General features: G+C 40.4%; 2 protein-coding genes across 16 annotated transcripts; one reads left to right on the top strand and one right to left on the bottom strand.

Annotated features, from left to right (window-relative positions):
* Positions 1-67282: 67282 nt before the first annotated feature.
* On the top strand, positions 67283-89221 carry TMEM243 (transmembrane protein 243). 7 transcript variants are annotated; one of them, XM_042916846.1, is made up of 5 exons: positions 67283-67506; positions 68180-68479; positions 86192-86242; positions 87197-87301; positions 88650-89221. In XM_042916846.1, the coding sequence occupies exons 2-5, from the start codon at positions 68402-68404 to the stop codon at positions 88770-88772; spliced, it is 357 nt and encodes a 118-aa protein (XP_042772780.1). In that variant the 5' UTR covers positions 67283-67506; positions 68180-68401; the 3' UTR covers positions 88773-89221. The 7 variants fall into 7 exon arrangements, with proteins under 7 accessions (XP_042772780.1, XP_042772772.1, XP_042772797.1 ...); XM_042916838.1 differs by lacking the exon at positions 67283-67506 and adding an exon at positions 67651-67792; XM_042916863.1 differs by lacking the exon at positions 67283-67506 and adding an exon at positions 67651-67800.
* On the bottom strand, positions 88213-136088 carry DMTF1 (cyclin D binding myb like transcription factor 1). 9 transcript variants are annotated; one of them, XM_042916796.1, is made up of 19 exons: positions 135529-135617; positions 126410-126532; positions 124673-124789; positions 122776-122898; positions 118334-118428; positions 112374-112488; positions 111413-111489; positions 106543-106700; positions 105421-105453; positions 104402-104511; positions 100487-100715; positions 99121-99272; positions 97657-97866; positions 95020-95105; positions 92278-92433; positions 91394-91768; positions 90657-90804; positions 90357-90466; positions 88213-88445 (listed from the first exon to the last, which is right to left on the bottom strand). In XM_042916796.1, the coding sequence occupies exons 3-18, from the start codon at positions 124779-124781 to the stop codon at positions 90357-90359; spliced, it is 2286 nt and encodes a 761-aa protein (XP_042772730.1). In that variant the 5' UTR covers positions 124782-124789; positions 126410-126532; positions 135529-135617; the 3' UTR covers positions 88213-88445. The 9 variants fall into 9 exon arrangements, with proteins under 9 accessions (XP_042772730.1, XP_042772723.1, XP_042772686.1 ...); XM_042916789.1 differs by lacking the exon at positions 88213-88445 and adding an exon at positions 89295-89949; XM_042916752.1 differs by lacking the exon at positions 88213-88445 and adding an exon at positions 133644-133783 and having other exon boundaries at positions 89295-90466; positions 135529-135615.
* Between the last annotated feature and the right edge of the window lie 2211 nt (positions 136089-138299).

Genomic DNA, 138299 nt, shown 5'->3' with positions numbered 1-138299 from the left:
AACATTTTAATAAAGACCTTTAGCACACTGCATCAGCATTCAGGTTTCATGGTATATAACTAGGGTGAATAGAAAGAATAAAGACGATGACAGACAAAAGAACAGAAAGCTCTTGAAAAATGTGAGTCTGTAAACAACTGCCTTCTATTGAGCCAGATGGCCAGTCAAGTTGGAAATGAGCGACAGATGTGGCCAATTAGTTCTTAAAAGTAGTGGAGTTAGAGCAGCTCTACAGGTTACTTTGAAAAGAAGCTCAGAGACATCACTCAGCCACTCATGAAATAAGACGCTAGATTCTTTCCTACTACAGAAGAAACGGAGAAAAAGACTGATCATATAACACTTTAAGGTCCTTAGAGTTACATACAAAGCAAATACACTTACATGTGCTGGCTATCTATACTGGCAGATTAGGTCATGTTCAATCACCATCACTTTAAAGATTAATCGTTTATTCTTTCTATCTTGGTTCTAATTTTTCTAATCTCCATTTTATGAATGCCATTATGTGTTGAGTTGTAAACTGTTTAAGATTGTTTTTGAAAAAATAGACTAGATAGAAATTTTAAATGCACAAATGTCTGGACCGTCAGTTGCAGAAAATCCAACTTGAAAGAAATTTAATTTCATTTATTTTATTTGAATATTTGACACACAATGTTACATTAGTTTCAAGTGTACAGCTTGGTGATTTGACAAGTTGACACGTTATGCTATGTTCACCACAGAAAGAAAAAAAAATGTTTAAATGTAAATTATAACTGTAAGCATCACCTTTTAAGTCACTTTGCAAATCACCTCCTTCATATTTATTGGCTTTCTTGCTTCTACAACCTCAAACTCTTCCTTGCCAAGCACAAGAAAGGGTTAACTCTTCATCTTCCTAGTGATTCTTACGGAATCTATGATGATTTACTTAGAGCTGCCTTATGCAGTCCAGGCTACAGTTAGGTTGAACCCCTGCCTTGAGTCAGACATTGTAAATGGAAAGCATGAGGATTATGAAGACGGAAGGGGGAAAAAAAAAAAAAAAGATTGTTGTTGTTGAATCCACACCACTGTTTTCATCACGATCCATCTCCAGCCCTACTTGTGTTTTGTTTTGCATGTAGCTTCTATCAGGCTTTCTGTGAATGCATTCCTGACTTCTATGCTGAACATATAAAAAACGATAAATACTAATTAAGTGAATGGAAATCTAGAAAATTCCACATTTATTTAAGGCTTAGAGGAGAAAAAAAGAAAGAAGGAGCAGAAATCATTAGGGCTAAAAGAAAGACATTACTAATTTGCGGTGCTTAGATTTGGGTCATAACATATTATCTGTTTTATATATTACTGGATTTGGTTTACTAATATATTATCTAGGATTTTTCCATTTATGTTCATTAGTACATTGGCCTAAAATTTTAATTTCTAGTTATGTCCTTCTGGGATTCTAGTATTAAGTTTACACTAGTCTCATAAAATGAGATAGAGATGGTGTTGTGTCTTTTTCTATTTTCTGTAAAAGTTTGAGTAAAATAGGTATTACTTTTTTCTTGAATTTTTGGTAGAATGCACCAGACAAGTCCTCTTGACCTGTAAGGGTGTGCGTGTGTGTGTTTTGTTTTTACATATTACTTTAGTGTGTAAGTTAGCAGTTTATAGAAACTTAAAATAGAATTGAACTTTTAAGGTATGACTTAAAAACAAAGTCTAGTCTGAAATAATGACAGATTCACAGGAAGTTGCACAAGTAGTATAGAAAGGTCCCAGGTACTCTTCCCCTAGTTCCCTCACATAGTTTAATATAACTATAGTACATATAAACACCAGGGAATTGACAATGGAACAATGTGTGTGTATACCATTTTATGTTATTTTATCACATTTGTGTAACTACAGCTGTAATGAAGGTACAGAAATATTCCAACACTACAAAAATGCATTTGTGCTAACCTTTTATTAATAGAGCTGTTCTCCTCCCCTCCCCTTCCTTTTCCTTCCCAAACTCTGGCAACCACTAGTCTGTCTTCCTTTTCTACAACTTTGTCATTTCAAGAATGTCGTATAAGATGGAGCGACTGCTCTTGATATCGGCTCAGGTTCTGATCTTGTGGGTCATAAGATTGAGCCCCACATATGGGTTCTGCACTGGTAGTATGGAGCCTGCTTGGGATTCTCAGTCTCTCTCCCTCTCTCTCTCTCTCTCCCAAAAATCAATAAACATTTTTTAAATGTTGTATGAATGGAATCACACTTTTGAGATTAGCTTACTTCACTTAGCAAGATGCTGTGGATAGCTGTCCTAGTAGTTGTATGTGAAAGTTGATTCTTTTTTATTGCTGGGTAGTATTTCAAGGTTCAGATGTACCAGACATAGCGGATGTTCAAAGTTCAGATGTTACTAGAAGTTTTATAATTTTATATTTTACATTTGAATCTATTATCCATTTTGAGTCGTTTACATTTAAGCATATTAGAAATAAAACTGCTGTGGACATGTGCAGGTTCTTGTGTGAATATGAGTTTCCATTTCTCTGGGATAAATGACCAGGAATGTAATTGCTGGGTTGCATGGGAAGTATATGTTTGGTTTCCCAAGAAACTTCCAAACCTTTGTCAGAGTGGTTGTACCATGTTTACATTACCACCAGTAATGTATGAGAAATCTAGGTTCTCCACTACCTTACCATTATTGGGTATTACAAATTTTCAAATTTTTGGCTATTCTAATAGGTGGGTAGTGACCTCTCATTACAGTCGTGATTTGCATTTCCTCAGTGGTTTAGAGATGCTGAACTTATTTTCATGTGTTTATTTGCCATCTGTATATCCTCTTCAGTGAAATAGTTCTTCATGTACTTGGTTCATTTTCTAACAGGACTGTTTGAGTTTTTACTGCTGAGTCTGGAGAGTTCTTTTTTTTTTTTAATTTTTTTTTAACATTTATTTATTTTTGAGACAGAGAGAGACAGAGCATGAAAGGGGGAGCATCAGAGAGAGAGGGAGACACAGAATCTGAAACAGGCTCCAGGCTCTGAGCTGTCAGCACAGAGCCCGACGTGGGGCTCGAACTCACAGACTGTGAGATCATGACTCAAGCTGAAGTCGGACGCTCAACCGACTGAGCCACCCAGGCGCCCCTGGAGAGTTCTTTATATATTCTAAGTACAGTTGGTTGTTGGCTATGTGATTTGCAAATATGTATATTTTTTTACCCAGTCTGTACTTACCTTTTCATCCTCTTAACAAAGTCTTTTCCAGAGAAAACGTTTCATTTTGATCAGGTTCAATTCATTGATTTTTCCCTTTTTGTATCCTATTTTCATATCTTAAGCACTCTTCACCTAGATCCTGAAGATTTTCTCCCTTTTTTTTCCTAGACATTTTGTAATTTTATATTTTACATTTAAAGCTATTATCCATTTTGAGTTAATTTTTGAATAAGGTGTGAGATTTCCTTTTCTTTTTTTGGCCCCTGTATATCCAATCACTTCAAATATTTGTATATATTTAACATTTTCTCTTAATACATTTTTATACATTTTATGAGTATACTTGACACAATGTTACATTAGTTTCAGATGTACAACTTAGTGATATGTCAAGTTTATATATTATGTTAAGCTCACCACAAGCGTAGCTACCATCTGTCACCATAAAACATAACTACGGTGTCATTGACAATGCTCCTTATGCTACACCTTTTATTCCCCTAATTTATTAATTGCATAACTGGATGCCTGTATCTCCTACTCCCCTTCACCAATTTCACTCATCACCCCTCCTTTTCTCTGGCAACCATCAGTTTGTGCTCTGTATTTATAGGTCTGATTCTGCTTTTTGTTTAATGCATTTGTTTTTTTGTTTTTTTGTTTTTGTTTTTTTTTTTTAGATTGCACATATGAGCGAAATCATATGGTACTTGTCTTTCTCAGTCTGATTTACTTGACTTAGTATAATACCATCTAGGTCCATCCATGTCATGGCAAACGGCACAATCTCATTCATATATGGCTGTGTAATACCCACTGTATATGTGTGTGGGGTCATGGATGTATACATAGAGTACATCTTTTTTATCTATTTGTCCACTAATGATACTTACTCTGTAATTGAAATCATTACCTGGCCAAGTTAGATATTTTGCCACATGTACTCTTTTTTTTTTAATTTTTTTTAACGTTTATTTATTTTTGAGACAGAGAGACAGAGCATGAACGGGGGAGGGGCAGAGAGAGGCAGACACAGAATCTGAAACAGGCTCCAGGCTCTGAGCTGTCAGCACAGAGCCCAACGCGGGGCTCGAACTCAGGGACCACGAGATCATGACCTAAGCCAAAGTCGGCAGCTTAACCAATTGAGCCACCCAGGCGCCCCTCCATAGGTACTTTTCTTTGACAACTTTGCTCACACCTGTAAACCTGCACAACCTTCCCCCAAAATGGCCATAAAGCTCAAGTGGGTCTGTGTAGGCAATTTGAAGACCAGCTTATATAGGAATTCATTTCAGTAGCACTTGATTTACCAAATGCAGCTTTATTTACTTGTCTCAAATTATGTTATCAAATCAAGGATTATTTCCTTGGATTAAATTAGTTCCAGCTCGGGGCGCCTGGGTGGCGCAGTCGGTTGAGCGTCCGACTTCAGCCAGGTCACGATCTCGCGGTCCGTGAGTTCGAGCCCCGCGTCAGGCTCTGGGCTGATGGCTCGGAGCCTGGAGTCTGTTTCCGATTCTGTGTCTCCCTCTCTCTCTGCCCCTCCCCCGTTCATGCTCTGTCTCTCTCTGTCCCAAAAATAAATAAAAAACGTTGAAAAAAAAATTTAAAAAAAATTAGTTCCAGCTCACACAGTTCATGTCAATGTCAAATATCAAAGTTCAAAAATACCCGAATTCCAGAACTAGATTTTGTCACTAGAACTCTAATTTTGAACTAGAAGGGAAAGCTTTGGTTTTTTCCAAATATTTTGTCAAAACAAAAACAAAGAACAAAGTGACACAGAAAGTTATTACCCCTGAAAAGAATAAATGTGCACTTTGATATTACCAATATTGTAGATTTCCAAGTGAACTGGAAAATTTCACTGAAGGGCAAAATTTCTGTGAAGAGTAAAATTTCATTCTATACTTCGTTTAGATAGGTAGCTTCAACCGACTTAACAAATTTAAAGGAGAAAGTCCAGAGAGGAGATTTGTATTGTTAATCTCTGTTGATGACATTAACAGAAAAAACTAGTGGTAGATAGTGGGTTATTTCCTCCTTCACCTAATTATCGACCCTGATTTTGCAAATATATTAAACATTAGTGATTTCTGATGTCACAGTAATCACCAACACCTTTATCTTCAAATGTCAGTGGGACTAAATAGTGTCTTAAGCCTCTTGGTGTCACCTAAAGGCAGAGACGGGGGAAAAAATAAGAGAAAAGAGGAAGGACGGGATACAATTGGAAAAGAGATAGTAATATGAAAGAAAGAGATGGGAAAATCAAAAATTAAGGCAACACTTGGACTTGAGTGAAAAATCCATGGAGTATAAAAAAAATGTATTGAGTAGGGGTGCCTGAGTGGCTCAGTCAGTTAAGAGTCCAACTTTGGCTCAGGTCATGATCTTGTGGCTTGTGAGTTCGAGCCCTGTGTTAGGTTCTCTGCTGGCAGCTCAGAGCCTGGAGCCTTGCTTCGGATTCTGTGTCTCCTTCTCTCTGCCCCTTCCCCACCTCTCTCTCTCTCTCTCTCTCTCTCTCTCGAAAATAAACATTAAAAAAAATTTTTTTTTAATGTATTGAGTAACATGAAGAAAGAGGTCAAGAAACAGCATGAAGAATCTTACTAACACACTGACCTAGATATTGGGAGAGTAAAGACATATATAGGCAAATATTTTTATGAGAGAATAAGATGTGAATAAATTTATAAAGTTATTTTAAATAAAAAATATTTCAATAAAGACAATAATTAGGGACAATTTTCCTTTTTTCTTTTTCTTTTGAAGAAGATGGTTGTGTTTTGTTTTTTTTTTTTTTTTTTAGCTTTTATTATTTTTGAGACAGAGGAAAACAAAGCGTGAGCAAGGGAGGGACACACAGATTCTGAGACAGGCTCCCGGCTCCAAGCTGTCAGCACAGAGCCTGACTTGGGCTGGAACTCATGAACTATGAGATCATGACCTGAGCTGAAGGCAGACACTCAACGGACTGAGCCATTCAGGACCCCTTGGGACCATTTTCAAATGGCAATCTTACCTCCATTAGTTTATCTTATCAAAATCTCATTGACAAATTTACAAACTTTCCTTGAACAGATAGGACTATTTTTATTTGAGTTGCTTAAAGCAGTAGTGTAACATTAATAGAAGACTATAGGTCTATACTGTATCTTGGTGTTAGCATTTATAGATCTATCGTTTCCATCGCCAGTGTCCAGTGTAAGATACGCTGGAACAGACCTGTGATCCAAAAAGCCATTTGCAAAAGACATTTATCATATTGTTGATGATACTGCTAGTTCTCTGATGCCAATACTTCATGAAAAGCTTTTGCTTATTTTGGTCACAAGGTAAAAAATACAAAAATAAGCACATGGATTTCTAATGATCCATTTTGGAGTTCTTGATACACATGCGTCTAAAGCCATTGATTTGGCTTTGTATTTGTTTAATGAATTAATGTATTAATGCTTAATATATTTGTTTAACGTATTTTTAATTGGTTAAATTTTATCATTAATAAATGTCGTATCTACATTCTCAATAAGAGATCAAAAGAAACTATTAAGCAGTAAGTATAAATACTATAAACCCCATGTGGCAGTGCTAACTGACACATTCTTTTAAGGACTGAATAAGTCTTGTTTCACAGGACAATAAGTCCCCCACTAGACTGTAAGCTACTATACCTAGCACATTTTAATTCCTCAATGGATGCTTAGAAAACAGTGTTTAAAAGTTAGTTGAGGGGCGCCTGGGTGGCTCAGTCGGTTAAGCGTCTGACTTCGACTCAGGTCACGATCTCGTGGGTCTGTGAGTTCGAGCCCCGCGTCGGGCTCTGGGCTGATGGCTCGGAGCCTGGAGCCTGCTTCCGATTCTGTGTCTCCCTCTCTCTCTCTGTCCCTCCCCCATTCATGCTCTGTCTCTCTCTGTCTAAAAAATAAATAAACGTTAAAAAAAAAAAAAATTAAAAGTTAGTTGAGAATAAACAATTTGTGGAATATCCATGCAATGGGATGGTGCTGAGCTACAAAAATGAATGAATTATTGATAAATGTAATAACATGTGTAATCTTAAAAAGAATATGTTAAAAAAAAAAGAAATGCTGAGAGAATGATTCAAAATGGCGGCATAGGAAGATTCTCAACTCATTTCCTCCCATGGAGACACCAAGTGTATAGCTACATATGGATTAATTCCCTTCGAAAATGACCTGAAAACTAGCTGAAGAGCTCCTCCACAACAAAAGGTCAAAGGGTCACAGCACAACAGTTAGGAGAGGTAAAGAAGCAGTGTTACCCTGAACCCATCCTTGTCATGGCAACCCACAATTGGGAGGGATTTCACAAATACAGAATTTCTCCCTGAGGAGTGAGGGGTTTATACCCCACATCAGGAACCCCAACCTTTGGAACCTACCTCAGAAAGTTGAACCCCCAAAACATCTGGCTAAACATCTGGCTCTGAATACCAATGGGGCTTGTGTCCCGGACATCCAAAAGGCTGTGGGGAATGAAAAGTCTGTTCATAAAGGGTTTGCACACAGACTCACTCTGGATCCAGCACCAAAGCAGAAATTTGAAAATCACGATGATACATGAAGGAGATTCGTTAGCTTGTTTTCAAAAGTCTGCTGGAGACCCCGGGGTCTGGTAGGATTTTCTCCAGGAAGGAGACACTGGTGGCCATCATTTTTGTGAGCTCACCCGAGTTTGTTAGTAACCGCACTCGTGTGTGCCATTTTTGTGCTCCTTCTACCTGGCTAGGCCAGCAGATTGTCCCTTTGTCCCACTGTAGCTGGTATGTTTGTCCCACCCCCACACATTCCTACAGCCCTATTGTATAGCCAGAGGGCTCACCTCACCCATGCACTCTCCCACAGCCCCACTGTAGCAGACAAGGGTGCATAGTCCATGCAAGGAACACCTTTCAAACACTTGGCTCTGGTGGCCATGGGGACATGGGGACTCAACCCTATGGGACCGAAACAATTGGAAAGAGAGTTCTAGGCAGGTTACCAACCCCAGGGTACTGCACAGACAACAGACTGAAATAAACCATTAGTCTTCATGTGACAAAGATCTATTTACTTGTCCTGGAACTTCTTCCTAAGGGGCAGGCTTTAGTTTTACCACACATCTAGAGTATGTGGAGGATTTCTCAGGGACTGTAGGTCAGGGAACACCAGCTTAGCACTTCCTCTTGACCTTGCTATAGCTCCCTGGTACCTCCCAAAAAGGAGTTTATAGACTTGTCTAGAGCCCCAGTTGTCGCAGCTGTCACCAAGGGGACACCAAGATCTCCTGATGTGGAGGCCAGCAGGAATTATGAGTGCAGTCCCACAGTACTGTATACATTTGTATATACTTTAAAAGCTACTACCAGAGGGTCTGGCTTCAAATCAGCTTGAAACTAGGTGCTTACCAAGCTCCCACGTTTTGCAGCACTGACTGGGCTTGGCAGAAGCCTACCAAGAAAAAATAAGGCTGCTTAGGTAATCACAAAGATTCAAAAGATAACCATGAGCTAGGGCAAAGTTGAAAGATAAGTTTCATCACCTAGATAAGGCTGCTCTTCCAAGAGGGGAGAGGTTGCTGTTTGTCTAATACATAGAAACAAATGCAGAGAGAAAAGCAAAATGAGGAAACAGAGGTATATGTTTGAAACGAAAGAACAAGATAACCTCCCCCACACACACACAAAAAACAAAACAAAACAAAAAAAACCTTCACGAAATGAAGATAAGTAATGTACCTGATAAAAAGTTCGAAGTAATGGTCAAAAGTGTTTACCAAACTTGAGAAAAGAATGAACTCTCTAACTCAATAGAGAGTTAGAAAATAGAAGAAAGTAACAAACAGGAGTCACAGAACTGAAGAATACAATTGCTGAAAAATATACTAGAGGGGTTCAACAACAGAGTAGATGAGGCAGAAACAGCAACCTGGAAAACAGGGCAGTAGAACTCCCCCAAACAGAGCAGCAAAAAGAAAACAGAATTTTAAGAAAGAAAGATGGCTTAAGAGACCTTTAGGACAGCATCAAACAGAATAACATTTGCAATATAGGGATCTCAGAAGAAGAGAGAGAAAGGAGCAGAAAACTTACTTGAAAAAATAATGGCTGCAAATTTCTCTAATCTGGGGAAGAAAGCAGACATTTAGGTCCAGGAAGCACAAATATTCCAAATAAGATGAATCCAAAGAGGTCCATAGCAAGCACATTCTAATTAAAATGTGAAAGTTTAATGAATCTTAAAAGCAGTAAGAGAAAAACAACTTGTTGCATCCAAGGGAATGAGGATACCAGCTGGTTTTTCAGCAGAAACTTTTACAGGCCAGCAGGAAGTGGCATGATACAAAATGCTGAAAGGAAAAAACTTCCAAACAATGAAATCCTGCTCTCTAACCAAAGGACTAGAAGAGTGGTGAATCAGCTATACAGAAACTTTTGGACAAAAATAAAACACATGGGACATATCTCAAGTTAGATTATATCCTGAACCATAAAGCAATCCTCAACAAATTTCAAAGAAACAAAATCATAGAATATAATTGTTGAATGTGTTAGGGTCAGGCGTAAGGAAGGGTAAAGATAGGAGTCAGAGGCTAAAAAATCTTAGCAGTCAAAGGCTTTATTTGGGAACTAAGGTCTAGGGCGAGGTTCTGTGACTCAGGGAGAGGGAGAGGGAGAGGGAGAGAGAGAGAGAGAGAGAGAGAGAAGTCAGGGAAGTTGCACCCAGGTGTGGTGGGGTGGGGTTTTTAAGCTGCAGCGGTTCTGGGTGGGCCTTTTTCGCGTCAGGTCGTGCTGTCGCTCAGTGATTGGTTGACCTCCAATTCGTTCTGGCACCTTACTAGGGGCTTTTCCTTGAGTTGCACTGGCAAGATGGCTGTCCCCTCTACTGTGGTTCCAAGGACATCCTAACAGAATGATGGGGTCTTGAAGTGATGGTGGGGTTCGGAGCTGACGGCCAAGAAAGAATTCTTGAAGACGTCTTTGGTGCAAAAAAGTGATTTTATGAAAACACAGGGACAGGATCCGTGGGCAGAAAAAGAGCTGCATTGGGATTGTGAAGAGTGACTACTGATATACTGTGGAGTTGGGGGAGATAAAGTCAAGAGGAAGTTTCTTAAAGGGATTTCTACATGCTAAAGAAAACTCACAAATTACTGGAGGCCTGGGTATTTTCAGGCTAAGGTTGTTTTTCCCTCTAGCAAAGCATTATTTTTAAGACAGTAGGGAGTTCTTGGAGATTAGGCTGTTGATACGATTGACTTTTTCTTGTAATTTACTCAGATATTGTAAACTGATGGAGACTATCAGTTTAACCATTTGTTTTCTGTCCTTTCCTTTGTTCTTGGGCAGTCAGGAATGCCTGAGGAATGTCACACATATCCCACCTGGGTAGAGGGGGAGGGTTGTTTGCAGGGTATTAGCTGGCCTTATGCTCCCTCATCATTGAACACACTAAAATTAAACTAGAAATAATTAATAGAAAATTTTTAAAAACTTCAAACACTTAGAAACTAAACAACACACTTCTAAATAATCCATGGGTCAAACAAAGTCTCAAGGGGAAAAATGTATTGAACCAAATGCAAATGCAACATATGAAAATTTGTGAGACATAACTAAAGCAATGCTAGGAGAAAAATTTTGTAGTACTAACTGTATACTTTAGAAAGAAGAAAAAGGCTCAAATCAATAGGCTAATTTCTCATTTCAATATCTTAGGCAAAGAAGAGTTAAATAAACCTAGGGTGAAAAGAAAGAAAAAATAATAAAGATATGAGTAGAAATTAATGAAATTGAATAGAAAAGTAACAGAAAATCGATGAATCAAAGAGCTGATTCTTTGAAAAGATCAATAAAATTGACAAGTCTCTAAGAAGACTGACAAAGGAAAACAAGTGAAGACACAAATTACCAGTATCAGGAATGAAATGAGGTTATTACTACAAAGCCTACAGACATCAAAGAGACAATAAGGTAATACTATGAATAATTCTACAAACATAAATTTTATAAATTAAACAAAATGGATCAATCTCCAAAAAACACACTACCACAATGCACTCAGTATAGAATGAGTAATTCGGATAGACAAATAACTATTAAGAAAATTTAATTCATAATTTTAAAACTCCCAAAGACAGTAATCTCTAGGCCCAAATAGCTTCACTGGAAAGTTCTAGCAAGACATTTAAAAAAAACCAACCACCAATTCTACATAATCTTCTAAAAATGGAAGAGGAGGGAACACTTCCCAATTCATTTTATACAGCCACTGTTACTACGATATCAAGTCCAGATAAAGAAAATTACAGACTACAATTTCTTATAAACAAAGATGCAAAGTCCTTAGTAAAATATTAACAAATGGAATTTTAAAATATAAAAAAGAATTATATACCATGACCAAGTGTAGTTTATTCCAGGAATGCAAGGTTGATCAATTAAAAAAAAAAAAATCAATGTAATCCACTATATGAACAGGCTAAAGAAGAAAAATCACATGATCACATCAATCAGTGCCAAAAAACCACTTGATAAAATTCAGTTGCCATTCACGATTTAAAAACAAAACGAAACAAACTTTTAGAAAACTACATATAGTGGGCAACTTTCTCAACCTGGCAAAGAACATCTACAAAAAACTATAGTTAACATTATACTTAATGGTGAAAGACCAAATGATGTTCCCCAAAGATAGAAAATAGGGCAGAGATGTTCATTCTTAACATTCTTATTGAACATAGTGCTGGAAGTGCTAGCTAACAGAATAGACAAGGCAAGGCAATTAAAGGCAGACAGATCAGAAATAAGACAATATCTATTTGCAGATGACATGATGCTGTAAGTAAGGGCTCTTTCTTTCTATCTTTATTTCTTCCTTTTTTGAGAGAAATAGAGGAGAAAGAGAGTACAAGCAGCAGTGGAAGAGAGAGAGAATCTTACACAGGCTCCATACCCAGTGAGGAGCCCAATGTGGGAATTGATTCCATGACCCTGAGATCATGACCTGAACCAAAACTAAGAGTCAGACACTTAACTGAGCAAGCCAACTAGGCGCCCCTTTAAGTAAGATTTTCTTATGAAAATAGTAAGTATCAAAAAAAAAAAAAATAGTAAGTATCAGGGCATCTGATTGGCTCAGTTGGTTAAGCATCCTGCTTCAGCTCAGGTCATTATCTCGCAGCTCCTGAGTTTGAGTCCTGTGTCAGGCTCTGTGCTGACAGCTCAGAGCCTAGAGTTTGCTTTGGACTCTGTCTCACTCTCTCTCTCTGCCCCTCCTCCACTCACACTCTGTCTCTCTCTCAAAAATAAATAAACATAAAAAAAAAAATAACTGCCCCTATTTACAGGTGACATAATGGTCTATACAGAAAATCTTCAGATATCTACAAAACAAAAACCTTCTAGAACTAATATATGAGTTCAGCAAGGTCACAAAGATAAAAGACAAAAATCAACTATTTCTATCAATGAACTATCAATGAACAGGGAAATTAAAAATATAAAGTCATTTGCAATCGTTCAACAAAAATTAGATGTAAATTTGACAAAACATGTACAGAACCTATATGATGAAAACTACCTAACACTAATAAAAGAAATTGGAGAAGAACTAAGCAAACGGAGAGACACACTGTGTTCATGGATTGGAAGATACAACATGGCAAAAATGTCAGTTCTCCCCAAATTGATCTGTGGGTTTAATGCAATTTCTATCAAAATCACAACAGGATAATTTGTACATAAAGATAAAATTATTCACAAACATATGGCCAACTAATCTTTGACAAAGCAGGAAAGAATATCCAGTAGTGTAAAGACAGTCTCTTCAGTAAATGGTGCTAAGAAAACTGGACAGTGACATGCAGATAAATGAACCTGGACTGTTATGGAACCAGGCTGGAACGCTGTTGGAAAAACCAAGCGACACTCAGAGATCTTGGTGGATTGGAGCTTTATTTAACACCAGCGGGCTCAGAGGAGATCATTTCTCCAAAGATCTGAGCGCCAAATGCAAGTGAGGAGGGTAATTTATAGTCGTCAGCTTCCATATCTGTGGGGGTTTTTGCGTGCGCAGCAAACAAGGAAGAAGAATATGGAGGAGGGGTCGCTAAGCTAGAGACCAGAATTTGTTCTACCCCATTGGCCATCTTTGGCATACTTTATTCACTTCTCCAACAGGACCACTTTCTTGCACCGTACACAAAAATAAACTCAAATTAAACGAAAGACCTAAATGTGAGACAGGAAGCTATCAGGATCCTAGAGGAGGAAGCAGGCGAAAACATCTTTGAGCCCAACCGCAGCAACTTCTTATTGAACACGTCTCTGGAGGCAAGGGAAACAAAAGCAAAAGGAACTATTGGGACCCCATCAAAATTAAAAGCTTCTGCACAGTGAAGGAAACAATCAGCAAAACTAAAAGGCAACTGATGGAACAGAAGATATTTGCAAAAGACATATCAGATAAAGGGTTAATATCCAAAATCTATAAAGAACTTATCAAACTCAACACCCAAAAAACAAATTATCCAGTGAAGAAATGGGCAAAAACATGAGTAGACTTTTCTCCAAAGAAGACATCCAGATGGTCAACCAACACATGAAAAAATGCTCAACATCACTCATCATCAGGGAAATACAAATCAAAACCACAATGAGGTACCGCCCCACACTTGTCAGAATGGCTAATATTAACAACTCAGGCAGCAACAGATGTTGGTGAGGATGCAGAGAAAAAGGATCTCTTTTGCACTGCTGGTGGGAATGCAAACTGGTGCAGCCACTCTGGAAAACAGTATGGAGGTTCCTCTAAAATAAAAAATAGAACTACCCTATGACCCAGCAATTGCACTGCTAGATATTTATCCAAGGGATACAGGCGTGTTGTTTCGAAGGGGCACATGAACCCCAATGTTTATAGCAGTGCTATCGACAATAGCCAAAGCATGGAAAGATCCCAAATGTCCATCGACAGATGAATGGATAAAGAAGATGTGGTGTATATACACACACACACACACACACACACACACACACACACACACACACAATGGAGTATTACTTAGCAATCAAAGAGAATGAAATCTTGCCATGTGCAACAACATGGATGGAACTTGAGTGTATTATGCTAAGCAAAAGAAGTCAGTCAGAGAAAGACAAATATCATACGATTTCACTCATATGTGGAATTTGAGAAACACAACAGATGGACATAGGGGCAATGAAGGATAAATAAGATGAAAACAGGGAGGGAGCCAAACCAGCAGACTCTTAAACACAGAAATCCAGCTGAGGGCTGTTGGAGGGGAGGGGGGTGGGGGGAATGGGTTAAATGGGTGATGGGCATTAAGGAGGGCACTTACTGGGATGAGCACTGGTGTCATATGTAAGAGACAAATCACTGGGTTCTACTCCTGAAGTCAAGACTACACTGTTAACTAACTTGAATTTATAAATAAATAAGTAAATAAATAAATCTTCCGATTGTATTCTCAAGCCACAGATTAATTTCTAAGAGCTCTCTCTAGAAAGTTAGCTCTTGCCTAAAATGCTGCCATCTCTGCACTGTAACTGAAGACCTGAAGTGTATTCTTTGATGAAGATTACCCTCCTGAGGATCAGGTGGAGTCTGCTCACCCCCACACCCTTATTTCTAGATTAGGAAACAGAGTTTGTGTAATCTTGACTCTGCCTTGTGCCTCTTTCAATTCATCCTTCTATAACCTTCCTTCAAAAATCTTCTCCCTCATTGAGTTTCATCATCCCTCACCTCAGCTTTAAGGATGTTCACCTCCAACACAAAAACTCACATATTAGGTCACAATCTAGCATTTACCATCCTGAAATATTCCTTTAAAGTGTTTAAGTCAATGGGGCACCTGGGTGGCTCAGTCAGTTGAGCGTCCAACTTCAGCTCAGGTCATGATCTCGCTGTTTGTGAGTTCAAGCCCTGCATCAAGCTCTGTGCTGACAGCTCAGAGCCTGGAGCCTGCTTCGGATTCTGTGCCTTCGCCTCTCTCTGCCCCTCCCCCACTTGTGCTCTGTTTCTGTATCAAAAATAAATAAAATGTAAAAAAAATGTTTTTTAATAAAATGTTTAAGTCAAGAAGGTAAATTGTATGTGATGTATATTTTACAGTAAGTAAAAAACACCTTTTTAAAAAAATGTTTTTTAATACTTATTTATTTTTTAGAGAGAGACCAAGTGTGAGCAGGTGAGGAGCAGAGAGAGAGAGGGGGAGACACAGAATCTGAAGCAGACTCCAGGCTCCGAGCTGTCGGCACAGAGCCCGATGCGGAGCTTGAACTCAGGAACCACAAGATCATGACCTGAACCGCTTAAGCGACTAAGCCACCCAGGCACCCCTAAAAAACATCTTTTGACATAAATGCCCTTTTTTGCCACAGCCTCCTATGCTGAAGCGACTTCTACCCTCTCTTTCTCTATACCTTTGTATTAGCTTTACAAGACTCATAGCCTGCTGACTTCTCCCACTGGCCTCCCAGGAAAGGTGGAGACCATCAAGTCAGGGATTTCCTCAATTTCTTTTCTCTGTCCCTCTGGACTCATCCACAGGTTTACCAAGTCTACATTCTTCCTTTTTACAGCAGAGGAAAGAAGTGTCCTTTACCAGATTTCATCTGTATTTTTGATGCAATTCTCTCCCATCCGCTAAGGGAGCTACTCAAAGCTTATCTGCTCATTCTCCTTTATCTTTAATCTCTGGATTCTTTGCCTTACTTATACAAATTGCTCATTTCCTGCACATACTAAGACATAAACCAAACACTCTCCACAAATCATGCATCCCCCTAAATTGATTTCTCTTTTCACCTGTAAATTTCTTGAACAAGTAGACCCTCTTCATTCCTCTCCCACTCCCCTCTGATGTACTCCACTGTGTTTCTAAAACTATCCATGCAACTGCCTCTGTGACCCCAATCCTAAGTGCCACAGGTCAGCGGAATTCAATGACCTCTTTCCCTTCCCCATCCTCACCTTCCTTCACCTCTGCAGTGTGTGACACTGCTGGTGGACCAAAATGGGTCCCCTTCTTGGCGTGCTAGAGACAAGAGACTACCCCAGGCAGAGTTATCACACAAGGTCATCTTTATTTGTACAGATAAGGAGATCATGGGGAATCATTTCCAAAGCTGTAACTCCCTGAGCAAGGGAAAGCAGGCTCATTTTTTTAGGGCTTGAGATGAATATTCAGAGGCGGATTTTAACATCATAATGAGGCTGAGGCACTTTTTGATGCATTTGTGCAGGTGTCTTCCTCCAATGTTCCTTTTGCTGTTTGAGCAGTCTGTTATTTCTTAAGGTAAGATTGCCAGTTAGGCAGAAGTTTCTAGGAGTTATTCCTAAAAGGTAAGACTGACAGGCAGAAGCATCTAGTAGGAATTTCCCGAGTTCAGGCGGTCAGGACAGTGACAACACTGTTCACCATCTTCCCTCCAATCTTACCACCTTGACTTCTATGATGCCGCTTTCTCCTGTGTAATTCCTGGCCCTCTAAAATTTTCACTTAGGTGCCATTTTAGTAGACTTGTGACTCTTCTCTCTGTCTTCATGGTTAACCTTTCACAAATTCCTGTCATTCAATGTCTGTAATGCCTCTTGACCCCATCCATTGCTCTCCACTCACTGCAGTGAACTTGGTCCAAGCTCTTCACCTGTTAATATGCCTCCTCCACCTCCGTCCCTCACACCACAACCTCAGTCCAACCCTGTGCACCATTGCCAGAGCTATCTATCTAAGATCCAAATCTGACCCAATCACTCTCCTGGAAAAAAAGATGAGTGGCTCTCCAGTGATCCCGAGATAGTACTCAGGCTTCATAGAAGTCCTTAGCTGCTTTTGCTCATTGACCACCACTGTGCCTCACACTCCCTGCTGGATTCTAAGCCTGATTATGAACTCTTACTTGTGCTTCAAAGGCAGATTACATATTACTTCCTCTAAAGTATCTTTCTAGTCTGTCTTTTTCTTCCCTTACTTCTCTCTTTCTCTTTCACTGTCCTTGAGGACCTGATGTAAGTATGTACAGAGCTCTTTAGAAGCAGAGATGGTCAGTTAAGTAACTTCATGCTAAATATTCTTGATGAGGGAGTGTGGGGAAAGCTGAGGACAAAATACAGGCTAACAGCACTCCCCACGCTGAGATGGAATATGTGTGATATTCCTTGGACACTCCTGGCTACCCAAGAACAAAGGAAAAGGGTTTAAGTGTTTGCCATGGCAATGTGGGAAACTAAGGCAAATGAAAAATTAAATTCCCTTACTGTCTACAGCCCATTGACAAGTCCTTGAAACTGGCAGAATGACCTCCCTCTAGGAGCTCAGCTGCCTCAATGAGGATACTTTGCTAGGGGCAAAAGATAACTTTAGCTAACAGTATCCCAACCTCGAGGATCCTGTAAATCAACCTTATCTCAACTGCTCCAGGATATATGCTGGCAATCATACTCTAACCTTATGCCGAACACCCCCCTCCCCCATAAATCTGAAGGGTCTCATGACTGGGGTTTTATTGAACGGTAATAAGTGGCGTTTCCCAGCAACAGCTAGCCCCTCAAGGTCCTGGAAACCTTGCTTCGAAAATACCTTAGAGACTTACTCTCTTCCTGACCCCTTCCCAACCTGAGGGTATATAATGAGTTACCCGTCACAACCCCATGCGGCTTTTCCTGCCTGTGGGTCCTGTCCCCATGCTTTAATAAAATCACCTTTTTGTACCAAAGACATCTTCAAGAATTCTTTCATGGTCTTTGGCTCCGGACCACCCCATGAAACTGCCATCACCCCACAACTTCATCGATTCTCACACATTTCATTGTCACGATTAGGACTGGCAGATAAGATACGGGACACCGAGTTAAATTTGAATTTTAGATGAGCAACAAAAAATTTTTTTGTGTAAGTATGTCCTAGGTATAAATATTCCCATGGAATATTTGGGACACAGATTATATTATAAAACCATCAAATTTAATCGGGCATCATAGAAAATAACTTATAGTAAAAATAACTTATTGTTTCACTGAAATTCAGATTGTCCTGCATTTTTATCTGCTAATCTGGCAATTATAGTCACGCACCAGATTGAAGGGTAGGTAAACGATGACGATTTCACAGCTGATGAAACAGAACGAGGCTCAGAGAGACCATTTCCCCAAAGTCACCTACCGGAAAAAATGGCAAGAGACATGATGGGAAACCCAGGTTTGACTGAAGGGGTATATCTCAACTGCCGCCTCAGTTTCAATAACGGTCAGCAATGGTGAGAAAGTGGGAGGGAAATGAAAGTTCACAAAAGCTTCAGACCTGAGGCGGGCACTAGCTGCCTCTCCTTCAAACACAAGTCTCCTCTGCATACGAGAAAACAGCTCTATACTTGACTTTGTGGTTGTTGATTTGGCTTCCTGAGCTTGCTGAGATGTGCTTAACATAACACTCATCTCCCAGAGATGTCACTGTGTGTATGCCCTACAGCTAGTCTCCGTTCTATCAGGTCTCAACACTTGGCGGATCACCTCTATCCCAGTTTCCTGACAAGGTGGGAAGAGGGAGATACATTACAGACCCCCACGATTGAGCTAGGTGGCTGCTGAGATGTACCCAGTAGGGCTTGATAGCATGAATACTAATAGAAACGTTAGTTCCCATTCATTAATACTTGATAGTATTAACACAAATACAAACAGCAGTAATTCTGTGCCTTGCATTGCTGGCTCTCTTACATACATTGTATTGTATAATCAACACTCCCAGGTGGAAAATACTCTTATCCTCAGAGAGACAAGTAACTTGCCCAAAGTCATTGGTCAGAGCCAAAATTCCTGTCGAATGTGGTCTGCTCCCAAATCCGGTGATACACAGCTTTGTCCCCAGCTGCCAAGAAACTAAATCCGGAGGTGGTGGCTCCCCCTCCTTCCAGCTATTCCAGTTCCAGCAGAAAGCACTGGAAGGCCAGGGTTTGAAATGAGCCCCTCTCTGCCCAGACTCACTGCCCCTACTTCTAAAGAGGATGCCTGAGCAGAAACAGTCCCTACCCGCCTCACCGCCTCTCCTCCTTTCGTTCCTAAGTAATCACATGTGCTGTAACCTGAAAGGGACATCTTTTCTAAAATTATCCACCAGTCTCCAAAGTGCCCTACCCCCAGAATTGGCTCTGTGTCTCTAGCAGGGCCCAGGATGCATGAAGAGGGTCTTATTATTTGGATTTTTACTCATTGAGCAAAGCAATTGCAATTTTCTCTTCAGCAAGTTCTGCAGCTATTGTAACACTTTGCAATTGAAGTGCAAGACGGAACGTGTGTTCTGTCATGCCAAGGACCTTAGGAGGATCCTACCCAACTTGAAGCCAAATCAGGAAACAAACTGTGAACACTGTATTAAGAGTGCAAAAAGAACGAAACGAGATTCACCCTCTTATATAAGCAGTTTGAAACTTTTAATCATAAGAGAGCCATGGAAAGGGCAATGTTCAAAGATAATTACTGATATTCACACAACACTTCCTCAAATTTGTAACAGTATATTTTGAGGAAGTGTTTAGAAATAACATTTTCAGTTTAGGGATGTTTTAAAAGTGTCAGGGAAGCTATATTAGAAAATGCTGGGGCACTTGGGTGGCTCAGTTGGTTAAGCATCCGACTTCAGCTCAGGTCATGATCTCTCAGTTTGAGGGTTCGAGTCCCATGTCAGGCTCTGTGTGACAGCTCAGAACCTGGAGACTGCTTTGGATTCTGTGTCTCCCTCTCTCTCTACCCCTCCCCTACTCATGCTCTCTCTCAAAAATAAATAAACATCAAAAAAAATTGTTTTGAAGAACATGCTGGTCTAGATCCCTGCTACTCAGTATGGTCCACAAACCAGAAGCACTGGTGACACCTGGGATTTTATTAGAACCTCAGCCCCATCCCAGAGCTACAAAATTAGAATGTGCATTTTCACAAGATCCCTGGAGGATTTCTATGTAATAGTCTAGATTAGTAATTGGTAATAGCAGCTGGCCTGGTAGTGGTGCTCAGACCTGAGTGAGATGTGGAGGTTTGGCGTAGGGGTGAAGCCTAAAGTGATCTTCAGGTGGGAGGTTTCAGACTGGGAGAAGTGATTGGGCAGCAAGACAAGCAGGGGGAATATATGTGGAATACACAGTTGACCTTTTTTGAAAATTTTTGTTTAACGTTTATTTATCCTTGAGAGAGAGAGAGAGAGAGAGAAAGAGAACACAAGTGAGGGAGGGGCAGAGAGAGAGGGAGACACAGAATCGGAAGCAGGCTCCAGGCTCTGAGCTGTCAGCACAGAACCTGATACAGGGCTCAAACTCATGAACCACAAGATCATGACCTGAACTGAAGTCAGATACTCAACCGACTGAGCCACCCAGGTGCTTCTCTAGAGTTGACCTTTGAACACTGTGGAGATTATGGGCACTGACCCCTTGCACAGTTGAAAATCCATGTATAGCTTTTGATTCCCCCAAAATATAGCTACTAATAGCCTACAGTTGACTGGAAGCCTTACTAATAATATAAAGCCAATTAACATATATTTTGCATGTTATATGTATTAATATACTGCATTCTTACCAGAAAGTAAGCTAGAGAAAATAAAATGTTACTGAGAAAATCATAAACAAGAGAAAATACATTTATAATACTGTACTATATGTATTGGAAAAAGCCTGCATATACATGGACCCATGCAGTCTGAACCCATGATGTTCAAGGGTCCACTGTGTGTGTGTGTATTTTATATATATACGTATTATATATAATTTTTACATATTATATATAACATATATAATTTCAGTGCTATTATGGTTAGAAGAAAACTGTCAATTTGTCTTCTTAAGCCCAGGATGTTGAATGTTAGAAGTATTATCCAAATGTTAAAATTATTAGTAGAATCTGTATTCATTTCACCAACATAAACACAGCAGTAACATCGCTATCCATGTAATGAAGCAGTCAGAATCACTTTCCCGACAATCTACATCTTGTTGTTAAAAACAGCAGAACTTGACTCAGAACCTGAAGTTCTGGATTATGCTTCAAAAACTTGAGGAGACTTAAAAGTGAATGACCACAGAAGAACAAGCAGATCTCATTTATAAAAAAGCTGTCACCAGCCTGGCCAGGAATGATGACAAGGAAGGCTGGAAATTCCCATGATTTTTACCACTCACGGGATCCAGGACCAGCCCAAACCAATGATAACAGTAGTATCTTCACATTGTCCTGGCTGTTAAATAGCCTATTAAAAAAAGAAGACTTAAAAAAAAAAAAAAAAAAAAAAAAAAAAGAAAAAGAAAAAGAAGAGGTGCCTGGGTGGCTCAGTCAGTTAAGCCAAGACTTCAGCTCAGGTTTTGATCTCACAGTTCGTGAGTTCGAACCTACATTGGGCTCTCTGCTGTTAGCACGGAGCCTGCTTCGGATCCTGTCTCCCTCTTCTCTGTCCCTCCCCTGTTCTCACTCTCACGCTTTCTCTCCCTCTCAAAAATAAATAAACACGAAAGAAAGAAAAGAAAGAAAGAAAGAAAGAGAGAGAGAAAAAATAAAGAAAAAGAAAAAATTAGAGGAGGGTCCAGCCTGGGCCCATTTGTCTTCATAAAAACTTACATACATCAAGAGCTGGCTCCTCATTTCCCTACCTCACCCCTCCCACATTGCTCAGTTACTTTTTTCTGCATAGCTACCCCACACTTAGTGGTTTAATATAACATGTTATCATTTCTGTGGTTTGACTGGGCTCTTCTGGGCAGCCCTGTTCTCCAGGTCAGCTGTTTAGTGATAGCACTGATGGTTGATCTCCACTTGTCCTTTTCTAGTGCTTTTCATCTTAGGGGTTCCAGATTTTAGAGGCAAAGATAACATCACCAACAACAGAGTCTCTGTAAATGGAGGATGAACAGTTTAAAGAATCCTTTTCCCTCTGTCCAGAGCACACCCAGAGGGTCTGGGTTGAGCAGGGTGTTCTCTTTTCTCTGCATATATAAACTGTATGTAGTTTATGAAGGCCATTCACTGTCCCCCGGGGAAGATAGTCTAAGGCAAATTGTGCCACATACCTAGATAGCTGTCAAACATGCCTTTAGAATCTGTTTCCTGCCCCCCTCCATGCACTATTGCTGTCACCACATCAGACCACCGAGCAAAGGTGATCAGACCGTATGGCTCTAGTTTTCCAAACAGTCCTTTAATGCCAAGCGTTTCTTCCTTTTTCTTTTTTTAAGCTTATTTATTTATTTATTTATTTATTTATTTATTTATTTAGAGAGCACGCACGCGCATGAGCAGGGGAGGGGCAGGGAGAGAGAGAATCCTAAGCAGGCTCGATTCCACAAACTGGGACCATGACCTGAGCTGAAATCAAGAGTCAGACGTTCAACCGACTGAGCCACCCAGGCGCCCCTGTAGGCTTTAGTTTCTTAGCATTGTGACAGACTTATTCATTGAGACTAGATTTCCTACAGTGGCTTTATCCCCCAAAGAAAGCAAAATATACATAGTGCCCCCACTTTGAGGAAAGCTCCTAGCATATGCATTATCACCCACTGAGAATCTTAAAATACTTGACTCCAAAAGAAATTAATTTTAAAAGTGCGTCAAGGAGTTCCAAGTAATATGAAAACCCAATAAATCTCCTCTGGTAATGACATGGTGAAAATATGCACTCAGGCACAGCCTGGTAACTGATAACTTGGTTGTAGATTTAAAAAAATGGATTCAGTGAGCAGTTCTGAGCCTCCTGCAAATGCTGGCTGTGGTGGAGCGACACCTTCTGGCAACCTTGGAGTACTGCATGCCAGCTCCCCACCCCCCCACCCCACCCCCCCCACCTTGGAAGAGGCTGTTGCTCAGGTTAGCTTTAAAGTAAGAGTTCAGTCCATTCTACTGACCAAGTTCAGTTTCATCAACAGGGTTAAAGGTTGGTGAGCATCTTGTTCCCAGAGTGAATAATTTGCCCTTCTCGGGGCACCTGTGTGGCTCAGTTTGTTAAGTGTCGGACTCTTGGTTTCTGCTCAGGTCATGATATCACAGTCGATACCAAGCCCTGCTTGGAGCTCAGCACTGCTGGTGCAGAGCCTGTTTGGGATTCTCTCTCTCTTCCTCTCTTTCTGCCCCTCCCCTGCTCTCTTTCTCTCTCTCTTTCAAAATTAATAAATAAACTTTAAATAGAATAATAATTTCCACTGCTTGATTTTACAAGTTGTTCCTGGCTATGGTCCTTTTAGAAAGAAAGCAGCCTTAAATACACTTATCATTTACAATTATAGGAAGTATCCACCAGACTCTCCCCACCCCCACTTCTTGTCCAACCCAAAAGGAAACTTCATAGGACCAAAAATTAAATGGAGTCTTTGCAACAGCAATCAGTCCAGACCCTTTCTGGGTGATATAGGTAGCTGACCAGTTATTACAGGGTGTTACAGCTCATATTGTTCTGGTGGGCCCTGAGACAGTGGGGAAAAAAACCCACAAACACAGTAATGGAGTTCATAACTTCATAGGAGGAAAATAGTGCATTGTTATTTAAATGTATTACTTCCTTACGGCTGCTGTTACAAAGTACCACAAACTGGGTAGTTTAAACAATAGAAATGTATTGTCTGCCACCTCCAGGAGTCATAGATGTAAGCTTCCAGCAAGGTTTGTTCCATTAGAGGGCTGTGTGTGTGTGTGGAGGGGGGGGGGGGGGGGGGTGGAATCTGTCCCATGTCTTCTCGCTTCTTTTGTGTCTCTTGGCTTGTAGACACATCATCTCAGTTTTCACCTTTATGTTCAGATGATATTCTCCTAGTAAGCATATCTGTCTCTCTACATGGTGTTCTTTTTTTTAAATTTTCATTTATTTTTGAGAGAGAGAGAGACAAAGCATGAGCGGGGGAGGGTCAGAGAGAGAGGGAGACACAGAATCCGAAGCAGGCTCCAGGCTCCAAGCTGTCAGCACAGAGCCCGACGCGGGGCTCAGACTCGCGGACGGTGAGATCATGACCTGAGCTGAAGTCGGACGTTCAACCGACTGAGCCACCCAGGTGCCCCTACACGGTATTCTTTATAAGGATACAGTTACATTAGATTAGAGGCCCACCTTCCTCCTGTACGACATGACCTTAAGCCATTACATTTGCAATGACCCTATTTATAAATAAGGTCACATTTGGAGATAGTGGAGCTCTAAGCCTTCAAGATATGAATGGGAAGGGGGGACACAACTCAACTTCTAGCAGTTTGTCCCTTGGTCCTCCCAAAACTCATGTCGTTCTCACAGGCAAAATATAATCACTCCATCCCCACATCCTCAAAAGTCTTAATCCATTCCAGCATCATCTTTAAATCCAAAGTCTCTTTTAAATCAGGCATGGACAAGACTCAGGGTATGAGTCATCCTGGAAAAAATTCCCCCTGTCTGTGAACCTATAAAACCAGACAAATTGTCTGCTTGCAAAATTTGAAGATGGAACAGACATAGGACAGACAATACCATTTAAAAAGGGAGAATTTGAGAAATCCCATTTACCAGTATCTGTGCCCATGTTTCAATTTATATTTGGAGAATACTGGCCATGCTCTCTCTCTCACCTGGCATTCTATAACCAGCTCTCTCAACCGGAGAAATTTTATTTTGCTCCCTTCTTCTCCATATAAAAATGCACATTACTCCGATTCCTGGATTCCTTTGAAAGGAAAAGCATCTTGAAATTCAGTGCTTTTGCTACCACATCCCTGTGCTGCCCACACGCCCACCCACACACATTCACAAATACACAAACACAAAATAATACTTCCAGAGCTGCTGCTTTTGAACATTCGGAGGCTACGTGATGGATACATGGAGCTTCATTATATTATTCTCTCTATTTTTGAATATATTTGGAAATTTCAGCAATAAAAATACTTTTAAACTATTTTTTAAATGGAGATATTGAAAAGAGGAAAGGGGCAAGATTTCATTCTTTTTTTATGGCTGGAGATTATTCCATCGTGTATATATACCACATCTTCTTCATCTACTTATCAATCATTGGACACTTGGGCTGCTAACTATTGTAAATAATGCGTCTATAAACATAAGGATGGGTGTATCCTTTTGAATTGGTGTTCTTGTATTCTTTGGGTAAATACCCGATAGTGCGATTGCTGGATTGGTTACCAGAGGGGAGGAGGTGGGTGGATGGGTAGAATAGGTGGGTGGATGGGTAGAATAGGTGGATGGGTAGAATAGATTAAGGAGGGCATTTGTGATGAGCACCCGGTGATGTATGGATGCATTGAATCGCTATGTTATACACCTAAAACTAATATAACACTGCATGTTAACTAACTGGGATTTAAAAAAAAATTTTTTAATTAAAAAAAAAAAAAGGGAAAAGGAGTCATGGGTCCCAAGCAAATTGGAAACCTAGCACAGCAAAGTGCATTAGATTTTGAGACATGAGAATAATCCTCTTTGGATGAGTGTTGTCTTCCAGGCCCACTGGTCTGACAACAGCCTTCTGGAACCAGGAAGTGACTTTGCCCTCTGAAACCAGAGAAGAGCTGGTCTCTGCAGAGACATTCTTGCCTTTTCTTGAAGAAGAATAACACATGTTCACAGCCAAATAGCTCTATTGTCCAGTTTCTTGACTGAAGAATCCCAGATGTGTAAAAGCTTCCCTTCATTTCTTCCAGTCTCGGCCCTGCCTTTAGCCCAAGCTTGTAGTTTCTGCAGAGATGGATAACTGGGTCCACGAATCACACACCTAATCTCTTCAGCATACTCTTGCTATTCTCTCTAGAGCACTTTCTCACTTTTTGCAGTACAGATAGGCTGAGAATTCTCCAAACCTTCAAGTTCTGGTTCCTCTATGCTTAAAAATTCCTTTTTCAATTTATTTCTTTCCCCTTGCATTTTACTGTAAGCAGCAAGGAGAAACCAGGTCATAAATTCAACATTTTGCTTAGAAAGCTCCTCAGTTAAATATCCAAGTTCTCTGGGACTCCTGGGAGGCTCAGTCAGTTAAGCATCTGACTTTTGATTTCAACTCAGGTCATGATCTCATGGTTCGTGTGTTCGAGCCTGGTTTTGGGCTCTGCACTGGCAGTGAGGAGCATGCTTGGGATTCTCTGTCTCCCTCCCTCTCTGCCTCTCCCCTTCTGACTCTCTATCTCTTTCTCTCTCAAAATAAATAAATAAATAACATTAAAAAAATTTTTTTTAAACATCTAAGTCCTTTGCTTAGAGTTCTATCTTCCACCCAACAGAAGAACTCAATTCAGCTGAATTCTCTGACACTTTATCAAGTGGACCACCTTTCCTCCAGTTTCCAAAAACATGTTTCCCACATCTGTCTGAGAGTTTGCCAGAAATTCTTTTAATGTTCCTATTTCTTTTTTTTAATTTTTTTAATTAAAAAAAATTTTTTTTAACATTTATTTATTTTTGAGACAGAGAGAGACAGAGCATGAACGGGGGAGGGTCAGAGAGAGAGGGAGACACAGAATCTGAAACAGGCTCCAGGCTCTGAGCCATCAGCACAGAGCCTGACACGGGGCTTGAACTCACGAACCGCGAGATCATGACCTGAGCCGAAGTGGGACACTTAACCAACTGAGCCACCCAGGCACCCCTTAATGTTCCTATTTCTAATGACAGTTTCCATAAGGCAATCTAGGCTTTCTTCATCAAGGACTTCAAAGCCTTCCAGTCTTTACCCGTTACCCAATTCCAAAGCCACTTCCACATTTGTAGGTATCTGTGATAGCAGCACCCCACTGCCAAATACCAAAATCTGTGTTAGTTTCTTGGGCAGCTGTTACAAAGTACTACAAACTCAGGGCACCTGGGTGGCGCGGTTGGTTAAGCATCCGACTTTAGCTCAAGTCGTGATCTCACAATTCATTGGTTCGAGCCTGACATCGGGCTCTGTGCTGACGGCTCAGAGCCTGGATCCTGCTTTGGATTCTGTGTCTCCCTCTCTGCCCCTCCCCTGCTTGCACTCTGTCTCTCCTCTGTCTTTCAAAAATAAATAAATGTTAAAAAACAAAATAAAAAAACACAAAGTACTACAAACTCAATGGCTTAAACAACAGAAATTGTATTGTCTCACAGTTCTGGAGTCTAGAAGTCTGAGATCTGCAGAGTTGGTTTCTTCTGAAGGCTCTAAGGTAGAATCTGTTCCATGTCTTTATGTTTAGGTGGCATTTTCTCTGTGTGTGTGTCTGTGTCTTCACATGGTGTTCTTTTATAAGGTCATCAGTCATATTGGGTTAGGAGCCCATCCTAATCTTAACTGTATCACCAACAGTGCTATTGCCAAATAAGGTCACATTCAAAGGTACTGGGGGGGTTAAGACTTCAACTTCAGTATGAATTTCAGGTGGGTGGAGAGGACACAGTTCAATCCATAATATTAAGAAAATACTTTCTCTCTTAATCTCTTCGCCAGAAAGTAATAGGCGTCCATGAAAGATGTGCATGTGTGTATTTTAGTAGGTTTCATGCCTCAAGAATAGACATGCCAGCAGGTCATACTGGTGAAAATTTTTGAAAAGCAAATTAGGACCCAAACCCGCTGTAGAGTCAAAGAGCTATGACAGTAGCAATTCTTCCTGCCCCTGTGGTGTGAGCTGAGTGTACCATCATGGAGAGCCCAGCCAGGTCCCTCGGACTCCTCCAGACCAGATGGCTCAGGCTTGGGCGAAATACATAGTGGGGATGAGAATGGCTCCAGGCTTTGTGACTGCTCCGTTTGCCTAAGGGCTGGTTGCCTGAAGGAGACAGTTGAAACTGATGGGAAGAAATGGAGACCAAGCTCTTTGGGACGGGGGAGCATATAGGAGGAGATCTCCTCTGCGGAGGGCCCTCTGTCCTTTGATGCTGCAGGACTCTGGCAGAGCTCTAGTTGGCAAGTGCTTTTGGCGTATTTTCTGTGGTATGAATCTCTTTGAAGATTTCCTAACCTTTCAAAGAAAATGTTTACTGACCCTCACAGGACAATCCTGATGAGATGGAAGGAACCAGAAGGTCAGGGAAAGAGAAGCATGAGTCACTCATTTTGTCCCTGACTCTGATAGAGAAGGAACATTATCTAGTTAAGTGGGCTATTTAATGAGTGGTGAGACATGCAGCCAGTGGTGACCCAGTGTGGAGCTGCGAACAGTGGGGACACCCATCTGACCTGGCAGCACACTTCATCCAAGACAGACTACCGAGCTGAGACTTCTGTTTGCCCATCTACATTATAGGAAATGGGGGGAGCCGGTGGACATCTGAGGTACAAGGTTAGTCTGGCTGATAATAAACTCCCACCATTTCCTGCAGTCCTTATTTTGTAAAAGGATGGGCAATGGCTCTCTAGATAGGAGCTACTGTGTAGGGTTTTTTAAAATGTTTATTTATTCATTTTGAGAGAGAGAGAGAGAGAGCAAGCTGGGGAGGGTTAGAGAGTGAGAGGGAGAGAGAAAGAATCCCAAGCAGACTCCATGCTGTCTGTGCAAAGCCTGACATGGGGCTTGATACCATGAACTGCGAGGTCGTGACCTGAGCCAAAAACAAGAGTCAGTTGCTTAACTGACTGAGCCACGCAGGCACCCCTGTTCTTTAAAAACAAACAACAAAAAAAACCCCAAACTAATAAAAGGAAATAGGATACCTCTGAGTATTTCCTGGGATCTCTAAATTTTAAACTTAAAAATTGGCTTCAGAAGGAGAAAAAAGCCCTAACCTTTGGGGAAAGGTTTTCAAGTTCATCTCTGAGAAAGGATTCATCAAATGAGTGCCTTATTTATTAAAGAACAACAGCCCCACCCTGCCAAAAAGGGGAGGGGGTAAAAACCATTCCCAGCAGTGCAGTCTAGTTTTCAAAAGCACATTCAATCCATGGTTGTGGATTCCAAGCAGAGGACTTGGGACGAGACAAATACCTTTTGGCAGTTCTGGGTAATGGACAGAAGGTCATATAGGATATCTTTTAGACTGAATATCTAGAAAATGCCAATAAAAGCACGATGGCTTCAGTACTCCTAATACACCCTGTCAAATCAGATATCCTATTTCCAAATCAAATCTCACACAATTACAGAGCTTGGCTGCTGATAGTGTCCTTAGCAAGCACTCTGTTTCCTTATTTTGCAAATGAAAAAACAAAGCATAACAAAACAAAACAAACAAACAAACAGAAACTCAAAGAGGAGAAGCTGGGGCCCATAGTCGGCCTCAAATGAGTGGCTGCCTTTAGTTAGTGCCTCTATGGCTAAGGTTCCTAAATGTGAAGTATGTCAGGATCACCTGCAGGGCTTGTTAAAACACATATCGTGGGCGCGATCCCCTCTGCCGCTAGAGTTTCTAGGGCTGGAGAATTTGCATCTCAGGCAATGCTAATGCTGCAGGTCTAGGAGGCCCCCCCCCCCCCCCCCCCCGCTTGAGAACCACTGGTCTAGAGACTCGAAGTGAGAAGAAAAGGAAGGTAGAAGTGCCAAGAAACTAAAGCTGTAGATTTTTTGTTGTGTTGGATGAGCTTTTGGGGTTATATGGACAGAAATTAATGCAGACTAACTGCATTAATAAAAGCCTATTGTGAAAATACAGAATATTGTATGAATTTCAGATAGTGTGAGACCATCGATAGAAATTTTTAAAAGGCAGAGTCCTTGTATGCAGTCCATACAAAGCAAGCCCACACTGGAAAAACAGGTACTGCGGCCCGCCCAGGCTTTAAGGTGACCAGAATGTAGTTTATTTCATTTTATTTATTTATTTTTTTAATGTGAAATTTATTGTCAAATTGGTTCCATACAACACCCAGTGCTCATCCCAACAGGTGCCCTCCTCAATGCCCATCACCCACTTTCCCCTCCCTCCCACCCCCTCATCAACCCTCAATTTATTCTCAGAATGTAGTTTAGAGCTGAAAGTTTCACAATGCGGCGAATAACCTGGTTAGCACCTTGTCTCCGGAAGCTGAAGGAAATTTATTTGCTGTCATGAAATGCAAACTTTGGCTATGCAATGGACATCTGGGGGAGCTTAAAATGAAAAAAACCTGAAGCCTGAGTCACATTGCCAGAGATGGTGAAGTAACGTATTTGTTGGGTGGCCTGAACATCGGTGTTTTTGAAAGCTCCCCAGGAGGTGCTAATGTGCTTCACCTCTAAGGCGAGTCACCACCTGTCTTTGCTTCTGGTGGCCTCTGAAGCTGCCAGTCAACTTCCTCAGCTTCCATTCTGTAGGACTGGTAAGCTGCTCATCATTCAAGGCGTCTGCTGCCTGTGTGCAGCCGTGTTTATCTGTTATAACTGACTGATTCTCACCTGAATCTTGTTTTTACATTTGGAAAAGACAGTAACTAACCGGTCACTTCTTATCCCTATTGGACAAAACTTTCACATTAGGCCGACCCATAGGCTAATTCTTAAAACAGGTGCCCTCCTGCAGCTCAGTCAGCTAGCTGTTTTGATGATGCTGGGTCAAGATAACTCCGTGGAAAAGAATCCCTTAGAAAGAGACAATTCGTGTAGGATTGTCAGATTCCACAAATAAAAATACAGGATGCCCAGTTAAATGTGAATTTCTTTTTTTTTTTTTTAATTTTTTTTAACGTTTATTTGTTTTTGAGACAGAGAGAGACAGAGCATGAGCGGGGGAGGGTCAGAGAGAGGGAGACACAGAATCTGAAACAGGCTCCGGGCTCTGAGCTGTCAGCACAGAGCCCGACGCGGGGCTTGAACTCACGGACCGTGAGATCATGACCTGAGCCGAAGTCGGCCTCTTAACCGACTGAGCCACCCAGGCGCCCCAAATGTGAATTTCAAACAAATAATGAATGATTTTCAAATATGAGCATGTCCCATGCAGTATTTGGGACATATACTAAAAAAGTAGTTATACCCAAATACTGCATGAGATATAGGAATAATATAAAAAAAAATATTCCTTGTCTAAAATTCAAATTTAATGGGACATTTTGAATTTTATCTGGCAACCCTAAAGAGGTGGGAATACCTTTGATAGCCATGGTTTGGCCTACCCAGTGTATACAGTGATGTGCTTTTAAATGTTTCACATCCGGCTCTCTGGAGGAAAACAAAACACCTGAAACCCTTGACTGTAAGTAGTTGTGAATTGGCATGGGGGAAATCCTCCCACTGGTGCTGGTTTTAAGCTGCCAAGATGATGCTACTAAACTCAGAGTGGGAAACAGACATGCAGGAGGACATCCTCAGGTCACAGACCCACCAGACAGACACGACATAGTAAATAGCCTCAAGAGTACACAATATAATGTGCTAAAATGATTCAGAAGTGACGAGTGTTAAGTATCTAATATCTGTGTTTTAAATTTTATTTATTTAGGGGCACCTGGGTGGCTCAGTCAGGTAAGCGTTGGACTTCAGGTCAGGTCATGATCTCACGGTTCATGAATCTGAGCCTCACGTTAGGCTCCGTGCTGATGGCATGCAGCCTGCTTGGGATTCTCTCTCTCTCTCCCTCCCTCTCTGCCCTTCCCGTGCTTTTCCTCTCTCTCAAGATAAGTAAACTTTAAAAAATATTTGGTTTGTTTGTTTGTTTATAAGTAGGGCTCACGCCTAGCACAAGGCCCAATGCAGGGCTTGAATTCATGATCCTGAAATCAAGCCCTGAACCTGAAATCAAGAATCTGATGCTTAATCGACTGAGCCACCCAGGCACCCCTAAATAAAATTTATTTAATTGTAAGCTTTTGAACATCAGTTTTTCATAATGGCTGGGGGTTTTAATAACTTGTTCTTGGAATTTCTGACAATTTAACATTTCATTCTTGCAAGCTGGGAGGAGATGACCACTAAAAGTCAAGCATATTTCAGGAAGCATATAGTTTGCTAAAGCCAAAACAGTTTCAGAAGCAGAAAGGAACTTGGGGTGGATAAAAATAATCATATCCTGTGTACTTTGTAGTGGTTTATTTCTTTTATTTGAACTGTTATAGATATAAGATGGAAAATATTAATACCTAAAACAAATCAGTAAAACAAGAAAATTGATTTCGACACATTATAAGGTTTTAATGACTTAAAAGGAAAATGGTTCTAAAGTGGTTGTGCAGAAATGCAGATTCACAGCTGAATAAATCCATTGTATTTTGATATACTTTAACAAACTTTCTGCCATATCTGCTAGTAATAATACCTTTTATTATCAAGTGTTGAATGTTGTAAACATTCAGTTTGTATTGCCATGGATATTCCAGAACAGCTCAAATCTCTGGCCACACAAAAGCAATTTGGGTTGTGTAGTCTGTTATTTTGCAATTTAGGTTTGTGATTTGAACCAATTTAGTTGAATTATGAAGCTAAAAATGCAGTACTTGGCACTATCAGTAGACTGTGAAGGTATAAAGCACCAGGGATTCTTATTAGAGTGAAGATTGTTCTTGTAACATTTGGAAAACAACTCAGCGCTAGACAGAAAAATGAACAATTTTCCGATGCCAAGACGTGCAGTTCTAAGAAGCGTGCTGATTTCCTAATCAGCCTTAAAACTTTTTTCTCTGTTAGATATTTTCTAATTTAGTACATCTTTTCTTCCAATATTTAAAAAATAATGCATATGAAATGAGCAGGGAAATATGGCTAACACTGACCTGATATTGGTGTCACCAAAGGAAATAAACAAAGTTAAATACGTCTAGGTCTCTGTCACTTGAATCTGAAGTTCAAGGGGAGTTTCTGCCTATGAAAGTCCTGTTTACAGTTATTTATGTTTAATATTCAATTCATTAACATCACTAATTTAGTTTTCCTTAAGAGATAAAGTTCAACTTAATCTTTTTTTTTTTTTTTTTTGAGAGAGAGAAAGAGAGAGAGAGAGAAATTGAGTGTGAGCAGGGGAGGGACAGGAAGAAGGAGAGAGAGAGAGTCCTAAGTGGGCTCCGCACTGGGCAGAGGATCTCCGGACCATGAGATCATGACCTGAGCTGAAATCAAGAGTGAGACCCTTGACCAACTGAACTACCCCAGGAGTCCCAAGTTCAATCCAATCTTTTTTTTTTAATTTTAAACTTTATTTTTTTATTAAAATTTTTTTTTTAGTATTTTTATTTATTTTTGAGAGAGAGAGAGACAGAGCATGAGCAGGGGAGGGGCAGAGAGAGACACACACACACACACAGAATACCAAGCAGGCTCCAGACACCGAGCCATCAGCACAGAGCCTGACGCCGGGCTCGAACTCACAAACCACGAGATCATGACCTGAGCCGAAGTCGGATGCTTAAAAGACTGACCCACCCAGGAGCCTCCAACTCAATCTTAAATACAGAATATTGAGTTCATCTTGATTTTCCATTTATAAATAAAATAATTTTGCATACCTTAACAAAAATCAAGTATTCTTTAATCAATGTTCCCCTAACAGTTTAAACTATCCTGGACAAATAATCTCTTTATAAACTTACTTAATAAATTGCCTCAAACCAGTGTTTCTTAAACTTCTGGAAAGTTATTAAAACCAAAGTTGATGATCCAACTCTATAATTTCTGACAAAGAAGACTTAGGGTGAGTCCCAAGAATATTTATATGTAACACATTCCAGATGATTTAAATTTGATGATATAAATCAACAAATATAGATGTAAAGTATCTGACTTTCTTGAACACTTCAAACATCTTATGAGACACCCAACTGGACACATAAGCAAGATCTTTCTTAGTACTTCACTGTAAGTTGTTGTGTTGTTTGCTTTCCAATTTAAATCCAAGCTTCTTAACATAGAGTATAATAATGGCTTCAGGAGTAGAATTTAGTGATTTATCACTTATGTATAATACCCAGTGCTCATCCCAACAAGTGCCCTCCTTAATACCCATCACCCATCTAGCCCATCTCCCCACCCAACACCCCTCCAACAAACCTCAGCTGGTTCTCTGTATTTAAGTCTCTTATGGTTTGCCTCCCTCTCTGTTTTTATCTTATTTATCCTTTTCTTCACCTATGTCCATCTGTTGTGTTTATCAAATTCCACATATGAGTGCAATCATATGATATTTGTCTTTCTCTGACTGACTTACTTTACTTAGCATAATACACTCAGGTTCCATCCATGTAGTTGCAAATGGCAAGATTTCATTCTTTTTGATGGCCGAGCAGTGTTCCATTGTATATGTATATACCACATCTTCTTTATCCATTCACCTTTTGATGGACATTTGGGCTCTTTCCATAATTTGGCTATTGTTCATAGTGCTGTTATAAACATTGGGGTGCATGTATCCCTTCGAATCAGCATTTTTTTGTATCCTTGCACTACCTAGTAGTGCAATTGCTGGGTCGTAGGGTAGCTCTGTTTTAATTTTTTGAGGAACCTCTATACTGTTTTCCAGAGGGCTGCACCAGTCTGCCTTCCCACCAACAGTGCAAAAGGATTCCTCTTTCTCCACATCCTCGCCAACATCTATTGTTTCCTGGATTGTTCCTTTTAGCCATTCCAACATGTGAGGTGGCATCTAATCATGGTTTTGATTTGTATGTCTCTGCTGATTAGTGATGGTGAGCATCTTTTCATGTGTCTGTTAGCCATCTGGATGTTTTCTTTGGAAAAGCGTTTGTTCATGTCTTTTGCCCATTTCTGTACTGGATTATTTGTTTTTTGGGTGTTCAGTTTGATAAGTTCTTTATAGATTTTGGATGCTAACCTTTTATTAAATATGTCATTTGCAAATATCTTCTCCCATTCCATTGGTTGCCGTTTAGTTTTGTTGATTGTTTCCTTTGCTGTGCAGAAGCTTTTCATCCTGATGAGATCCCAATAGTTCATTTGCTTTTGTTTCCCTTGCCTCCAGAGACATGTCTAGTAAGAAGGTGCTGTGGCCGAGGTCAAAAAGATTGTTGCCTGTTTTCTCCTTTTGGATTTTGATGGTTTCCTCTTACATTTAGGTCTTTGAAAAAGAAAACCAAAACTGAAAACATCACAAATGCAGACTTCAAGCTATATTACAAAGTGTAATCATCAATATAGTATGGTACTGACACAAGAACAGACACATAGATCAATGTAATAGAATAGAGAACCCAGAAATGGACCCACAAATGTATGGCCAGCTAATTTTCGACAAAGCTGGAAAGAATATCCACTGGGAAAAAGACAGTCTCTTGAGCCAATGGTGTTGGGAAAACTGGACAGCAGCATGCAGAAGAGTGAACCTGGACTACTTTCTTACCCCATACACAAAAAATAAACTCATTAATGGATGTAAGTCAAGTTCTCATATATATTCAAATTCCATTAACAAACTTAATTAAATTCTTCTACACATGTGCTAAATCACAATAGAAAGTATAATCACACATTTCAAGTAAAAAATCACATGATTAGGGGCACCTGGGTGGCTTGGTCTGTTAAGCATCCGACTTTGACTCAGTTTCATGGTTCATGGCATGGGTTCAAGCCCCGTGTTGGGCTCTGTGTTGACAACTCAGAACCTGAAGCCTGTTTCAAATTCTGTGTCTCCGTCTCTCTCTGCCCCTCCCCCACTTGTGCGTTCTCTCTCTCTCTCTCTCTCTCTCTTTCTCTCTCAAAAATAAATAAACATTAAATTTTTTTAAAATCACATGGTTAATATTATCAGAGTCAATAACAAGTCAAATTACAAACACCTTAAATTACAAGATATGCAGGGTTTGTGTCAATAAGAGCAAAATTTATAAACAAGGTTATCATCACTGATGGCCTGAAGTTACTAGATTCAAGGTTTTGGACCAGAAAATAATCACTGGTATGAAAGGAGGACACAGAAACAAAACTATCAAGAAAAGAAAGTGAGTTTTACTTGCACATTTTTGTGAAGGAGTCAGATTTTAAAAGAACTGGCTCACACACACACACACAAGACACCTAAACACAATATTTTAAGAAAAAGGAAGTTACCAAGACTGGTCTGTTCATGCCCCCAAAGCAGCATTTCTCCTCCTCTGTGAATATGGCATGTACAAGAGTCATCGATATTTATGGACATCGGCTTTACAAATGTCAGGGTCAGATGGGCTCTGGTTAGGAAGTCGATTCCATTGAGAGCTAGAGAGAGCACCTTTTAAGAAATTATGCTCTGGGTGGCTCAGTAGGTTAAGCAGCCGACTTTGGCTCAGGTCATGATCTCACGGTCCGTGAGTTTGAGCCCCACGTCGGGCTCTGTGCTGACACCTCAGAGCCTGGAACCTGTTTCGGATTCTGTGTCTCCCTCTCTCTCTGACCCTCCCCCGTTCATGTTCTGTCTCTCTCTGTCTCAAAAATAAATAAACGTTAAAAAAAAAATTACGCTCTAAGGTAACATTTCATATTAGATTGCATTTTAGGTCTGTTTTTTTCTCTAACTGCAGTATGTGATGCAGCAGCAGGACAAGAGGCTGGTTGGTGGTCCTCACTTGTTGACAGTAATTGGGTACCAGGTCGAATTTACCTGGACTGGACATGCCATGCCCTTTCTTATAGTTGGATATGGCCAGCAAAGTAAATGAAGGATTCCCTAACCCACATTTCAGCTAGGACTTAGCTATGCAACTATACAACATCATGGATCCCATGAGCATTTTCCATTTTTAATTATATTAAGATTGTATTCTGCTCTTTTTCTTCTTTTATCTCCTGATTTTGATAGATTCTGAAACTCCATATTTTTCAGATTGCTGCTAATTTCCTTCACCAAGAATTCAACTAATCTCTTCACTGCCTGATTGGTTCTACACTCTTTTCCTTTTATCTGGACTTAGATCACTTATTGGCAGTCTTTAATGTGGAAAGTCAATAATCAAAACTCCATAGTTTTACTAAAAAACTAACCTATGAAGAAAATGCTACAACATAGCTAGAGAAAAATGATAATTAATCTTATTTTACCTCTTAGAAAAAATTACTTCATTAGTAACACAATTTTAAGAAGTATTCTTTTTAAAAAATTTTTTTTAACATTTATTCATTTTTGAGAAACAGAGGCAGAGAATGAGTAGGGGAGGGGCAGAGAGAGAAAGAGACAGAATCTGAAGCAGGCTCCAGGCTCCAAGCTGTCAACACAGAGACCAACATGGGGCTTGAATTCACCAACTGAGAGATCATGACCTGAGCTGAAGTCAGACACTTAACTGACTGAGACACCCAGGTGCCCCAAGAAGTATTCTTAATAAATCTATGTAAAAACGCAAGATTAAACTTTTTAAATATTTCGAATGCCTCAGTGCTCTGTTGTTGCCTTGGCATATTTCTTAGAAGCATTTTATAGTCTAGGAGAATCATTATATTAAAGAATTATAAGAATTACAACAGCATTTCCAGATACACTAGAAAAACTTGCTACTCAGGCATGTAAATGTGTTGCCCGATAGGGAAGATGGTAACCGTGTAACCATTTTGATGGTAAAGATTTAAAAAAAAAAAAAAAAGGAAAAATAACCCTTTTCAGCTCTTAATTAGCAAAGAAAAAGGAAAACTAAAAAAAAGATAACAATAAGTTAAAACACGAATTTCTTATCAAAAAGCACAGGCACTGTAGATACACTTGCTAGGCAGGTGAAATATTTACTCTGAGGCAATGGCTGAATATATTAAAAAGAAATAGAAAGCATTTGCAACAACACTGTGTTCTGCCAGATATAAACTGCTAATGGAACCCCACTCCTGCGCAAGGAAATAAGGCACTGTTTTTAGATGATTTACAACATGATTGACTATCACTCACTACTTCTTTATTGAATTGAGAACAGAAGACAATGCCAAGCAATTTCTTGTTGATCAAAATGAAAGATTGCTTATGTAGTCCAAGAGAAAGTCCCTTCCTCAGTTAACCAACAAAGAATTAACCACAAAGCCTTTGGCGTTGAGGTTCCCATGAATGCAAGAACATTTCTCTGCAAAGGCGTTAGCAATATCTGCATGAATGTATGATTTGATGTACTAACGTGGCAAGAAATAATGTGCCCCCTTGCTTGTACTGGGGTTGGTTCCCAGAAATAAGAGTGATGGTCTAAGCAGCTACATTTATAAAATTGTAGACTTGAATAAGGGATTTCAGGAAAGGTTTTCTGGTTTAAAACTTGAGGGAAATGAACTGACATTGTTCAGTTTTCTTGTTGCAATTAATATTGATAGTGTGAATGAAGAGCCAGAATCGGAAGCTACTGAACTGTGGTGCAATACAATACTGAAAACCAACTAGGAGGCTGTTGGAGAAGCAAATATATGGTAAATATTTCTGAAAACATTTTCTTAACTACAAAAATCAGGGACTTTTTTTTCAAGTTCAAAAGTACCTATGTTTGTGGATTACTGTTTTTTATTTTCAGTAAAGCCAACTTTTGCTTTCAGTTCAACAATGTATGGGGGAAAGTCTATAATAAACACAAGACCTGAGACTGACAGGTAGAAAAGGAAGAAAAGTTCCAGGTTGTCAGTTCCAAATCAAGGGAATATGTAGTGAATTATGAGGTCATGTAATAACCAAGATACTTCTATTTTTCACAGCCACATTTAAAATATCTTCACCATTTGGGTGCCTGGGTGGCTCAATGGGTTAAGCATCCAACTCTTGATTTCAGCCCAGGTCATCGTCTCATAGTTGTGAGATTGAGCCCTGCGTTGAGCTCTGTACTGGGCCTGGAGCCTACTTGAGACTCTCTCTCCCTCTCCCTCTGCCTCTCCCCCACTTGAACTCTTTCTCTCTCTCTTTCTCTCAAAAAAAAACAAAAAAATGAAAAACATTAAAATATCTTCACCATAATACATGCATAGGAAGTCACATCTCTAAGTATGTAAGTAGACGCTGTGTGTTTATTGTTCTGGTTGTTCTTTCTAATCTCTGCTCCTTCCTTCTTCCCACCCCCTAATCAGTAGACTTAACTGACTTGCTTTAGAAGCACACTTATAAAACAAACTTTTTGTATTCAGAAACTAGGTAAGACTGAGGAAGAGGATAGAAGAATGAAGAGAGATCATACAAGGGAGGAAAGAGAGAATGGAGAACCTGAGTCCTGGAAAGGAAAAGAGGAAGGAGAGCCCATCACAAGTGCCAGGGCACCATGTGGAAGGGACTGCCCAACCATGATAGAGCAGGCACCAATAGCAGATGGCCCACTGGGCCAATCACCTTCTAATGGTACCTGAAAAGGACTGAATGCTTGTGTCTCCCTCAAACTGATATGTTGAAATCCTAACCCTCCAGTGTGATGGCATTTAGAGGTGGGCCCCTCAGGGGATAATTAGGTCATGAGTGTGGACCCCTCATGAATGAGATGAGTGACTTCATAAAAGGGACCTAGAGGGTCCCCTTGCCCTCTTTCTATTGTGTGAGGACACAAGGAGAAGTCCATAGTCTGCAATCCAGAAGAGGGTCTTAATCAGATCCCAGACATGATGGCACCCTAATCTCGGGTTTCCACCCTGCATAACTGTGGGAAATCAAATTCTTGTGTTTATAAGCCATATACATACATGAAACAATTACGTGTGATATTGTACATTTTACGTGAACCTCACCTCAATGCTCTCATTTTATCTCCATTTTACAGATGATGAAAAGGAGGACGAGAGACACTGAGAAACTTGATTAAGGATTCAGAGCTGTAAGTAGTGAAACCAGGACATTAACACTGAGTCTACCTGGCTCCAAAGTCCCTTTACCCCGTATGGTAGTCTTCTTGCCCCAGGTCACCGGGACTTGATCAGTGAAGGGCAAGCCCGGGGGACCTGGACTCTACCTTAGCTTCCTGGCACCTTCGCCTGTCTTCTCTGAGAAGTTTCTATGCTTTCCAAGTGTAACTTGTCCACATGAACTCTTTTTTTTTTTTTTTTTTTAATGTTTATTTCTGAGAGAGAGCGGGGGAGGGGCAGAGAGAGAGGGAGAGAGAATTCCAAGCAGCCTCTGTGCTGTCAGCATAGATCCTGACCTGGGGCTCAGTCTCACATACCATGAAATCATGACCTGAGCTGAAATCAAGAGTCAGCTGCTTTATCGACTGCCACCCAGGTGCCCCTGTCTACCTCAGCTCTTGATTGCATTTCTTATCACTTCCCCTGGAATCTTTCTGCATTAATTCCATTCTGATTTTCTTACATCTTGTCATTCTCTCTTCACAGATTCCTTCCTCTTAGACTTACACACGTGCTTCAATTTCTCCTATCTGACAAAAACAAATACCCTACCCCTTTCCCTTTCTGCTCCTCCTTTCCCAAAGCTTAACTTTGCCCTCAGATTCACTTCCCATGTAATTTCCTGTGTAATTTGGCTCCCCCCGCCCCCCCACCGGCCAGCTCATGTCAAACACACCTTTTTAAAGTACTTGAACAAAAACCTAGTCTATTTTGTAAGTGCCTAACATTTAACAATACCCAATACAATATAAACTAAGGCTTATTAAGCTCCTTTTATATGCCAAGTGTGGTACCAGGCACAGATATTAGCATTTGATAGGTCTTTGATTAAACTTGCTGAACTGACCATAGGCTAGCAATCACCTTTCCTGTGTTTTTAGCTGGATGCTTCTCCTTCTGTTCACGGTCTGGCAGATACTCTCATGTGATTTTTGCCAAATGAAATGGAAGCTTCTTCTGCTCCTAGTAGGTCATCTGATATGTGGGGAAAAAATGTTTCCCGGAGTATGTTTTGTTATGCCCAGAATTCGTGATCCCCAAAGACCACTAGGGAGCCGAGTCCGATGCAAAAGCAAAGAGCCTTTATTCAAGCTAGCTCGAGCTCAATCCCCTACCTGCACCGACGCTGCGGTGAGATACCAGGGAGAGAGAGCGAGTTTCAAAAGGACAAAGGTTTTATTGGGGCCTAGGGGCAGTTGGTGAGGTAATGGCTATGGCCTCAGCCGATTGGCTGGGGAAGGGTCCTGGGGAAGGGTCCGAGTCCTGTTAGGCAGGTGAGGGGGGTTACTCAAGGGGAGGAGGTGTGGTCAAGGTGAAGGACACAGAACAAGATGGAGTCGGCGGGCGTAGGCCCGCCCTTTCAGTTTCTGTCCTTATTTATAGTTTTTACCATGGGGACTATATGTTCCAGCATGTATTGTGGGATTCCAAATACCCTTTTGCCTAATTGTTTTCTGAGTATCGTGATCCCCGGATGAATACAGAAAGTACCTGGTTCCCTTAACACTCATGCAAGGAATGTTTACTGGAGAGTGTGAGTTAAGCATTATAATAGGCACTCAGGGACACAGAGGTAAATAAGAGAGGTACAGTTCAAAGAGGGATTTTACACAAAAGCAAATTGATAGGTGTGGCAACTGGGAAAATGGGAAAAGCACACTAGCTGCCTCAAAAAGCAGCATCTAGGGGCACCTGGGTGGCTCAATGGGTTAAGTGTCCGACTTCAGCTCAGGTCATGATGGTTCATGGGTTAGAGCCCTGAATTGGCTCTGTGCTGCAGCTTAGAGCCTGGAACCTGCTTCAGATTCCGTGTCTCCCTCTCTCTCTGTGCCTCCCCCACTCATGCGCTGTCTCTTTCTCCCTCTCTCTCTTTCTCTCTCAAAAATAAATAAACATTAAAATCTTTTTAATTAAGAAATTGTGGTTTATATACACAATGGAGTACTACGTGGCAATGAGAAAGAATGAAATATGGCCCTTTGTAGCAACATGGATGGAACTGGAGAGTGTGATGCTAAGTGAAATAAGCCATACAGAGAAAGACAGATACCATATGGTTTCACTCTTATGTGGATCCTGAGAAACTTAACAGAAACCCATGGGGGAGGGGAAGGAAAAAAAAAAAAAAAGAGGTTAGAGTGGAAGAGAGCCAAAGCATAAGAGACTCTTAAAAACTGAGAACAAACTGAGGGTTGATGGGGGGTGGGAGGGGAGGGTGGGTGATGGGTATTGAGGAGGGCAACTTTTGGGATGAGCACTGGGTGTTGTATGGAAACCAATTTGACAATAAACTTCATATATTGAAAAAAAAAACCAAAGAAATGTAGCTCCTAAACACTGAAAAAAAAAAAATAAAAAAAATCTTTTTAATTAAAAAAAGGCAGCATCTACAAATGGTCAGTGGATTCTGCATTTCTGAAATGGAAAGCAAGACAGTAGAGAAAAATTGAAGGCATTCCCTCTGTGAAAGCCAGCTTGTTTGCTCAGTTTCCAAAGCATATAACAGGTTGCTCTCCAATTGTGCTTTCGGTTCGTTTCTGGGAGACTTAGTTAACCCCGGGAATGTGGTCTGATAACAGCTCTCCTTGTTGGTGAGGGTGTGAGTCTTTGTCTTTCTTTTCTTTATTGGCATGGCTCTCCAGGTCACTGGAGAGAGGCTGGGATACCTGTATGGGGTAAAATAATTAGATCTCTATTGCACATCAATGCAAACATGTTTCAGATAGATTAAAGATTTAAATGCGAAAAGCAAAACTTTAAAACATCTAGAATGAAACCTAGGAGAGTGCATGACTTCAGATAGAAAAATGCTTTTTAAAGCAAGACTTAAAGAAAACAAATGAAGTAAAATATTAATAAGTTGTGTCAAAATGAAAACATCTGTGCATCGGAGGATACCTTTCAAAAAAGTGAAAAGACAAACCATGGGTTGGGAGAAGATGTTCACAGCACCTGTGACCAACAAAGAATGGATGTCCAGAATTTATCAGAGGACTCCACAAATCAATAAGGAAAGGGGCAAACGTGCCTATTAGCAAAATGAACAAAGGATCTGAACAGGCAGGTTGCTAAAGAGAAAACCCAAAGGCCAATAAGTATTTGAAAAGATGCTCAGTCTGACTGATAACCAGGAAAATGCAAATTAATACAAGATAGAATTTCAGACCCATAATACTGACAAAAATTTAAACACCTGTGTATACTGAACACTGTAGGAATGTGAGGCTAAAGTAACTTACACACAGCTGGGGGGGAGCAGAAAACTGTGGCACCCGTTGGAAAGCCATTCAGCTGTATCTAATAAGGTCACAGACGCTCATATGTTCCTGCCCTTGGTATATACCAAAGAAACTCCCACATGTGGTACAAAATTCGGAACAACCTAAATTTCCATCAGTAAGAAAATGTATAAATGAATTGTATATCTTCAAACAATAGGTAAATGAATGAAGCAGATGAGCTCCATGTATCAGTATAGATAACTCTTAAAAACATAGGTTAAGGGAAAGGCAAGTTGTAGAATTACAATAGCATGCATGAGTATTACAAACCCCAGGGCAGACAAGGATGGGAATGAGATGGGACAGTGTTATATGCGGGGCTTCCATTTTATCTGTTGAATATGCATCAAACATGATCAAGTGTTGGGAAACCTCAGGGGCGGTAGACGTATGAGTTAAGTGTTACCTATAAGAAAAAAAAAAAAAAAAAAAAAAGAGCGACCTGATTTGGGACTGCAGCTAACAGCTGTGGGCTCTTTCACTTATGAGCTCCATCCTCAGGTGAGTTCGAGAACTTGCCAGAGCTCTCACTGCGCCACATACAGGCCGGGTGTTGGGATACTTAACACTCTTTCACGGGCAGCCTTTATGGTTCTGATTCTGGTGTCTCCTGTCTGCTGTCTCTCTGAACTCTTGTTCATGGCTGTTTCCTTATGACATTGGGATTGTTGAGAGTGCGTTCAGATTCCTTGGAACTTTCTCTGGGAGAATTCTCAGAGGCCTGACTTTAAAGTGTTTTCCACCAGGGAGGATATATGTTTTCCAGAGCCTGTGGCACTACAAAAGCAGGGCCACTTTAAATTTTTGCCCTGAGGGTTTTTCTTTTTCCAGAGTACCCCGATAGTGCTGTGTGTGGGTGGAGATCTATTGTGAGGGCGTTTTGGGGTCATCAGTTCTTGACGTTGTTTTAGCTTCACCCGATACCGAGGTTTGAGACGATCAATTCTCCTTGTTGCTACATGAAAAGCTCATTTTTCCGACTTTACGTTCACACTAAACACGTAGCCCTGTGGCACCCAGCATAAAAGTGGAGGAATAGGAACCATTACGGTGCTCGCTGCTTTGTGTCGATTCTGGGTTTGGGTCTCCATCCCCTGAATTCATGGATACCATTGAGAATGGGAATGCAACTTCATCTGGGTTTAGTTAAAATCCTCAAGGTGAAAGCCAGTTGCAGTTCTTTGCCTGCTCTGATTTTCACTTAGTTTTTTGCCTCTGAGAATTCCTTTCTTTCTTGCCAATTCTTCAATGCATTTTCAAAGATATTTTCCCTTAATTTAATTCAGCATTAAAAAAATTTTTATGTGAGATGTTTCCTGATGATATCTCATTCATGATACTGATGGAAAATGAACTTGTGTGTTCTTTTAAAAAGATTATGTGAAATCATACCTGGGATTTGCATTAAAATAATTCCATTTCCCCCCCCCCCCCACCACCACCACTGAAAGCCCTACAAGATTGGCCAAATTAGGTGATAGGTACAAAGGAATTCATTATGCTATTCCTTCTACTTTTATGTTTGCTTGAAAATGTCCTTAATAAAATTTCAGAATCCAGAGATTTGATCACAAAGGGCTCCCTTTTCTGTTCCTCTCAAGGGCTGTCTAACTTGGACTACCTTTTTGCTGCCAGCCACAGTGCCTATACACCTTTCTACTCTCAATACATATAAAAATGTAAACATTTGAAAATAAAAATTATATTTTTTACCAGGAGCTATGGTTTACGGTCTTTACTCTGTCCCAGATGAGCAGCTTCCCCACGGCCTAGGCAGGAGGTGTTAGTATCTCCATGTGCAGAGGAGGAAACAGGCTCAGGGAGGTTCAAAGTAACTTGTTGATAATCACGTATTCCTCCAGTGACGGGGCCATGAACTCAAACTCAGTGACCACAAATCATTCCGTGTCTGGCTGGCTGCTCCTTTTTTTTTTTTTTTTTTTTTTTTACTGTTTATTTATTTTTGAGAGACAGAGAGAGAGCAGGGGAAGGGCAGATTGAGAGGGGGACAGAGGATCCAAAGCCGGCTCTTTGCAGACAGCAGCGAGCAGCCCAATGTGGGGCTCCAACTCATGAATTGTGAGATCGTGACCTGAGCTGAAGTCGGACGCTCAACCGACTGAGCCACCCAGGCTCCCCAAAGTTCACGCTTCTAACCACCACAGTAGATTGGCTCCCACCACATTGTACTTTACCAGAAAGAAAAAAACAAAGGCATAAGCTCCTGCTCCATTTGGAACCTGTCAGTGTCTTCTTCCCACTAGCTTAGGGGAAGAGATGCTTCACCTTCTTTCCCCCTCCTGCGTTCTACAATCCTACTGTCTGCACCTCACTGGACCTTTCCCTCACCTCCTCTGCCTTCCCGGGCCTGTGTCTCCAACTTCCTGCTGGGAATTTCCTGTTAGCCATTCCTGGCAACCAGCTCTTGTGGCCGTAATGTCTTTAAGCCCACTGCTCATCCCCAGGGAACTGTGAGGCCTTGAATATGTAATAGGCTCCTACCAGTTTCTGCCCACCAGTCTCTTATTTCTCCAGACTGATCTGTATTTCATACAAGTTACTTGCCCTAAAACACTGCTTTTGTGTGGACTCTGTCCTAAGAACTTCAAGTCTTCCTAGGACTTAGAGCTGGAATGACAAACACAGGTCACAGAAGAGCCCCTTGGTGCTCCCCTGCCATCCCTCGCTCTTATCTGAGCACACAGTGCTTAAAGATCACAACCATCTTCTCTCTCAACCCAGTACTCCTTGGAATCCCAACTAGTCAGGTGCACACAGGAGACACTCTTCTTGCACTGTGGCCTAGAGCCCTGGGGGTAACCTCCTGCATGCACGGTCAAGACCTCCCCAATAATGGTTTCATTCTTCAAGTGAAATCTCTATGGATCCTTGCATGAGCCCTACTATTCTAGCCAAACTGCTCTATTCACTGTCCCAGGGACATGTCTGGCACTTTCTCACCTTGGCCTTTGCTCTTTGCTTATGCTGTTTTCCAAATTTTGCTTCCCACGCCCTCTATGCTTTCCATCGAACCCTCTCCCCTGCTCAGATTCCAGCTCAGATTCTAGCTTTTTAAAAAAATTGAAGTATAGTTGACATACAATGGTATGAGTTTCAGGTGTACGACATAGTGATTTGACAACTCTATATGTTATGCAGTGCTCACAACAATAAGTGTACTTACATCTGCCACCATGCAATGTTATTATAATATTATTGACAATATTCATTAGGCTGTACTTTTTATCCCTGTGACTTATTTATTTTATAACCAGAAGCTTTTATCTCTTAATCTCCTTTACCTATTTCACTCATCCCCCCCAACTGCTCCCCTCTGGCAACCACCAGTTTGTTTTCTCTATTTATGAGTCTGCTTCCGTTTGTTTTGTTGTTTAGATTTCACATATAAGTGCAATCATATTACACGATCTATTTGTGTAATACAGTGCAAGTTCATCTGCCCAATGCACAGCAAAGCCAATCACTGGGACACTGAGTATGTAGGAAGGAAAGGGTTTATTCTTGAGGCAGCCAAACGAGGAGACAGAAAGCTAGTTCAAATCTGTTTCCTGGACTGAGATTAGAACAAGTTTTTTTTATAATCATAGGGATGGGATTACATACATATTGATGAAAAAGGTGGAGAAATTTATGACTATTCATGAGGAAAGATGAAGCATGTGCACTGTGCAAACATAGATGTAAAATGTATCCCATATTCACTTTGGGGTGGACACTTAACATTAAAATGAGGCAAAATTCACCCTCTGACATCAGGAGGTTATTTTAGGATTAGGAGAGGAGCTACAGGCATGCTCCTAGAGCCCGTATAAACTGGCTCATTAATCTAGGGTAAGAAATGCAGGCTCATTCTTGGTCGTACGGTGAAACAATATCAATGACCCTTCCTGTGGATTTGTTCATGGAGTCTGAAAAGAAACAATGGTTGATGAGGGAGAAACAGGTGTCTGAAAAATAAGCTTTAAATTTCTTGTTAGTTTCAATCAAGTTGATTGCCCCAACTAGACATGCCATTTTGCATCCTCCCCTTCTTTAAACCCTTTCCCTTGTCTGGCCCATCTATCACCTCCTGACAGTGACTACTTATGAATCTTATTATGTCTCTCTCTAGTCCCATCCCTTTATCTCTTACACCGTATAGCTCATAGGCAGATGTTAGAAACATAATTTGTTTCAATCTCATTAGTTAGTTTCAATCTCATTAATTCTATGAGTCATGTTTTCATTAATTCTATGAGTCATGATTTATTTCATGTAGTATAATACCTTCTGGGTCCATCCATGATGTTGATATCTTGCCATGATGTTGTAAATGGCAAGATATCATCTTGCCATGGATGCCAAGGATGATATCTTGCCATTTACAACATCATGGATGGACCCAGAAAGTATTATACCACGTGAAATAAATCAGACATATGAAAACATGCCTCAGACAGTTAATGAGATTGAAACTAACAAGAAATTTAAAGCTTATTTTTCAGACACCTGTTATATATATATATATATGTATACACACACACACACACACAAATACACCCCACATGTTCTTTATCCATTCATCAGTCAATGGACATATCTTGGCTATTGTAAATAATGCTGCACTAAATGTAAGAGTGCATATGTCTTTTCAAATTAATATTTTTATTTTCTTGGGGTAAATATCCAGCACTGGAATTACTGGATTGTGTGGTATTCCCTTTTTATTGAGGAACTTCTATACGGTAAACCTCCATACAGTGGCTACACCAGTTTACCTTCCCACCAACAGAGCATGAGGGTTCCCTTTTTTCTACATCCTCACCAGCACTTGTTATTTCCTGTCTTTTTGATAATAGCCATTCTGACTGGTGTGAGGTGATATCTCACTATGGTTTTGATTTGTAATTCTTTGATGATGGGTGATGTTGAGCATCTTTTCATGTGTCTATTGGCCATCTGTATATCTTCTTTGGAAAAATGTTTTGTCAGATTCTCTGCCCATTTTTAAATTGGATTATTTGGTTTTTTGGGTGTTGAACTAAGTTCTTTATATAGTTTTTATATTAACGCCTTACCAGATATATCATTTGCAAATATGTTCTCCCATTCATTAGTTTGCCTTTTTGTGTTGTTGATGGTTTCCTTTGTTGTACAAAAGCTTTTAGTTTGAGGTAGTCCCAATAGTTTATGTTTGTTTTTGTTCCTCTTGCCTGAGGAGATATATCTAGAAAAAATGTTTTTAAGGTCAACAATGTCCAAGAGATTGTGGCCTATGTTTTCTTTTAGGGGTTTTATGGTTTCAGGTCTCATATTTACGTCTTTAACACATTTTGAGTTTATTTTTATGTATCCTTGAAGAAAGTGGTCTAGTTTCATTCTTTTGCATGTAGCTGTTCAGTTTTCCCACCACCATTTATCAAAGAGATTGTTTTTCCTCATTGTATATTCTTTCCTCCTTTTCCATCAATTAATTGACCACATAAGGTTAGGTTTATTTCTGGGCTGTCTATTCTATTCCACTGACCTATATGTCTATTTTTGTGCCAGTACCAGACTGTTTTGATTACTACAGCTTTGTGGTATAAATCACAAATTGAAATCAGATTCTTGAAATCAGATTCTTACCTCTACACAAATCTCCCTTGATTGCCCCAACTACAAGTGCCATTCCGCATCCCCCCCCCCCCCACCCACTTCTTTAAACCCTTTCCCTTGTCTGGCCCATCTCTCACCTCCTGACAGTGACTACTTATGAGTGTTATTGTGTCTCTCTCTAGTCCCATCCCTTTGTCTCTTATACTGTATAGCTCATAGGCAGATATTAGAAACATAATTTGTTCTTGATTTCCCTCAAAAAGAAACAAAAGTGCAGTGAGGTTGAGGGATTTATGCAAGTTGACACAGTAAGGTACAGCAGACCTGGGTATAGAATGTCAATTTCTGGGTGCCCCTTCAACATCATTCTCCCCACACCCTGTTGCTTCCTTCACCAACTAATGGGTAACTTCCTTGCGGGAAGAGAAGGTACTTCATACTTTGTATACATAACCGGTCCCTCATTTCCCCCCTTCCCCTTCCACTCCACATAACTTTTCCCATGCCTTGCACCCAGTAGGCTTCATGCCCAATGCAGGGCTCAAACTCACAATCCTGAGATCAAGACCTGAGCTGAGATCAAGAATCTGGATGCTTAACCAAGTGAGCCACCAAGGCCCCACCCAATAGTTGTTTTATAAATATTTGTTGGTGAATTCTTATACACTAATAATGAAGCAACAGAAAGACAAATAAAGAAACTGATCCCATTCACAATTGTACCAAGAAGCATAAAATACTTAGGGATAAATCTAACCAAAGATGTAAAAGATCTGTATGCTGAAAACTATAGAAAGCTTATGAAGGAAATTGAAGAAGACATAAAGAAATGGAAAAACATTCCATGCTCATGGATTGGAAGAATAAATATTGTCAAAATGTAAATACTACCCAAAGCTATCTACACATTCAATGCAATCCCAATCAAAATTGCACCGGCATTCTTCTCGAAGCTAGAACAAGCAATCCTAAAATTCATATGGAACCACAAAAGGCCCCGAATAGCCAAAGTAATTTTGAAGAAGAAGACCAAAGCAGGAGGCATCACAATCCCAGACTTTAGCCTATACTACAAAGCTGTAACCATCAAGACAGCATGGTATTGGCACAAAAACAGACACATAGACCAATGGAATAGAATAGAAACCCCAGAACTAGACCCACAAACGTATGGCCAACTCATCTTTGACAGAGCAGGAAAGAACATCCAATGGAAAAAAGACAGTCTCTTTAACAAATGGTGCTGGGAGAACTGGACAGCAACATGCAGAAGGTTGAAACTAGACCACTTTCTCACGCCATTCACAAAAATAAACTCAAAATGGATAAAGGACCTGAATGTGAGACAGGAAACCATCAAAACCGTAGAGGAGAAAGCAGGAAAAGACCTCTCTGACCTCAGCCATAGCAATCTCTTACTTGACACATCCCTAAAGGCAAGGGAATTAAAAGCAAAAATGAACTACTGGGACCTTATGAAGATAAAAAGCTTCTGCACAGCAAAGGAAACAACCAACAAAACTAAAAGGCAACCAACAGAATGGGAAAAGATATTTGCAAATGACATATCGGACAAAGGGCTAGTATCCAAAATCTATAAAGAGCTCACCAAACTCCACACCCGAAAAACAAATAACCCAGTGAAGAAATGGGCAGAAAACATGAATAGACACTTCTCTAAAGAAGACATCCGGATGGCCAACAGGCACATGAAAAGATGCTCAATGTCGCTCCTCATCAGGGAAATACAAATCAAAACCACACTCAGATATCACCTCATGCCAGTCAGAGTGGCCAAAATGAACAAATCAGGAGACTATAGATGCTGGAGAGGATGTGGAGAAACGGGAACCCTCTTGCACTGTTGGTGGGAATGCAAACTGGTGCAGCCGCTCTGGAAAACAGTGTGGAGGTTCCTCAAAAAATTAAAAATAGACCTACCCTATGACCCAGCAATAGCACTGCTAGGAATTTACCCAAGGGATACAGGAGTACTGATGCATGGGGCACTTGTACCCCAATGTTTATAGCAGCACTCTCAACAATAGCCAAATTATGGAAAGAGCCTAAATGTCCATCAGCTGATGAATGGATAAAGAAATTGTGGTTTATATACACAATGGAATACTACGTGGCAATGAGAAAGAATGAAATAGGGCCCTTTGTAACAACCTGGATGGAACTGGAGAGTGTGATGCTAAGTGAAATAAGCCATACAGAGAAAGACAGATACCATATGTTTTCACTCTTATGTGGATCCTGAGAAACTTAACAGAAACCCATGGGGGAGGGGAAGGAGAAAAAAAGAGGTTAGAGTGGGAGAGGGCCAAAGCATAAGAGACTCTTAAAAACTGAGAACAAACTGAGGGTTGATGGGGGGTGGGAGGGAGGGGAGGGTGGGTGATGGGTATTGAAGAGGGCACCTTTTGGGATGAGCACTGGGTGTTGTATGGAAACCAATTTGACAATAAAATTGTCATATATTAAAAAAAATAAATAAATATTTGTTGGTGATGAAAAGGCAGTCCTGTTTGGAACTACAATATTTGTGTAATAAATAAGAAATGCATTTAAACACTCTTATGTCATCAAACAATTCTCAGGAGCACAAAGAAAGGATATTGCCGGGGCGCCTGGGTGGCTCAGTCGGTTAAAGGGCCGACTTCGGCTCAGGTCATGATCTCGCAGTCCGTGAGTTCTAGCCCCGCGTCGGGCTCTGTGCTGACGGCTCAGAGCCTGGAGCCTGTTTCAGATTCTGTGTCTCCCTCTCTCTGACCCTCCCCCGTTCATGCTCTGTCTCTCTCTGTCTCAAAAATAAATAAACGTTAAAAAAATAAAATTAAAAAAAAAAAAAAAAAAGAAAGGATATTGCCTCTCTTTGCCCAAGGCATTTTGATAGAGTAGAGAGATCAATGATGTCTTCCTTTTTCTAACTGCCAGATTTTTCTGCTCAAAAATTCATCGCAGAGATCAGATGTGGTGACCATGATCCCTAGTTCAGCTGAAATGTACTGGGAACAATTGTGTGCACAATTTATGCTCAGCCAGAGAGGACAGTTCCAAAGTGAGAGCTTCCCAGGCTAATTGGGAGAGTCACATGTAAAAGTAACTCTACATCAAGACACATTATCAAGGTGTTCTAGTGGAGGGTCGAATATTAATGGCCAGTAAGCATTTGGAAAATTATTTTACCTTACCAATAATCACAGACAAAGAAATTCACATAAATATCGTGAGTCCTTGATCAAATTGGCAAAGTTTTTTGTTTTAAATCATGATATCCAGTGTTGACTAGAGTTTGGGACAGTGGGCTCCCAAACACTTGAAGATCCTTTCAGGTGATAATTTAGCAAAAAAATTAAAAACCTTATAAATGTACATAGTTCACCTAGCAATTCTATTTCTACAAGACCTAAGAAAGTCTGTTCTCCAAAGATTTTGGTACCAATATATTCATTGTATCAGTATTTACTTGTAAGAGTGAAAAATTGGACACGATCTAAATAATGATAATAGATAACAATTAAGTATTTACAACATCCCACACACTTGCCTGAAAACTTTATATAGCTTAATTCATGCAGACCTTACAAAAAAACAATATGGGGAGATACTATTATTATTAGTACCCCCATTTTACAGATGAAGGACTGAAGCACACAGAGGTTAAATAATCTGGTCATATGCCTGGTAAGCAGGAAAATCAAGATTTAGCCTCAGCTGTCTAGCTTTAGTGTCCACAGTCTTAACCATTCCTCTCCACTTCCTGTCCAATCTAAACAGCCAATAATAGCGAGAGGGTTAAAATCAACAATGTTCAATGTGTGTATGTGCGAGGGGGTGGGGAAGAGGGAAAGAGAGAGAGAGAAGGAGGAGAAGAAAAAAGAAAAGAGAAGGAGGAGGAGGAGAGCATGGGGGTAGAAAAAAGAGAGTGTATATGAATTATAGAACATTTATACAAATACTATGCAATTATTAAAAATGTATAACTATATAGGTATAGCTCGTTTTATTGTAGTTTGTAGATATTGTGGCTTTTTTTTTTTTTTTTTTTTTTTTTTTTTTTTTACAAATTGAAGGTTTTTGGCAATCCTGCTTGAAGCAAGTCTGTTAGCACCATTTTTCCAAAGAATTTGCTCACTTCATGCCTCTCTGTCACATTTTGGTAATTCTAACACTATTTCAAACTTTTTCATTATGATTGTATTTGTCATGGAGGTCTATGATCAGTGATTACCACTGGCTGAAAGCTCAGATGGTGGTTAGTATTTTTTAACAATAAAGTATTATTTAATTAAGATACGTACTTTTTAGACATAATGCTTTTGCACACTTAATAGACTATATACAGTAGCATAGAAACATAAATTTTATGTGTACTGGAAAACTAAAACATCCATTTGACTCAATTTATTGCGATACTCGCTTTATGGCAGTGGTCTGGAACTGACCCCGCAATAGCTCTGAGATCTTCTTGTATTGAGTTGTGTTCTAGAACAGTGTCTTTCAAACTCTTTTGACATGACCTCTATTAAGAAATAAACATTTTGCATTGCAACCATGCCGATCCATGACAGGTTGAGGGTAAGGTGGCTTCTACCAGCACAGCTGTGCTATTTGTATATTGTGGGTGTCTCTTTTCCTATGTCATGCCAGTTCTTAAATTTTTTGGAGTATCACATACATTGTTTTATACACACATACATTGTTTTATACACACACACACACACACACACACACATCTGAAATAGAAGTTTCGTGAAAACAATACCCAATCTTACTAAGTATGAAGCAGTCTTATATTTTTTGTTCTATTCTATTCCATTCTTAAAATTCTGGTTGTCACCCTCTAGTTGAGGTCATCATCCTGAATTAATGTGACAAAATTTGAAACAGATTCTGGAAGCAAACCATGGTGCTTGTAAAACCTCAAGTTTCCACAAGAAGGCACCACAATTCTAGCCAGACACATTTTCCGCCAAAGGCTCCCCGCACTGGGGTTCAGGAGAGGGCAGGGGTGTTGTCTTTTGCAGGATACAATTAAATGGGCCAGGCCCATTGGCACCTGGAAGAGGAGATAGGATGAATATACAAGGAGGTGCAGTCATGTTAATGGCGGAGCCCCGGAGGAAGTTCTCACTCCTGCTGCCAGCGTCCCTGGACTTCCCAGTTCTGTAAGGCCTGGTCATACTTGGATTCCCTTTCTAAGAGTCTCATGGAACCCTGTATTCCTTAGTGCCAGGGATCTTTACAGTAAACTCTTGTTTCGTTTGCTGACCAAGCTGCAGTCGAGGATGTTCTCTTTATTCCTACAAAGGAGCCTCATCGAGAAAACAAAAAAGAGAGATGTTCTCAGTATATTCAGTTAAAAAAAAAAAAAAAAAGGATATCCCTTGACAGCACTTCTTTATAATGTAATTTTGTTTTAAAATGTATAACATAAAATCTGGAAGGGTATACAGCAAGATATTAACAGTAGTTCCAGCTGAATGATGATTTGGGAGCATATACTTTTTCTGCACAAGTTTTTTTTTTTTTCCCTAAAATAACTGTATACTACTTGTTTAATGTTTTAAGTGCAATGCTCATTAAAAAGAAAGAAGGAATCTTAGGACACCTGGGTGACTCAGTTGGTTAAGTGTCTGACTCTTGATTTCAGCTCAGGTCATGATCTCACAGTCGTGAGATAGAGCCCCACATTGGGCTCTGCAGTCAGCATGGAGACTGCTTGGGATCCTCTCTCTCCTTCTCTCTCTGCTCCTCTCTCACCCTCTAAAATAAAAGATAAATTAAAAAAATTTTTAAAAAGAAACAAGGAATTTTAAAAACCAAGATATTTTTAAAGACAACAGCACAGGGTTGCTGAATGTCTTCAGAAGTATGATGGGATTCAGGCTGGGTCCCAGAGGCCTTTGATGGAACAGGTATCCTGGGAATTTTCCTCAATGGAGCCACCGAGTGAAGTCCGCAGGCTAGTTCCCTCAGGAAATACTGGGAAAATGGTGAGGGTTGACTACGGCTGAAGTAGAGTACCCCGAGCTCATAAAGGACACAAAAATTTGAATGTGTTTTGTAGAAATAGTTTTATCTTTTAGACTTCCAAAAATTGCGCACTTTTTGACAGACATTTTAAATGATATAATGTATACGCAAGTTGTAAAGCATAATAATGAAACAACAAAAATATCTCCATTATCCAACTTAAAAAATAGGACATGACTAATGCCTTTGAGACCCTCAAATACCTCTCTCTAAACCCACCAAGCTCCTGCCTTTCCAAAAGTAACCACTCTTCTGAATTCTGTGTTTAACATTTCCCTTACAGTTTTATTGTGAATGTATACATCCTTTTTTAAATCTTTACTTATTTTGGAGGAGAGAGAAGGGGGCAGAAAGGGGGTGGAAAGAGGATCTGAAGTGGGCTCTGCAGCAGAAAGCCCGATGTGGGACTCGAACTCATAAATGGTGAGATCATGACCTGAGCTGAAGTCAGACACTTAACTGACTATATACATCCTTAATAATAGTAACAGTTAACATTCTTTGAGTTCTTTCTCTTTGTAGGACAATATTTTTAAAAACATTTTTTAACGTTTATTTTTGAGAGGGAAAGAGAGACAGAGAGTGAGCCAGAGGAGGGGCAGAGAGAGGGGGAGACACAGAATCCGAAGCGGGCTCCAGGCTCGGAGCTGTCAGCACAGAGCCTGACGTGGGGCTTGAACTTGCAAACCACGAGATGGTGACCCGAGCCGAAGTCACACACTTAACTGACTGAGCCACCCAGGTATCCCTGTAGGACACTATTCTAAAGTCTTTACATATTTTAACTCTAATCCTCCCAACAACCATGCAAGGTAAATATTGTTATTAACATCTCAATTCTGTAGTTGACAGAACTGAGGCATGGAGTGGTTGAGTGACATTCTCAGAGTCACGCAGCTGGCAGGTCCTGGTGTCAAACCCAGGCAGTTTGCTCTAGCTTCTGTACCCTTATCTACTTATTCTACCTACTCTTTTTTTTAAAAGTTTATTTATTTATTTTGAGGGGAGGAGGGGCAGAGGAAAGGAGAGAGAGAATCCCAAGCAGGCTCTGTGTTGTCAGTAGAGCCCGATGTGGGGCTTGATCCCATGAACCATGAGATAATGACCTGAGCTGAAATCAAGAGTCAGACATTTAACCCACTGAGCCATCCAGACGCCCCATTATTCTACCCACTCTTCACAATATATTGTCATTCTCCTTATTTTTGAATCACATACAAATAGAATCCCACCAAGTTAGCTCTATTTGCCCAGAAGCACACTCTGAGATGTGGGTTCTAATGAGAGTGGTTTATTTGGGTCTATTTTAGTCAGGGTTCTCCAGAGAAATGGAACTAATAGGATATACATCGATATATATGAGGAGATTTATTTTTACTATAGGAATGGGCTCACATGGTTTTGGGGCTTAGAAGTCAGTCCCACCATCTGCTGTCTGCAAACTGCAGAACCAGGAAAGCTGGTGGTGTAATCCAGTCTGAGTCCAAAGGCCTGGGCACCGGGGCCCCATGGTATAAGTCCTGGTCTGAGTCTGAAAGCCAGAGAATCAGTAGTGCCAATGTCCAAGGGCAGGACAAGACGGACGTCTCAGGTCAAGCAGAGAGCAAATTTGCCTTTTACTTGCATCTCTGTTCTGTTCAGGTCCTCCAAAGATCGGATGATGCCCGCCTGCATGGGTGAAGGCAATCTTCTTTGCTCAGTCTACCCATTCAAATACTAATTTCTTTCAGAGATGTTCTCCCAGACACATCCAGAAGTGTTCTACCAGCTCTCTGGCATTCCTTGGTTCAGTTAAGTTGACACATCAAATTAAGCATCACAGCCACAAAAACCCAGTAAGGGAGTGGAACACTGGAACAGGGAAGGAAAAGCCAACACAGAACTTACCCCCGTGGGCAACTATATCTTAATCACACCGAGGAGCCAGAATAGAATATACACTAAAGATTTATCCCACCCAAGGGGTGAGGGAACAGGAGTATTACTACAGCAACTCCTGTCAATCACAGGTTGAGGTTTGGCTTCTACAGGATGTTAATTCCTGGGCGCCCTGGCCTGGCATGCCTGCAGGCAGAGCAAGCGTCACAGAGAAACCCCTCTGGCAAATGGCTGACATTACTGACATAGGGGCTGGACTGGCCTGTGCTGAAATGGTAAGACCGAAGGGAATAGGAGCAGGGAGCCTCCAGTATCTTGATACATACCCTGTGAGCATTCTGCAACTTGCTTTCTTGGCTTACTGTTCACCACTATGGTTGTGAGGCTCATTCCTGCTGGCATGCTGGGACATGTAACTGCGGTTTCTCCATTTTTCACTGCTCTACTCCATTGTATGAATATGTTCCCTTTTATTTATCCCTACATTTTGTTGATCTTTTCTTTTGTTAGTGGACATTTGGGCTGTTTCTACCTTTTTTTTTTTTTTTTTTTTTGTCTTCAGAAATAGTGTCATTTTCTTTCACAAAATCTCCTGCATTTGTCAAGAGGTTCTCCTCCATACCTAGGTTTAGAATTGTTGGGGTAGGAAGTATTTGCATCTGAACTTTACTACATAACGAGTGCAGTATTCTTCCAGTAGAAGTATCAGCAGCAGAGTACCAGAGTTCTAAAGTTTCATATCTTTACTCAAAATGATATTGTTAGGGCACTCAGCTGGCTCAGTTGGTTAAGCGCCTGACTCTTGATCTTGGCTCAGGTCATGATCTCACAGTTCGTGAGTTTTAGCCCTGAGTCAGGCTCTGAACTAACAGTGTGGAGGCTGCTTGGGATTCACTCTCTCCCTCTCTCTTTGCCATTCTCTCTGCCCCTCCCCACTCATTCTCTCTCTGTCTCTCTCAAACTAAAAAAAAGCCCGATATTGTTAGACTTTTAATTTTTGCCAGTCTGAAGGGTATAAAGTGAAATTTCTTCATTTTTTGAGAGGATACACACACACATTTTTTAAAATTTAAAACTCATGCGGATTCAAGTTCAATTTTGGTCTCTGTCCTTTCAAATTAAATTGTCTAAGAAGAAAGTTTGGAAATAACAGCTGGAGTTGTGACTATAAATGACTGAAATTGTTTTGCTTGCATAACTCATATGACGGTTAATTTTATGTGTCGACCTGACTGGATCACCCAGATATTTGGCTGAACGTGATTTCTGCATGTGTCTGTGAGGGTATTTCTGGATGAAATTACTGTTTGAATCAGTGGACTCACTTGGGAAACTTGCCCTTTCCAATGTGGTGGGCATCCTCCAGACTGGTGAGGGCTTCAGTAGAACAAAAAAGTGGAAGAAGGAAGAATTTGGCCTTTTCTGACTTGAGCTGGGACATTGATGTTCTTCTGCCGTCGGCATTCCTGGTGCTCAGGCCTTAGGTCTGGACTAGAATCTACCTCATCAGCTTTCCCTGTTCTCAGACTTTCAGAATAGGACTGGATTCTATCACCAGTTTTATTGGGTCTCCTGCTTGCAGATGGCAGATCACGGGACTTCTCAGCCTTTATAATTGCATGCGCCTATGTTTAATAATAAATATTTTGTTTGTTTGTCTGATGATTTGTTTATTTATAATTGGGTCTGTTTCTCTAGAGAACCCCTACTAATACAACTTGCCAACAGGTTCTAAGGTCCATGATGGGAGAAGACTTTCAAAAGTGTGATTGAAGTTAGCACCTTGAGTTAGGTGTTGTATCGAAGGATACACTGTAGGATGACACCAAAGTTTTGTATGTCTAGTCAAAATTTAGTGTCCTCATATTACAGGCAGGTCTCATACCGTACAGATGATGATAGCCTTCCCTCTTTGTGCTTCCCTCTTTTCCACCTTGGAACAAGTGGTTCTTCTAGAGGGCTTATCTGAGGAGAGAACTGTGTCAACATTAACACCTTTTTGCAATATCTCTAGTGAAGGAGGAAGTGGTTCCCAGTATTAGTTTCATAGGACGGCTGTAACAAATTAGCACAAAGTGGGGGGCTTAAAACAGCAGAAATTAATTCTCTCACAATTCGGGAATTCAGAAGTCCAAAATCAAGGTGTCCAGCCTCCTTCTGGAGGCTCTGAGGGAGAATCTGTTCCGTGTCTCTCTGCTCGCTTCTGGGAGCTGCCAGCCAGCCTTGGCGTTCCGTGACTGCTGAAGTCCGAATTCTGACTCTGTCTTCACATGACCTTCTTCTCTTATAAAGGCACTTGTCACTGCCTTAGGCCCCAACTTGGTCCAGGATGCTGTCATTTAGAGACTCTTACCTTCGTTACACCTGCAAAGACCTTTTTTTCAGTAAGGTCAAAGTGTAAGGTTTTTGGTAAACACATCTTTTGGGAGTCCACAATTCAATCTGCTCCAGGAGGCAACAAAGGATGCTGCTGAGAGGGGAAGCTAATCACATCACACATTCAGAGGTTCTGCTCGTATCTCTCTTTTAGTGGGTAGAGCAGAAAAACGCCATGCTGAACATGATAGATGAGAGTTCTTCATTTGTGTATTCTGAGAGTTCATAGCTTTTCCCTAAATAGAGGCTCAGTAACAGATGTCTGATCTCACCATAGGGATTGTCAGGGAAGCCAGCCAACAGGAGGTAGTGCTAATAGTTTCACTAGGGAGAATATAAATGACTCTCTAAGAAGGAAAAATATATGTGCTGTTGGATAGGCAGGTTGCAAAAGAATTTCCTTATGGTGGTTGTTATTTATTTAACTTTTTCTCCCTGATCTTAATATCCTTCTTAAAAAAAGAAAAGGAAAGGAAAGGAAAGGAAAGAAAAGAAAAGAAAAAGGAAAAGAAAAGAAAAGAAAAGAAAAGAAAAAGCCCTCCCTGGAAATTTCTTCCCTGGAAAATAAACCTATTCTGTAATGCCCTATTTATTTTATTTAAAAAGTCAGAAGCGAGAATGACAACATGTGACCTTTTTTAATTCTTGGGATTTTTTTTTTAACTTTTCTGTATTCTTACAGTGAAAAAGTTAATTTGGTAAATTTCCCATCATTAGCAAGAGACATCATAGATATTTTAAGCAATATTTACTTCTTCAGATGTTTATTTTTCACTCTGAACCCGGATTTCTAAGCAGTAAGAAAGTTGTATTCCTGTCTAGTATTTCTTAAAAAAAAAAAGTGACATTATTCTAAGAAAAGAAGTGTGATGATCCCATTGTTATGTCTATTTAGACAACACTCAAATAATTAGTACAGGACATGTGCCTCCAGCAAGGTGAGGAGTTTCAGACTGGAGTGTGCAGGGCTGTCCATACAGTACTAAAAATAAGCATCACAGGGAAAATACCTTTGTGAAAAAGATCTTGTGCCCTCCAAAAAAAAAAAAAAAAAAAAAAAGGTCCCAAAGTATCCAAAGAAGCTAATAAAAGCTTCATAAGGAGCTTACTACATAAGAAGAAAATAAGAAGCTAATATAACTGCACTGTGAACACATTATGCTTATATTTTCCTTTCTTTCTCCCTTTTAACTTTAGACCTTCCTCTCTTAAGGTCAGAGTCACAAGGTTTTAGTGCTAAAGACTCTTGAAAAGTTACTTATGCTATTGTTCTCATTTCAGAGTGAGGAAATGGAAGCTCTTAAGGATAAATGAAAAACAGAATGTGACACATGTAGTGACAAAGCCTTGGCCTGGCACACACTTCTTCTGAATCTAAATGCCTGAAGTTTAAACAATTTATTCAAAATCATTACCAGGAATATCCTAGATCTCCTATAGAATGATTACAAAAAATAACTGTCATTCCCAGCAGTTTTTCATATGTTTTCTTAAAAGAAACTTAGAAAAATACTTTGTCTTTGCATCTTTATTTTCAAATTTCTAATTCATGGAATTAAAAACAATATACACACACAGGTACAAAATTTGGAACCCAGAAGTTACTGTAGGTACAGTGAAGTGCTTACCTGCTCAAAATTCTGTTTGTTCCTATTTGAGAGGACTGGCTTAAATTGTCATATTTGCTTAATCTAATTTCTCTGTGCAAATTATGTACTTTTTTGTGAGAACAGGGCTTCAGCTGTGGGCAACAGACAATTGCTTCAGATTTTATTTACTTCACTGCTAAGTCAATCATTAAAACACCTGAAAATTACTTTCTATCAGTTGTGGCTCATTCCAGAGAATAACACTTCAGAGTATAAAAATCAATTTCCCCCACCATATCTCACTTAATTCTCACATGGTAACCCTGAACGGGAATGTATTTTCCTGATTTTTTTTTTAGCGTGTATAAAACTGAGCTCCTGGGATTTGCTCAAGGTCACAATTCTCTATTATACATCAGCCTTATTTAAAGTAGAGAACTCCAAATAAAGTGTCTGTATGTAATAGTATTATACCAATAATTTTCTTAGGTTTGATAAATCCCTGTGCCATGTAAAATGTTAACATGGGGGAAAGCTGGGTGAAGGGTATATAGTGGATCTCTCTGTAGGATCTCTGTAGCTTTTCAGTAACTTTAAAAGTATTTAAAAACTTAAAGCGATTGAAAAATAGGTCCTCTAATTATTCTCTGAGTTGATTAGAATTTTAGATCTGGTGGGCTAGAATATAATCTTTCCACTTACAGATAAGAAAATGGGTTCCAGGCTGACTTTCCTAAGCTCACACCAGACCAGACTCTCAATTACTAAGCTGGTTCTTTCATGACACCTGCCTGGTTTCCAGGGCATGTATAGAGATCGCATACTTCTATTCAGAAAACTTTGTCAGCAAGCCCGTAGATCCAACCTACTCTTGGAAACACATGCAGAATGATATGTCCAGTATGTTGCAATGCCCGAATTCATGATATTTGTGAATCAATCTTCCTATCACATGACTATTCAAACCATGTGCACCTGCAAAGGCCCCCAGCAGTTCCTGCCATCTGGTCCCATGACGTAGGAAGACACTGGCTCCCTTTTTCTCATTTCCTTTGCTTTTCATTGGTACCACAGCCTTTCTTCCAGCTTGACTTCTTTTTTCCAACTTACCCTTCTCCTGTGTCCGTTGAGTGAGGTTGTGAGGGCGGGACTCATAGCAGAATTTTGAAACCGTGTGCTTCTCCCCATCCCTACAATTTGAGAGACATCCCAGTTGGACAAGACTCAGGAACAAATTACCTGGAGTGGACTCCTCTCATCTTTGAGCTCTGGGGTCAAGGAGAAGCACAATTCTTCCAATTCTGCTCGGTGACCCTACCCAAATGAAGCTGCTTAATATTATTCTATCCCCCAACAAGGGTTGTGTGTGGGTAACTGCTTCATTCCTTTTGCAAGCCACCTCACTGACAAGTGTTGGAAGGTGAGTTTTTCCTTCAACTCTGTTCTTGCCCTTGGGCTGAGAACACTGCTTCTCTCCTCACTCTCTCTGGAGCTCTAGTGTTAGTCTTTGAAAACTGTTGCCCTTGGCTATTGAAGGAACATGCTATGCCAGGAAGCATATACTAAGAGAAAAAAAGGAGAAAAAACAGGGGCACCTGTATGGGCCAGTCAGTTAAGCATCCAACTTCAGCTCAGGTCATGATCACCATTCCCAAGTTCGAGCCCTGCATCGGGCTCTGTGCCGACAGCTCAGAGCCTGCAGCCTGTTTCAGATTCTGTATCTCCCTCTCTGTCTCTGCCCCTCCCATGCTCATACTCTGTCTCTCTCAAAAATAAATAAACATTTTTAAAAAAGGAGAAAGAACAATAAAGAAGCACAAAGGCATTATTATCAGTTTTTCTATTTTCTGGCGAAGGCATGGAACTGAGAAACCATTCTGGAAAAGAGAAAGATTTAAAAAAATGACAACTCTGCTTTTATATTTTCCATTTAAAAAATATTTTATTTTTCTAAAGTAATCTCTACCCCCTAGTGGGGGGCACAAACTCATGACTCTGAGATCAAGAGTTGCAAATTCCACCGACTGAACCAGCCAGGTGCCTGCATGCTTTTATATTTTTATGTTTCTTCCCAGTCTTGGTTCACATGCATAGATATCTTAAACAACAGTACTATAAAGATTCTACTTTATATTTAGTTTTTCCCTTTAACACTAAATCATGTGCATTTTTTTTTCATTTTGCTACTGTCTTTATTATGTTCATTTTAGTAGATGCATAATGTACAGTGTTAACTGTGTGTCCAGTGTTTAAAATGTTATTTGATTCCCACGAAACCCTACAGAGCAAGAATTGTTTTGCTCATTTCATCTTAATTACAAAAGTGAAAACGGAGGCTCAGAGAGGTTAAGTAAATTGCTCAAATTCATCCATCTACTGAGGGGGTAAGTCAGGATTCAGACCAAGGTGTGTGGACTTCAAAGTCTATGATCCTGACTTGTCAGATAGTAGAGTGAGGATACACAGTGGGACTCCAGGTCCTGTTACTTAGCCTGATACTCTGTGCAGAAACCGGTGGTTCCCTGGCTGAACATCAGCATCATCTGGGGAGCTTTGAGAGACACTGCTGCCTCATCCTTAGAGATTCTGATGTAACATCAGGGTATTCCAAAAATCCAAGTGTTTTAATGTTCAGCTACTGCTTTCTGTGATGACCTCACTGTAGAGAAAACAGAAGAGGAGAAGCAACAATTAAATCACAACCGAAATGAATGAGAGTTATTTAGCTTCAAAAACGGCTTCGTGAGTTTTCTGTCTCCTGCCAAATTGTGGAAGTCTGTATAAGTTTAGGAGTCATTAGCATAGAGATATAAAGTGAAGCCTTGAATGTAGATGAGCGGGCTCTTGCAAAGCATGTAGCGAGGAGAGAAAAAGGCTAAGAACAGAGCCTTGGGGACTAACGCTGAAGGGATGTGTGGAGGAAGAGAAGAGCGATAGGACAGGATATTTCTAGGATTTTTAAATGCTAAATGCTGCCAAGAGGCCATGTAGGAGAATGCCTGAAAACCCGTGGATTCAGCATCAAGTCCTCATGGGAACGTTTATGGCGGAACACTGGGGGAGCAGTGTGGATGAACAAGATTTCAGTGACTGAGGCCAATGTGGGAGGGAAGGAAGCAGATACAATCTATATGGACCTTTTTACTGAAATGCTGGCTTTAACAATGTGTCAGTATGTTTTCAGCTGTAAGCATGAGAATCCCCAAATAAAAGTGACTTACACAATAGAGACCCTCCCATTCAACACACGTTTGCGCGCGCGCACACACACACACACACACACACACACACACACCCCACATATATAACAAGAAGCCCAGAGGTGGACGGTTCAAAGATTTAGACTCTAGTTGGCTTCTCTGGGATACTTTTGGCCACCCCTTCATGGTCATGAGATGGTAGAAGCATCTTCAAATATTACATCCTCATATGACAACACCTAAGGGACAGGGCTCCTCTTATACCTCTCCTTTTGTTAGGGAGGAAACCTTCCTGAAAGCCCCAAGCCAACTTGCTCTAATGACTCATCACCCTTAACACCCACATTGCCACTCCCCCAGCTATAAGGGATCTCTCAGTGAGTGAACATCTGGCTTTTTTTCCCTTTATACTGGGAAGTAGGCTCTGCTTTCAAAGAAGAGGGGAGGAGAAAGATGGCTATATAGGCAACCACAGAGTTCCACAGAGAGTATGAAGGGAACATGATAGTCAGAGGAAGACATGGACTTAATGCAAGTTTGCCGCATGTTTGTGTTAACATCTTTGAAGCTGGGCATGTTGAAATGCTTTTCACAGATATAATAGTGAGACCCCCATGATTGTGAGATGCATGGAAAGTAAAACATGAGAGACGGACAGGTGTCTCTTCCATTCTAATTGGAGGGAAGGAGAAATGAAGAGGGTGGATACCCTAAATGTATTGGTTTGCAGTGGACTTGAGGGGATCACCCCTGATGGCTTCGGTTTGTTTCTTGTGAAGTGGGTGACTGAGTTCTCTGCCAAGGGTAAGGGGGACACAAGACAGCACAGGAGAGAGTTGCCCAGGCAACACAGGAATTCCAGCTGATTTTAAGGGCTCAGTTGAGGTTGGCTGCCCTGAATTTAAAATTATTCTAATCAGGGGAAGTCGTGATTTTTCTGTCCCCTCCACCTGCACTACACGCCTGGCCATGGGGGTTGAGAAGGCACAACGGCTACTATCTCAGGGGACTTTCCGTACAGGTGTGACAAAATAAATGCGACAAGGGAACTGAATGCATCATCTAAAGAGCAATTTCACTGATATCACACACAATCTGAATGGGAACAAAGTGAAAACAGGGGAGTAGATTCACTGGGAGAAAATCAAGACACCAAAGGATCAGGCATGGAAGTGGCCGAGGGACTGGTGTGAACGAATGAATTGGAAGAATTGGAGGACAAGGCTTAGCAAATGGGCTGACTTATTTCAAACACTGCACCCTTCTGGGTGTTGAAAACATCCAGAATGTTGCATTAGAACGAGTGGCTTACGTATGATGAAGATCGAGAAATGACAAGCTATGGTATTGGAAGGGCCATCTATATGGCCTGAGGCACAATTTGTAAAAATGGAAGCGGATGAAAGAAGTGATTTTCAAACTTTAATGTGCCTATGAATCTCCTGGGGATCTTGTTAAAATGCAGATTATGATTCTGTAGATCTGGGATGAGGACTGAAGCTCTGTAGTTATAACGAGTTACCAGGTGATGCCGATTTGTTGATCCGGGAACCACAATTTGAGTGGCAAAACACTGGATAAGCCCACCATCGACTTCTACGCATACTCTCTTTATTAAAAAACCTTCTATCCCACTTTGCTGAAGGGGATGGACCTTAGAAAGTACGTGTTATACCTGGTCCCACTTGTTGCCCTGTTGGGGTAGAGGACCTGATGCAACTAGAAACTACCCATAATCTGAACTCAGCTGATTGAAATTTCTCATGAGATTCTGAACTTACACACTAGAGACTGAGTCTGCAAATCATCGGTGGGCAGTGGCTCTCTAAGACCTATTTTCCCCAAGTTTAGCAGCAAAACAAGCTTAGGCCATATGTCACTTGAAATTTTGGGGAGTAGCAATCAGGAAGAAGCTGGTTCTTAGGATAAAGAATGGAGCACAGGCACAGAAAATTAATGAGACGAAAGAATAAAGTGCTAGAGTGAGAAGGTGATTATCTCCAACTCAACCTTTCTCCTCAAATATGCCCTAAACAAGTATGTGGCCTCTCTGGCCTGCATTGTTGACTTTCCTCCTCACACTGGCTAAATCATATTCTTCCTTGGTGTCTTGATTTAGAAAGCTCCTTAAGGAAGCTTTCTCTGCCAGCTGAAGCTGGTGGGTGGCCTCCTATGTGTGCCTATAGCACCTCTTGGTGTCCAGATCATAGCATTTATCACCATGACAACCACCATTGGGATATTTATTTGCCAAATGTCTTATATATTCTCTACGCATTTTTCTTGATAAAAACTAGTTGAAGTTAGATATTCTAGTTCCATTTATTAACATCATTTTCACTTTTTATATAAAAAGGAGCTCAAGAGAGATTACATGACTTGCCCAAGAGCACATAGTTTGTGGGTGGTGGTAATTAGGGTTTGAGAGCAGAGATGATCTAGGTCAAAGCTCGTCCTCTTAGCCATCGTCTTTCCCCAGACTCTTGATCACTGTATTGCCCTGTCTGGTGGTTGGCTGGTACAGAGCAGTTCTCAAAGGTATTTGTTGAATGGATGTGGCTGAATGTGAGTGAATAAAGCTATTTGTTAAGCCAATTAGCCTTATAACAGAACTGAGTGAAGGATTGTGTAGTACTGCTCTTAAGAAGTCCTTAACAAAAATATCTTTTATGAAATCTATAACCGGTAGATCAGATGTGCACCACACCATACTCTGCTCAGCGTCGCAAATTTTCGAATTGATGGTGGTTCTTAGTCCATCCCTTGTCCTAATCCCTCGACCTAAACGTTGAAAGACCACCTGGAATCTTTGCTTGGACTCTAAATATTATATGGCTACAGCATTCCAACATGGGTTCTCCCTGCACACAGAATTGTCAGAGCTCTCTCTAATCTAGGAGCTGCAGTGTCCAGCGAAGCTAGCGTGATTGCGTTTGTTTCCCAACACTTGTACTGTATATGACTCCAAATGCAGTGACACTATGTCGTCCACATCCAGTTGACTATGCTGTAGCACCCGGGAAAAAGGTTGACACATGAAGCGTTTTCCGTGGCTGCTAACACGCTTAGTCAGCACAATCACTAGCAGGATGAGTGGGCAAGTCAAGGAAGTATCTTCCTTACAAGTATCACGTCCCAACTGTTCTTTAAACGCCACAGGATCCCTATCACAGAACAAAAAAGAGAAATACACAAACAACCCTAAACCAAATTTATCAGTGACCCCCGTTGCGTCCTAGTCGTGCAAAGACTAGGCTGGTTGTTTTTAAGATCTTTTCAGCCAAATGCAAAGCTACCTTCAGAAATGTTTTTTGCCCACGTGGATCGCGCAAACGCTAATTACTAACGGGCTAAGAAACACGCAACCAGGGAGACTGGCCGCACCTCCGGGAATAAACTGGCACCTCTAGAAATAAAGCTCTGCAGCCAATGCGGCGCCACCGCCCGCGGGATTGGCGGCCTCGGCCGTGACGTAGCCTGGGCGGGCCGAGTCGGTTTGCGACAGAGGCCGCGGGTCCCGGCCGGGGAAGCTGAGAAGAGGTATCTGCAGCGCAGTGCTCGGCCCGCGAGCTCGCTCTTCGCCAGCCCGGAGGGCTTCTTTCTCCAACGCGCGACTCGCCGGCGCTGCAGAGCCTCGGCCCCGAAACCCGGCGGGGGTGTGAACCTGAGACCAGCAGACCCCGGCGAGGCCAGGACTCCCCAGCGCGAGGGCGGCAGGGGACGCAGAGGTTTGGCCTGCGGGCGCGGGGCGGGCGCGGGGCGGGCGCGGGGCGGGCGCGGGGCGGGCGCGGGGCGGGCGCGGGGCGGGCGCGGGGCGGGCGCGGGGCGTTTCCCGGGAGGGTGGCCAATCTGTGCGGGGCCGAGGCGGGATTTTCTCTTCCGCTGGCGCGGTCCGGGCCGACTCTCCTGCTGAGAGAGGAACGGGAGCTGCTGAAAGCGCGACGCTGCGCTGGTAGTTGCAACACTTGAGAGGGGAACCGAGTTGCCCTGCGCGGCTGCGGCCGCGACCTGAAGGTGCACCGGTGCGGGAGAGGTCCGAGGGGCGCTCGGCTCGGGCAACTTCACTTCTTCCGCCGCTCGAGAATTGGAGGGGTGGAGAGGTGCCGGGGGTTTGGAGAAGGGCTTGTAATGAATTCTCAGGACCACCGCCTCCTCGAGCGTGGAGGTATTGGTGCTCACCAGAATACTTAGAAAGGTTGGGAAACTATCGCGTAAAGTAATGGGGTGGTGAGGGGTGGGGATCGTGGGTAGCCCCGGGAGCGCGGGGCCGCCGATTTGCTTTGCAAGCCGCAGGCGTCCGGAGGGGTTGAGCGCCGAGATTTGGGGAAGTGGGAGCTGCCCGGGCGGGGCGTCCCGAGGAGACTCGGCCACGCGCTGTTTGTTTCCTTTCACTTCCTGCAGCGGCCGCTCGCTATGAGGAGGGGAGCGGGCCTAGGGCGGAGCGGCCTCGTCCCCCGGGCCTGAGCGCCCACCCGCTGCCGCCGCGGGACGTCCCCAACCCTCCGGGGCTTTCGGCCATGGGCGATCGGTGAATAGGCGGCGTGGGGAGTCGTGGACCTGCCACTTCGGGAGGTAATGCTGGCTCAGTTTTGAGTGGCTCGGGGAGAGCGAAGAAACCCTAAAATGGAGGACTTTACTACCAGGACGTACGGCACCAGTGGCCTGGACAACAGACCTCTGTTCGGAGAGACGTCGGCCAAGGTGAGTGCGGACCCGGATTCCAGGGTAGTGGGTTTGTGTGTCTGTGTGTCTGCGCTCCCGCCCAGAGTCCTGGTTGCGGCCCCGGGAAGCACTTGTGGGTAGAAAGAGCTGTTTCTTTTATCCTGCTTCCCTCTTAAGATGTTTGTCCTGCCACTTGGCTCTTTTTTGGGGGTAGGGTTGGCCCGGAGCTCTGAAAGCAGGGATGGGGGGTGGGTGGAGAAAAGTTCAGGAAGTTCTGGGTTGATAGGGGCCCTTCAGGGGAGTGCGGAAGCCTCTCTCCGTGGGGATCGAGTGCTAATCTCTGAGAGGCTTCAGGTGTGAGACCAAAGCTTTGGTAAGAAAGAACCCTGCAGAGGTGCTTCTGATTAGTATTTATCTAGAGCCATTAAGGGTTTATACTGAGGCAGCCAAGCAAAGAAAAAGAGGCTTGGAATCAGTTTTTGTTTGATGGCATTCCATTCCTGGAAGGGATCAAAGGGTCTCTGGACCTAAACAAGCTATAGTATCTTGTTTTAGCCTTCTGACAAGGATAATGCCTTCTTACAAGCTTTATCATGTGATGCTCAGGGCCAGTAATTGAAGACAGAGCTCTTTTCCTGTCTTCAGCTGTAACTTTGAGTTGTTTTGGCAAGATTAGCCTGTGTTTTTTTGTTTTTGTTTTTTTTTTCCAGCTAGAAAGTGATCTTGGTAACCTTTCACCCCTGAAAAGGACTTTCAGGCCTCTCAGAAAGGAGGGCACATGTGGAGTCCAGAGCTTCTTGGGTTTCTCAGCTTTGGCGGGGGATCTCTAACACCAAGGATTGGAAACTTGTACACCCGGGAGTGTGGGGCATAGTCCTGAATTTGGGCTGCCAGCCTGACACAGGACAACTACTTTATTTTTTAAATTCTTTGTGGATGTCCTTTCTTAAAGTATCTTAACAAGAAAATGCTTTAAGCTTGATCTCTAGGAAGATGCACCTTGTTTATTTGGGGGCTTTGCATAATCCCTGCCCACATTGCTTGTGGTTTGAGAAGCATGGTTGTAGTTTATTAGACGTACCTGTTTCTGCTACAGTTATTGACCATTATGTGACAGGCCCTGGGGATCCAAGGAACATAGGTGAGGGAAATATGTAGACTAATGTGATGCGTTGAATCTGTGCTATGGCGGGGCATAGAGGGGGTATGTTGGGGTACACAGGAGAAACTGGTCACTTTTGTTTGGGAAGCTTTGGCAAGATCTTGGATGGCTTCTCCATTCAGATTTTCTGATAGCCTTGGGCTTTCAGATATAAATGTCCCTAAATTGGGGTTTAACAAGAAGAGGATTTGAGGCCTGGAGAGTGGAGGCAGCAGCTTGCTGCTTGTTGGACCCAGGGCACCTGACTGTCCAGCTGTTCCAAGAGCTAAGAGGTTCACTGTCAGCCTCATGTGCCTTGGTGCACAGATTGGGGTTCTGGGTGATGTAGACTTCTGATCCCCTTTTTAAGCCCCACAGCCCATGAATACTGAGGTGGATGATTTGGTAGTGGACTTGATTTATAGAGGCACTGAGAAATATTGATGTTTTCTGACTTGCTTGGGCCTAGATAGTTAATGACTGTAAGTTTCCTATTGCCTGTGATCAAGTTGAAACCATCCAAGAACCTTTCAAAATGTTTATCTGTTGGCTTCATAATTATTTAGTCCAAGAGTATATGGGCCTGGCAAGGCAGCTTTGGGCATTTATGACAGAAGATTTGGCTACTCAGAGACAACATTAAGAATAAGATAATTGGGGCACCTGGGTGGCTCAGTCGGTTAAGCGTCTGACTTCTGCTCAGGTAACGATCTCCCCGTTGAGAGTTCGAGCCCTGCATCAGGCTCTGTGCTGACAGCTCAGCGCCTGCAGCCTGTTTCAGATTTTCTCTCTCTCTCAAAAATAGATAAACATTAAAAAAAGTTTTTTTAGATAAGATATAATTCCAGATAACAGAATTGCTCCCTTTAACCCCCTCCATGAGGCTGACAGAATAATTGGACATAGAGAAGTTACACAGAACTGAGAAACAGACCAGTGGTCTGAGGATGGGAGGAAACCTCGTGACTTTTTTTTTTTTTTTTTTTTTCCAGTCAGCACAAAAGTGTTATTTCTTTTAAGGATAACAATTAAACCATATCCAAGGTCTTAACTTACAGTTAGAAGCCAAAGTGGCATCTATTTTTATTTATTTTAATGTGTATTTTTGAGAGAGAGCGCACGTGCGAGCAGGGGAGGGGCAGAGAGAGGAAGACACAGAATCGGACGCAGGCTCCAGGCTCTGAGCTGTCAGCACAGAGCCCGAATGCAGGGCTCATACTCAGGGACCATGAGATCATGACCTGAGCTCAAGTTGGATGCTTAACCGACTGAGCCACCCAGGTGCCCCCAAAGCGGCTATTGAAAGCATTAGCTATTGAGGTGCAGTACACGCACTCAGGGAAATTGCTTCGCCATCTGAAGCTTACGTCAAACTTTGCTTGGTTGACAGCTGAGCTCTGCTGGTGCCTGGGTGTGGTTGAGGGTAAGAGTATATCTGTGCATCGTATGTCTTACAAGTTGAGATGTCAGGTGTGAAGAGACGGAGATTTGTGTCTTTAAGGACAGCAAATGATTTTATTGGAGGATCTGAGGTGGGCAAGGCACAGGAACTGGGTAGGACATGTTGCAGTGGAGCCATTCCCAAGGAGGACAGTCAGTGCCAGAGCAGGCTGGGTTCCTGCAGACCCAGAGAAAAACCTTCATTGGCCCCTACGTGTAGGTTTTCCCTGCTTGCTCTCTTTCAGATGCTAGGAAACTGGACACAAAAGTCACTTAACAGTGAAACTTAATACATTACAACTCCTGAGGAGAAAATCCAGAAAGGGGAAAGCCTACGTCCTGTCATAATCTGATAGAGCCTCTGAGCTTCCAGTAACCATGTTTGCTCTACAGCAACTGACCACATATGGCCTCTCAATTTTAAATCGAGAAAGGACCGGAGAGCTTTAGGTCCAGTCTCTAGCTTTAAGGCAAAGGTGACTGAAAGCCCACAGAGCAGAGCAACGTCTTAAGGGAAGTCGTGTGTCCTCAGTGCCACAGGCACCCTGCTAGGCGTTCCACTTTCCTTTGCTTGGTCACCCAATTCCTTTGTGAGGTGGGCATTGTTACTTTTGGAATTAAGGAAACCAAACACAAAGCAGGCTGCTTGTTCAGTCACCCTACTAGTTCTTGCCTGGTAATGTTTTAACAACTTGCTTTCTTGAGTTGAATAGGATAGTAAATGGTAAATTATGCAGTCTGTGCTACGTACTTTGTTTTTTATTAAAAATTCTTTTTTAATGTTTATTTTGACAGCACACGCATACAAGTAGGGGAGGGGCAGAGAGGGAGAGAGAGAATCCCAAGCAGGCTCCACGCTGTCAGTGCAGAGCCCGATGTGGGGCTCAAACTCCCGAACCATGAGATTATGACCTGAGCCCGTATCAAGAGTCAGACGCTGATCTGACTGAGCCTCCCAGGAGCCCCTGTGCTACATACTTTGAAAAGCACTATAGACATTCACATACCAGTTTTCCATTCACAGGAAACAGGTGAGTCACAGAGTAAGTGAAAGATACTAGAATCTACTGTAGAACAACTGATACGTAACCCAGTGGGACTCGAGCAGCTCTCTTGGGCAGTCTCTGAAGGAACTTTTGTTTTCACCTGTACGGGATGCACATACTTCATTTACCAAAGTCCAAACTTACTCAAACTTAGAGTTTGGTAAATGAAGTATGTGCATCGTGTACAGGGATCCCGTACTCAGAATTCAGCATGATGCTTAGGAATACCCTCTCACATAGAGCCATAGAGGGAAAGGTGAAGTGAAGCAGTTCTGTCATTACCCAAATATTGAAGGGATAATAGACAAAGAAAGAAAGGAACGATGTTTATCTTTTTGGAAAACTGTCATTCCTTTGGAATTACATATTGCTGGGTGGGGTAGCTTTAGAATCCTGGTCAGAATGTTGTTTTCATCTATTTTTATCCATTCCCAAGTTCTGGGATATAGTTAGGTATATTCTCTAGAGTGAAAAATAGCTGTGGCACAGTTACCTGGATGGATATATCTGGGATTTCCAAGCCTATGCTCTAGCTTAGCATTTTCTAAAGGAGCACTAGCCAGTAGAAATAAAGTGAGAGCTGCATATGTGATTTTAAATGTCGTAGTAACCATGCTAAAGTATAAACAGGTAAAATTAATTTTAATACGTCTTATTTAATTTCCTATCAAAAATACACTTGAGGGGAGCCTTGGTGGCTGAGTCGGTTGAGCATCCGACTTCGGCTCAGGTCATGATCTCGCAGTTCGTGAGTTCAAGCCCCGCGTTGGGCTCTGTGATAACAGCTCAGAGCCTGGAGCCTGCTTCCGATTCTGTGTCTCCCTCTCTCTCTCTCTGCCCCTCCCCCACTTGCTCACGCGCACATGCTCTCTCTCTCTCTCTCTCTCTCTCTCTCTCTCTCTAAATAAACATAAAAAAGGTTAAAAAAAAAAAGTACATTTGAGGGGCGTCTGGGTGGCACAGTTGGTTAAGCTTCTGACTCTTGGTTTCAGCTCAGCTCATGACCTCATGGTTTATGAGTTCAATCTCCATGTCAGGGTCCTTGCTGACAGTGCAGAGCCTGCTTGGGATCTCTGCCCCTCCCCTGCTCACTCTCTTTGTCTCTCTCAAATAAATAAACTTAAGTACGTTTGAATGTACAATCAATATAAAAAGCAGACACATGTTTACATTTCTGGACTAAGCCTTCGAAATCCAGCGTGTATTTTTCACTTTGAGCCCCTGTCAGTTTGTGCTGGACACATTCCGGGTGCTCAGTAACCACAGAGAGCCAGTGCTACGTTATTGGACAGCACAGTTCTGAAGCAGGTGAGTTCTTAGTTACGGTGGTTCCATAATCATTATCACAAAATATTTTTCTTTTCTGTGGGACTTCTCAGAACCTTTAACATGGCAATTTTCTCAGGGACTCTGATTGGAGAGAGTGATAAGTAGTACTTCTGGACTGTTGGTGACGTAGCCTTTTAGGACTGGCACGAGGTGTTATATATGGAGTTCTTACCTCCCCCATGGGAGCGTTCATGAGACCAGTTTCTACAGGGCACCCTTTGGGAAATATTACTGTACAAAGCCTCATCCTTTGCTCCTTCCTTCCTTCCCTCCCTCCCTCTGTCCTGAACTAAAACCTGGAGAAATTCCCCCTCTCTTGTGCAGGGAAGTCTTTATTATTATTATTGTTATTATTATTGTTTTTTAAGTTAATTTATTTGGAGAGCACACACACGAGCAGGGTGGGGGTAGAGAGAGAACCCCAAGCAGGCTCCAGGCTGTCATGCTGTCAGCACTGATTTACGGGGCTTGGTCTCACGAACCCTGACATCATGACCTGAGCTGAAGTCAAGAGTCCGATGCTTAACAGACTGAGCCACCCAGGAGCCCCTCCAGGACTGCCTTTAAAAGTATGCCTTAGGACAGCACATAGTTGGGTGTCTTTCTGTGTAATGGAGGGGTGCTATGTTAACCTCAAGCTTGTGAGTCGGTCTTCGTTTGGTTTGCTGGCTACCTTCCCAATCATCTGAAGTCCGTGTGTTCCAGTGCAGATGGGGTGAACCCAGGCCGGGAGGGAGAGGATGGCTGTCTCTGGGGAGAACGGAAACCAGCACCTCCTCGCTGGAGCAAGCGGGAATATACTGGTAGAATATAGTATAAACTGCCTTCTAGACCAGCCTATTCTGTTGATTTGTCACTGATCCCCAAAATAAGTGATTGATTTTCTAAGGGGGTGGTGATGGTGGTTGGATGTTATAGAAGAAAATGAGTGACTTTGGCCAAGGTGCATACATTGAACTCTGATGATCGGGGTGGGGGTGGGGCGCTCTGTGTAGAGGACAAGTTACTGGGCCCTGAGGCTCAGATCTTTGGTTCCAAAGGCAAGAGTTGCGTGTACAAAAAGCATCCTCTGTTCTTTTCCTGTAAACAATACATATAAAATTGTTGGGGGCGGGGGGAAGGTCTTTTTATGACCGGTACTCCAGTTAAAGCAATTCAGACTTGGGGCATGTGGCTTCTGCAAATGATAGTGTAAAATGAGAGTGTTCCTTCGTGTTCTTTTTTTGTGGGAGGGTGGGTTTAAAGGTTGCTGCTTATTTAAGGACAAAGCTATGATTAAGATAGTTGTGTCTGGCTGTCGCCCTTCCCCCTGCCTAGAACCCTAAAGTCTTTCCTCTGAGGGGTGCAGGCTTCTAGTTTCTTTCCTCTTGACACAGCTTCTGGGCAAACTCAGAGCACAACTCCTGTCTCCCTCATGGGAGAGGTCGTAGCCCAAGGGACCAGATCAGCCGTCCCCTTGCCTCTCAGATAGCCTGACAAACCACTTTGAGTTGCGGTTTCTTGTGCTGGAGACAGTTCAGGATGATTCAGGCCATTGCTTTTTTCTTCCCTACCATAATAAATTTGCTCTTTCTCATCCTCAGACCAGAGGACTGGGGATCTCTGGGGGTTGGACTCTGGCAGAGGTAACTTGGGAAGGCTCTCAGAGGATGCTGGTGCATAGAGAGGGCTGAAATCTCTGGGTCTTAACCCAAGCTGTGTGGACACTCCGGGCAGGCTGGCGCCTCTCCACCCACCTCTTTGCTTTTAGCTGTCTCGTGCTATGGGCAAATGCTGTTTACCTTTCCGTAGCATTGTTGCCAAACCCTGAAATCGGATTGGTGGTGTGCAGTAAGCCTGTCTCTGAGTCACTGGGTGTCAAGCAGAGAAAGTTGTAGTAAGAGGAGGGCAGCCCAATAAGAAGACAGGGGAGCATCGCCAAATCTGAGTTGCCCTATTGAGCCTAGGAACATGATTAGCAGAATATGTGGCAGTCATGGCAGGACGTGGATGGGCCTTGAAACTTCTCAAGGGGGCCTCGAAACTTCTTGAGGTTATCATGTGCTGTGCTCAGAGTCTTGGTGCCAGCCAGAGGGTCCTGGTATGTTACATGTTAACCTGGTGTCTGTTACTGGTTCTGCAAGACAGACATTTCAACTGGTATCCCACTCCTGGTCTCTGTAATTAGCTTCAGGAAAAAGAATGAAAGGACAGAGTTATTAATTGTTGCAAGGTGGCGAAGGAACGTGTCTGTATGCAGCCCCTGAAGTTACTACGAGGGAGAGCCTCTTAAAGGTTTAAGTGAGTAAAGAAACCTGTTCCTGAGGCTCAGCACCCTCTCTTCTCCAAATATCTGAATCCTGTTCCGTTTCCGTCTCCACCTTAGAGCCTTTCTTAAGACCCAGCCTGCACCCATGCTGCCCTTAAAGGAGCCTGGTGGCCAGAGGTGCCCCCTGGAACTTAACTCCTTGTGTTGTCTGGGATTTGTTGAGTTTGTGCCTTCCTGACCCGAGTGTAACCTCCTTGAGGTCCAGCTGCCTTAACCTCCAGCTGCCTCATTTCTCCAGCCTCTCTGGCACTGGGTGTAATGCCTTACCCGATTCTTGGAGTTACGTATGCTAAGCCTTAAGTGAACATCGAGCAACATCAGAAGGGTAACCTACATTCTTGGGACATACTGGGTGACAGTAGAAGAGGGGGCTGGTGTTCAGAAACCTGGAACACTGGATACCACAACAGGAAATGGTGCTTCAGGCTCTCATGCAGTTAGAGTCCTCATGTGATCCTCTCCTTGCTGAGCTTCAGCAAAGGGGCAGGTAGGAAACTTCATACAGTATTGCATAAAAACTGTAAACCGAGGTTGGCCTCTAAGAGGGCTGTCTGGTCTGCTGAGTTGTCCTCTCGATAGGTGTGAGTTTTGTAGGTGTGTGGTGGTGGGCTGGGTCTACTGAAATGAGTCCTTTTTTTTGTACGGTCAGTCTATGGGCCATGTATATGTATGATCATACACACACACACACACACGCAGCGTTTTAAAGTTTATTTTGAGAAAGTGTGTGCATGAGAGAGAGGGGCAAATGGGGAGAGAGAATCTCAAGCAGGCTCTGCACCGTCAGTGTAGAACCCAGTGCAGGGGGCTCCATCTTATGAACCGTGAGATCACAGCTTGAGCTGAAATCAAGAGTCAGAGACTTAACCAACTGAGCCACGCAGGCGCCCCTCTAATATTTTTTGAACTGCTTTAGGATCCAGTGGGTTGACAAATTTGAGTGTCCCTGTGGGAATGATGGAATGCATTTGAAATTGGGGCTGACTTAGAAATTGGGGCCAGGGTCTGGACCGTCTCCATTCCCACTCATCTCCGAGGACCCAACATGTCATTGGTAAGACACCTCATTAGATGTAGAAATAATACCAATGCCATATTAGCAGCTGTTGACTGGCTCTGGTAAATGTCACTCTGTTCTAGGGGCTTGACGTATATTATCTCTAAATCCTTAGAGCAACTGTACATGTTTGACCACTGTACAAATATGGCAATTTAGGCTTAAAAGTTGAGTGACTCCTCTAAGGACATAGGCTGGCATATGGCAGGAGAATAAATCTGCCTAGTCCATCAGGCACCTCACCTCATAGTGTTGTACTCTGCCTCCTGTGCTGAAGGTCACGGCACATAAAATAAGGCCTTTCCTGTGGGTACCTTTGCCCCTTAAACTTGTGGAGTAGGTTTGTTCTCTATTTTTACTGCTGCTGAATGCCCCTAAGTGGTGCTTTAATAAAATTAATACAGTTCAAGTGCGCATGTCTATGAGAAAGAATCTGGTGGGATGGATATACAAAAGTATTCACAAATGCAAAGTACTTCAAAATACCGATCTGTGAAATAAGGGAAGCACTTAAAGATGTCTATGCATGGTACTTTGTCCAAATGGAGATGGGGGGCCATTGGTGTTCAGATGTACACGCAGTGGTGGTGGTCGTGGTGCATTTGTGAGAGTTGTGGGTGTGAGGGTGATAAAAGCATGGGCGTGTCTGCGTTCTCATAAATACTGTCTTACGCTGCCTCTGCTCCTGGCATCGTTCAAAGTCCCATGTGTCTTTGGGAAGTCTGAGCGGTAGCACCTATGATCAAGTGCACTATCACCTAGATTTTGCCAGTGAGATAAGGTGTCCCCTGGCTTTCCACCCTTTGGATGCTGTCCCTAGGTTTGCTCCAGATGAAAGTGTGAGGGGTGTTCCTACTTAAGAGTATGTAGCTCTGGGGGAACCAAATGAACCCACTGGAAGGTGTGAGATTTCCTGCTTCATCTGGGCCCCAACCTTCCACGTTTTACGTCCTCTTGGTATGTTTATTCCTATAGGGCTGCCTCTTAAGACCTCTGACTGGGCCATTCCCAGAACTTTCCTGACAAGAAGTTTTGCACTGTGATTTGGAAGAAATAAAAGGAAAATCATTTCCGAGAATTGGCCACTTATTTATGGTATTGGAACCCTTACGTTCGAGAAATGCAAGGACTTTTGAAACAGAATTGTAGGATGTGCTCAAGGGTCTGAATCACTCAGTCTAGTTAACAATGGTAGGAAGTGGTGTCCTTTGGACATTTCATACGTGCTGAATGGATTGTTTGCTCTTTCCCTCATAAAAGAAGATAATCACTGTCTTTAATGACGTGAAGCTCTTGTGGGTTATGGAGGATAAGTTTTGAATTTAAAATGGGGTTGAGGCCTTTATTGAAAGAATGAGCAAAGTGCTGGAAGCCTGTTCTAGGGGCTAGAGAAAATTATAGTTGGGGCACCAGATCGGAGGGTTTTGAGTCTTAGGCCTTGAAGCAAATGTAGGATTTTTGACGGGAGGAGGTGACTGGGAATCCCAAGCAGGAGGTCCAGCTGTGTCAAAGGGGTAGGAGCAGGAAAGTACAGGAAATGGTAAAGGAACTCTGAGCACCACTGTGACAGAGGAAAAGCTGGGCTGGGCAGAGAGCCTTGAATGCTGTACTAGGAAGAATGATTTTCTTCTGGAGGCTATAGGTTGTTGAGTATGAATGTATGTATATTTGTATTCAGTTATTAACTGAGCGCATACTACGTCTGTGGAGGTGTAATATATGTTGGGTAGTTATCTTTTTTCACAGAGCATGTGTGTACTGCACGGAAGATAGAAAGGCATTAAACAAATCATTTTTCTTCTCTCTGTCTTCCTTATTATAAGCTTCAGTCACTCTGCACCTCCCCCCCCCCCTTTTATTCATCTAGTACCCAAGCTTACTCCTGCTTCAGGGCCTTTGCACATGCTGCAGTGGCTTGTTTGCAATACCTTTCTGCCAGATCTTTGCCTGTGTCATTCCTTTCCCTTATAAAGGCCCCTGCTCAGTGTCACATCCTTAGGATTCTTTGACCTTTTTTTAAAAATAGCCCCCCATCTCCACCCTGGTCACTCTCCATTGACCCTGTTTGATTTTCTTCCTAATTTCCTAACACTTTGCCTGTAAAATGAATGGAGAATGAATGACCAACATCAAAGTGGGATGCAGTATGGATGGAAGGCTCTTCCGATGTTGGAGGGAATTGAGATTTTTGGGCTGGAGATGGACTCCATGAAGGAGAGATTGAACATAAAGCCGGAAATGGTGATAATTACTTGAGCCAGGAAACGGATGCAGGATCAGAGAAGCTGGTCACCTTTTGATCCTCTTCAGGCTGAAAGGGGTGGAAACAGGAGGAGTTATCTTCCTGTTGTTGGCATCTTACTTATTTATTTAAAAATTTTTTTTAATGTTTATTTATTTTTGAGACAGAGAGAGACAGAGCATGAGCAGGGAAGGGGCAGAGAGAGGGAGACACAGAATGTGAAGCAGGCTCCAGGCTCTGAGCTGTCAGCACAGAGCCTGACACGGGGCTCGAACTCACGGACTGTGAGATCATGACCTGAGCCGAAGTCGGACGCTTAACCGACTGAGCCACCCAGGTGCCCCGGCATCTTATTTTTAAAAGGATGTCTGCTGATGTATAGCTTCAAGAATGGGATCAGGAAGCTGAGTTGAGACGGATCTGCAAACCGCTTTCTGGAGAGAGACAGCGACAGCTCACTCACAAGGCAGTGGCAATACAGTGAAGGCTCAGCTGAAAACACGAATTTGCAGTAAACTCAGGTAGTGTGTATTTCAGCTAATATTTGGGCATCTAGTATGTGCTGGGTACTGTGGTCAGCAGAGGGAAATGACCACTTCTATCCAGTTCTCTGGCACCTTTATACAGTCAGAAGGTTATTTCCACTCTGGACAGTGGCAGCTTCCCAAGCCACATAGCTTGGTTTTGTCTGAATTACAGAAAGGTTTTCCTGCCAGTGGGGTGATGCAGGCTGGTGCCAGGGTGCCCAGCTTGGAGAGTGAAGCATTGGGCTGGATTGCAGCCATGTGGCCGTGTGTAGTGAGTGGCCCACAGTGTGACAGTGAACAAGGAATACGTGGCCCCTGGGAGACGCACGGGAAACTGGTAGGTAGGGTTAGGACAGTCGAAAGGCTTCACAGCGAGGCTTCGTGCCAGAGCATAGAAGCGGTCGAGGGTTTGGAGGGACTCAGGACTGGGTTTTCAAAGCATGAAGAGCAGATGAACAGATCCACTGGGGAGTTTTCCATGCATTAGAAGCTGCTGACTCCATGGTCCGAAATTGATAGGGGGGCCCTCAAGTTAGAGCTTTGGTGTAACTGATGGGGAACGGTCTAGTCAGTGGGTGTACGTAGGGCAGAGTGTTGCAGGAATATAGATTTGGCCGAAGCAGATGCTGAAATAAGTGAACTAACTGGGACAAGGGGAAGAAGTTGACCGGTTATTGCCAGGGACATATATTTTAAAGAGGATGCTTTAGTCCGTTCAGGCTGCCACAGCAAAATACCACAGACTCGGGGATTTTATAAACATCAAACGTTTTTTTTCCTCTTTGTTTTCGAGGCCGGAAGTCCAAGATGAGGTGCAAACACAAGCTACAACCTCACATGGCTGAAAGGGCGAGGGAGATCTCTGGAACCCCCCATCAGGGTACTAATCCCATTCCAGAGGGCTCTACCCTCATGGTCTAATTATGTCCCAAAGACCCAACCTCTTAATATGGTCACATTGGGCATAAGGGTATCAGCCTGAGAAATTGGGGGACATGGACACTCAGCCCGTAGCAGAGGATATTAACTGAAGTTGCTAACTCCACCTGGCCCGTGAAGCGGGGAACACCCTGCACCCTACAGCCCGGCCCAGTGCACTGGGGATGAGTATGAGGGTGACACAGTCTCTCTCGGGGACCGGGTTCAGAGACCGAGGCAGCAGGGGAAATCCAGGGTGTGGGAGAAGTCTGCAGGTCCACGAAGCCATTTGCTCACATGGAACAGGTTTTGGGGGCTCACAGGGATGGCTCACAGGACTTGCAAGTGTGGGTATGAGGACTGATGGGAGAACATTTAGTGGGAGGGAGTGGGTGTGCTGGGATCTCTGGTGTTTGAGGAGCAGGATATTAAGGAGTCACAAAGTTAGAGGCGACACCAAAAATGGAATTCTCAGTCTTTCCCCAGCCCTTGGCCCCTCTTGTCTCCTTCCAGGGAGTGGAAGGGCACGTTTCCATGGCTTTGTCCCTCCAGGGGTTTTCTTTTCTGCAGAGAGCCTCCTGTTTTCCTTCCTCCTACTCCCTGGGAGTGACCACCAGCACTGCCAAAGGATGGACTCCGCAGCAGGGGCTGCTGCTGTGCCTCTGAAACCGGGGCTTGGTCTTGCCCTGGCGGAAAATGCATAACTGGGCTTGTACTCACATAGGGAAACCTAGATAATTCCATGGAACTAATGGGACCTAGCCTGGGAGGCACCAGTGGGCTGTCGGGCCTTTGTGGCTGGCAAAAACCTGACGTTGTGGGCTGTGGAACCAGGCCGTCGCTTGGGTGCAGTGGTGTCCCCGTGCTGCGGCGTGTCCATCCCGGAATGGTGAGGCCACGTGCTCTGCTGCCTGGGAGCTGAGATTTCTGAGGAGCCAGGCCCCCGATGAGTGATGAAAGTGGCCTCTGGTGGTGAGAGACCCTCTAAGCAAAATGCCCTTGGCCGCTTCTCTTGACGATTCTCTCCTCAGAGCGCAGGAGGTGTGCCGGGCTGCACGGAAGACAGGCCGCATGCCTCGCCCTAAGCTAACTGCCAGTCCTGATGGAGGATACGGCTCAGAGAGCATATTGCGATGCAGGAAGCATAAATCTGGGCAATGTGATCTTGTGCCAAGACCAGCACATCTCTTCTGAAGGGCGGTGAGGGGGGAGGTGGGGTGTGCCCGAGGATGGTGGCCAGAAAGGAAGGACAGTGGACTTGCTGTTCGAGTTGAGCTCTGAAGGGTGAGCAGTCAGATGGGGAGTGTGGCACGTCAGCCATCCCACCTCCCACCCTACAGCTCACTCTTTTGAGAACATTACGCCCTTTGTTTATCTTGTGGGTCAACGTGAGACGGTTATGTGTTAAGTAGCGGTGTTTTCTGCATCCGTGTATTTGCAGAGTCCCATGCCACGAACTCTTAGATCCAGAAGTTTGTCTCTTCTAATGATCCAGTGTGCTTAATAATTAGCAAGCCCTTTTAAACCCTATTGCACTTCCCACTTGGTTGTCAGGAGTGCTTAGGGCTAACATTTGAGCTTAAATCAGAAACGTTTTCTTCGCTTCAATTTATAATATGTTCATCATCTATCTTTCCACTTGCCAAACCCCTTTAGAAAATCTGCCTTGATCTTTTTATTGTTACTTAAATGGGTTAGAATTTTACTACAGTAGCCCAAGTCCTGAAATCCATTTTGGAAGTAGACAAAAAATAAGTGGCTCTGGAAATGTTAGCATTCCAAACAGTCTAGAACCAGGATGTTTCCAGGTTGCTGAGGGCAAATGCCAGTTTTTGGTTGTTTGGGGAGTTACTGCCAGTTTCCTCCCAGAGCCATCATTAAACACCTGAGCATTTGATATGAGTTTGGGGTTCTCTGTCTTGTATCAGGATGCTGGCTAATGACTGACCAGGCAAGATTGGGGGCTCCTCTGCTTTTTGATTGCTGGGGAGTAGGCCTTCTACTCTGGCCCAAGTGCAGTCTGAAGCTGATGATTCAGAACCAGAAACTGTTAAAGCAGGAAGGGACCAGATACCAGGTAGCCCAGTCCTCTGATACGGTAGACTCAGAGTTAGCCAGTGGCAGAATGGAGAGGAGAACCTTCGTCTCTTTAACTCTTAAAATTTCAGGGTCCACACAGATTAGTTTAAGGATTCTTAGACCTTTGGCCTCCATTTTGCTAAGAGCATTGGATAGACTTGGCCATTACCTGCCTTATGACCTTGACAGATGAATCCCATTGAACCTAGTTACTCATTAGTAAATAGAGATTGTATGTTCCTTACTTTACGGGGTTACCTTCTGCCATCCCAGGTACAAACCATTGGGATGTATGTTCTTCGTGTTCTCCTTCTCCATTTCAAAGTTAGATGAAGACTTAACTGCTTTGGGCCCAGGCTGACTCCAGCCCCTTTTCTCAGCTCTGACAAAGCTGGCTCGACTATTGGCCATGTCCATTTGCCATGCTTTTGTTCTCTCTGGGGTCTTGGTTAAGCTCCTTCTTCATGGGCCACCTTTTCTTTGCTTTTTGTTCATCTGCTAGTCCTCTTTCAGGTTTGACTTTCTCTTAGGTTCTCTCCCTTTCGCCTTAGTGCCCTCTTGAGCTCTGGATGGTATCAACTTGTGGAAGGTAAAGACCATTTTATTTTGCTGTGTTTGCATCTGGAATATAGGAATTTTTTTCATTTTAATGAGATATAATTGAGATGTTTAAATGAATAAATCGCTTACAAGGTTATACATGCAGAATTCCTCACAAAACTATACTCTATTTTCTGTGCTCATGTATACATACATATATTTATATATATGTCATATGCATATAAGCTAAGACTCTGAACTTGTTGCTGAGTCTTTGGCAAGGATGTCCCAATTCTGTATCCTATCCTCTCTGCAGGTAGGATCAAGGCTGATTCTGATCCTGTCAGGCTTTCTGGGGGAGTGAAAATAAGCAGCAGTACAAGATCTGAAGAAAGATCTGGGAGGGGAGAAGTTTTGATAGATGGAAATAGGGTATTAATAAAACTGGGGAAGAGAGTTTCTTTGAGAAATTATTTCTTTTCATGTACTTTTTTCTGATTTGGTGCATATTATTTTGAAAATTGCCCTTTGAAATGCTGACTATTTATAATTATTTCCTTACAGTGTTTTCTCTTTGGAGACTGGGACCTGGGAGAGCTACTAAAGCCTTGAAAAGTAATCTCTGTGCTAAGTGTCTTGTTGTGTTTGTCTAGACCAGCTGTAGCAACTGTAGGTGTTCTTCCAGTGAGAAGTGTCAACAGAATCCACTCTCTTGGCGTTGAATCCTGTCTCCTTCACTTACTGATCTGAGACCTTGGACAAATTGTTTCCCAGAGCCAATTTTGCCACCTGTAAGAGTCCTAATGCCACTTCACCCCAGGATTTGTAGAAGATAGGTACAAGGTCTTGGCATAGTTACCATCCCTTCACTATTACTATTATTTTTCCTCCTGCTCTGGATCCTAATTGGCATCTTGCTGTTTGGACATAAGTGATGCTTCTTGGCTACCTCAGCGGAACCTCTTCCCTGTCTTCTATTGGTAAAACAGCTGTTGTTGTGAGGTAAAACCTCACAGAGCAGACCTTTGTAAACTTTTGCAAATCCTTGGAACTCAGAGCAGATATTCTCAGTACAGACAGGAGTTAAGTTGAACCTTTTTCCCAAGGTAAAGACAATGGGGCTCCCATTAATAGACGGTCTCTACATCTTAGGTTAAGACACACACACACACACACACACACACACACACACACACACACACACACACACTTGTCTTGCATGTGGAAAGAAGTGATTAGTGATCGTAATTTTCCCCTGGGTCTCTTCGCTCACAGATGGTTGTTGCTGGGCAGGCTTCTCTAGCTATGGGATGAGAAGTGAGGGTGTGGTCAGTTGTTACCTTTGTCTACAGTGTGTGAATTGCAGTGGCCTTGGTCTGCAGAGTGGTCTGTCCTTGATTAGCTCAAACACACCCAGTTTAATGCTTGGCTTTCCTTCACTTTTCCCTCCCAGCTTTGCCTGCCTCTTAACTTTGGATTCTTATCTTTAAATGCAGACAACTTGAAAATGGCTCTGAATTCAGTTGCTTCTCTGTGCTTGTTCCTGTGCCCTTCCATCTGTGAGCTTTTGTTTTCTGGCTGCTCGTGGTCCATATCCCCCTGGTCCTTGCTCAGATGTTACCAGAACACTCATTAACACCACTGATTGCTCAGTTTTGACTTCTCAGAAATAAGACTACTTGGTATTCTCGCTGCCTGAAAATAGTGTTTCTTAATCAGGTCTTAAACTCTTAGGACTTTGTTCTGTAAATCCATATATTATACATGTATTATATATTACTAATATTATTATATATACACTAGTTTTATATATGTATAAAATATTTGAACTTTTTAGTCCCTACAGCTGAAACTTTATTTAGCCAGTGATCTTGATTTGGGAAACATGTTAAAAGTTGCTTTTTACTTGCTGTATGACTTTATGCAAATAATTTAACCACACTCAGTGGACCTAAATTTATATTAACTTACAAAATGAGGATTGAATTACATGAGAAATTAAAAAAAAAATTTTTTTTTTAATGTTGGTTTTTTATTTTTGAGAGACAGCACAAGTTGGGGAGGGGCAGAGAGAGAGAGACAGAGACACACACACAGAATCCGAAGCAGGCTCCAGGCTCTGAGCTGTTAGCACAGAGCCTGATGGGGCTCATGAGATCATGACCTGAGCCGAAGTCAGATGCTCAACCAACTGAGCCACCCAGGTGCCCTAGAAAAATTTCAAACCATCCTGTGGAATTGATTGGGTGGGCATAGGAATGAAGAGAAGGCTCAATGGGTAGGACCCCAGGCTGCAAATTCAGCCATATGATTCTACTTTTGTTATGTATTGAAGGTTTTTGCTACTAAGTAAGTTGGAAAAGCACTGGTCTAGATGTTCTGAGATTGCCTCCAGCCCTGGCATGGTGTGACCTCTGCTAGCAGAAGCATCTCCTTGTAAATGACATTAGAGAAGGACATGTAAGCAGTATCACAAGTAGGTCCAAACTCACAGCACTCAACATCATCTGCAGTCTGGTTCTGATCTCTTCACCACGGCTCTGGGCTGGCCATCCTAGTGGCTCCCGTCCCTTGGCTTCTGTTCAGACTGTTCCCAGCGTGCGTGGAGTATTGATAAGCATCCCTTGCCCATTTAGTCCTTCCCAGCTTTCAGAAGACTGTAGTGTAAAAATGGCCTGTCCTTTCAAGGAACCATTTCTTTCTTTTCTTTTAAATATTTACTCATCTTTCAGAGGGAGACAGAATATGAGCCGGGGAGGAGCAGAGAGAGAGGGACACACAGAATCCAGAGCAGGCTCCTGGCTCCACGCTGTCAGTACAGAGCCTCATATAGGTCTCGACCTCATGAACTGTGAGATCATGACCTGAGCGGAAGTCGGATGCCCAACTGAGCCTCCCGGGCGCCCCAAGAAACTTTTTCCAACTAGTTGTCCCTGTCTTCCTAAAGTACCTTTTCCACTCTGGTGGCTCAGTACACTTTGCCTTTCTGGCAGTTGTATGTATGTGTCAAGCTCAGAGAGAGGCAGGACCTTGGTGTTTTAATTCTAAGTCACCCCAGTGGCTAGCATTGTACCTTTCTGAAAGTGGATCCATCACAGGGCTAAACAGTTATTTTCTATTTCAGGATCGAATCATCAATTTAGTTGTTGGCAGCTTAACATCCTTATTGATTCTAGTAAGTACCTTTATTTTGTGTCTTCTGCAGGCTCTGAACCAAAGTTATTGAAAACTTGAGTATTGTGGTTACCACTCAAACCCAAAAAATAAAAAACTTAAAAGGGGCCAGTACATGACCATGTGAGGTACTGAAGTCATAGTTAAATTAATGCTTTCAGTTTCATTACTGCTTGAATAAAACTGCAGTTGGTAACAGGAAGAGCTAAATTGATTTCAGCCTTCAGTTGAGTATATGAAATAGCACACAGCAAATAACAAACTGAGTTTGCCTTGTCTAGGAACGTTGTACATAATCCACAACTGCCCCCTTCTACTACCTTAATTTATCACTAAAGCACATTCATTATCCTTTGGTTTAAAAAGATTATTTGGTCATGTAACAGTTCGGCATCCTGTGTAGTATAGCTTGGTGCTATCACTGTAAAATAAAGACAAGCTATATTTTCTGTGGTCTAAAGATGCCACATTTTTATTAAGTCTGCGAATTTTAGTGAAGTTGGTTTCATTGACTTCTTAATAAAAAGAATGGGTATCATGTTTTATCTAGGGTAGAAATAGAACTCCAGTGTATTAGAAACCTGCGTATTCTCCAGAATGTTCAGCAAAAACGGTTTTGGTTTTCATTTTTGTTGAAGTATTCAAAATAACATAACAAAGGTTGAACTTTTTCCAATGTAATCCTTAATCCTGGAATGAGGTTTAAATGCTTTCTAATCTTTTTGTTAAGAGGGTTTTTTGGAGCTTCGCTAGTTTTCTGAGCTGTGATGTTTTCTCCTTTGATGAAAGAGGAAGAGGAAGTGCTAAGAGAAGTAAGACACTGGAACAGATTTACAAATACTTTACTATTAACATACCTGTTGGTAGATACTATATAATAGGACATTGCTTAAACTCCAGTCTAGCCTACTATTGGAATTACTCCTAAGGCCTGACACAGTTTCTCTTCATACAGGTAACGCTGATCAGTGCTTTTGTTTTCCCTCAACTACCTCCAAAACCGCTGAATATATTTTTTGCTGTCTGCATCTCTTTGAGTAGTATTACTGCCTGCATACTTGTGAGTACTACTGAGAACCCTTGAGGGCAGACTGCTGCAGTGCCTACCTAGGACAGATTCCCAGCCTTAGATCTATAAGAAGGGGTGTGTCTAGTTACCCCCTAGTCCTGGCCCCACCAAGAATGTTAAGAATTCTCAGTATTTACTAATTTTAGAGATTTTATTTATCTTTGGAATCAGTTTCCTTTTCCCTTAAATCTCAAAGTTAAGTTCCTATCTAAAGGAAAACTCTTTTCCTTTGAAAGTGAAAAACAAAAAACCCCAACAGGAGGAAGGGGGAAAAAAAAGAGTTAAGACTTGGGTGGCCAAAACTTAAGGTTTAAGTTTAACTTACTTAATTCATCTTCCTTCAAGGGCTACAACATACAGGGTCCAACAGGCTTTGGCAAATGCCAGTACTGCTCTTAAGGGAAGAGATACATAGCACTCTGGATTTATTTCTGATAATTACAAAATTAGTCTATTTTAATCTCTGTGCATATCTCCCCAAATGAAAGTAATTAACCCAAGAATCTCCTGGGAAATCTTAAGCTACAGTTGTATCCTTATCACAAGAATGTACAATTTTACCATAAAGATGCTTTTCTTTTACATAAAGAAACAAAGATGGTGATAGGTCCTCACTTGGATATTGGACAGGTGCTTATTCATTAGTTGGCTTGTTGTTTCATTTCTTTTGAGAAGAGATAGAACCAAAACTATAAATGACACCCTTAAAAACAATAGTTTTGATTCACATGGGGCTTAAATCTTCATAGTGATGTGTTTAATTGACTTCGTTTGCTCGACCCCTATGATCTGAGGGAGACTTGGCCCACACCCTTCCAGAGCCTTTGGAACAAAGCTACCAGAGATGCTCCCCACCCTCCCAGCCTAACGCCCTGGAATGACACACAGGGTCTAGTTTGGTATAAAAACTCTTATTTTGTATTGGCAGTCTGACTCTGCTCTGAGAATTTAAAAGTTACCCTCCTTCCCAGTACCTAAAGAGAGCTGTACTTTTTACTCCTATAGAATTAAAACAGATCTACAAGGTACAAATTCTTGGATAGCTGGTCAATAATTGGATGACTATCGGTTTGAACATTACCAAAGGTGAGAAAGCAGGAATAAGCATCATCTTGGGTGTGGACACTCGGTACTACTAGAAAAAAGGGAAACAAAATTACATTCTGGTTGCATTAGTTTTAGGAATGTAGACTAAAAGTAAAGAGGGCCTCATTGAAGGAGAAAAGTTTATATGCATGAAATCTGTCACAGTGGAAAAAAGATTAGTTGAATTAAAATTTTTTAATGCCAGGACCAGTGACTTAATTAAACTTTGATTTAATGCTTCTTTTCTTTTTAGATCTACTGGTATCGACAAGGAGACTTAGAACCGAAATTTAGAAATCTAATTTACTACATCTTATTTTCGATCATCATGTTATGTATATGTGCAAACCTGTACTTCCATGACGTGGGGAAGTGAGGCTGCCAAGGAGAAACACTTATCAGGTCTCTGCGAAGCTGTACACTTGGACTGTAAGAGCTGGGTCAGGTGTGCTGAAGAATCTCCTGTGCAAGTCTGATACATGATTTTCATGTTAATTGTAAATCTAAAATTCCCTCTTGCAGGGGAGACGTATCCTAGATTGCTTTGCTTTTTTCTTTAAGGAGCTGATGTTGCACTGAAACATTCCAAACCTTAAAGCTCAAACAGCACAAGCAATTTTCACTTTTGAAATTAAAATTTTTTATAATGTAGGTGCATGGCGAAAGGCTATGTGACAATCTTGCATTTTAAGACAAATATTCTTTTATTTCTGTTAAACTGAATATACAATTATTGTTCCCTAGGCAACCAACTTTTGCTTATAACTACAATTAAATTTCACATTAACAAAACACAGACGGTGAAAAGACAACTTTGATTGTGAAGATCTAATTACAATAATAAATAAAATAATTTATACAAGTTTTTTTCTTTTTTTTTTTTGTTTTTGTTTTTGTGTGTGTGTGTGTGTGTGTGTGTGACTTTTCTATTGGGGTCATGTTCATTAAAGTCCTAGAGGCTAATTTTGGTTTAACCTTCTCTAATACAGGAATGACTCTTGATTTCTTTCCTTTGCTAACAGAAGCAAATTTTGTGTTTTTAAACTGCCTGAGAGGGAGAAGTTAAGTCGCACCCCACCAGCTAATGCACTAAAGTGAAGGGCAGACTGCAATACCTTCCTCAACTATTTCCTGGGTAATCTGTATAGCAAAACGTGTAAGAAACAAGCCTGGTATGGGGTAGGCAACTTTCCTTCCTTTGTCATTTAGTTTAATTTTACTTCAAAGTGCTAACTTTGTAAACCAACAACGGGGGGTTCCGAAGGGGTGAAAAGTCTACTTAGCTTCTGGTGAGCTGTGTTGCTACTCTCTTCCATATTCCCTTTAAAAGTAGTAAAAAACCTGTAGTGAATTTTAATTCTTTTAATGCTTTTCTGTGTACCCAGCCTAAATCAGCTCCCACTGCCAGCAATGGGTAAACCAAAAGCAACCGCCACACAATCGTCTCTTAGGTCTCCGTGTGTGTGTGTGTATGCTGGTTAACTTTCAGACTAAGGATACTTAACATTTTTGAGGGTCGCTGATAAGCTCCACGCCATGTTGACAGGACTTCTCTGAAATATGAAAAGGCCTGCTTGAGAATGGATAGAGCCATGTCTGATCTTCAGAGATGAATATCACTGCTTTTAAAACAGAGTAGTTAAGCTTTGGTGATTGTAAACTTTTTTTCAGTAGCTGAATGAAATTCCCTGCTGTCAATTAACACTAATCACAGGGATCTATGCAGTTAAGTCCTCCATACTCGAGTCACCTACACACTGTCATAAGACTAGACCTCAGATGATCCATTTAAAGGAGGTAAAAAGTCATAGCAGCAACACTGTATGTGGCTTCAGCACTGTAGCTATTTAAAAGCCATAGGAATGGTAAATTCAGCCTCTTGGGAGTTGCTCCTATTTCTTTGGAGATGTAATTAACAGTGTGGCTTCTTTGCCTGAGGTACCTGTCTCTTAAGAATTACCTAATGACAGTTGACCAAATCTTCAACATCCTTTGAGTCTTCTGAAACAGGACTGCCCAAAGATGATCCAATGATATTTGATTCTTCTCGATGATGTTGGAGTATTGGATCTGTAAGAAGTTAAGTTTTAAGTGTATGTACTCTAAACCAGATCAAGAAGTTAGAGTAAGTACTCTACCAAAGTGGAAAGTTAAACAAGATGATGAACTACTGTTGGATCAAGACTAAAACAACAGAACTAAGGAGCCTGACTTTCCCCTTAAGATGTAGCAGGCACAGGATGCAGTTCTATTATAGTACCTGTTAGAGTCGTCAAAGGCAAGACCGATTCGGTATCGATAACGTCAGATGCCTGGATAAAGCCATGTGGTGAAGGAACAATAAGTATTGTTTCATCGTCAATGGTTGTCTGATCAACTTGTTCTTCTATGGTAGGAGACTCGAGGTCCTAAACAATAGCAATTCAAAAAAATCAGATTCTGACTTCTTTGTCAGTTGTAAGATCCCTACCACATTTAGGTTTAAAAGGACTTAAATTCAAACACTGTCCCATGTTTTATAAAGCAAAGAAAAATGAAGCCTTAAAATGGACAAAAGTAATGACCCCCTACTCTCTTAAATATTGACAAAACAGAACCTAAAAGAAGCAATTCAGTTACAGGTTACCTGAATGTAGAAGAAACAAATGCTGTTACACTGGGGTCAGTAAGGTGGTTAAGCTGAACCACCAGGACCTATTATTAACCACCCTCCTGAAAATGATTCCATAGGTTTCAACAAACAATTCTCAGTCTACTGGAAGGATAGCGGGGAAAGGTTTTAGTGAAGAACAGTGCTAAGAGCAATACTGCTGTCTGACGGATACTTGTGAGGTCACAGGTAGGGGTTTGCACTTGATTTTGTGTCTAGAGAAAAAAGGAAGGTATTGGAGGATGTATGACCTTTACTTCCCCCAGATCATTTCTAGGCTCTTTAAAAACTGCAGGTTTGAGGCTCAAGGCAAGAACCCAGAGTCTGTTTCCCTGGCTGCAACTTACCTCAGTAACGTAAGCACGGGCTAAAGGAGAAGACGACTCCTCTTGTTTAAGGTCGGTGTCAGAGATTTCTTCTGTTCTGACCATAACACTATCCATCAGTTCTGTGCTATTTTGGTTACTGAATTTGGATACATGAGCATCATTAAATGATGGCTCTACAGTTATCTTAGGCTGATGAATTTCATCGGGGAAAGTGTCTGCTTCTAGGGCATCTGGAGGCTCAGGAAAATCAGATGAGTGAATATCACTATCTACCGTCAGTTCTGCTTGGGACATGGAAGAAGTGATGTCCTCTGTGGCAACAGTCTGGATGATGACTCTTGGTGTGTGACACTGTACTGTGACATTGTCACTTGTGTTCAACAAATGTTCTGGCTATAAAATGTTAAAGAAAAACAATGGTAAAGTGAAAAAGGACCTACCAGACTCGTGTTACAGGCAAAAAATACCATCTACAGATGGTACCCTACTGTCCCTTCCCCGCCCCTCCCCTCTCCCCTCTGGAATGGTTGAATTCTTACACGATTTTTCTAAAACCCCTGTCAATCTCCTGTAAGGACAGACATGGGATGAGGGTTATATCCCAATGAAGGCAGAGTGATGGTGTAAAACCTTGTTCCCAAGGCAACGGTGGTAGGAAACATTGTTTAAATAAATGGACGACATTAGTTCTGGTTCTTAAACTTTCTGTCAACAAATCCTGTTCCCTAACAAGTACTTGGATACTTGAAGGGAATATATAATCGATTTTTCCCCCCGAGATACATTATTTTTGAAGGCACATGGGTTTCATCATAGTATTAAAAATAAAAGCCATTTGGTGACACTTATCAGTTTAGCCAGTCTAGAGAAAGTAGAAAAATCAAGGAACGAAGGTAACATACGGATAGAGCATGGACAATGATCTGTTCAGGAGAAGCAGGAGCAGCAGCTGTCAGGGTTACTGTGGGACTAGCCGTCAGAGTTAGGGGAAGGCCTTGGCTTGAGCTTGTTTGAAGTAGGTATGTGCCTGGAGTGCCAGTGGGCTGTAAATGGAAAGACTAAGGGAAAAAAATGAAGATCAATACAGGTGCAAGAACACTAAGTACGCTTATGTACACTCATAAGTCTAGCTTTACATCCAAAACAGGGACTTCAGTTTAGCCACACACGTATTTCCCCATCCTGAAGATGCCATCAAGTAACAAAATGAAGGCTATAATATTCTTGACTTGTCCCAAGTCCTTAGTTGTTCTGGAGATTTACCAGAGAGACAAGGTCAAGCCCTGATCCTGCTCTTCACTTCCATGTATGTCTATGATCTGGTCTTAGCTATTTATTTCAAGGCACCAAGAATGGCTGCCTAAGCCACTGTGTCCAGCGCAGTAACCTACCTGCACAATCTTCCTTTACCACATATATAACTGGCAATCTCCGCCCCCCCCCAGCCCCCCACTTTTTTAAAGTTTCACATTTTTGAAGAGGTACTACAGCAGAGTTGACCTGGACAGATTTTTTTCATAGTATAAGAAGAAATGTACACGGATAGCAATTCAAAATCTGAATGAAAAAGAAAATTCCTATTTGAAAAGCTGGTTAACTGATAATATGTTTATCTCTGGAGATTTTTTTTTAAATAAAACTGTAACAAAACTATTCAACATCAAGTCTTTCACAGCCATAGGTTTCTATAGAATAATTTCAGTTTGCTTTATCCTTCCTCCCCCACCCCCACAGGAAAGTATTTGCATTTGAAAGACAGGGTGACATTGAAGTCCTAGAGCCTGTGGTCTTGTGTACTTGAGTCACAACAATTCTTCTGGGTACTAATTCAATGAATCTAGGTTTCCTTATTGGCAAAGGGGGCATAATCACTAACCCCCAGGGAAGGGGTTGTGAGCATTACAAATTATTACAAAAGAGTGTCTGGCACACGGGGGCTCAATTTCTTTCCTCCCTCTTCATAAAAGTAAAAGCTGATCTTTTAATAAATACAACCTTTAGTAAATTACATGTGGTCAGGCAGGACAGTAAATATTACATATATGCATTTTATTTAATACAATTAAATTCACATAATCAGTTTTTTGAAGCTGAAGCACTATTATCATCCTCTTTTACTAAATTAGGACAGAAGTTTCTAAATACTTGATCGTAACCCAAGTTAAAACCTGGACACATACTCTAAATGTATGTGTATTTATTACTTTGGCCAGGGGCAGGAAGGGAGTTGGCAAAGGTTATCCACCTGTGATAAACACATTCCTGTTTTGGAGACCACAGGATTAAGAAGTGGAAGCTTAGGTTAAGTAAGCTGCTAGTAAAAGTTCCAAAATTGTTCTAAAAGAGAACTTCTTGCTGTGTTGGCCATCCTCATGAGATTTGGCTGTGCAGAGGATAAATTCTTGCACTAATACCTCATAACTTAAATACTATCTACTTTCTATATTCTTCCTGAAAAATGAGCTAATTTTGGGCATTACCCATTTTAGTAAACAGAACAAGAACAAGGACTTAAAATTTTTCTATCACACCCAAAAGAAAAACCCATTCAAATTAGCAATCATGGCCCATTGCTCCCCAAAACCTCTCAAGAAACCTCATAATAGGCATTAATCTACTTTTTTTTTTGTCTCTGCAGATTTGCCTATTTTAGACATTTCAAAGAAACAGGAGTCAAACACTTTACAGTATTTTGCATCTCATTTCACTTAGCAAAATGTCTTCAAGGTTCATCCCAGGGACATGTTATCAGTACTTCCTTTGTTCCTTTTTACTGCTGAATAATTGTGTGGCTATAGCACATTTTAATTACCCATTCATTGGGATGGACATGTGCGTTGTTTCCACTTTTTGGTTATTATGAATACAAACATTCATGTTCAAGTTTATGCAAACGTGCTTTCATTTCAAGAGAAATGAATATATATTGGATTAGAATTGGTGGCTCAGATGTTAACTATATTGTTTTACCTTTTAAGGAACTGCAAGATTCTTTTGCAAAGGGTATTTACTGAGAGTACTGTGAAATAATTCATTCCACAAACCTTTTCTCAGATAACCAGTATAAACTTTTTGGTTGCACATGGTGTCTGTTTAGCACTCTACCCAGGGGCACCAGGATGGCTCAGTCGGTTGAGCATCCAACTTTGGCTCAGGTCATCATCTCACGGTTTGTGTGTTCGGGCCCTACATCGGGCTCTGTGCTGACAGCGCAGATCCTGCTTGGGATTCTCTCTCACCTTTTGCCCCTCCCCCACTCACGCTTTCGCGCTCAAAATAAATAAATCAACTTAAAAATACTTTAAAAATTAAAAACAATAAAAAATTTAAAAATTATTAAAATGGCAAATTAAAAAAAGGACTCCATACAAATCCATAGCATGCACCCTACTCATTAAGCACTGTCACTTTCATATATTATTATTGGCTTATATACAGGTGAAAAAAAAGACTGAAGTTAATTATAAAAGTGAAAGTATGATTTATGTCCTCTTAACCATCTGGTCTCAAAAACACGGACACAGTTGTACGTAATGCCATTCATGGTAATTTTTGTTTCTTTTGTTCATGTGATAACAGTGTAAAACCAGTAATTTTTTTAATGCATAAAATGGCCAATATCTATTTTGTGCAGTGTTACTCACTGGAAGAATCTCAAATGTCTGTAGTGTTCCACTGTTTAGTGTTATTGTTTCCGAGTCAACAGTAGCGGCAGGGGACTCCGTTGAAGCTATGGTGAGAACAAGGACAAAATAAATAAAAGACATATTCTCATACTGAATAATCTGCATGGAAACCTGAAGTCATTTAATCTTATGAGAGAAGAAATCTAATGGATTTACCTGGGATGGCATAGATCAGGGTTGGCAAACCATGGCTCATACCCAAATCCAGCCCACTACCAGTTTTTGTAAATAAAATATTAGAGGAGCAGGGCCACACCTGTTTATTTTCTATGGTTGCTTTTGCACTACAAGGACAGAGATGACTAGCTGTGATACAGTATCTGTTAACCCCTGATATTAATCACAAAATATTTCTAGTATTAAGAAGTAAGAGGAAGACATTAAGGCTAACTTACAAAGCAAGAGAAAGTGGATAAAAAAAATAAATTTTCCCTGGATATTCTGGTAAGCAGTACAGATGACTGGAATGGTAGTCCCCAAACACGAGGCTTTAGTTCTAGCAACATTACTTCCGAGAATGTAAACCTGAGCAAGTAACTCAATTTGAACTTAACTTATTAACGTTTAGAGATTTTGGCTGTCCTTCCTACATCATGGGAGTTGTTGGGAGGACCAAAAACATGAAATATAAGAGAGTACTATTTCAGAATACCACATATGGGAGACTGAACAGCGCATTAGGGATCACATCATATAATCTCCTTATAGATGTGTCAATTGAGGCTTTATTTAAACTTGGGCAGTGTTGGTTACACCTGATCAAGGTTATTAGGAACTATAACTAGAAGACATGTTATCTCTTGGTGCTTTCAATTGTACCTACAGATAAATCCATGTGAAAAAAAGATTTGGAATCGGCTTTTAATCTGCAGTTTTTACTACAACTATAATACATCTCAGTGAGAAAGGAAGAGACCCTTTTCAAAATAAATGCACTTGATTTATGTTATTTCTCTATTAGATGGATTCTTAAGATCATACCTAGAATAATTTAAAGTGATTCCCAATAAATAACCTAAGTCATGGGTAAACAAACTATGGGCAGGGACAGATGTGGCCCAAAGCGAAGAATGGTTTTTACATTTTTACAGGATTGTTTAAAAACAAACCAGAATATTCCACAAAGACCTATGTGGGCTCCAGACCCTACCATGTTTATATTTACTATTCTGGCTTAAAGTGTAACAATCCCTGACTCCTAACACAAAGGAAAAAACAATCCTGAGATTTTAGCCTGAATGCAAACAGTAAGTGATGTGTTGTAAAACTCTTACTGTACTCACATTTCTTGCTGAAAATTATTCTACATATATTTAAAAAAAAAAGCCATCTTGTAAATATTAGGGTACCAATTCTAAAATGTCTGTATTGCCAGTAACTATAGTCATTCCAATGGCCAAGGAAAGTTCTACCAGTCTCTGTGCACAATCTATAGCCAACAGTAGCTCATATTTGTGGCAGACCAGTAATTTCAGTTGCTTTGCAATTCTTCATACTATAAAGGAAAATAAACAGGGCTAACACATTGTTTCATGCTTTATATTACATTGGTGGAAAGCTAATGCAAATAACCAAACTTAAACTAGGACTGTAAGACAGGCATGATTAAAGATCCAAGGTAACTTTGACAGTCACTGGATACAGGAGGTGTTACTACCACCAATAGATAGCTCAGTGATTCTCAAAGTGGGATCATAGGGTACATTTGAAACCCTGTAGGGTGTTTTTATATTTTGCCATAATGATTAGAAAGTATTACTGGCATTCTGTGGGTGAGGTCAAGGGACAAGGAGCATCTTGCAATGTGTAGGACAGCCCTGGTAACAATGAATCGTCCCACTCAAAATGCCAATAATCCCCTGACTGAGAATGACACACAGCAATTGGTATACTCTCGGCAACGACCTTGCCATAGGCATAGCATTTAGGGAGAGAAAAGAAATGAGGTGAATGTGAATAATAATATGGTTCTGAGAATTTTATTTTCATTCTTTTTCTGTTACTCTATCACGGAAAAAAGGGCAGAAATATCAACCTGGTTTAGATATCAGGAAATAAGTTTCCCTCCCTACACCAACTGTTGGTTTCTCATAATCTCCTTAAGCAAAAAGATGTCAGAGGCTAAGGAAAAGAAGGGTAAACACAAGAGTTCCCACAGGAAACTGGCTCTTCACTTCCTGAAGAAAGTCTTTAATCTCACCAAAACCATTTCTTCTACATATGGCCTCAAGTCCACCCCCAATCCCTGTGCCTTCTGGTGAATTACTACAAATGATGTGCCACCTTGTGAAGTTTATTTCCTTACTAAACTGACTAGAGTTCAGGTAGTGTTTTATTAATCATTCTTTGTAACATCTAAAAGAAAGGATTTCAAATGGTTTATGAAGGCTGGGCAGTTGCTTATCAGTCCTTCCTGTCACACTCAACTTTTGTGCAAATATTGAGCTAATAAAACAAAATGCCTTGGACTGCCTTTGTCAACTTGTACAAATTTCTATCCACATTCTAGAAGAATGAAGGGTATTAGATGGTAAAGCCATTAACAAATCGTATAGGTCCCATAATGGCAAGGGGTCTGGAGTAATAAACACTTACAGACATGGGTGATCTGGACCGGAATCTGCAAGGCTGCCACGGGGCTTGGAGACATGGCTGTGCTATCTTCCAAGCGGGCGACTCTGATCTGGACATGCTGTACACTGGAATTGGAATTACTGTTTGGAACTCCAGATCCTGATTTATTCTCCAAAAGCGTTGGGTTGTTTTTTTGGTTCTCATGTAACTGTTTAAGACCTTTTATTAAGACTGAAGGGAGATGGGTAGACAAAAAGAACATTGATTCTCTGACAGACCACCATCTAAGCAGCAAGGGAGGTGGGGGTAAGGAGGGAAAGTATTTGGAATAAATAATTGTATACTGCATGTGAGATCTCAGCAAAATAGTAATAAAAATATTTTAAGGCTACAACCTGTCTGGAAATTTGTGGAAACACTATCCATCACAAGAAATTAAAAAAAAAAATCATAGTATTATTCTTGTCAACGAAGATGCATTAGAAAAAACACAAAACCCTGTGTGGAACATGAAAATAAGACCTCTTCAATGTCAATGCAAAGTAGCTTATTTTCTTTTCAAAATGAATAGTGTATGCCCTCCAACCCCCTCCAGGACTCAAGGACACTTAACTCACACCTCCAGAGTAGCAGCTCATCTTTAGCAAACAGTACTCTGCAACCACCTTGAATTCTTGTACAGGAAAGCAAAATCTACACTTGTCACCCTCCACTAGTCATGATAAACTCTGTAAGCCCTTTCAGGTGATAGTAAAATCTGGGTGGGTTCATGTCACATTAGTATTCACTCACTCTTCTGGGTTTAACACCTGATTTATAAATTTATAACTATATGTTAAAAAATATATATATTTTCATCAAGCCAGAGTTCTTCAGAATATAATTTTCCTTTGGAAAAATGGAAGTTGGAGAACTATACCAAGGGGAATGAATTTGATGCCCTTAATTAAACAGACTGTACAACTTAGATGCACACCCTACGTGCAAAGCAGGCAATGAAGAGCCAAACGTGCTCTGCCTCATTTTAAGCAAACCCAAGTTAATATCTCTAGATTTACATAACAAACGAATTACAATTTAGTCTTTGTACTATAAAACCACTAAGGAATTTCTCTAAATGACAAACCCAGTTAAGATATTTGAAATTATTCAACACATAAAAGTTGATTTAAACCTAAGTTTTCAAAAATACATCTTTGTACACAATATCTAAAATCAATTTCTTCTTCACAGTTTATATGAGAACAAGAATGTATGTCAATTGTGTATATTTTCATCTCAGCTGCTTTAAGAATTACAAATCACATCAACTCTTCTCAAGGGAAGAAAAGACAGTTGCCCCCCAAAATAGGGCAGAGGTTTAAATGAAGTTCTGCCATGATTCAGATCTCTAGCTGAGGCAAAGAACTTCTAACCTCTAAGTAAGTCCTGAGGAGTAAAAATGGTAAGACTTGGGAAGGACTGAAGAATCAAATAATACATTACCAGGAAACGAAACATCCTTATGATTTGCAATTTGCCTTTTGATGGTCCACCATTTACTTCGAAGCCACTGTGGTGAACGGACACTGCTCCATCCCTCTGCTAACAGATCCCAGTTTATGTCATTTTCATCAGCTACATCAAGCTCTGCTATCCTACAGGTTAAAACAACCATTTGTTACATGTTATTTATTTCTCTGTAAGAAACCTCCTCTGACTACACGTGATGGCAATGGCAATAAAGGGAATGTCAACTTATGTTGGAGATGCTTTGTTAAGGTGCATGGGAAGGAAGGGATTCCAGGAGTGCACACTGCTTCCAGAGCTGAGAGCTATGAAATCCCACCAGCAAGAGTCTTCTGTTAATGGTGCAACTGATGGGCCTGAGTGTAAATGGTGACAACCAGATGAAACACTGTAAAGGAAAGGGAGTAGCTAAAGGTTATTAGAACAGGATAAGAGCAGGTTTAGTTGTATAGTGTTCTGCAATGTTTTATAGTGTGTTAGAGCAAGTGATTTCCTACATCTGAGCTTTTCCGTTTCTATACTAAAAACGTTTAGAAATGAGCTATTTGTAGACGACTATTTGCAAAAAGTGTATTAAAAACAAAACCCCAAATAAAATGTTGAAAAAACAAAAACAATGCTCCAGCAACAACCAAAACATTAATAACCATTATAATAGCACAACTAAATTTTGGGGTATGAACGGTCTACTTGTTTTCTAGCTTCAACTGTCATGATGATTTTGATTTTCAGGAGGGAGTAGCTTCTATTACTTCAAGGTCTCAAACATTTTCTTGCTGGTATTTTTGCCCATTTGGGTCACTGATTCTTAATGGTTAAAACGACTAATTTAAAAAAGAAGCTTAGGATTATCTCCTAGCTATGTTTGGATACGTGTGAAATGAAGTATCTGATTCGGCCCAGTATGAAGGTGTGGGGTAACTGTAGTTGAACCCCCTTCTTGGCAATCCAAACAGCCCAAGAGTGAAGGGCATGGAGACTGAACAGCCCTCTTCCCCGTGACACAGTCTCCCTCTGCTAGGAGTGAGGCACATTGCTGGGACGGTGGCAAGCTGCAGGGCCACCGCCTGTGCCATACCTGTTCTGTGGATAGAGAGGACTTCAGTCTCTACGCCTTCAATCTGCTACTTTGCACGAGCACTAAATCCACTAAAAAGGAACACAAAACAAAAAAAGCTCAATATGAAATACATAGGATCTGAAGGATCCTCTATGGATCCTTTCTCTATGGAAAGGATGCTTTTCAGACATTAGGCATCTAGGGAGACCCAAAGAGGAAAATCCATCAAGATACCTAGAGCCATTAAGCAGCTTTTGTTATTAAAAGATCTAGGACACAAACCTGAGGATGAGATTGATTTCATCTTCCTTGGTCCATTCAGTACCTCCACTTTGTTTCCAGTTCAGGTAGTTGAGCCATTTAGAGCGACACTGCTTTTCTGAGCGGGTCCCCACTCGTTCTGCCACAGCTGCCCAAGACACGCCCTGTGTCACTATGTCACCAGGCTCAGTGCTTGTCAATTCATGAACCACCTCTGCAAGTCTCTTTTCCTCTTCTTCTGTCCACTTCCCTAAAAGAAGGAAATCATCTAGACTACTACTGCTACCTTTTTTTTTTTCCAAATCAGATTCAGCCCTGTATTTCCAAGGACTGATGGGAAGTACACAGTAACACCCAAAGTATTTCTGAATGACCCGGGGGTGGGAAACTGCACACATCTACTAAGACAGTTGTTTTACTAGCCTATACTAGCCCAGTAAGGTTCTTGGTATCAAAGAAAATACAGAGTCTTGTAGAAAACAATGACCGACTCTTAAAGGAAAGAAAAACTACCCAACATATACCTAGAAAGAATCCTGTACCGTCAAGTTGCATTAATTGTAAGTAGGAAGAGCTTCACGAATGGCATGATGGACAAAGAAACACACAATTTTTACTTAGTATCACCTAAGATTCCTGCTCTGCAGAAGTGTAGTAAGCCAACAGAGATCCTTCATTACAGTAATGAATGGTGTAACTCCTATGGGCTTCCGCCCATTTTAGTAAAAATGAAAACTAGGTTTACATGATCTCCTTTCCCCCCATCCCAACTCCAAGAAACTGTGATAAAAGAAAAGTCCGAGACTGGCACTCACACATGATTTTACTCAAGGCTTTCCTGAAGCCATAAACCAGTAATAACACCAAATGATTCTCTTTGGTCTTTTCTTAAGGATCGAGCAGAAAAACAGGAAAAGAAGAGAAACTTTTTACCCCTTCCACTTCTGTTTCCATTTTGTTATTAGTAACTAAAAATATCTAGAAAATTTCAAAAGTGCCACTATGCCTGCTTCAGGGATTCCATTCATTCAACAAATATTTACTGAACATCTATTATGTGCTAGGCATAGTTCTGGATACCACATACTCAAGGCAAAATCCTGCTCTCCTACTTTAGCATGAGTGTCTCATAGTGTGGTACAAAAAAAGAGAAGTCATGATCAGAAATACTATGTAGCAACATGAAAAGCAAACAGGCGAATCAATCCCTCAGACTGGCAATCAGGAAATGGCAGTGTTTTTCCATTATTATGCTAACAAAAGGAGTTCTGCTCTCAGAATGTCTTACATAAAACGCTAGGGTCCCATCCTAAATCTAAAGCTCCTATTCCAGCTTCATTCATTAAGCTGTCATTCACAGAATAACAAGAGTTAGTGGAATTTCTGTTCTGTCTTGCAGGTCATAGTGGTGGTGGAATGGTTACTCAGAAAATATTCCTAATTCCACTTTAGCAGGATAGGGAGGTGAAAACAGAAAATATATACACTGAAAGCTTAACTTGATAACTATTTTTTTTTTTTTTTTTAATTCAAAGAATGAGCACAGAGTGTGGATCCTTCAGAGAATTTGGGGGCTAAAAGGGAACAATGAGATCATTCTAACCTCTTTCTTTTACAGAGGAAACTGAGGCTCAGAAAGATTGAGAGTTAGTGGCAAAGTCTAAATACTGTTGTTGATCACAAAGGTTAGGTTTAACAGTGTCGTCTGTTAAAAGTTAAAAAGGCATTTGTGGTCTGGAGGTTGAAACAACAGTCGCAAGTTTTTTTCTATGGAAAAATATACTTATTTGTTTGAAATAAGCAAAAGAGAGCCACACCTTTGGAATATAACTTCTTAAATTGTGATCTGCCTGAACTAAAGTGTTTTATAAACCTGAGTAGATAAGCTTGTTAACATAAGCTCCACAGTTAGATGGGCTTAAATTAAAACAAACTCCTGTATGTAAGCCTTAATGATAAATACTTTCACAACCGGAGCAGTTATGAGTTGCTACAAAAAGGAAACATGGTACGTATCTAAAACGTCTGAAAAGTGAGATGTGTCCCTGTGAACAGTGTCATCTCACACAAAAGAAAAATGAAGGATTACTTAGGTCTATAAAGCTTGACGAAAAAGCAAGACTAGAAAATAAAATCTGAATTAAAATTGTGGTAGGGTCCCCTCCCTAAGGAAAGAAAAGGGAAAAAAAACCCTCAAGGCAACCTTGCTATTTGCTTACTTGACAACATCCCTCAAGACCTTGTAAAATGAGACCACTTAACATCAGACCACATGTTTGTGTGTTACCATATATGGGAGACGAAGTAAAAAAATACACAGAAAACTACATATGGCGTTTGGGGATCAGTTCTTTGGGTACGAACCTAACTGAGCGGTGCCAACAGGAATAAAGTTGTTTCCTGGAAAGAAAAGCCTCGGTGTTATGACTCTGTGTGCGAGAATCCTGCTACATTACTGGGGGGCTCGTCCGGGATTCAGACAGTGCATTTCCACCTCCTTTGCCACTGGGGCTGCAAACCTCAGGGTGCCTGGAGAGACAGCCTCACCTGGTGCCAGCAGACCGCTTGATCCACAGGAGACCAGCCCTCCTGGCACACCGGGGCAACAACCCCCGTATGTGCTCATGGAACCCAAGAGGCCCAGGAACCGGCTCAGGGATGCCCATCAGCCTTCTAAGAACCCAGGTTCGTTTTGGCAGACCTGCCCGTAAGAGGCAGAAGGGGAGCCTGATCACCTCCCAGAGGTCCACAAATAGTTCCACAAGGGACGAGGAACGAAGCTGCAACACTAAGGTGTTGGTGCTGGGCAGCAGGTTGGAGTCGCCGTGTGACTGTGTATGGGGACTTGTGTCTCCTTCATTTCCTTGGCCAACGACTATAATTCGAGCCAACTGTCTCTGGTTATTCTACCTCAGAACGGGGACTTGAGGGAATATTCCCAAGCAGCTGCCGAAACTCCTTTTGTTTCGGGGAAATTCCCTGTCTTCTCAGGACTGACATGGACTGTCTCGTTCCACTGGTGGCAAACAAAACAAAAGAAACCTGGAGTCTGCTCCTCTGTCTGAGCTGCCAAGATTTAAAACTGGGAATTCTCTTCTCTGCCTTCCGCTGGCACCTGTCTCTTCTGCCTTCCCTTCCCCGCTCCTGTTTCTGCACCACCTGGGGGGCGGCTGGCACAACTGGCTCCTCAATGCCTCAGGCACCATCAGCTCCTCCTCCCACCCTAGATGTCCAGGAACAAAGACCACTGATGTCAGATTTCCCCACCAACGTTGCAGGTAAAAATTAACCAAGGGGAACAAATTGTCTTACGTGGACTCAAGTAAAACGTATTCAGTGTTTAAGCTAATTTAAGTTTGTTGGTTTGAGATAGATGTTTATCAACATTAAAAAAACTTTTATTCTACCTTGATTTGCTGAGGGTCAAATAAGATCATGTTATCTCTGTTCCAATTTGTTAACAAAAGGATGACTTAAAGTGACAGTTAATTTTGTCCGTCTCTTAAGTTTTCATGGGTAATTGTTAAGATAGCTTTCAGTCTTTGGTAACCTAAAACGTTAATGTTTTGCTTGCAGGTAAACTAAGATTGAATTCACTGGATATCTAACAAGAGGCTAAAGCACTAATTACTAGATGTGGGTTTGTGCTTCTGACTTGTGGCAAAAAACCCAAAAAACCTAAGGATCTTTGGAACTGGTGAAAAACATGCTTTGTGCTTAATGGGTTTATAAGCTTGCCATCTAAAAAAAAATTCTGATGTAACAGAGAGTTCACAATTGGTTACTAGTTTTCACTGGAGACTAAGGTTTCTAAGAGTTAAAATCCTGCTACAAAGTGAATGACAAATTTCTTCCCAGGACAGAAGACAGGACATAAGTGAAAGGCCAGGAAGCGCCAATGGAGACCAGAGAAGCCAGCGGGGGCGCTCACAGTACCTGTGTTGCAAGTATCCTTCATCAGTCGGCACCGATCTTTGACGGAAGACGCGCTTCTTCCTAGCGCCGCCCCTATTGTTGCCCAGTCATTGCCATGCTTTATCCGGAGCCTAAAACAAGAGTCTGCCAATCAGCATTTGGTTCAACTGTTTTCTCCCTTTTAATTTCATCATTTATTCTTCATTCTTCTTCTTCCCATTTGAGTGGTTTGGAAGTTGTGGGCAGCAATACTTTGAGAGCCAAAGTTTGAAAGTGTGGCCTTTTTTTGGGGTCCACAGTTGTCTGTGGGTGAAAAAAAAAACAGGCAGCAATTGCCTTTTTCCTGGGTCAGAGAAGAAATAAGTAACTTGGATATGTGTTCAAAAAAGACCAAATTTCCCCTCAGGTTACTGACAATCTCCCAGGCAATCCCCAGATTGTTCCCTTTTGAGTACTCCTAACAAGCTCTTCTCAGTCATCTGAAAAAGTTTCACAAGGTGCTATCATTATAACAAGGACCAGCCTTCAATTTTCACCATGATCCATACAATCCATTTACCCATACTTTATGGCCCTGCTCAACGAAGCAAAATTATTTTTCCTGTGAAATAGCCTTTATAAGGTAGAGTCTGCCCAGATATTAAGTAAAACATTTGCTAAGTCATCATTTTAAACACACAAGTAGCACAACCCTGGTTTTAATTCCATATGTAAGTTCCTGAGGTCCAGTCTTCAGGCCACCAAGAATGGCCATCTAGTCTCTTCTGTAACCCTTATCAGTGGTCTGCCACACATTTCATTCAGCAGCTCACAACAGGAGACTAAATTTATGGGCGTTTATGGGCATACTCTGCACGTATGGATCTGAAAAGTTCTTTTTTACGGTCTCTCATGCTTAACAGCACGATTAAATATACCAGTCTACTAAAACTCTCTTGACATTTTCAAAATAAAAGTTTTAAACACAAAGATATTTTTTTTTAGAAAGGTAAAACCCAACTATCAGAATTAATGAAAAGGAAAAAAATTGTTAAACTTACTCCTTGAGCTTTTCAATTTCTTCAGGTGTATATCTAGAAATTTAAACAAATTTTTAAAAAGATGAATTAAAACAAAGAATGCTAAACAACCTTGATAAAAATCAGATTTTCACTTAGGGAGCCAAATGGTAAGTCACTTAGCATAATGATAATATTTTTAAAGTGACTCATTTCAAGGTAAATGACTGAAAATTAAAACTAATGCTTCTATTTTTTTGCAAAAAAAACCTTTTAGCTGTAACAAAAGTAATTAATGTATATTTTTCTCTAGGAAAATTCAACATTTAAAACATATTGGCTCCTATTCTGTTTAACTTTCCCTTTATTTCAAAACTGGTTTCAGGTCCTCTGATAGTTATTCCCAAAGACTTATGCATGACATTATAAACCAGAGCCAAGATGCAAATCTATGGTGAATTCTCACAAGGCACTGAAAAATTTAAAATTCTCTTCATTTCCACTACCCATGCATGGACATCTGACATACTCTTGCTTTAATGTAAAGGCTCTTTTTCTTTAGTTGGGCAAGTACTCAAAACAGCCATTGCAATTTCTTTTTAAAGGCAGTATCTAATAAGCTGTCCCTATGACTACCTAAAATTTCCAAAGAGAAATTATAAATATGTTAGTAACACTATATAATCATTGAGTTGAAAAAAATGATGCCTTCCCATAAATGTTGCCTATAACAGAAATCCATGCATTGTATTCAGAAATTTAGTTATTTTTCCACTCTGGTTTTATTAAAAAAAAAAAAAAATTGAATAGGAACAATGTTACTGATGAATTGAGGTTTTTCCACACTTCCTAAATCTTTAACCACTATAATACATTTTATTATAATGTTACTTTATTACAAAGCAGAGTTTGACGTATGAAGACAGCTAAGTCTAAAATCTGACATATATAAGCGGATTTAGATTCTAGTTTCTAGGAGCCCTTGTTAAAATGAGGTTTCCATATTTATAACATGGAAATGGAGAGAAAAAATATTAACACAACAAACTAATCATAGCTGTCTCCAATTAAAGTTTTAATCATAACTATACTTTAAAAAATGAAAGCTCCTTAAGGTATTTCCCCTAATTACATGAAAACATGCAGCATTACAAGTTTTCATACTTTCCCACATGGTTTCTGTCATCATACATGCGAAGCACTCTTCTATAAACTGCAAACAAAGGCCGGTTCAGACCCCATGCTATAGTCCTGTAGAAATCTTTTCTTTCGTCTTTTGACATCTCAAAGATGATTTCTGTAGCATCTTTTATTCCGCGTGCCTAAATGGGTTACATTTCTTTGATTTAGGGATTTCTGATAAAATGCATATGGATATACTATGCTTTTTAAAAGTTGTTTCTTTTATGTTCAAGATCACCAATGGCATTTAGAAAAATAATGCATTGTTAATTCATTAATAAGTCAAATATAAACTTTAGAATGTTTCAAGAGATAATAAAGTGATACTTTAATGTTCCAAAAAGAAACTGTATAAAATTCAGTAAAGTTGTGTCAACCCCTTTTAAAACAGAAAAATATTAAAATCTAAAGTAGAAAATCATAACAAAATTAATGGAATGAGGAATCAAGTAACAGAAATGACAAGCAATGCTAAAAAATGCTTCTTTAAAAAGACCCATTAAGACTAATAAAATATGAAAAGATAAACTTACAGCAAAACTAAAAAACAAAACCATACTGGAAATGAAAAACATGGGGCCTAAATAGAAATGCTACAGAGAGTAGAGAATTAAACATTATGAAAATTCTATGGCAATAAATTTGAAAACTTACATAAAATGAACAAACTCCTAGAAAAATTAAACTTACCAAAATAGACTCAGGAAGAGAAAGAAAATCTAGTAAGCATAGACCATCAAGAACATTTAATAAGTTATTAATAATTTTCTCACAATGGAAACACCAGGCCCACATGGCTTTATGGGTAAATCCTACCAAACAATCAAGATAATTCTGATTTTTAAACTATTCTAGGGTATAGAAAAACAGGCGGGACACTTCTTCATTCTCTTTATTAGGCTGACATAACCTCAATAACAAAACCAGACAAGGACAGTTTCAGAAAAGATTTTTCAGGTAAGCTCATTCATTAACATAGATCCTCTAAGTCCTTAAAGTGTTTTAGCACAATGAACCCAACAATGTATATAAAAAGGTTAATAATCAATGCAAAAAGTGAGCTTATTCCAGGAATACAAATTTGTGTTAATTTCAGAAAAAATTAGTTATTAATTATAAGATTTATGGAAAAAATATAAATATCAAGTTTGGTTTTGCTGACAATTTGATAAAAGAAAATATTTAGCAAGGCTGCCGCTTACAAAATCAATATATAAAGTCATCTGCGTTTCTATAGAAAGTTCGTAACAAAGTTTACAAGTTCTCATTTACAGTAACATCAAAATTAAAAGCAATAGGACTAAATCTTAGGCAAGTTACCCAAGTCCTTCATGGAGGAAAACAAACTATCAAAAGGCATTAAAGAGGAATTCACTACAATGGAGGGCTATACGATGTTCTCATTAGCAAGATGAAATACTATAAAGATGTGAATTCCCCTCAAACTGATGCACAGATTCAATGCAGTCCCCCCAACAAATCCCAACAGTTTCCATTCTCTGCAACCTGATTCTAAATTTATAAAGGAAGAGCAAAGAGCCAAAACTAGCCAAGACATTCATAAAGAGACTTGTTCCACATTTATCTATACTTGTGCAGGTATCAACAAACAGAACCTGGGAACATATTAGAAAACCTAGAAACAAATGTGTGGAAACTAGATCTGGGACAGAATGGACATTGTACATCGGGAAAAGACTGATATTCCATAATGATGCCAGGACAACTGCCATCCATACAAAATAAAACAAAAAACCCCAACAACAGTGAAATCCTATCTCACAGCTATGGGAAAAAAAATCAGTATGAAAGGCAAAACTAAAACTTTTATGTCCTTGATGCAGAGGAGGAGTACCTTAAACAACCATGCAAAATATAAAGGTAAAAATGATTATTTTTATATTGAAAATTAAGAATCTTTTTTCATCATATGACCCCTAGGGAGAAGGAAATGCTAGGCCACTGAATTGGGACAAGATATCTACAATACAAATAAACAAAAAAAACCATTAGTAACCAGCATACGTTAAGAATGTCTAGGGGCACTTGGGTGGCTCAGTCAGTTAAGCATCTGACTCTTGATTTTGGCTCAGGCCATGATCTCAGGGCTTGGGGAGATGGAGCCCCACATCAGGCTATGCGCTGAGAGCACGGAGCCTGCTTAGGATTGTATTTTTCTTTGTCCCTCGCATATGTGTGCTCGCTCGCTCTAAATAAATAAATAAATAAATAAATAAATAAATAAATAGTCTAGAAAATGAAAAAGAACCCTATGGAAAAACTGACAGAAAATACAAATAGGAATTTCAAAAAGGAAACACTAAAAATGGCCACTAAGCATATATTAAAGTATGTAATCAGAGAAATACAAATTAAATCCATAATAAAATACCATTCACACCCATCAGATTTTTACATATTAATAGCAAAAAACCTAAAAAGACCCTTAAATGACCACTGACTGCACCTGGGTAGGTATTTATCCTAGCATAATGAAATACAGCTAAAAAAGTCAACAGGGAATGGATCACAAAATCACAACAAACAACAGAAATCAGTTAAAGAACACTCAGGATAAATCTATTTACATAAATTTCAAAAAGAAGTACAATTATACTGATATGCATTGTATACATTCTTTTGAATATGTAAAATTTCAGAGTAAAAAGTCTCTAAATTTTTTAAAATTAATTTTCTTTTTTAAGTAATCTCTACACCCAACATGCATTTCAAACTGACGACTACAAGATCAAAAGAGTGACACACTCTACTGACTGAGCCAGCCAGGAACCCCAAGTTTCTAAATTCTAGAATCGAAATTTTTCTTATGCAGTTTCAATTATGCAAATAATTAGGCCTAATATTTATAAGCCTAAATATATGAAAGGCAATGTGTTGCAGGATGACCATACAGTGAGATGGAAAGATTTTCTTTTTCTTCTGTTTTTTTTTTTTTTTCAAACTTGTGACAGTTACTTTCATTTATCTGACATCTAATTAATTGGTTTAAAAATGGCACCACAATGTTCTTAAACAGCAGCACATAATAAAAACCATGGTCAAATATCAAACAAATTATCTTTTCCCAAGATCAGTACATCTTTGTGGACATTTCCTATCTCTGCCAATCCATTCATTATTCTCCCAGTTATCCAAAAATAAAACATTCTGAAGTTATTCCAACCCCTCATTTTCCCTCTTCCCCAACATCCAGTCACCAGGTTTCCTTAGAGATTACCTGCTTATCTGCCCTTTCTCTGAAAATCCTTCTCCCACCACCATAGTTTAAAGTCCTTACTACTCTCATCTGGTCAACTGAAATGGTCATCTAAAAGCTCTCAAATTTCAGTCACATTCCCACCCTTTAATCCCTGGAAACCATCTACTCCAATCCCCTAGACAAGAAACCAGCGTAATTCCCAAAGTTCAATGTTGTTACTGTTCGTCATTGCCTTATCTAAACCTGCAACATTTTTCCAGGTTTTTCCATTTTAACTAAAGTGTATGTGACCAGTGGACAACTTTAATACACTTCTAGATACATTGTCAATGGTCACTGCACTTGTGTTTCTCTTAAAAACAAACAAACAAAAACCCCAAAAATTTAGTTTGCTAGGAATAATCTTTACCCATTAACAAAGAAATGAAGTGTTTCACTCTTTACAGTTCATAAAGCTTAGCTTGGGAAGAGTACAGCTTAAAATTAAGCTTTACAACGTGGATATTCTAGGCAGCAAATGTATTTATAATAGTGAAAAATAATATAAACCACCTAAGGATCAAACAATAGAATGGTTAAATAAATACTGTACTCCACCCATTCCCAAACAGTGCTAATGGTCTATATTTCAAACATGCACTAACTCCTTTACAGGAATGGTCAGCAAATCTCTGGAAACATTTCCTTGAGAAGAGCACAGATCTACTCCACCAATTCCTCACTTAACTAAGTTACCAGTTTTTCTCATTTTCCTATAGGAAAGAGTTCTAATTTTTTGGACTGGATTTCAAAGTCAAGTTTCCAGAGGCTAATTAACTCAGTTCAAGTTAAAAGGGCTAATTCAACGTGCTCTGGGTTTCATTTCTGATTCCTTGGTACTCAGCATTTACTCATGCTGTTCCCTCCAGCCCTATTCCAGTCTAAGTTCTATTTCTTAAAGATTCCGCTCAAATCCTTGATCTTCCAAGTATTTTCCCTAACTGCCCCAAACCCTAAAAATACACTCTTCCTTCTCTGATTTCATGCAGAATTTATCACTCACATGGTACAAACCCTTGTGTTGGTCTTCACCTGCTTTCAACACTCCCAAATGAACTGCTGGCTTTTCAAACACCAGTACCATGTGTTATAGGAATTCCTATCTCCAGTGCCTCAAAAATACTGTGTTCGAGAGACATTTACTGAAGAGGATGACTTAGCTAACATATAAGCCTCAACAGGAAAATGAACTAAATTATCCATTTTTTTAAAAAGGGAGGACTGTCATGTCAGAAATTCACTCAAAGAAGAAGATGTGTATCTTAAGCTTTAGACAATACAAGCTTAAACTCTTAATTATTAGGTTGCTTGAAAAGACAGGGCCTTAGGGTTTTGAGAAGCTGTTAGGATTTTGTCTAAACTTTTGGTATTAACTAAAGCAGTAAAACCATTTTAAACTAAGAATTCAAAATTTGTTTAAAAACATACCATAATCATACACCTTACAATTATTAAGCCAAGACACATATTAGCCAATCATCCATTATAAAAATTACTGAAAAGCTCCTAATAAGTACATACAATATGATGCTTTGATAATTTTTGCAACTGGAAATGAAAAAATTAGTGAAACAAAAATATGCCATAAGATACCTTTAGATAGCGTTCAATATTGTTCATCAAAATATCAATTTCCTCCTTAGACCACATCCCCTGTTTCCATTTATGTCCTTTAAAGGAAAACAAATAATATTATAGAAAATGTTATCCTTCAAGATGGATAAAACACTAAAGATTTGCTTTGTGATTAAATAAATTATCTATGTGAATAAAATGTAGCTAATTTCTCCTTCATCTGAAATCTGAAAGATCTCCACGTAGTTGCTTTTGTAACCTCTGGTTTTTAAAAAAGAATACATTCAATCTTACTAAATAAAGACAGTAAGAAGTAAAAGACGAAAAAATTATTACTTTGTATCAGTTATATTTCTTATTCAATAATAAAAGCCTGCTAAAAAAAGGCATGAGAATTATAAAAGCCAAATCATGCTCCAAACTTTCTGAAAAATTTATCCAATGCAATAAATAAATTTTATGGGCAAAAGAATGTGCACAAAAGATTCTAGGACAAGGTAAACATAATCCAATGGATACCAAGTGAATAATACATTCTTAATGAGTATTTACTATACAGTGGTTGAAAACAATCAATTTACTTACTTTTGCTTCCTTTTCTCATTTCAGAGTGGCATATCCATGACCTGCACTTTGTTGTAGCAGTTCCCTAACAATCCTTATGAACTCTGCAGCACTATAAAACACTTACTTTAAGCCACTAAGCTGCCTATCAGACCAAAGTTAGATCTCTGAAAAGACTGGTCTTCCCACTCCCATGCAGTAACTATACTGTCTTTTAATGGACATCTGTTTATAATTTACTGCATGTCAGAGAAATGATCAAGTACTGAAAAACAAATGTTGGTTTCATGGTAAACTCAATTTCTGTAACTACTCAATCACAACTATGAAGCCCCAATCCAAAATCCTGATGACTACCAGATCTTTTTACCTCCATTTTTTTCCAGTGGACACTAAAATCCACAATATAGCTTACCTTTGTTAGTCAGAGAATCTTTATCTTCTTTAGTTGTAAACCACGCTTGGCTAACTGCTGAAACTTCCTCATTACCCAAGGGAGATATTTCATCTAGTTGCTCATTCTGTAGAATCTTGAAGATGTAAAAGTAGAAAAAAAAAAAAAAGTATATCTCGATTTAATACCCAATCTGATTCATCTTTGTGTGCAATAATAAACATTCTAAAACTCTACTAATACAGAATTCATTTGTTTCAGATATAGTAAAAATATATTCAATTTATAGAAAAACAAATTTTTTTTTGCTGTTCTCATGGCAGTATGAAAACGAAACTGCCTGCATTAATAAAATATGACCTTCATTTAAGCAAGTAACTCTGTACTAGTGGCTTAAATTTTATAGAATAATAGTTAAGATTCCATTATGTGACTGAATTAATATATCTGAAGCCATCTGTACATTCATATATGTAAAATGAGCTCATACATACAATAAAATGGAAATGTTACAGATGAGTGTCACGGTTGTTCATGTCCTTATAGGTTATTTGTTGTCTAAATATTTAGTCATCTGTAATGTACTCTCTTGCTAAATTTAAAGAATTAACAGGCTAAATCAAACGACATTGCAAAATCACAGTCTGCTTATAGTTCACTGACAACTTTGTTTTAGCCAATCTTGAGAGTTGGTTCCTAACCTCATTAATATACCTTCTTCTCAAAGAACTATATGGTATTATTTATTATTATTATGGTAAAAATAATCTTCACTGAATAACATGAAGTTAAAAACTAACAACTTTATTGAGACCTTTATAACTCCAATTTTTTAGTATATGTGCTGCTGAAGCAAGCATGAGATATAATTCACACACCATAAAATTCACCCTTTATAATATAAAATTCAGTTGCTTTCAGTGTATTTATCCAACTGTCACACCAGGTACATTTTCAACTACAGATATACCTAACCTAACAAATTCTGCAGGAACAAAGCTGCTTAAGAGAGTTGGTCTTGGGCTAAAGACAGCTATAGTGTGAGTCAGAAAGATCTGGAAACAGTGCTACCATTTCAGGCATGAGCCCACCTACCATAGGCAGATAAGAATAGGAGGAAAGTCACATGCCTAGTGACCACTCAATTCCATTTGGTCTCAGACTATATTAACTAAACTATGTCACTGGCTGGAGGTAAATCCTAAGAGATTGGACTATTTCTTGAATAGACAGAAATTGAATTTCTAAAATCAAGAGGAAGTGAAATCATCCTACTTGGAAAGAGAGAAGCTGTCAGTGAACAAACCAAGCACAATGAAGAGAAAAGCCATGTTTCTTTTGTCACCTACTTTATTTTTCTATTTGGGGGTAATGAATATATTGTATTTATTAAGGTGTTTTCTTAAATCCATGGGCAAAAAGCTAGAGTCACTGGAACAAGTATGAAAAGTTTTGTAACCCTGCATTTATGTGTCATACACTTTAGATTTTTTCTTTTAAAGATCAAGAGGCTACCTTTATAAAGCTGAGAATGGAGACAGACTAGACAGATAATGTCTCTTGTATTCTGAAGAACCCAATTATCTAAGATTTGACACAGAGGTTACTGTGATAGAGACTGCTGTGAAAAGACCTTGATACAAACAATATCTACTGTTAAGAAATGTAATGTAGAAAATATTCTTCTGAAATGATGTTCTCTTATATATTAATCAGTTGCTTAAAAGAATAAAATCCTCATTTCCCATTGTGAGTCTAAATACACAGGCCACTCTATGAACTTAGGAATACACTTGTCATGCTAATTAACCGCTCTCTTTGGACAAATACCTAATGCCTTTTGGCTTAAATTACCCTGATGAAGAATTACAATTATTACTTAAGTCATATAATGGTAAACATGTAAAAAGCCATCAAATGAAGCCAACAATTATTGTATTTTAGAACTAATAATCAACACTGTCCATAACAAATGAGTTAAATGAGGATAGTAGGAGACATAGTTACCTTAAATGTTATCTATCTACACGTAGTATGTAGATATTAAGTTTTACATTATTTTACCTCATTTTCACTACTTTATGTAGAAGCTTTTTTTTTTTTTTTTTTTCAACGTTTTTTATTTATTTTTGGGACAGAGAGAGACAGAGCATGAACGGGGGAGGGTCAGAGAGAGAGGGAGACACAGAATCGGAAACAGGCTCCAGGCTCCGAGCCATCGGCCCAGAGCCCGACGCGGGGCTCGAACTCACGGACCGCGAGATCGTGACCTGGCTGAAGTCGGATGCTTAACCGACTGCGCCACCCAGGCGCCCCTGTAGAAGCTTTTTAAATTACTCAGATATGTTTAGTATACTTTTTTTTTTAGAGACAGAGCTTGAGCAGGGGAGAAGGGCAGAGGGAGGGAGGGAGGGAGGGAGGGTGGATGAGGGAAAGGGGGAGGGAGGGAGGAAGAGAAAGAGGGAGGGAGACGGGGAGACAGGGAGAGGGGAAGAGGGGGAGAGGGGGAGAGGGGAAGAGGGGGAGAGGGGAGGGGGGGAGGGAGAGAGAGAGAGAGGGAGAAAGTGAGAGAGAGAGAGAGAGAGAGAGGGAGAAAGAGAGAGAGAGAGGGAGAAAGAGAGAGAGAGAGAGAGAGAGAGAGGGAGAAAGAGAGAGAGGGAGAAAGAGAGAGAGAGAGGGAGAAAGAGAGAGAGAGAGGGAGAAAGAGAGAGAGAGAGGGAGAAAGAGAGAGAGAGAGGGAGAAAGAGAGAGAGAGAGGGAGAAAGAGAGAGAGGGAGAAAGAGAGAGAGAGAGGGAGAAAGAGAGAGAGAGAGAAAGAGAGAGAGAGAGAATCATAAGCAGGCTCCATGCTCAGTGTAGAGCCCCACGGGACCCTGATCCCATGATCTTGAAATCATGACCTGAGCCGATATCAAGAGTCGGACACTAAACTAAACTGACTGAGCCACCCACTATAGTGGTTTTTTTTTGTTTGTTTGTTTTTGTTTTTTAAATGTAGCCTTTTTGACTTGGTTGTAGGGTTTCATGCCTATAACATACATTGACTTAGGAATGTAAATCTAAGCATTTGACCCACTAATGCCTCTTGCAACCACAAAACACTGTATATATTGGGAAATTTTTTAGTTTCTAATCATTTTTCAAGATAGTTCCATTGCTGAAATGGGACAGTATAGTAACTACCATAATATGTGAAATAGCTACACCTGCTTTGACACAGAGGACAGAGCAAAAAGCAGACTATTTCTGAAATTTTAACTATGCTTTCACTCACTACCTAACGGTATTCTTATGAAACAAATATTAGAAACTATTACAAGTTTTTCATTGACTAAAATGGTTAATAATAAACCAAGAGGCTAATATGAAATTATAACTCACTAACTCTTAAGAAATAACCCAAACACTGGCACAAAAACAGACACATAGACCAATGGAATAGAATAGAAACCCCAGAAATAGACCCACAAACGTATGGCCAACTCATCTTTGACAAAGCAGGAAAGAATATCCAATGGAAAAAAGACAGTCTCTTTAACAAATGGTGCTGGGAGAACTGGACAGCAACATGCAGAAGGTTGAAACTAGACCACTTTCTCACACCATTCACAAAAATAAACTCAAAATGGATAAAGGACCTGAATGTGAGACAGGAAACCATCAAAACCTTAGAGGAGAAAGCAGGAAAAGACCTCTCTGACCTCAGCCGTAGCAATCTCTTACTCGACACATCCCCAAAGGCAAGGGAATTAAAAGCAAAAATGAACTACTGGGACCTTATGAAGATAAAAAGCTTCTGCACAGCAAAGGAAACAACCAACAAAACTAAAAGGCAACCAACGGAATGGGAAAAGATATTTGCAAATGACATATCGGACAAAGGGCTAGTATCCAAAATCTATAAAGAGCTCACCAAACTCCACACCCGAGAAACAAATAACCCAGTGAAGAAATGGGCAGAAAACATGAATAGACACTTCTCTAAAGAAGACATCCAGATGGCCAACAGGCACATGAAAAGATGTTCAACGTCACTCCTTATCAGGGAAATACAAATCAAAACCACACTCAGATATCACCTCACGCCAGTCAGAGTGGCCAAAATGATCAAATCAGGAGACTATAGATGCTGGAGAGGATGTGGAGAAACGGGAGCCCTCTTGCACTGTTGGTGGGAATGCAAATTGGTGCAGCCGCTCTGGAAAGCAGTGTGGAGGTTCCTCAGAAAATTAAAAATAGACCTACCCTATGACCCAGCAATAGCACTGCTAGGAATTTATCCAAGGGATACAGGAGTACTGATGCATAGGGGCACTTGTAGCCCAATGTTTATAGCAGCACTCTCAACAATAGCCAAATTATGGAAAGAGCCTAAATGTCCATCAACTGATGAATGGATAAAGAAATTGTGGTTTATATACACAATGGAATACTACGTGGCAATGAGAAAAAATGAAATATGGCCTTTTGTAGCAACGTGGATGGAACTGGAGAGTGTGATGCTAAGTGAAATAAGCCATACAGAGAAAGATAGATACCATATGGTTTCACTCTTATGTGGATCCTGAGAAACGTAACAGAAACCCATGGGGGAGGGGAAGGAAAAAAAAAAAAAAAAAAGAGGTTAGAGTGGGAGAGAGCCAGAGCATAAGAGACTGTTAAAAACTGAGAACAAACTGAGGGTTGATGGGGGGTGGGAGGGAGGGGAGGGTGGGTGATGGGTATTGAGGAGGGCACCTTTTGGGATGAGCACTGGGTGTTGTATGGAAACCGATTTGACAATAAATTTCAAAAAAAAAAAAAAAAAGAAATAACCCAAACAAAACAACCCTATAATTTGTCTAACACTGCCACTGCTCAATCTTTTAACAACTAGGTTGTGAACCAAATCACCTATGAATACACACCTATTTGTATGGTGCTGAAAACGGAATCTAAGTGGGACTACATAGTCTTTGAATTGGAAATGAATTTGACAAGCCCCATTTTGAAGAACGTGCTCTATTGCTTCAGAGAGCATGGAAAAAATTCCTGTCTAAATCACCCACTGAAATATAAGAGCAGATTATGAGAATCTCTAGCTGGGCTCAAAGCTGTTTGAAGTACATGAAAGACTCACTCCTCTAGAAATTCAGTCATTCTGCAACCACTGTGAAGTTCCCTATTGAAAAAGGCTCATAGTGCACCCACTTGAGATATCCTTAGTCCTTGATGTTATATTATCAACTTATAATTCATAATGATGTAACGCCTCTACTGTCTGCTTTAAAAATATTTTATTAAAGAAATGAAACAAAAGGACAAGATACTAAAAAGAAAGGGCCAATCAGCCAGACATACAAACTTACAAGTAAAAGAGATTTAAGCTCCAGGCTATCTAAAAGAGCAAAGGATTCTATTACTTTTGGCAGAAATAACTCATATGAAACACAGAAGTTCACATAAAAAGAAAGCAGTAACCCCTGATTGTTATCCAACTTCTTAACTCAGGGTAAAATGTTATCTAGTCCTGCAAACACCAAAAGGTTCTACTTGAGCTACAACTGTCATAAATAAAATCCGTGTTAAATAACTAGCTTCCATTCATATTAGAACAGAGAACACATGTAGCCTTTCTAAATCAGTCACTAGAGAGAAGTGCTGGGTAACACTTAAAAAGCTTTATATCAATATCTTATATAACCGGTAAGATAAAATTTAAAGTTATTTAACAGCTCAAATGAGTTCATTCCATGTAGCTAAAGAATACACGTGCACCATCTGTTTCAACAGATGTGAACCACTATAGGGAATGAATTTTAAAATTCTATCTTTGCCTACTATTGTGAGATTCATACAAGTGGGGACTGGAAACCTGAATGAAATAATAAATCTTACCTCAATTCTGTCCTTTGTCAGACAAATTATGTTCTCATCATTTTATCACCTAAGGTATGTGTTAAGGATAATCCTCTTGCAGTCAGTAAAAAGACTCACTATACCTGGATCTGTGTCACAGTTCCCTCAGTAATCTCATCATCTGCCACCTCTGTGGTTGCAGTCATGGTCACCTCAAAGCTCTGATCATTTTCTGAAACTTCAAGAAGAAAGAACAATTCAATTCCAATATAATAGCAAGTTATAATTATTAAAAAAATAAAATCCATGGGAAAAAATACGTGACCATCTAATTTCCTAGCACATTCCTTGCCAATTAACTCTATGTCTATAAAGATACAGATATATATATATATATATGTTTAAGAGAAAGTCATTATGCACCTAATAAACACTAAGTAATGCTCTGGGTGGTGGGAAGACAGCAGTGAGCAAATAGAACTGTGCCTTCATGGTGCTTATATTCTAGTAAGGAAGACACGAAATTAACATATTATGTTGGGTGTTGATAAATGAGAAAAAAGTAAAGCAGGAAAGGGAATGCACTGGGGGGAGGAGATTGAAATTCTAGTTAACAGGAGAAGAGAAGTAACCCAGACTTGGAACAAAATGGGAAAGGGAGCTAGTCACACAGGTATCCTAAGAAAGAGCACTTCATGCAGAAGGAAAGCCATGGGCAGAGACTCTTAGATGGGGGCACATCTGGACTGTTCAAAGGGATGGCAAGTAGGATAGTGTAACCAGAGGACTGGTTCTGTGAGGACTTGTAGGCTAATGTAAAGACTTTGGCTTTAATTCTCAGATGGGAAACCACTGGAAGATACAGAGTGATATAATCTAATTTTTATTTTAACAGGATTACTTTGGCTACTAACAAGAAAACAGCCTGAAGGGTGGCAAGGGCACTGTGAAATCAGTTAAGAAGCTAACTCAATAATCCAGGTTAGAGAAGTCAGGGACTTGGCCCAGGGCCAAAGGCAAGTGAGGATGATGAGCAGTTCATACTGTGGATATATTTTGATATGAGAACCAACAGGATTTGTGGATAAACTAAATATGAAAGAAATTGACAACAAAAGGATGTTATTAAAGTTTTAAAAATCAGAGCTACTAGAAAAATGTACCTGCCATTAATGAAATGGGAAGATTTGTAGAAGCAGCAAATTTTAGAATTTAAGAAGTTTCATGGGTTGGTTTTAAACACACTACTTTGAGATACCTACTAAACATCTAGAGTTAAGATTAAGGTTGGACTGGAATAAATCTGAACATGATCACAAGAGACAGGATTTAAAACCACCAATTCTAGGGAATGAGAAAACAAAACAGAAGCAGCAGCCTAAGAATGGAGTCCTGGAGCACTCCAATTAGAGACTAGGGACATGTGGACAGGTCAGCCTAAGAGACTCAGAAGGCACAGACAGAAAGGTAGAAGAAAACTAGAAGAATGGTTCCCTGAAAGCCAAAAGACATTATTTCAGAGAAGACTGATAAATATTCTCAGAGTAATAAATACTGTCAAAAACTGTGGATAGATCAAGTGAAGACAAAGACTAAAACAAAAAATTCATCACTGGACTTAGCAACAAGATAGTCTCTGGAGACCCGGGAAGAACAATTTTGGTGAAGTGACAGAGATGAAGGCCAGACTGGAGTGGGTTTAAGGAAGAATGGGAGAAGAAATGGAGGGAAGTATATGGATTCTTTCAAAGTATTCTGCTCTAAAGGAAAGAGGAGAAGTTGGAGGGGAGCCCAAAGTGGGCTAACAGGACTTCTTATTTTAAAGAAGAAATTATAGTAGGTTTCTAACACTGATGGGAACGATCCAGTAGAGAATGAAAAGCTAATGATTCACGTGAGAAAGGAAGAAATCCTCCAACAATGTCCTTGAGTAGGTAGAAGGGATGGGATCTAGTAAAGTGAAGGGCTGGCCTTAGTGAGAAGAAAAGATGGGAACATACGGACACAGATTCATATGGACAGATTCATTTGTAGTGGTGGAAACTGGCAGAAATTATCTTCTGACTACTTCAATTTTCTCAGTAGGGTAGAAGCAAGGCTATCAGTTGAGAGTAACAAAGGTAGAGAAAATACTGGAGGTTTCAGGAATGTATGAAAGTCATCTCTGAGTGGGAGAAAAAACCATTCATTTGTTAAGTGTGGTGTGACTGGCAGGCAACAGTATGAGCCCACCTCAAGTTAATGATCATGAATTTAAAATAAGATCATTCAGCTTGCTTGTGCTGTTTTTCAATTAGCTGTGCCAGTATAGACATGAATAGCCAGGCATATTTAACCAGGATTGTGGTTTCACTAAAAACAATGAAGTGAGAGAAGGAAAAAAAGGATTTGAGGGTAAATGCAACAGTGATTATAATGATTAATTATGAGCCAAACCTGGTAGGGAGGAAATAAAAGATGGAAGTGGAAAAGGAACAATGAAAAAGTGGTTAAGATCAGTGGGTCCCTGAGGGGCAAAGGATTCCAAGTGTTAGAGAGGATTAGACAAAGTAACCTGGAAAGAAAGGAAGTATTGGTACAAAAACAAAGTCTGAAGTAGATCACAAATGGACTCCACTTAACAGGTAATACCAAAGGAGGTAATGGGACTAATTAATGAAGTAGTCTGGAGAACAAAAGGCAGAAGAGGATAAAGTATTGGAACAATCATCTAAATGAATAACCACCAAGAGTTGTAAATATGAGTAGGGAATGGAGAAAATGTGGTGGCAGACAGTAGCAATAAGAAGTTGTAAGTGATTTAGAATGATTAACATGAGAGTTAAGATTTTTTTAAGGAACAAATTTTTTTTATCAGCTTTATAAAGCATGTAAAGAAAACGTGAACATTAAAATGAAATTTGAAGTTAAATCTTTAAAAACTAGTATTTACCTCCATCAAGTCCAGCAAACAACGACTTGCCCATTCAGTCAGTCCCAGATGATGGTGATGATACAGGACTTCATTTTTTTACGTGACTTTTTAATGGAGAAGTTTTCCTACGTTGATTTTATCAACATGCTTTTTACAAATCTAGGGAACAATACTTCAAGCCCACTTTTCACAAATTTAGTACTACTGTAAATATTAGGCTCTAGAACATTCTCCATATGTGATGATGCTCTGACCCCACAGCAAGTAGCTCAGGTCAGTACGTCCATATTATCATACCCAGTTAAGTGAAAGAGGGTGTGAAGGGTTCAGTGTGACACCGTACATAGAATATAATAGCAAATGGACTTTGAACCTACAGTCATGATCAAGGTACTCAACTTTACCCAAATGAATTAACCAGTCTTAATTTATGTCAAAATAATCCCTCAAAAATTCTGGCTTAATAAAAAATTTTCATCTTATTTTATGTCTTGGGGACATAATGTACAGCATGGGGACTATAGTTAATAACACTCTATGGTATTCTTGGAAAATGTTAAGAGAACTTATCTTGAAACTTTTCATCACAAGGAAAAAAGTGTTAACTATGTGTGGTGGCAGATGTTAACCAGACTTATTACGTTCATTCCACAACATATACAGATACCAAATTATCATGTTGTGCACCTGAGACTAATATGTTACATGTTAATTATATCTGAATTCAAAAAATTCTAGCTTGGAAAATGTCCATATAGGATTGTATCTGTATAGACATGCCAATCATGGCTGAATCACAACCTAATGATTGTCAAATTAGAGGAGTTTTAAAAAAATCGTATGAATCATCACTAGGAGTAAAGATCATTTAATTGGAAATACATATGTCTGTCTACGTCACTGGAAGCAATATTAGCAATATTAACATTAATACTGTCTTTCCATAAAGTCTCACAGTAAACTGAAAATGGTTTCTGTTCAACTGGATAAACAATAAACTCTAAATAAAGAGTACACATCTACGTGTGAAGACAAAGTCTGCCATGATGACAACCTAATCTTAGTTTTTTCCAAATGGATGAAGATGTGATTGCGCTTGATGCTGAGTGCAAAATCAAAGTTCTCAAAGACCAGAATGCTTGGGTATGACTTTAGGCAAGTTATTGTATCTCTCCGTGCCTTAGTTTTCCTAAAAAATTTATGAAACAGGGATCATAATACCTACTCTACAGCATGCTTTCTCAATGAGGGCAAAATATGCTTGCATCTAGGAGGGGTGTGTGTGGAAAAAAAGTATCCTCTTTGTTATTAAAATGCTATATACATACAGTACATTAAAACACACACACACACACACACACACACCAGTGTATCTGTGGTATTACAATTTCACTGGGGAGAGCATGATCAGGAGAAAATGTCTAAAAAAAGCTTGGGGTGGGGAGGGTGATAATTGTCAATGAAAAAGGCTGAAAAAATTCAAATAGGCAACATATGCAAAAGCATTTAGAGCCATGCCCACTCATTAAGTATTAGTAAAAAGAGGTTTTTTTTGACTAAATGAAGAGAAAAATAATGGGTCTAAGTCTACCTTGAAATGCCAACTTGATCTCGCACAAGCTAAAATCAGATTTCAAAAGGGAACTGCGTTCTTCGTACATGGTGACTTACGTGGAAGTGCAACAACTGATATGCAAGGAGTAGAATCATCAATACTCTGATCATCCTCAGAAGACAGACAAAGCCTTTTATGTGGAGGTTCAGTACTATCTTCTGAGTCTATTTCATCAGCTTCTAATGAAACAAAATAAAACAAAAATCTCAAAAATCTTCAAACCAATGAAGAAAAACCCACATCTTCAACAAGTGTGAAACAATCTTATCTATTTGCTCAGTTAACCCAGTTGTGCAAGTAGGACCCCCAACGACACTGCCGTCTCTATCCACAGTGCAGGGCCTCAGCTCCTATTTTTATGACAAGAACTATGAAGAGAGGTACTACTTTTTAAACATCACACTTTTGTACTACCAACTATCTGTCTTTCCAAATATTTCACATGCAAAGACAGGGCTGGTTATTCAATTCACTCAGTTATTTACTGAATGCCTACTATGTGCTAAGTGCTGCGAACAGAACAATGACAGATACCCTTGACTGTCAAGGCACTCACAGGGTAATAGAGGAGATGACTAAACCGACAATTTCAAAATTGTGTTCTAAGAGCTATGCGAGGGGAACGAAGAAGCTGTTTCATGGGCAGAGGGGAGAGGCACTTAATTTAGACTACAGGTGAAGGTTTCCCAGAGGAAGTGTGTTGAACCGGAAAGAACTTGAATGAACAGAAACCAGGGGAAAATGATTATTACTGGCACTAGGAATAATTATTTGTGGTGACAGTATAGTATGAAAAGCTTAAGGTGTGTTAGGAAAATGAAGACAGCTATGAATTACTAGGACATAGGTATATGAAATGTGGCAGGAAGGGAGGCTAGCAGAAAAGCTGACATGGTAGGAGGCCATCACTGTGTTCTAAAAACCATGTGAAACTTAAAAAAAAAAAAACAACAACCTTCCTCCACTACTGAGCATCATGACCAAGGTCAATGGCAGTATGACAGATGAATTAGCAGGGAGACTTGTTAAAAGGCTACTGGGGCCTCCCAGGTGAGAAATGAGACTCTAAACTAAGAGAGGGGAACTTGAGACCAAGGAAGCAATGGACTCAAGAAACAAAATACTATCAACAAGTCTTCATGATAGAATGAATGTAGGAGATGAAAGAAGGGTTTATTCCTACCACATTTATGATCTGGGATACTAAGTAATGAAATTGAGAAAGAGAGAACCAGGTCTCGGAATTTTGTGAAAGATTTCAGTTTGGAACATGTGATATTTAAGGTGTCTATGAGAAACACAAAGAATTCAGAATAAAGACAGAAATTTGAATCATTTTAATAGGTAGGTGGTACTTAAAATCACAAGTTTGAATAAAATTACCAGAAATTAAGTATTGAATGAGAAGAGAAGATAAAACCTAGGTTGAACAAAGATAAACTTAAAGCAAAATGAATATAAATACGGAATAGGTAGAGAAGTGACAACAAAATCACAAGCCTCAGCCTCTTGAATCTTAACTGATTACAGATAATGATATTAAATCTTATTCAAATAGTCATGTAAAATCCTCTTCTACAGATTCCAGAAAAAATTGACAGGATTGCTTTTACATTTTTTAACGTGCTATATACATTGCCGGCACCAAATGATATCAAAGAGAAAGTGTTAATTACAGTTAATCCATCATCTTTGGAGGCCCAATTCATTCTACTTATTTATAAAGTAGCTACGAAAGTCAAAAAAGTTAAAATTTATGGCAAATTAAAAAAATATAAAGGTATATTTTAAAAACATAAAAATATAAATTAAGATTAATTCATAAGCCAAAAAGAGAACTCCCATTTCTATTATCCTAGCCCAAACTCTCAATCAGGGTAATAACGATCAAAGGGAATGTGAAATCCAGAAATCCAGAAAGATCCATAATTACATGTCAGCAAGTTTTCCTACCATTCTGAGGGCAATGAAGAATGAGGTTCCCGTCTGTGTCCTGAGTCAAAGTCACAGAGTTCACAGTTTCTACTGTTACTGTGTCAGAATCCTCTTCAACTGTGCTCATACTCAAATCTACATAATAGATTTCAGATTTAAAAAATTACTCCCAAATATGAACATAAAGTAGCCCCCAACTTCCCCCACCTCCCCATAAAAAAACCCTCACAATTTATACGTGCTATACAGTGCTCTTTATGTGAAATTCCAATGGCAGTACAGACTTGAAATTTTTCAAAAGGTTATATCCATGATTCAGAATAAAATGTAATAGTCTGCAAGAATCTGCTTCTCTAATTAACAACCTACAGCATTTTTTTAATGTTTATTTATTTTGAGGTGGGGGGAAGATAGAGAATCCCAAGCAGGCTCCAGGCTGTCAGCGCAGAGCCCCACGTGGGGCTGGCTCTCACAAACTGTGAGATCATGACCTGAGCCAAAATCAAGAGTCAGACACTTAACTGACTGAGCCCCCATAGCATTTAGTTTTTAAAAAGACTTGTTTTTACCACATCCAATGAAAAAGACTCTGTTCCAAATTGTTTCATCAATAAAATATGAGGTCTTATCAGTAAAACTCTCACCACTTTTTATTTACTGGCAACTTTGATACATTCAAATAGGTGTTTAACTTCTGATTCTTTCAGAAGATGGATTAAACCTTTTATCTTAGAAAGCATCGATAAATCTAAGAATTACTTCTCCAAAACACTTTTTACAAGTATGTAAGCTCTATTATTAGCTGAAACTAAGAACACTAAAAAATCATTCTCATCATTTTCCCCCCCTCATAATATTAAACAAGTACGTACATTCATCATTGACCAAATTGCTTTTTATTTTTTTTTTTTTTTAATTTTTTTTTTTTTCAACCTTTTTAATTTATTTTTGGGACAGAGAGAGACAGAGCATGAACGGGGGAAGGGGCAGAGAGAGAGGGAGGCACAGAATCAGAAACAGGCTCCAGGCTCTGAGCCATCAGCCCAGAGCCTGACGCGGGGCTCGAACTCACGGACCGCAAGATCGTGACCTGGCTGAAGTCGGACGCTTAACTGACTGCGCCACCCAGGCGCCCCTGACCAAATTGCTTTTTAAATGGATATAGTGCAAGGCCTTCTTTTGAAATAGAGAACTGATTTTGTTTAGAGGGCCTTCACCTGCTATTTTACACATATATCATTTTCCTCTTGTTCAGACAGACTGAATGATCAGAGTCTCACAGTATAATACCTCATGGCTAACGGAAGGAAATGTATTGAATTAAAATCAAGGGCCTGGCTGAAGTATTCCAGTTAACCTTATAATGTTCAATGAAGTTTTTCCCTTAATACTCAATTTTGTTCTTGTCCACATACTTTTTACCAACTAAACAAGAGGCCATAAGGCTTAATGTGTACTACTCACTCAGTATTTATTTGGTTCCTATACACAACATATTAGTCTGCTCATATATTTACCATTTATTTAAGTACATTTTCGCTTGCCAGAAAAACTTAAGATCTATTGATATTTACAGGGTGAAGACCCAGTGATTCGTTCAGGTTTTACTATACAAATCACTGCCTTAAAAGGACATAATTTTGCAATAATAAAAGACGACAGGTCCCAAATTCAAGATAAATAGAAATCACAATCTAGTTATAACCAAAATTTGCAAAACACAAGGTGACATCCTTGGAATAAAGGCAGGCTTACCTAGAAAATAGATGGATCAGGTATAGCCCTTCCCACAGAATCAAGTCGCCTTCCCTTAGACACCAGCATCACTTTCATGTTATCCAGATTGCTTCTTGCCCATATTCCTACCTCTGCAACACTCTGAAAAAGTAACAGCATTACACAATAAGGCTTAATAAGAACAAACAACTGTGTGCTAGCCGTATGCCCAGGACACTCTAGCCTCAATCCTCTGTGATGTCTTAACTAGAAAAAGAATGACAAAAACCAGAATTCTTTTCTAAACAGACCTTTTAGAACTCAGCCTCTAAAAGTATTCCCCAGTGAAAGGCAGAAATGATGAGATCTGTACCTATTAAGTTCATTTAGAGGCAGTTTCTCAACCTCAACAGGCAAACAGTCTCAGAAAAAATAGGTTAAACTATGCTACTAGTTCAATGAACTGTAGACCAAAGTATGTGCAACATGACCCAAGATGTAGAGTGCCACAAATGTTACTAGTAACTGTATTTTTTCTTTGTAACAATTTACTAACACCTCTTTATACATAATACCGTATTTCATCCTAAAGCATTACAAACTGTATCCTATCTGTGATCAAACCTGCCTACAGATCTGTGGAAAAAAGAAACCCTCAACAGTTGAGCCAGAAAGGTAAATTACAAGCAAGCTCTTGAATGCAATGTGAAACTTACAAAATCTGAAATGATTTTTAAAGGTTTGTTTCAATAAACTCCTCATTATCATCCCAAACCTTCAACCAAAGAATCAAAAAGTACAGCAGGATTCGAGATTCAAGGGAATGATTCAGCAAAAATTAATGATTAACATTTCATTTTAGCAATGTTCTAATTAGAACTCATCTCCAAGATGGTTATATTTGGAGAATTGCTACTCATAAATAAGTCTGCAGTGAAAAGGTAGAGATCCTACTAGGGTCAACTCCAGTCAACTATTAAATTTCATGTTTTTCTTATTTCTGAATCCATTAAATTTTCTTTAAAAGGTGGTAATACTGAAGATAGAGAAATTCAATTCTAAAAAAAAATCCATAAACTTACCAAAAGCAGAGTTCACTCTCTTTGTGTATGTTTGTAAACGTGTATACACTACAGTGTACAAGCAACTTATATTTTGCTTTTTAAGAATTAATTCACATTAAACAGTATGATGAAACCTAACTGAAGCTAGGTACCTAACTGAAGTTTTCTGTATCACTTAGAATTTACACCATATTAAAAAAATGACATTATTTAACAATGACCCTATCGATGGACATTTATGTTTTTCCTAATTTTTCATTTCCTTAAAACATACTGGAACATTTATATACTCTATTTCCTTGAACATTAATGGAAATTATTACATGAAAGAAAATGACAAAATTTAGAACTTTTTAAATTTTTTAAATTTTACTTATGTATTTTGGGAGAGAGACAGAGCATGAGCAAGGGGAGGGGCAGACAGAGGGAGGGAGAATCTGTACTGACAGAGTGGAGCCCAATGTGGGGCTTGAACTGTGAGTTCACGACCTAAGCCAAAATCAAGTCGGATGCTTAACTGAGTGAACCATGCAGGTGCCCCAAAATTTAGAACTCTTAAGTCACACTGAGACAGGGAAACTGTAAAGGACCTATGAAAAAGAGCTGGTTTCTATTCGTTTTCCTGCTTCTATTTTTGCCAATACCTGCACTCCCACCTTACACATGCCTTAATATATGTCCCCCTTGTAAGGGTCAAGGAGTTAATTATTTCTTTGACGTCTTCCACTACAACTGATAACAACTTTGAAGTGGCCAGGTGAGGTCCTCATGAAAGTTCTCCAAGACCACTGACTCCAAACACCTTGACAAAAGACCCTGGCTCCAGAGCATAAGTGACTTATGGAGGACACCTGAGCACTCGTCCTTGTTTGATCAGTTACTGGAAGCCTGAGAGGACATGTACACCAGGCCACTATCCTTAATAAAAACTCCAGACCCCCCCAAGCAAAGATGAGACTCATGCTCCTTTTCCTTTCTGAGTCTCCCAGATGCTCTGTATCTGCTGTCTCCAATATCTTCATTAAACTCTGTCCTCCCTTCTTGCTGGCTTGAGCCTGATCTCCATCCTGCGTGAAGCTTACAACCCTTTTGGCTGGTCCTGTGGGACCCCTTCTGAGTCCTCTGACCTGGCCTGCCTGCATCAGTTTTCCAGAAATGTTGTTCAAATTTATATCCAAACCAAGGAAGTATAATCTCTATTCCTGGCAACCGTTCTTTTGTTAAAAAGAAAGCACAAAGCAAGAAACAGCACAAGACTTCATTTGATAGGTGCAAAACAGTCACAGGTTTAGCATTTTAATCAATGTCATCTCAGGACCCAAATTAATCCAAAACTCTAAGAAAAAATAAAGGCAGATTTGAGGCAATATGGAGATAAAGTGAGATAACAGTGTAAGAAAAAAGGGAGTCTGAAACAGCTAGCTAGATGCAATCAGTATTTCATTCTTGACAAGCTGTATTGATTACAGGTGATTCCATGCAGTGTGCGGTGTACCAGCTTTAAATAAGAAATCTGGGTTCGGTTTTTAAAGTTCAGCAACTCATGTTTGAGACTAGTAAATGGTTCTAAGGTGCTGTGCAAATTAACAAGCATATGTGGTCAATCAACAAATATTTATCACATGTCTACTATCTACATGTTAGGCGCTCTCTAGGCATTGGGGATATGGTAGTCACTTTTATTTTTTTACCATCTTGCTCTCGACTCATTTTCCAGGGGTCTCTCCCATTTCCCACCATAGTTAGAGCTACAAGGTCTAACTTAAATATCTTAAATATTACTAATATTTAAGAAACTGACCTGGTTTTACCTTCAATTATTTTTATTAGGTAACACATTTACATGGTTCAAAATTCAAAATATAAAGAGGGTTATACAGTTTAGTCTACTTCCCGTTCCAGTTCCCCAGTCATCCAGCCCCCCTCCCTGTATAGGTGAACTCATCAATTTCTCAGGCTTCCTTACACTTATCTTATGCATTGAGAAGTCAATACAGCCCTTCCTACTCTTCCTACACATACTCTTTTTACAGAAATAGTATCATACTACCAACACTGAACAGTACCTTAAAGGCTACTTTCCACTGCCTCAGCAGCAAGATGAGGAGACATCACTACAGCACGCAACTGCAAGGTAGCCAACGGATTAGCAATGGCAAAGTCCCTAAAGTGGGACCACTTTGGCCTGTTGCAGGAAAAAAAAAAAAAAAACCCCACAGCTGGTATCGCAGAGGCTTTCCATAAAGAGGGAGAGCAGCTGAACTGAAGATTGGAGATAAAGACTGGGGCAGATCTCACAAGGCTGTACAAATCCTTGGACGATTTTCAGTTGAGGAATATAATTTACATTTTTAAAAGATCACTTAGACTGCAGTATGGAGAATGGATAGGTAAGTCAGAAGAGATGAAAGCAAAGGAAGGAGGCTGGAAAAAGGATATATTTTGGAGGTAGTGTTGACAGGATCTGCTGAATGAAGAGATGATGGAGATTAAGAGACAGTGAACTATCTCAAGCTGTTTCCTAGGCTTCTGGCTTTAACAGCTGAGTTTGGGGGCACTTAGATATATTTCATTACGTATTTGCATTACTATTTGTATGAATAATTAAAGTTGTAAGACATTCAAATGAAGATATTAAGTTGACAGGTGGAAGCTGGAATTCAACAAACAGGATTAGACCTATGAAGACAAGCTTAAGTTGGTGGCATGCAAGTACTTTTTAAAAAGATCACCCAGAGAGATCGTGGTACAAAACGTTTATAAGGGAACATTTATATTCGCATTTAAATAAATATATTTCTTTTCATCTAAAGCTCCCAATGAGTGAGAACCCTATTTAACGTAGAACAAAAGAACAACTCTGGATCTAGTGTTTAATACAGAATTCAAAGAAATGAATCCTTCACACTACTTCATTCTGGTATTGATGGAAAGTTCTTATTCAATGGATTATCTTAGACTGGTGTTTTCATCAACTGAATCTACATACAGGTATAACTCATTTTATCACGCTTCACAGAAAGGGAGTTATTTTGTAAACTGAAGGTTTATAGCAATCTTGCATTAAGCAAGCCTACCCACACTATACTTCCAACAGGTCACTCAGGTCTGTGTCACATTTTGGTAATTCTCAAACTATTTCCAACTTTTTCATTATTACAGTTGACCTTTGAACAATACATATTTGAACTGAATGTGTCCACTTATATGTGGATTTTTTTACAATACAGTACTGTAAATGTATTTTCTTAGCCATGTTTTTCCTCTACCGTAAGAATACAATATATGATACATTTAACATACAAAATGTGTTAATTGACTGTTATTATTAAGTCTTCTCAGCAAGAGTAGGTTATTAGTAGTTTTGGGGGAGTCAAAAGTTATACATGGATTTCTGACTGCCCAGAGGGGCATCACCCCTAAGCTCCCATTATAAGCTCCCAAGAACTGTATACTGGCTGTGGCCATCTGTGATCAGTGATTAAGACTAGCTGAAAGCTCAGGTGATATTTTTTAATATAGGCACATTGAATATACATACAATGCATGTGTATACACATTGAGTTTTTTGACATGCTATTCACGTTTTTAAATGAACTACCGTAAAGTATAAACAGAACTTTTACATGCACTGGGAAACCAAAACTCATTTGACTTGTTTTATTGCAACCTTTACTGCAGCAGTATGGGATTGAGCCTGCAGTTATTTCTTTTTTAAATATATATATTTTTAAGTTTATTTTGAGAGACAAAGGGGCAGGGGGTGGCAGCAGAGAGGGAGGGAATCCCAACCTGCACTGATAGTGCTGAACTTGATGCAGGGCTTGAGCCCACGAACTGCAACATCATGACCTGAGCCAAGATCAAGCAAGAGTCGACGCTTAACTGAATGAGCCACCCAGGAACCCCTCCTCTGTAACGTTTTTGTGATGTTCTTCCAAACATACTGTCACATCTTTTAGAACTTTTTTTGCATTTATTTTTTTTGTAGTATTTTTCACTATGTCTACTTACTCTTCCACAGCATTTTTAATGGGTACTTAGTATCTAAGTTTATCTAACCATGATCCTATAAATGAACATTTTTCTTTGAGGTCATACTATTATAAAGACCTCATACTGACCACCAACATACCGATCATTGCATATAACTAATGCCTTAGGACACGCTTATAAGTGGATTTGCTTAGTAATATTTAATAAAGATGTGTTTGAAAATAATCTGAAAGAATAAACCTCTTTGCTAATTAGAAAGTCTTAGTGGAAGAGAATAATTAACAAATGCTTGTATCCTCAACATGTGTACACAGCGGGCTGGCAGAATAGAAAGCTGCAGAATATTGATTTTATTCAAGATAGGAATAGGGACTTGAGGTTGAATGCTTCGGATTGTTGTTCCAGGCCCATGGGGATTTGCTTTTCTGTACACTTTGTGGAAAAGTCTGAGAAGCAAAGCTACAAATGAACATAAAGCATACTAGACTAAGGTAACAAATGATCACTAATAGCTGAGTTTTAGTGGCAAAATATAGCTGTATGCCATATCAATAGTTGTTTATAGAGTTTATTTTAACAGGCTTTAGTCACTTACGCTTTGATTTTAACTATGGACAATTGAAAACAATGTCTAAGAGATTTCTTGGCAACATGGTTCATTTCAAGGTGTAGCATTTCATACCTGGTCTGGCAACAATGTTGCTTATTAAAAACAAAGAATATTTTTTACCCAGTGCATGATTTAAGAGCTTATAATATGTATTTGGCTACATTTAAAAATTTTATTCATTCAAAACTGAGCACTTCATGCAAGGTACCATTAGAAGCTCTTTAAATGATGGTAAATAAAGATCAGTGTTCACAACCCACTGCTGGAAGAATGGCCTGACAACAGTGTACATAGCCAAAATGACAGCTAAGAAAAAGGGATCGTGTAAATAAATAAAATTAAAAACTGTTCATAAAGGGCTCTCCAGTGTGCCTTTTCCTGACAGCTTCTGGGATTCAGTCATGGAATGGAGTATCTTCCCACAAACTTGAAGCAGCAGACATGTTAAACAGGTTCCTTCTTTTATTTATCATTTATCTTTATGGAATCAAAACAAAACCAAAACCTATTTGTGATTTCTATTACAAGGATTTTCTTCACAAAATGAAAAAAAAGAGGGGGCGATGATACGAAAGCACACACATTTAATATATCTGTACATTTAGCATACTTGGCACAGTTTATCATTTTCTCAGGTCACTTCATATCCTTTGAGGACAGAAAAAGCTTTGGAACTGAAATTACAAAGCATTTAAAGGTACAGCAATTCAAAAACAATTCTTTTATATGGGGGAAAAAAGTGCTGACGATTAGGGCAGTAAGAGAAAATTGACTATTAAAAAGAAAACTCCATTCCAAGAAGACAGATTACCATCTCCTGTTAAATAAGCAGCCTCTAAGACATTAGAACTCTTCCTAAACTTCATTGCTACTCGAAACTTTTGACGTCCCCGCAACAAATGAAAGTGTGTGTTCAGTATGATCTAGGACCTCAATACTTTAAACAACTTCCCTGCCCCACTAAATTTTTAACATCTATGTGCCAGGTTGTAAATCCCTAGGGATGCTCGTGTTTCACATTAGTGCATTCATCTTCACAGGTGTTAACTTAAGCCAATGTACTTAATGGAGCATGACAAAAGCAACTGCTTATAATAATGAGAGGTTACTGTCAGGACATACAAATTTATTACAACGTTAATAAAAACTATAGGGTCTGTAGATGTTGGAGAGATAAGTGAGGTGAATAAAAAGAAAGGCATTATGTGGGGGAAGGGAAGGACTAGTTTTGTTGTTTTTATTTCAACAGTAACTAGCCATTTCTAACCTTACAAATAGGCTTCTCTCTCTCACTGCCTCAGGGTGAAAGGAGATAAACTTGCCCCATCTTTAAAGAAAAAGAAAAAGCCAGTAAAGAGAAGTGAACTTAAAAAAGACTCAAGAGGATAGGTCTTCTTTTGATATAATTCTATCAGTAATCCTTTTCCAGCCACACTCTGCTTCCAAAGATCGAATCCTAATTCCAAAATGTTCTTGTGATTGCTTCCTCTCAAAATACTTTTAAAATCTCAACATTCTGAAATACAGAGTATATATTTATTCATCTAACTGCTCAAAGTATGAACTTAAAGTTCTAAGCAAGAATGCAATGCCCAGTACTTACTGATTAACTGTAGATGAAGACAGGGCAATAGCATTTTGGCTCCACCATCTAGCTCAACTGCAATCAATTAAAGAGATTCACGCAGAAAATGCAGATTCTAGATCAGTCCCAAAAAGCATATTTTGGTGTGAGCCTATCAACTAAAGTAGTAAAAAAAAAAAAAATTAGCTTTTTGGTGGCACATAAGTATATGGAAGTAAAAATAATGAGATAAAATTATCACAAAACATGAAATGTATTTTTCTTCATAACTGTAATTTTTCCCCCTGACAAATTCAAGCTGTTTTTTTGCCCCTGGTGAATGAAACAACTCTCACATCAAATTTTACACCCTGGCAATTTTTTCCTAAGGCTGAGGGATTTAATTTTAATTTTTTCTTAAAACTTAACTAAATTTCTGTATCTGAGCCTAATAAACCATCTCTTATCACTACACCTTCTTAGTAAAACGCTACGTTTTCGGCATATTATCACCAGAGTCTTTAAATGTTACAGCGGTGGTAATTACTCAAATTACTAAAAACCAGAAAACAGTGATACTAAAAAGCTGGGAACAAATTTAAAGCCAGCTCACAGAAAGAATCCTAATGGGAAAATATAAAACCCTTTGAAAAAGAAAAAAAGATTTTCCGTTTGTAAAACTTTCAACACAATGGAAGAATATTTTCTTACTTAGACTGTAGCTTAAACGCTATAAATGGTTAATCGTCTTTCACGAATTAAAAATAAAAGTATTATTAGTACAAGACCAAAAATTTCGAAACGGTATATTCTATACTGACAACATTGCATATTCGAAAGTCACCCTACAAAATACGCATTTTATCGGATGTCCCAACAAGCTGCCTCGCCTGTCAGGAGGAACACAGACGATCAATCAAGTTATGAGAAAGCAACCACACACTGCATTTGAATTTCCAAATTCAATCATGCAAAGTAGAGATAAGTCCTGACTTATATTTCATGTAATTGTAACCCTCCCCTTAACTTCACCGAATATTTTTATTATAAAAATACATGCTGTATCATTCAACCGCATAGAACGGCACTTGGCCACCTCTACTGTCGTATCTATGCCGGAGAATGGGTCAAAACAAAGTATATTTTTAAGGACAAGAAGATTAAAAAATTTAAAAACTCATTCAGAACTCAACATATGACGATTACTACTTTGCAGACGCATTTTACTGTTCTCGGCACGACTAGGGCACTCTCACTCGCAGTTAGTCCCTGCCCCTCCTTCTTAAAAGAGCCTGACATATTATGGCCAAGCAACCCCGATTCCCTCGGCACGGGCCTTGAATAGCAGAGCTAGAATGAATCCCAAAAGATGGAAGAGTCTAAGACGCAAACAAGGTAAAAGAAAAAAAAAAGGGGGGAGGGGGGACAAGACCCGCCCAACTCTCTCAAGCCCACCTCTCTTCAATGGACTACATAAGCCTGAAAAGGAAATAAACAAAAAAGGAACACCAAGAGAAAGCAACTAAGGCTCCCTTACTCTCTGCATTCTCGGGCCCAATTCTCTACCGAAGCTCTCGGCCCACCCCACCCCCAGGGGTCCCGGCGCCATTTAGCTCCTCCGAAGCCGCCGCCATTTTCCGCCCCCGCCGGATCGCTGCTGCGCCTCGGCGGCCGCTCGCTACCCCACTCAGTAGCCCGAGCCACTGCCGCGGGCCGGGCCCCGAAAGGGAGGCCCTGGCCTGAGCGTGCGGGGACGGCAGCTTCAGCGTCACGAAGGCCCAGCTCCGACCCCGCCCGCGGTGCCCGGGCGCCCAGAGCCTGCGCCGGCCGGCGGGAACAGGATGGCATCAAGGGGGCCGGACAGGCTCCACTGGGCGGAGCGGCCCTGGCGGCGGTTGGGACCTGAAGGTTCCATCGCACTTACTTCCTGTTTTGGGTCCGGGCACTTTGGAAGAACCAGGATGGAGGCTCCAAAAAATACCAGGATGGAGGAAGCAGCCACGGGCAAGAGTGGCTGCAGCTGGAGTGAGCGAGCGCGACAAGCCACCGGAAACGGAGCTACGGCCGCGCCCCGCCCCCAGCCCCCGCACGCTCCCCCTCCCGCGCTCCGCTCCCTCGGGACTACTGTGTCTGTTGGCTGCTCGCGTCACTTCCGACCAAGTCGGAGCGCGAAAAAAGGTCTCGGGTAATTGGAGCTTCGGTACCGTTCTGGGTAACGTTCGTTTGCGGTCCGCAGCTTCTCTTTTCCTACTGGGAAACCTCGGTACTGACATTTCCGCTGCTGATGCTGTAAAGAAGGCCCATCTTTCTTTGGCGTAACTGGGGTCTTTCTGGCTCTGGTGGCAGTGGCGCCCCGCTGGCCGATTTTCATAAATTCGCAGAGCTCAGAGCGGAGACAGCCGGGTGTGGAACGGAGTGAATGCCGTGTCTAGATGCAAAAGAAAGTTGGAAATTCTGTGTGGCCTTTCACACTTAGTTTGCGTTGCCCTAGGCGCTCGGTGTGAGGTGTACCCTCTTTGGGCGTGTGATGTTGTTCTGGTCAAATGTATCCTTTGTGAGCGAAGGGAGGTGCTACTATAATGCACAGTCCGTCTTGAAGCGTAGGTTTTCTAAGCCAGCTGCTCTTGAGTAAGTGGGAAGCTTTTAGGAAGGACCTATACTCGGACCGAGCCCCTAGACCAGCCTTTTAGAAGCTCTATGAGACCCTGGCAGAGATTTTGTAGAGTTTTAAGGCGTTGAAAATCTTTTGGTGTAGTGGTGTGAAACTGTTACAACTCTGTATGATTCCGAACTCATTTTACTTGTTTATAAAACTAAATACGTTGTAGTCTTTTTTTCTGTATTGGCATGAAGGGAGATTAAAAGTTAGACTTGACTGATGTTCTTGATTCCAACAGCTTTGTGTAGACTCACACTACATTGACACAAGGGGAATGTAGTCAGCATCAGTCGTAAAGGTCAAATAAAGGCTCTGCAGAACGTGAATATGTGCTACTAAGTTGGTCCTAAGGAATTAATGAGATTAGTAATACTTAGTAATTTCTCCCCCTCCATTATCTTAGCATGTTTTGATTTTGCCACAAAGTTGTGGTTTCCTTTGACTACAAAGTATAGTTGAAAGACTTTGTGGAAAGAATAATTCATCAAAGAAACATGGAGGAGGAGGACAAAAAAAACCACACTGACACGGGTTTAGAAACTTATTATTTAGATTTTAAGCCAAATGTACTTAGTTTTCACCAGTGGTACCCATTACCATGCTATTCTTTACAGTAAAATAATTTCTCAGCCATAAATGCTGGGTTTCACAAAGGGACGACAACGAGATACTTTTATACACCTATTAGAATGACTAAAAAAAAAAAATCCGCAGACAACACCAAATTCTTGTGAGGATGTGCAACAAACGGAACTCTCATTAATTGCTAGTGGGAATGCAAAAGGTTACAGTCACTTTTAGAGACAGTTTGGCAGTTTCTTACAGAACTAAACATTCTTACTATATGATCCAACAAATTGCTCCTTGATATTTACTCGAGTTGAAAACTTATGTCTGTGTAAAAACCTGCATGCAGATATTTATAGCAATTTTATTCATAATTGCCAAAACTTGGAAGAAACCGGGTTGTACTTTAGTATGTGAAGGGATAAATTGTGCTACATCTGTACAGCAGAGTATTATCCAATGCTAAAAAGCAATGAACTATCAAGCTATGAAAAGACACGAAGGAAGCCTAAATGCATATAACCAAGTGAAGTCATTCTAAAAAAGTTACATACAGTGTGATTCAAACTAGATGATACTCTGGAAAGGGCAAAATTGGAGACAGTACAAAAGATCAGCAGTTGCCAAGGTTTGGGGCTGGAGAGAGGAATAGATAGAGCAGAGGGTATTGAAGGCAGTGAAACAATTCTCTTTGATATAATGGTAGATAGAAGTCCTTCTACATTTATCATACCCCACAAAATGTAAAACACCCTATTGTGAACCCTAATGTGAACTATGGACTTTAGGTTCATCATTTGTAACAAATGTACCGCGCTGGTGGATGATGTTAATACGGGAGGAGACTATGCATGTGTAGGGCAGGCGGTATACGGGAAGTCTGTACCTTTGTCTCAATTTTGCTCTGAATCTTAGACTACTCTAAAAAAAAAAAAAAAATCTATTTAAAAGAAAGAATGAAAAGGCTAGATAAGCTTTTGGATTTGGACAACATGAGCCAGCATTTTTTGAGTGCTTACGTGTCAAATGTTTTACATGTCTTAAACTCATTTAATGTTCACAAGTACCAAATTCATTAGTACAGTTATTACAAACGAATCCTCTTTTAGACAACCCAAAAAAAAAAAAAAAAAAAAGGAAAAAAATGTCAAGGGACACACAGCACATAAGTAAATGGTAGAGTCAGAATTGAAGCCTCAGCTCAGACCATACAGTTTTGCAGTTTGCAAAGTACACTTTGGTAACAGCCTTTTTATAATGAAAACAAATAATTACAACCAGTTTCCAGAGTCTTAACTGGAAGATGGACATGTTTGGCCAATTTTCAAAAATGAATGCCAGAAGCAGCGTTTTATTACATCTAACTTTATTACCAATATGTGATACTTTGCATTCCATTATGGTTATGACGTAAATCACTCAATTTCTAAATAAGTACATAGGCAAAACCATGAGGTTGAATAGTGTTG

This window comes from Panthera leo, chromosome A2, assembly GCF_018350215.1.
Source record: "Panthera leo isolate Ple1 chromosome A2, P.leo_Ple1_pat1.1, whole genome shotgun sequence".
In the NCBI taxonomy this organism is placed as follows: Eukaryota; Metazoa; Chordata; class Mammalia; order Carnivora; family Felidae; genus Panthera; species Panthera leo.
Note: the sequence above shows the minus strand (reverse complement) of the source record. Positions and strands in the feature narration are given on the sequence as shown.

Coding starts and splice junctions, on each gene's coding strand:
- TMEM243 (XM_042916846.1), top strand. CDS start 68,402: ATGGAGGACTTTACTACCAGGACGTACGGCACCAGTGGCCTGGACAAC. Junction 86,243..87,196: donor TAACATCCTTATTGATTCTA/GTAAGTACCTTT, acceptor CTCTTCATACAG/GTAACGCTGATCAGTGCTTT. Junction 87,302..88,649: donor GTATTACTGCCTGCATACTT/GTGAGTACTACT, acceptor TTTTCTTTTTAG/ATCTACTGGTATCGACAAGG.
- DMTF1 (XM_042916770.1), bottom strand. CDS start 124,781: ATGAGCACAGTTGAAGAGGATTCTGACACAGTAACAGTAGAAACTGTG. Junction 122,899..124,672: donor TCTTCATTGCCCTCAGAATG/GTAGGAAAACTT, acceptor TTGTTTCATTAG/AAGCTGATGAAATAGACTCA. Junction 106,701..111,412: donor ATATTGAACGCTATCTAAAG/GTATCTTATGGC, acceptor TAACCCATTTAG/GCACGCGGAATAAAAGATGC.